At 31.5% G+C, this 144,179-nt stretch overlaps 4 protein-coding genes and 1 non-coding gene across 8 annotated transcripts in view; 2 read left to right on the forward strand and 3 right to left on the reverse strand.

Moving 5' to 3' along the window:
* The first annotated feature begins 474 nt into the window (after positions 1-474).
* Positions 475-60,846, forward strand: LOC126750159 (protein PAT1 homolog 1). The gene is made up of 15 exons (XM_050459678.1): positions 475-630; positions 1,849-2,011; positions 8,170-8,354; positions 8,414-8,603; positions 13,266-13,423; positions 13,689-13,731; positions 13,797-13,951; positions 15,537-15,730; positions 21,576-21,717; positions 30,121-30,291; positions 30,411-30,631; positions 36,103-36,277; positions 39,265-39,422; positions 52,620-52,758; positions 56,762-60,846. Exons 1-15 carry the CDS (start codon positions 574-576, stop codon positions 57,029-57,031), a joined length of 2,421 nt encoding a protein of 806 aa, XP_050315635.1. The 5' UTR covers positions 475-573; the 3' UTR covers positions 57,032-60,846.
* Positions 39,416-48,860, reverse strand: LOC126750160 (uncharacterized). The gene is made up of 3 exons (XM_050459680.1): positions 48,571-48,860; positions 47,934-48,195; positions 39,416-40,662 (listed from the first exon to the last, which is right to left on the reverse strand). Exons 1-3 carry the CDS (start codon positions 48,838-48,840, stop codon positions 39,629-39,631), a joined length of 1,566 nt encoding a protein of 521 aa, XP_050315637.1. The 5' UTR covers positions 48,841-48,860; the 3' UTR covers positions 39,416-39,628.
* A 7,808-nt stretch (positions 60,847-68,654) lies between the features above and the next one.
* LOC126748821 (ankyrin repeat domain-containing protein 50) lies at positions 68,655-137,604 on the reverse strand. Its single transcript, XM_050458307.1, has 21 exons — positions 137,465-137,604; positions 132,621-134,552; positions 132,352-132,567; positions 132,135-132,261; positions 127,831-128,063; positions 114,202-114,321; positions 113,194-113,283; positions 108,517-108,669; positions 107,286-107,433; positions 107,080-107,182; positions 106,785-106,975; positions 99,832-99,930; positions 99,187-99,370; positions 98,928-99,108; positions 91,598-91,814; positions 90,168-90,401; positions 89,720-89,916; positions 83,904-84,060; positions 77,861-78,041; positions 73,607-73,837; positions 68,655-69,043 (listed from the first exon to the last, which is right to left on the reverse strand). Exons 2-20 carry the CDS (start codon positions 134,277-134,279, stop codon positions 73,666-73,668), a joined length of 4,662 nt encoding a protein of 1,553 aa, XP_050314264.1. The 5' UTR covers positions 134,280-134,552; positions 137,465-137,604; the 3' UTR covers positions 68,655-69,043; positions 73,607-73,665.
* Positions 105,765-105,871, reverse strand: LOC126733659 (U6 spliceosomal RNA). Its single transcript, XR_007659810.1, has one exon. It is a non-coding gene; the product is annotated as a U6 spliceosomal RNA (small nuclear RNA).
* Positions 137,605-140,896: 3,292 nt separating the features above from the next.
* Positions 140,897-144,179, forward strand: part of LOC126750661 (keratin-associated protein 10-1-like) — a 12,101-nt gene continuing 8,818 nt past the window's right edge. For 3 of the 4 annotated variants that reach the window (XR_007665781.1, XM_050460337.1, XM_050460339.1), the window contains exons 1-3: positions 140,897-141,057; positions 142,577-142,677; positions 144,166-144,179. The exon at positions 144,166-144,179 is cut by the window's right edge and continues 151 nt beyond it. Coding sequence is in view for 3 of the 4 variants with exons in the window: in XM_050460337.1 (XP_050316294.1) it covers positions 140,967-141,057; positions 142,577-142,677; positions 144,166-144,179 (206 nt within the window). In the remaining variant the exon portion in view is untranslated. The remainder of the gene's footprint in view (positions 141,058-142,576; positions 142,678-144,165) is intronic. The other variant, XM_050460338.1, reaches the window with a different exon arrangement.

Below are 144,179 nucleotides of genomic sequence, written 5' to 3' on the forward strand. Positions count from 1 at the left end.
CCGGTATCCGTAGACTGCGTGTGTAAAGTTACTTACGAGTAAAATACTTACAAATACATTTTTTTGAGTACTCGTACTCGTACTCGTAGATTATACGAATTCATTTTTTTTTACTCGTGCCCAGCACTGTTACTCGCTAAAATATAGCTTTAGTTCGTGACAGGTCACACGTCGAACGTTAGCGTCGTCTTCATTACCGTTAATATATTTTTTGTTGGCAACACTAAAAATGTTCAGAGTGACCAACATCAAAAGAACACAACCACTATGAAGATGGCGGCGACCAGGCAGTGGTCATTTTTGGGTATCGTGGCTATCTGCATTAGCAGTTCAGATATTATATTTATTAAGTTCGTGGATTACGTGGATAGATCTCTTCATAATACGCAAAGTGTATTATATTAAGATGGCGCTTAAGGTTCGCAAGTGACAACTGACAACACGTCTGTGACATGATGTCAGTAATGTCAAAGTCAGAATAATAGTAGCTCATCTAGAAAGTTGTTTCATTTTGCCTTGCTGATAATTAAAAATTAAAAAAAAATATAATGTTTGCAATTATTGGGAAATCAAATGGCTAATTCTTTTTTTGATTTTGACACTTCCCTAAAGGGAGACTTAGACCTAAAGGTGAGTTAATTTTTATATACTTTGTAACCATATTTAATACTAATCTCAATAACTTTGGTAACAATAACCAAATAATAATTTTGTCAAAGATTTCCTGATCATCTGGAAATCTGGGACAATTTTAGGCTTGCAGCTTTTGCCTACTATTATATTTTGCGCTAATAGTTTGTTATTACAAAGTTTATATTAATATATCCATTTTTTTAGGTAGTACTTATTTTTGTTTTTAATGCAAATTAAAAAAAAATCTTAGGATTATGTACAGTGTGATCATTCACAAACTGAACTAATCAGTAATATAATTGACTATAGAGTTTTAATTTATTATCAGAGGTTGCCCCTACATCATCTATAATGTTGATTGATAGTTGTAATGCTGTGTTTCACAAGTCAAAATCAAGCTGTTATACTGCAGTTTCTTACCAATGACTTATTTTGTATTTTTGATCTTTTGTATACTTCTTTTAATCGTTAAGGGGCAGACTTGAGGTAAAAGATTTCCTAAAATTTTTACCAGTAAAATCCCTTTGGAAGTTAGTCTGTCTGAAAGAAAAAAATGGTATATTTTTTAATTTACAAATTACCTTTATAAATACTACTTGAATTTTTAAATCTTACCCATTAAAATCAGTTGCAGAGAAACACCATTTTGATATTAAGCTTTTTTTCTTAAAATTACCCCTTATTAAAAATTTACAACCTATATTACCAGCACTCAATTACTACACACCTTGTAGGTAGGTAACTAATCAATAAATTTTTGTTGCTTCTGAGTCTTGTTAAATACTAATTTAGATAAAAACTATTTGTTAAATATTTTTTTCATCAGTCTCTCATTTTTTATCATCCATCTTGTACTTTTTTGCCAACTCTTTCTATTTCATTTGTTGCTTTTTTTTCTAATTGGTGTTAATATTGGTATAAAATGGTGTCAATAATAATTATCAGAAAAATGATTTAAATAATTCTCCAGAGTTATATTTTAGAAGAGTAGTTTTGTTAGTTATTTAATGAGGGGGAAAATGCTCCACTTTTTTCCTGAGAGCTGCTGTTGATTGATGACAAAAAGTTTTTTGGAATGTCATTGGCTTTACCATAGCAATTTGCCACATTTCAGATACTTAAACTGTCTTAAAACCAAAATCTTATATAATCATAAATTATTACTTTTTCTTTTTATCTGGCTAGTGTTACTAATGTGGTATTTTCATTTTACAGAATGGTGCTCCTCTGCTGCCAGAGGATGAGGAAGGTTATGATGAAGAGGAATATGATGCCCTAAATGATGAAACTTTTGGTCAATCAACTTTGGATGACTGGGAAGAGCAGCATAAACAGTTTGCAGAAATTAAAGAGAGCTCTAGGCACAATGACAAACTTGGTAGGTTTTCCAGTGAAACAGTGTAAATGTGATTATTTCAAATAAATAAAATAAATTCTATAATTAGGGATATCTGATTGGTTGCTATTTATATGAAATCAATTTCTTAGAAAATCAAGTGCCCAGAACATTGAAAGGCTTTCAATGTTCTAAGATCAAATTTTGTTCATATATCAGAAAATTTTACATCCACTTGGTGTTTATTTAAAAAATATATAAAAAACATTAATTAGAACTGTGTGTACACTTATTATCTTAAAAGTAAAATTTTGATTTCAATTATGTTTACATCTTTAAATATATAGGTAAATACATATATACAGTACCGAGCAAAAGTAAAAAAACTTTTTTTTTTTAATTTTTAAATTTATTTTATTAAATTTAACTAAAATTTTTTTTGTCCTATAATACTACACCAAACTAGATAATAAAAATAGAGAAACACATATTTAAAGAAAATATATAATAACAACAAATTAATATTTAGTTGCATATCCCTTGCATCTCCTTTTCATAGATCCAATCAGATTCCCTAAGGTCTCCTTGGGTACAGAATGTCATGCAGCTTCAACTGCTGCAAACAACTTGTCTCCATTTTAAAATTTTTTGGGATGTTCCTTACAAATTTTTTTGTTTACTAAATCCCATAGATTCTCTATAGGATTAATGTCAGGACTCTGAGCTGGCCAGTTAACAACAGTTATTTTTTTGTCCTTAAAAAATTTTTATAATTTTAGCTGTATGCTTCGGATCATTGTTGTGTTGAAACCTCCATTGCAATGGCATGTTTTCCTCGGCATATGGCAACATATTATCATAATATTTCTAAATATTTAAACCGATCGATAATCCCATCAATTTTGACAATGGGGCCCATTTCCATACCAGAGAAACAACCTGACACTTGTACATTTCCCCCTCCATGCTTAATAGTGCCCAAAGTATACTTTGGATCAACTCTTTTATTTTTAGGACGCCTGACCCATAAAATACCATCAGAAGAAAATAAATTAAACTTACTTTCATCCGAAAATAATACTGTATTCCATCTTGCTTCTGACCAATTTAAATGGTCATGTGCAAATTGAAGTCGGGCAGTTCAATTCTTCTTCGAAATGAAGGGTTTCTTGGATGGTTTTCTTGCGAGCAAGCCACTGTCCCTTAAATGTCTTTGAACTGTATGGACACTAATATTTACATACTCTAGTTGAGATTTTATATCCACTGCTGTGTTAAATGGATTTTTAAGAGCTAAGGATTTAATCTTCTCGTCAACTCTAGGCGTCGTTTTTCTAGGCCTACCAGTTTTAGGTGGACTTATTAATGAGTTTCTAATGCACTGTAACTTTATGGTTTTGGAAATGACTGAGCGGTTTAATCCTAACTGCTTAGCAATGATTGCTTGCTAACACCTGATTGATATTTTGATATTATCAACTGTTTTATACATAATGCCAAAGTAATACCTCAAGGCATATTTACAGGTTATTCTTTATTAATTAACAAAATATTATTATGTATTGCTTTCAATAAGCAAATATAAACTAAGAACTTTAAAAGTGTTTCTCTACTTTTGCTCCTCATAAAATAAAGATAAGCAAATAGATTGTTTTTGTTGCAAGAATTTATAAATACCAAATATGTTTTTGCATTCCTTTGAACCTAAAGAAATAATGTGAGTATTTGTTTATTGGCAATAGTCGATTACTCTGGCTTTATATTCATTAAATAAAATGTTTCTCCACTTTTGCTCGGTACTGTATATATATAACACTAAACATAAGAACACTACAAAAAGATGTATTAATATATTTGATGATATGTTCAACCTACATGTCAAATAATATCTTGACTTATTATCCATTCATGAATGTTGTTTTCGATTTTATTAGTGAATGGTTTATTTCTTAGGTCCATGATTAACAAATTATAATATAAAAAATAAATAATAATAAAAAAAAAATAATATAAAAATAATAATAATAAAAAAATAATAATAATATAAATAATAATAAATATAAAAAATAAATAATAATAAATAATACAAAATAAATCATCAGAGTTTTTTGATGATGTCATTTTTAAATTATTTGCTAATTGGAAATAACACTAAACATTTTGTTTGTTTGCTTTTTGCATTTTATTTATGGCTGCATTGGCATAGGATGTGTTGATAGCTACTGTTTTGCAGAACAATATTAGATATTTGCAAGCAAAGCTACATATTGTTTTCTTATCAACAGAACAGCATAACAATCTTGATTACTGAGATTTTTAAAGTCAAGGCAAATTTTTATTTTTCTCACGGCACATTTCAACGATATTTTTGTCTCTTCAAGTTTTATTGGTAAATAATTACTGAAGTTTCATTTGCTAAATAGTCTGAAAAATGTTAATTATAGGCAAACATATGTATTTATTTATTCTTACATTTTCACTTTTTGTATCAATATAACATGTAAAAAGATTATAAAGAATGCTTTGTATTCCTATGTTTTTCAATTTTTTAATGTGTCAAACACTTTGCACAGATCTATAAATAACAACATATTTCATTATTGTTATCATTTATATCAGAATAATTCAAAGGAACTAGACACCACTGTTATTTTGTAACTTAAAACCAAATAGCAATTTATTAAGTATCTTTAGATATAACTAATAATACCTCAAGAAGTATTTTTGTTTCAAAAAAGAATTTAGTTAAATTGAGATTTAAATTAGATGTGTGTAATAAAAGATCATTCTCTTTGTAGATTTTTTTGGTCCATTTTTATTGACAAAAGAAACTTCATCCAACTATTTATTATACAATTATACATACATGGTTATTAGTGTCTTAACATGCCCATGGTATGTTAAGAGAGATATTATAAATCTAGACATAACTTGGTTATCTCGTTACCCCATATATCAAAAAGTAGCACCAACTTTTGATTGATTTTTTAAACAAAATGCCTTATATATTAAAATATTTTTCAGTCAAGAGTTGACTAGACACTCTGATTTTGAAATACACTCGCCGGCACAAAATTCCGCCACCCTGAAATATTGTCCAAGTTTGATGTTTTATAAATTTTTTATTTTTTATCAGATTCTCACGATTTTGCCATCAGTTTTTAGATACATTTGTTGTGTTTTTTTAAAATCATTTTGTAAAGTAGCATTTTTCGATTAGGCTATATTATACAGGAGTAAAACAAACTGTTGTTTTTTCTCGTAATTTCAAAAGACCCTGTAGGAAAATTAAGGTGGATAATTCTGTTTACATACTGTTCCTTGTAATCTTTTATGTATTCTAAACATTTCGATTTTTGATTCATTCCATTATCTCATTTCTGCTGCGAGCTGCAATTTTTTTATTAAAACGCTGATTTGAGAAATTCAGAAACAAACATTTCAAATCATTGAGAAACAAACACTAGGTATATCATAAAGTTAATTAAAAAAAAAACAATTTTAATAGCGTGTATTTCCTCCTCTCGCAGCAATAACCGCTTGCAGTCTTCGCGGCATCGAATGAATAAGGTTCCTTATTCGTTCTTGAGAAATAGCCACGGCCGACTCTACCTTAACCTAGATACCTAGATAAGTAGAGGAGGCCGTGGAATAGCCTCATATTCTTCGATCAGCGCTAGTCGTAAGTCTTGCAAGGTTTGTGGTTGTACAGGACGACGACGAACGGCCCTTTTAAGTTGATCCCAAAGATGTTCTATTGGGTTGAGATCCGGGCTACATGTGGGCCATTCCAATCTTGGGAGTCCAACTTCATCCAGATATTCGCTCACTACATGTGCAACGTGAGGTCTAGCATTATCATGCATTAATGTAAATTGGTTCCCAATGAATGGAGCAAATGGGACAACAACTTCTTGAAGGATTTCCTCGATGTAACGGTGGGCGGTTAGAGCTCCATTTTCAATAAATACAAGATTGGTGCGTGCTTCGGTAGAAATACCCGCCCAAATCATGACTGAACCGCCACAATATGAGATTTGTTCTGAAATGGTGCAGTCAGCATATCTTTCATTTCTACGTCTGTATACCCGCTCACGATCATCCGGCGTCCTTAAACAAACCCTGGATTCATCTGTGAATAGTACGTTTGCCCACTGTTCTAGAGTCCACCCAAAATGCGAACTTGCAAACCTTAGTCGATGTTGTCGATGCCGAGGAAGTAATTGTGGACATCTTGCTGGCCTTCGTGAATAAAGTCCAGCTTCTGCTAATCTACGTATCGTTCTTTCACTTACACTTACTCCATGAAGTATTCGCAAGTCATTTTTTAGACACACAGCAGTAGATCTTCGATCTCTTAAAGAACTAATGGTGACAAAGTGATCATCAGCTGCAGTGGTCATTCTCCTTCTGCCAGAGCCTTGTCGTCTAGTAAAAATTCCCGTCTGTAAATACCTATTCCAGGCATCTCGAACTGTAGACCGCGGAAATCTGAGTACGGGCGACATAACTTTTGCTACGGCCATCCTCTATTAACGCAACAATTCTACCCACGTCTGCTGGAGTTAATACCATATTGAGACACAACAAATTATAATAGTGACACTGTCAAACTTTGTCACATTAATTGCGTCCTTAGCCAACGTCGATAATTTTTAACGGAAAACTTGACATTAATTATCTAAAAATAAGCTTCAAATCAGCGTTTTAATAAAAAATTTGCAGCTTGCAGCAGAAATGAGATAATGGAATGAATCAAAAATCGAAATGTTTGGAATACATCAAAGATTACAAGGAACAGTATGTAAACAGAATGATCCACCTTAATTTTCCTACAGGGTCGTTTGAAATTACGAGAAAAAACAATAGTTTGTTTTACTCCTGTATAATATAGCCTAATCGAAAAATGCTACTTTACAAAATGATTTAAAAAAATCACAACAAATGTATCTAAAAACTGATGGCAAAACCGTGAGAATTTAATAAAAAAAAATTATAAAACATCAAACTTGGCCAATATTTCAGGGTGGTGGAATTTTGTGCCGGCGAGTATATATCTGTCTACAGCCGTTTGCAAAAAACAAAGTTTTTCTTTTTTTGTCTTAAAAGGTAAATGCTTTTTGCGAAGCAACTAAGGCTGGAAATAACCTAATATTTCAGACACCACTTTTCGAAGCCAAATCAAAGTTGCAGTTATTTTCATTATTAAGCCGCAATGTCGAAACGCTAAATCATAATATTTTAGATTAATAGAGCAAGGTTATAAGGCGATTTTGAAAATATAGTGTATGTACGTCCTGCTATCCAATTACGTCTAAGGTACTATTGGTTATTAGTTCAATTTCAGGTACAGGTACTTAACTAAAATTAATATTTTATTTATTTTTATATGGATGTATTTCTTTTTACTTTATTAAAACCATTTCATTTTATTAATCAGATTCATGTTATGGCTCTAGAGAATGTTCAAAGAAAATTCCTCAAATTTTTGCATTTGAAGGAAAGTGGTGTCTATCCTCAAAGAGGATTTGATAATGCTGTTTTACTGTGTCAGTTTAATATTGATTCTCTTAATTTTAGAAGGATGCTTGTTTCTAATAACTTTGTATATAAGCTTACTCACAATCTTATTGATTCGCCCCATCTTTTATCAATGTTAAACTTTTGAGTACCAAGATGTAACTCACATTTTATTGTCCTCATTCGAGAACTAACATTGGTAAGAAGTCACCAATTTTTGTTATGACCACAAGTTTTAACAGCATTTCTGCTTTGTGCGATATACATAACTGTTCTCTTAGACAAGTAGGTATTTTCACTAGGGAAATTTTCTCCTTTCTTATTTAAGTTAGATGTGTAGGTCTTACAGCTTAAGCACATATTGTATTTTTCAGTTTTTTTTTTCTCATATTTTATATCTGTTACTTGGTGTGCTAGCTTTGTTCCGTAAATGGTTTTGTACTGTTGAACAATAAACAATAAATAAATTAAAACAGCTTTTATATTATTTACGTCCATACTAGGTATGTCACGTATAGTATTTAGCTATATAGTAAGAGTTATAAATGCATTTATCGGAACACTGTAGTAGTTGTTACAGGTTCACATTGAATATTATATTTTATCCTTGCAATAATATATAATTTTATATGTGCAGTTGTGCTATACATACATATATCTAATTCAACATATTTTTCCAGAAAATTCAATTTCGCAGCTTGGCTTAGACGATTCTTCGGATGATGATGTTTCCAAAGACCTGCTTACATTTCCTAAGGATTCATCTGTGTGGGCGTATACTCCTATTCAAAAAAATGGAGAATTATCTTATCATCCAAACCCTTCTGCTGTATTGTCGTCACTACAAAAAGCGTCAAAATCATTTGTAGGTTTCTTATATTTTAGATCAATAATAATATCTATTAACTTCCTATTTCTTCACAGATTGAAAATCAAACTAACAATGCAGCTTTTTCCTATCTGAACCAACAGAGGAACAATAGCTTGCCATCTACGGGGTTTCCAAGCACACCTGGAAAAATATGCACTGTTGAGGAACTAGAAAAAAACTTAATTCAAAATTCCCAACAGGCTAAGCTGCAGAACACCGCGTCCATAGAAACGAAAGCACAAGGTATATTTTCTTTCACCATTTGTAATATTTTATTATATTTGGATAATTAATATTAGTTATACTCTGTTTCAGAAATGTATAGAGTAATAAACTGGGAATTTCCGTCCTGTTTGGCTAAATTTCGTGGTCGTTCATAGGCGTAGGTACTTATAATATTTATTATAAGTATAATTAATTATTATAAGTATAATAAATATTTATTATAAGTATTATACCTGCTATTACTATAGGTACTTTTAATTTAATTTTCATGGATTAAATGCCTTTATTTCTAAAGAGATACCTTTTAACTCGTTGTAGCATGCAAAAAGAGGGACAGGTAAAAATCATAAGGTAACATTATATAAGATATATTAAGTCTCATAAAAAAACAAATCCCAGTTGCACCCCTTTGGCGAATCGTTTTCAATGTTTATCAGTGGATAACAATGGGCAAAACTCATAAATTGACCCAAAACCGGGTGGCACTACCTGCACTCGACGAAAAGAAAGAATTTTACATTGAAACTAATACCTAACTAAGGTAGTGGCATAAAATATTGGTGGATCACCGGGTACCACTTTTGCATACCTAATGAGGTTTTATTGCTCTATACATTTCTGAAATAGAGTATAGAAAAAGTTGAAGAATCAAAAATTAAATTTTGGTTTTTCTGTTTTAGTTAAATTGATCTGACAAAATTCTTTTTTAGTACTTTTTCTGATCTTAAATTATATTAATACAACCAATGTTCGTTCGATACAGGCCAAAAATAAATCGCTTTTGGACAACCATTTTTTTATATTACGTCAATGTTTCGACCTCTCTGAAGTTATATTGTGGTCGTCAATTTATTATGTTAAACAGTCTTATTTTAATGTAATTTTTTTTTTCTCATTTACATGCTATTTAAGGGACTTTTGGGACTGAACAGTGGCGGGTTGGCTGCGGTAGTGTTCTGTGATCTGACCAAGACCTTTGATTGTGTTGATCACGGAATACTGCTGTGAAAGCTTGAGTGTTATGTTTTTCGGGGGCCGGCTTTGCAATGGTTCGCATTGTATTTGAAGGATATATATCAAAGTGTTTCCTCTTCGAAACAGCAGCCTGTTTCACATGGTGTCCCACATGGATCAGTGTTGGGTCCCATTTTGTTTCTGATATATATAAATGATATGGCACACCTTGATATACAAGGTATACTTATTCAATTTGCAGATGATGCAACGGTACTGTGGCATGATGTTAGTGTTGAAAACCTAAATAATACAGTAAATAGGGATTTAGCCAAAATTAAAAAATGGTGTGATCATTCATAAAACAAGTGTCATGAACTTTAAATGCAGTTTGAGCAGAGTTTGCCTTGGAAACATTGATTTAAATAATTTAAATGAGAATAAGTTCTTGGGAATAAGTCTTGACAACAAATTGAAGTTTGAAAGTCATATCAGATTATTGTGCAGCATTAAGTTGGCGTCTAATTGTTATGCCCTTAAAATCATAACAAGAGAAGTAGAGTTTGGTATGGCCAGGAATGCCTATTTTGCACTGATTGAGTCACATCTGAGGTATGGTTTGTGTTTTTGGGGTGCGTGTACCAATTAATTATTTATGAGTGTTTTTATCTTGCAAAAGAGGGCTATCAGATATATTTGCAAAGTAGGTATGAGATTCATGTAATGAGAACTTTTTATTACTCACAACTTGCCTTCTTTATTTATACTGGAAACGGTGTGCTTAATTCACAAAAAGGACGGAGATCTCAATGTTGGAGACACCATTATAGCAGCAGAAGGGCTAATGATGTGATTTTGCCTGTACCCTCAAACTCATTAATAAAAAGGTCATTTATATTTGATGATAAAAAAATGTTTAATCATCTTCCAGCGGATATTAAGGAAGTGCAAAGTAATTAGAGTCTTTAGGAAAAGGGTTAAAAAATTGTTGGTTGCAAGAGGCTACTATGAAGTAAATGACTTCTTTTTGGATAGATTTTAACATATGACATTATATATTTTATATTTTCTGACGAATATTTGTCTGTGCCCTGTCAGAAATGTGTATATAGTACTTATGTTTTGCTGTAAGAGATTTTCTTTTTTGAGCATTATTTTAGTTGCTATTTTATACCTATGTATGATTTGTGTATTGTATATGTGTTTTTTTTTTGTTTGTACCTATGTATCGTAATGCCATTCTTCCCATACAGCTTGGTCGCCAAGATTATCTCTTATGACAATAAACCATATTTTGATTTGATTAAATTAAAAAATTCTATTACTACTTCTTGATTGTATTTAGCATTGTTCGATTTTATTTTGTGTGATTTCCATTAGCTCCACTCTCCAGCACCCCAATTAGTCTAAATATAGAACGGAATTTATGTCATTTCATATGGCTTGGAGAAAACAAAAGAGAGATTTTCAAATATCCATATTTAAATCTGAACATCTTGGACTGTTTTTGACAATAGGCCACTCTCTATAGACTGAAATACAAATAAATATGTGGAGTTGAACAACAGTGTTTCCAAAGCAAAATTAAATATACAGGTCTGGTCAACTCAGGTCTTGATTGGCATATAGGCACAAGTAGGATTTCACTGATATTCAGTTGTTGCAGTGCGTACATACATTCGGCAAAGAATGTTGGATAAGCTTTTGTTAACTATAAATTATAATTATGTTTATACACTATGGCCCTCTCCACCCCATTCCCCAAATGAAAAATGTGTAAATATAGAATGGATTTTATGTATAAATATATCCCTTAGAAAAAAAAGTTATACAGGGCAAAGGATTTCTTAAGTTATTTTTTTCAAATTCAAACAATGCTCTATTATCATAAATACATAAATGAATTCATTACTAAAACATAATTAAAAATGATGTATTATAATATTTAACTGTCAATAAATCTTCAGAAATTGTTTTTGTTAATGTGCTCTTATTACTGTCTGCCCATAAGAAGGTGTCAAAAATAGACTGACCATAGGCCTCACTAATATTGGGTTCTTATAGTATAGTAGTTCATAGTTGCTGCTTGTAGATGTGTCAGATACTTGACGTGTGTACTCTAAGGGAGATCACACTCAAAGAACATACTGAGACGAGTACGAGGTATATTTGTCATCAAATTGTTTGGCGAATATTGATTAATTTTTCTATTAATTATATGTTAGCCAAACAGTTTTCGATAGGTCCCTAGATTAAAAACTATTGATTTGAGCCGTTGTGCATTATAAGACCAATTTAATGAATCATATGTGGGTCGAGTCAACTCAGGTCTTAGGTGCGACTTGGTTATTGACTTTATAGGTAGGACTGTTTGGCAAACGGTGGTTGATTTCTTGTAATATACCCACACCATATTTAAAGATTATGGGTACGTCTAGGAGATTTTTTTTAAGGTGCTCTTGAGAGTATTTTAAAATGTTGTTCACAACTATATGTGTGTGGAAGAAACCCTTTTTCTATAAGGCAGTCAAAACAAATTTCATGTAAAAGCTGTAGCTTTATATCCAGTGGAGAAACATTTCTATGCATTTCTACGCATTATTAATTTTTTTAAGCGAAAACCATGCCTCTGACGAAGAAAAACCAAGTGTGCCAATTTACTTAGAAATGAACGAGGATTTTAGAAGTGATTTTTATTTCAAGAAAAACTGATGTCGCATAAGGCAGGCAGACCTTAAAAATAATTCAATGCAAATTCCATACGGACGTTGGCACGCAGATTCTTATGAGATAGATTAAAACAAACCTAGTTTTAATGTATCTAATTTTTCTTAATACTTTGGCAATGTATTTATGTAATTTTGGATAATGATATATTATTTGCTTGGCGTTGAACCTGTTAAGGAGTTTTTAGTAGCAGCGTCTCTGACAACACGGTAGACGACGTGCGGCCCTACAGGTTCTCTGTGAAAGCTGATGAATACTTCTTGGAGATGCAGGATGTCTTGAAGGTTCTTCTTAAAGTGCCGAAACAGGTTATCCTGTTCGCAGCGACAGTTATGTTCTTGGTACAGAACTTCACGTTTTAAAAAAGGAGCTTTTATTTAAAACGCATTAAAATTAGGGTGAAGAAATAATATAAACAGCAGCAGCTTTGGCACTTTATTAAATGATACGGAAATCTAACAAACGGTTGCTTAAATACTAATACAAATATAAAGTTTTTATTTAGATATTTATCTAATTCAATCTAATTTTACAATGAAAATGTAACGTTTTTAATAAACTATATAAATAAACCTAAAAACGGGAAGGCTTATTAATAAGCTCTCTTTACTTTTCTCTTCACTTTTTTCATAATTGAAAAAAGTAATTATTCCTTACATGCGTCAATACGATTTATATGAATTGTAATAGAAGATTCAATCAAAACACAGTTGGTACGACATGCAAGTGAGGTAACTGGTACGAATCATACAAATATGCCCCATCTGTAGCCCATGCGAATGGGAAAAAAGGGATAAAACTAAGAGGGAGACAGACCCTGAATCGCGATACTTTTTTAGCATGTCGGATTATCGCTCATTAACGCGGGAGTCATCGATTTTCTTTTGAAATCTCCTCAATATATTATTTATTATAATTTTTCTTTTTTACATATTTATTTAAAACTTGATTATTGATATTTTTATTAACTTTATTTGCAACAAAATGTTTTTTTTTCAGAACTAGTGTCGATACACAATAGAACAATACCTCATACGCCTGTTATTGCATCCCAAAATCAAGCACTACTTAGCAACCTACATCATGCTTCACAAAACCAGCAGAGACCTCCTTATTTACAACTGGCTCATCATACACCCTATCATCCTCTTCTACAGGTAAACGATTTATAATAATTTTTATGTAAAAAAATATATAAACCAGTTTTCTAATGGAAAATGTATCTCTTTGTTAGAGATGTGGACTCAAAACTAAGTTAGAATTGGGATTATGTGAGACTTGGCATATACTTATTACACCCGCAATATACCAATTTTGCATATTTTTCTTGAGGCAGATTTTAAACTTATTCCTAAGTTTAGTTTAAATTATATAGATTAATAATATAGAAATTGCCATATTTTTATATTTCTTTGCTTACAGCATTCAAACGCTAGGATGCCTCCTCCCGGACTTCCACCTCTTAGTAAGTATATGCGTCGTTATTAAATCAGTTTATTTAATCATTATTAACTGTGAATTAAATTTCAGATATTCCTCCGCCTAATATGCGGCTCCCTCCGTCGCTTACCACGCCCCATCCAATGCTACCTCCAGGCTTTAGGATGATACAGCACCCTCATTTAATGCCACCCAATGGAGTGGCCCGATCACCTGCATTTTCACCATATACTCATTCCTTACCAGTAAGTACTTAATTAATATACAGAGTGTCCCTTTTCAAATAGTCAAAAATGCTACAGTATATACAAGAACCATAAAAAAGTAGTTTGAGATATGACATCGTTGCTCTGGAAGTCCCCCGTTTCCAAAATACAGGGTGTTAAAATTGCTAAAAAAATTCGTTTTTTCCCGCTGCATTAAAAACGCTTTAAGCGATTTAAATGAATTTTTTAGGTTTTAAATGATAGGTGGTGAGACAACTTTTTGAGGAATTGCAAGTAATTTGACTTGTCCAGGGACCGACTTGCAGCTCATGCACGTAAAATTTTGTATAAAAAAACAGGTACGCCACTGTTTTTTTGAAAAAAAAATTGTTTTCTGAATATTTTGTCTATTTCTAAGAAAACACAGCCGACACACCGTTTTGGTGCAAAAAAATAAAATCCATACCAGAGTATCTCCTTAAAATAAATAATAATAATAATAATAATAATAACAAAGTGTGTACGTCAGTCTTTGTGATGTTTAGTGTCGGTGCATACCTACTATCGTATTTTTACGGTATAGGAGTCACTTTTTTTAAAAGATTGAATTGGAAGTCGATTTTTGCAGAAGATTGAGATACCGTACCCAATTGCAAATAATGTTGTCAGACAGAATATTAAAGATAAGAGAGAACTCTGGTTCCAGTACGATGGCTGTCCAGCGCATTTCGCTCGTACCGTAAGGCCTTTCTTAGATCAAAACTACAACAACAGGTGGATTGGTAGAGGTGGTCCAGTCCTTTGGCCAGCAAGGTCACCTGATCTGACACCTCTAGACTTTTTTGTCTAGGGCGCCATGGAACGGCTTATCTACGCAACACCTGTAACCAACAGAGAAGACCTAGTTGCTAGAGTTGTGGTGACTGAGGACTTTCTGAGAAACGATCCAGGGGTCTTTGCTCGCGTACATCTTGGGTCAACAGGTGCAGAAAATGTGTGGAAATGCATGGAGGACACTTTAAGCATTTGGTTTGAATTGTTTAAATTATTTTTTTATTGTTTAATTTTTTCTTTTTAAGTTGTTTTTTTTTTTTTTTAATTAAATTGTTTATTGTTTAGTAAATTATTTATTTTTTATTATGGTGATAGTAAAATTTTCGACAACATTTTATTTTTTTGCATGAAAACGGTGCGTCGTAGCGCAAAAATTCATGAGATTTGTCTTATTAAAAATGAACAAAATATTTGGAAAAAACATTTTTTTTTTCAAAAAAAAACAGTGGCGTATCTCTTTTTAAATAAAAAAAAATATCATACATGTGCTGCAACACCGTCCCTGGACAGGTCAAATCCCTGCATTTCCTCAAAAAGTTGCTTCACCATTTATCATTTTTTTATCAAAAGTTTCATTCAAATCGCTATAAGCGGTTTTCAATACCACCTCAATACAAATTTCAATACCCTGTATTTTGGAAACGGCGCTCTTCCCACCATCGGTATCCTATCTCAAATTACTTCTTTATGGCTCCTGTATATACTCTAGCATTTTTGACCATTTGAAAGGGGACACCATTTATATGATTTGATTTTATAGCCAACTAAAAAATATAATTTTCGTCTAAAGGTTAACCATCAGTACAACTTCCCGCCTCCTCCCCATAGTATAGCTCCGTCTTTATCCATTATTCAATGCCAAAATAAATCAACGGTACCTCGGATGCAACAAGGTCAAACGCAGCAATATTCACCGCAAAGGCCACAACCGCAATACGGCCAACAGTATCCGCAGAGAATGAGACATGAGGGCGAAAGTCATAGGTAAATCTTAAATTATATTCTATTCACATTTGTTTTATTTAACCGTACATATAATTGTTATATTATTACATCTTATATTAGCACTAATCTTTCAATTAGAATGATTTTCGACATTTGTGAATATATCACGCTATAATGCGAATTTCATAGTGATATAGTCTATTCGGTCTATTGGATGAACACATTTGTATATACACACTATACAGTGTGTCCAAAATAAGGATGTCTATCATGGAGATCTCGGCAGCTATAGGAGATACGAGTTTGATTAAATTAGAGAAAAGTTGCGCATTTTAGAGCCTAACAATACGCCGTTTAGAAAGTTTTAAAATTTTGAGTAGTTCCGGAGATATTCGAGAAAAACCGAAATTTGCCGATTTCATTTTTATTTTTTTCTGGCGTTATTTAAAGAGATATGGAAAAACAAAAGACACTTTCTTATAGCCACTTTTTAAACTCTAAAAAATAACATTGCGAGATTTTTCGTACGACTTTTCGTTTCGAAGAAACCATCATCAACTTAATTTTTTTTACAACGATGTATGACACAATATGTTTCTACAATATTTAAATTGTAAAAAATGATTTTTTATTAAATTGCGATAGTTGATTTTTTATTAAATTGCGATAGGGTGATGTAGTAGGCTGTGAAATAATGACGTTGAGAAAATGTCAAAATTAAATAAAAATTAAATGTCAAAGTAGTTTTTATTATAACCATTATTTTTTATTCTTTTTATCTTAAGTGAAGTAAATAGTTTTAATTACTTGATAAATTTAGTTGACATTGTGTTTTTGAACTCTGTTTTTGCGTCTTGTTGCTAGTTTTTTTGTTACAAAATGGAAGATGCTTTTTTACCTGAGGAAAAATTTGATATGTTGAAATGTTATATCCTATGCTACAGCAACGCCGTTGAAGCTGGTCGTATGTATTTAAATAAGTATCCAGACAGGAAACAACCTAGTACAAACATTTTCGGACGATTGGTTTTCAATCTTAAGCAGTATGGTGCGTTTAAGAAGCCAGTATTAGTCAAGAAATAAGCTCTGCAATGAAGAAAAAGAAAATAATGTAGTATTAACTGTAACTGAAAATCCGGAAATATCTGTTAGAAAAATTGAAAATACCACTGGAATACCAAAATCTACTGCCCATTTCATGTTGAAAAAACATAAATACTACTCGTTTAAATTCAGAATCTGTCAAGGCCTCAGACCTCGTGACGAAGAAAGGCGCAGAACATTTTGTGAATGGTACATCAAGAAGTGCCAGGAGGATGAAACATTTCTCCATAGGATTATCTGGTCCGACGAGAGCATGGTTATAAATAATGGAATTTTTAACCGGAAGAACACCATTACTGGTCAAGAGATAATCCTCGAGTACACCGAATGGCTAGACATCAGCACCGTTTCGGTTTTAATATGTGTGTTGGCATTTCTGGAACAGGCCCCTTTTTTTACAACAATTCCCTTACCTTGGAGCGGTATCGCAACTTATTGGAAGAATCCCTGGACAACTTACCGCTTGCCAAGGTTAAAACTGTTGGTTTCAGCAGGATGGTGCGCCATAGGAACATATTCAACAGTTCTGTGGCCTCCTCGTTTCCTAGACATAATTGCGCTCGACTTTTTTCTCGACTCAATTTTTGTCTCTGGGGCTATTGCAAAAATTATATTTACAGTCGTGTTTTTGAATCTGAGGATCAGCTGAGGAGAATAGTTCTTGAAGCATTTGGGAGCATTACACCTGATATGTTAAGAAATGTTTTAAACTCGACTGTAAAAAGATGTTATCTGTGTTAATAACGCCAGAAAAAAATAAAAACGAAATCGGCAAATTTCGGTTTTTCTCGGATATCTCCGGAACTACTCAAAATTTTAAATCTTTCTAAACGGCGTATTGTTAGGCTCTAAAATGCGCAACATTTCCCTAATTTAATTAACCTCGTATCTGCTATAGCTGCCAAGATCCCCATGATAGACATCCTTATCTTGGACACACTGTATATTCCGCGCTTAATTTTGTTTTGAAGGAATTAAATCAACATCTTTTTTCCAACAAATATATTCTTATATTTTTATTTATTTTTTTTTAATAAATATTTATCCCTGACCTCAAATCAGATTACAATAAATTTGGCCTTAGACTATTTAGTGCTACATTTAAATAACAATTTATAAATTATAATAACAAACGCTTTAAGATTTTGTTTTTTCTTTGTTTAGTTGTTCTTGTTTTTCCAGAAAACCTTAAGGTTACGAGATACACAACTGTTTTTTTAAACACAGTATTTTATATAAAATTAATGGTACAGAGTGTCCAAATTTGGATACTTTTGTAGGTTATCGCGGTGTGAAACGAAATATGCTTAACCCTTAAAAATAAGCGGAAGTAAAATGGCTCACTAAAACAATACACAAAATTATTTGTTAAATCTACCATCTTAGCAGTGTTTCTATGTCTTTTTCGGTGATTCTATCAGGTCCCGGGAAACCATGATTTTGCATGACTTTTCTTATTGATTTTATCCAGATCAGTTTTCCTTAGGCTAACATTGTAGTGTAATTTATGTCCAATACCTAAAAAGAGTTGATTCATATGCTTTGCAGTATCCGAATCTTTTTTAATTACCAATCATTTTGTGTATTTTTTTTTGCTGTTTTTTTATTTTAGATCTCATGTACTGTTTTCCTTGTTTTTCTACTCTCACTTTGTGTTTCTTGATTTTTTTTTATGTATCATCTTTTTGTAATTTTATTCTTACTTTGAATTTGTTCCTTTCATCTTCAATGCACTATATTAATATAAAGTATGGTTAAGTTCTGTGAAATCGAAGAGAAGCATTATAAACAACTCGTTTGTTAACACGTTGACTGCCAAGCACGAGATAACTCGTGGTTGGCAATCTATAGCCAGTCGCCAGCCACGAGTTATCTCGGTTTTGACTAACTGTTTTACTGCGCCTAGTACGAGTAAACTCGTGGCGTTTGCGTTGAAATTTGTGGTGCTGGGCGCTCGCAATAGAGCAGTAAAATACATTGTGGCGTCATTTTTAAATTATATTTTCATCTTGTTTAGTTCAGAGGTAGCAAAATGCAGTGACACAAAAAAAATGTTTTTAGTTTTAACAAAAAGCGGAAAAACGTAAACTGTGCCTTAAAAATAGGGAAACTTAATTGCTAGTGCTTACAAATAGTTAAGATAATAATATGAAGTTTAGAAAAAATAATAATAAAAAAAAATCGTCTAAAAAATCTTGTTTAGTCATTTTTACTTTAGGTGGTAGTCTTTGAAACAATTTTCCACACATAAGGCTGGTTTTTCTTCACAGACAGGACAGAAATAACGTGTTTCTCGTCGAAGTTTATTCGAAGTACATACACGGCAAGCTCTTGTAGGTCATTGTTTTTTTTCGATTGGTGGCTTCCGAATAGTAAAAATCCCGCTGCTGGACTTAGGCATTTTATCACCGAGAAGAGTAGACACAAACATCTCTCTAAATTTTAAAGATTTTATTCTGCTTCCGGTCGATTTACGAAACAGCAAGTAAGCGTTATGAATATATATTTCGAGAATATGCAATGCAATCTTTTTCGGCCATCTAATGGTTTTTCTTTCGTGCGCTATAATAACTTAGCATTTGATCGGACTGGTCGATACCTGACATTCCTGCATTGTAGTCCTTTATTATATTAGGTTTCACAGAAACTTTTCCGTTCTTGTTGCGCACTTCAATCGTTTTCACTTTGTGCATGTTTGAATTGGTCAATACCTCTCGCTTGTCCTTCCACTTGCAAACAACTACTGATTTGCGTCTTTGCCATATACATTCGCCTTTTTTTAGCTTTTTTGAAACGACATACACTTGCAGCATGCCCCAAATCATTCTCGATAGCTTCTGATTTCCCGCAATATACTTTTATTTTTAGAACCATGCCAGCAGATTCGCATAGTTCCTATAATTTTACCCCGTACTTATGCTTATTATTTTTTATATATTGTCTAAAAATAAGCTTGCCACGCCATAAGACCATTGATTCATCAGTGCATAACTTTTTGTCTGGAACATAGTGATCCTGCATTATTTTGTTGAAATGATCAAGAGACTGGTCTAATCTTAAATAAACGATCTTCAGTCACTCCCGAATTGTCAGCGAAATGCAAAAAATGCAACAGTAACTTGAACTGATTTCTGCTCATAACCTGGCGCCAAAAGGGCATCTTGTACATAATATGTTAAGACCAATAATGCTCAATAGATGGAAAACTACATGGACCCATATGTAAAAGAAGACCGAAAAATATTTGCAGTTCATTTGGGGTGGTTTCGACCCATCTGGTCAATCTGGAGGACCTTGTCAAAGGATGTTTTGCGATCTCCTGGGTCGCATACAAATTTGTTTGTTGTGCCAAATAGCTTAAAAACTCATAAGAACAGAATAAATTTACAAGATATTTTATCGTTACTGGTTCTTGAGATCGTAAATGTGATTCTTCGGGTGCTTGTATTTGATCCTGATCACTTTCACTTGAAGTCTGTTCGCGGCAAAATTCTCAAGATCACGGTCATTCAAAGGACGTTTTCGCGACATTTTTATGCTCAAGTAGCTCAAACAACAATAAATATATGTCGAAAACAACTGAAAACCGTTAGCAATAACCAATAGTCCACACGTTTACAAGCCTAGCCGCATGCTAATACTAAACTGCCTGCTTCTGCGAGTGAAAAAGGTGTGCCGCCACGTGTTTACCATCTCTCCGCCTAACGAGTTATCTCGTGGTTGGGCGCCGCAAGAAACTTCTGCTTGGAGACGCCCGACCACGAGATAAGTTGTTTTTTTTTTACAAAAAAAAATAAATATAATATATAATATTAAGAATTTTGATTTGTAAGCCATTTTGACTAATTATTTCAATGTTGACATAGTGGCGTCTGAGAATGGTTTTTATATAAATGTCATGACAGTCAACGTGTTAATAAACAACATAATGATTAAAATGCACTGCAAACAGCGATTCAGTTAATGATCAAATTAGTACCAAAAACAGTTTTTTTTCTTTAGCAACATGTTTACTGGACAAAAAAATATTTATTTAAATGTCTTCTACCGCCATTTGAAGTTTGTCGGTATATTTTTGGGACACGCTGTATACTGTCTCATATTTGTTTTTCGCTTTCAGTTGCATTGCTTTTTTAAATAAAAATTGCCATTTAAAAATATATATTTTTATTTCCTGCATACAAACCATATTCATTTAATTTTATTCTTTTTGACTTTTGAACAGATATTACTATATTATTAAGCTTTTTTCTCTGTTCAGCAACGTCCAATCCTTTACACGGTTTGCAACTGAATAATTTCTCACTTCAACATATTTCAGAGAAATCACCCAACATTTTAATCAATATGTAGATAAAATACGAAGAAATCTTGTTTTAGGGAATGACCCAATAGAATTTATTACTGATATCGGTATTTAGCACCACTGCATTCTTCAACTTATTGTATTCGTTTAAAAACCTGTTATTGAACTTAATTTTACATACTTATTTTTAACTGAAATCCTAGGATGGACTTCACTAAACACGCAGTTCAAAAATCAAGATTTTATAATAAAGTATTAACTGAGATTTCTTAGGTTACCGTGTGCCATAATCGTGTCATGAATACGTTAACGCCGTATTTTTGCTATCGATTTAGTACTGTTGGAATAAAAATGTAAATATTTATAAATTTTTATCAGTTACATTTATTCGTTTAGTGATGTCAATCAATAAATATATTATATTTATGAATACATGAAGGTAGAAATAAAATCATTTGAAATGTTTTTTTTTAGGCATAGTCATGGAGACGGGCAAGACAATAATCGAGACGAATACGCTGGTTTGATGACTTTAAAAGATAAGCAATGGCTGCTAAACATTCAATTGTTGCAGCTTAATACTGGAACTCCCTATTTTGACGATTATTATTATACAGTAAGCATCGAAATATCTGATACACTATTTACATAAAACTTATAGTACATTATACATTAGGTGCAGAAAGATGGAATTTCGATCAAAGCAATAAGGATATATTTATATTAAATCATATTGCTTTAAACTCCAAATCCACACCTTACTTATTTTTTTTCTTTAATTTTTTCGGTCGTAACTTATTTTTTCATCTTGTATTTTTTTACTATACATGAAACTTTTTCAAAACTAATAAGAACTATACAAATTAATCAATCGAGCAACACAGCCACTTCCCTCTTCTAATAAGACTATGTTTTTTTAATATAATTAGTTTAAATAACTCTTATTCAATGAAAAACTCGAATTAACTAGCGCAAAAAAGCACGCTGACGACCAGCAATTCTAAAATATGTTCTCAACTTGTTAGTGGATAGAGTAGGGGTAGTTAGAAGGGGAGAAGGCCGCAAAATTTGGTCACATCGCATACTGGTATCACTGTCTATACAGGGTCTTGCAATAGTACGTCGGTCTTCCATAAAGCCTAAAAAAAAAGGGTTAACATTTTGTAACCTCTTAAAATTTTTTTGGGTCGTGGTAGCGCTTCATTTCTCGCTTTTTTCAAATGGAACATCGTTTATAGTCTTTATACATTTACTAGTCGACCAAAGTGTCTTGGCCTCTGAGATTTGGATGCGCGGTGACAAAACCGACGGGAGCTCATTTAAAGTGGTGCTCTCGTAGTGTTCACATTGTTTACTCCGCAATACCTATACTCACTCGGCAGTAAATCTTTATTAATATTTTGTGAGGTGATATTAAAACTTTTATAGTTCAAAATGCCCTTTCAAACTAGTTTAAAAAATAAAGTTCTTACCGGTCAAAGTCGGAAAATAATTAGCAATTTGTTAAATTTTATGCAAGCAGAAGCTGTAGCTGGAGAAGTTTCAATTCCTCTCGAAAAGGTATGTATGTATTTAATACCATTAACTTATTATTATTACACTAACTTAACTTATTATTATTGTTTTTTACGCGACTGATATAAGAGTAAACCATTAAGACAAGTTAGAAATTATGACCTTTCATCCCGCCAAATGTACGGTATTTTTTATAAGGGCATCAAAATTTGGATTAAATTTGTAAAGGTTGTTTTGATAATTTTTTAAATTGAGAATTTGATTTTGACTAAGACGGTCACTTTTAAATGATAAAAATAATAATTTTAAAAGTGTTTTATGCGTTGCTATGGTAACATTTTATTTTTTCACCCGCTTTTTTTATTGTTATAAGACTGGCTAAAAAACATCCATTTTCGTTTCGCTTATCCAAAATACATCGTGTATTGTATAGGAGGTATGGAAAACTAAGTTTTCGATGCACGTATTTTGGAAAAAATATTTTCACAACACCTTTTTCAGACGAGGTCAACAATTGACATTCGAGTCAAAAGCTATGATTTTTTTAGAACCACCCAAAAAATATTTTTTAAGATTAGAGCATCGAAAATTTAGTTTTGCTTTGTAAGGTTTATTGTTTTGCGACTTTTGATTTAAGGAAATTGTCACTTTATATAATGTATGTATAAATTTATAATGTAGGTACATATGTACATAGTTATGCACCTACGTGTTATGAAATCATGATAAAGATTTTTATGGTTATTATATTTTTGTACATAATTTAAAATATTTACTTTTTAAACAAATATGTAAATATATGTATATCTAGGTTTTTACCTAAAAAGTACCTACCTAGGAGAAGGTAGTTTCGTAATATAGGTTAGGTACTTGTATTTAAGGTTATCAGCTTAACACCTCTTAATAACACGCAATTAGTTAATCCTTTTTATTGCTTTGTTCCCTTATAAAATTAACATATTTTTAAATAATTTGATATTTACCACTAGATCATCTTCAGAAAACTTAAGAAAATCCAATTAATACATATTTACCTGGCCTGGTGCGCCTTTATTTATAATTTTATAAATTTTTGTATAAGCTCGTATTTTTACTACGTGTTAATGCAACAGCAAAGTATTTTTTCCTTATGTGTAATTGTTTGGCAGATTTATAAATTAACTTTTTTTATATAGGTTCAAGAACGCGTTGCAGCAGCAACAGGGGTATCAATTAGAAGTATTCGACGAATTAAAAAAGAGGCAACATTGGTTACATCAGGCCAATCAACATCGTTTTCAACACCTAAAAGAACTAATAAAAATACCAAAAATTAAAATTTGCTTGGACGACGCAGCTTTGGGAATTTTGCGAAGAACAATCATTAACCACCATTTCACAGAGAAGACAGTTCCTAGATTAAAAACAGTGCATGCAAAATATGTCGCAGATACTGGGTATCAAGGATGTAAAGAGACTATGCGTAAGGAAATGCATAAAATCAGTTTTCGATGGAAAAAATTTAGGAGCAATCAAAGAGTGCTAATGGAGCAGCAACCCATCAGGCTGCTAAGAATAGAGTTTCTTAAAAAAATGCGTCAGTACAGAGAAGAAGGTAGAAATATAGTATATATGGACGAGACATACATTCACTCAACGCATGCTCACTTAAAAGGTTGGAGTGATAACTCTTTGGAAGGCATTAAAAAACCAACAGCCAAGGGACCACGTCTCATTATAGTTCATGCAGATGGCGAAGATGGTTTTGTCCCCAATGCGTATATTAGATGGAAATCCAACAGCACAAGTGGCGATTATTATCACGATATGAATTATGATAACTACAAAAAATGGGTTTCAGACAATCTCATTCCAAACTTAAAGCAAAGGTCTCTTGTGGTAATTGACAATGCTCCATACCACAATAAGTAAATAGATAAAGCAACAACAACAATAACAAAAAAAGCAGAAATGCAACAATGGTTACGTTTAAGGGGTATATCATATGACGATAACATGTTAAAGCCGCAACTATATCATTTAATAAAACTGCATAAACCCAAATGTAAAAGATATGAAATAGATGAGCTTTTCAATACAAAAGGTCATGATGTGCTAAGATTACCTCCATACCATCCAGGCCTTAATCCCATTGAATTGGTTTGGGCTGAATTAAAACAATTCGTTGCCAAAAAAATGTTAATTTTAATTTCAATGAGGTAATTAAACATTGTGATGATTTCTTTAGAGAATTCTCTATTGACGAATGGAAATCAAGATGTGAACGAGTAAAACGATTTGAAAAAGAATTTATTTTAAAGGAACCTACAATTGATATAGCCATAGAAAAGGTTATAATTAACCTTGACGATAGTGATATTGAAACAGACAGTGATTACTCTAATGAGTCGGATAAACCAGAAAGTGACTTATCTGGAATAGACGAACTTACTGATAATGTTGAAGAACAAGCTGTGGAAAATAAGAATCTAACAGTTGACGATGATAAAACGTACCTTAATTTGTAATTTTTTTTATGTATAAATTTATTAATGAAATATTTGATAAGTATATTGCATTTTTTACCATTTACATAACATAATTTAATTTTATAATAAGAACGTTTTTAATGTATTATGTCTATATAAATTTATTTATAATGTATTAATTATATGTATATATTTAAATATATGTATCCATACATAATGTGTACAAATGTAGGAAATACATAATAAATAAATATTGGTAAATATTACACTGGATTTACTTTTGTTATAATTATTCTTTTATTTTATAAATGTATTCAAAATTTTTATCCTAAGTAATTTCCGTCAAGGCTGGTACACACTTGGGACACACTGTATATTGGTAAATATATTAATTCATGCTTTCATTTACTATTCATAATATAATTTAATTAAAACAAAAATTAAATAAAATTTTAAGCGCGTCAAATATGCTGGATGTAAACGTAGCACATGAGCCTCGATTTATTGATTTTTATGTTTTGCATCTTCCTCGCACCCTGACTCTTTCACTTCTTTATTTGCGCATCTCAGAGGCCAAGACACTTTGGTTGACTAGTAGTGAAGAATTAATAAATGATTTTTTTTATGTAAACATATCTTTACTAACTATCTTTAGACGTTTTTAAAATATTCACGATGATTATCTGTAGATATAAAATGTTTAAATAAGAACCAGGAAATCTGCATTCTAAATAAAATAGGTATTTTAATAGTAGTTTTGTTGCCAAGCAAAATATCTCAATTGTTTTTCTAATTAAATTTTTGATGACTATACAATTTTTGTGTTTATTATCAACTAAGTATTCATTTATTTGAACTTTGTTTCTAAAGGAAGCATTGTTTAAAGATTTTTAAGCAAGGACCAACTTGTTGACATGATATTTGTATTGGTTGAATGTGAAAAGAATTGCCTTTTAGTTTTTTGAATGTATGGGACGCGTTATCCTGATAGGAGATGTACAGATGAAAAATCTTTTAGGTTATTAGTGATATTTGTGGAGAGATGGAATGTTTATTGCCCAAAGGTATAAAGAATGAGGCCCGTTACTAATCGGGAGCAAGAGTTAGATGTGCTATTAACGGTAACCGAAGTTCCTCACCTAAGGCAAGTCAATATCGGAAGAGTAGGAACAAGTGAAAGCGCGTCAAATCTCAGTGCGACGAATTTTTAAAAGAAACCATTTTCATTCATACCATATCCATAAACATCAAGCACTTTTTGATAGGATATACAAAATCGACTTGAATTTTGTACTTAAAGCAGAAATAAATTACAAAACTACCCCATGCTTTTTAACTATGTCCTATTTACAAATAAGGCAGCATTTCATAAAAATGGATCAGTAAACAGACAGAACTTTCACTATTATTCCTCCGAAAACCCCCATTTCATGCGGCAGATTGACTACCAGCATAGGTGGTCATTAAATGTGTCTGTTGGAAGTACTATTATCGGTCCCTATTTTTTGAATGGTCATCTTAATCGAGAAGTGTACCATCAATTCTTACAAAATAAACTGGGAAAAACCGAAGTAGTAGAGACCGAAGGTGGTTTCAACAGGAAGGAGTTTTTCTCGGAATGGCACTGAATATTGACCTTTGAAGGAATATTGATTGGAATGTACCCATTAAATGACCAGCCAGATCGCCTGACAAAATTAGATTTTTCTTAAGGAGTTTTATGGAAAAAGTTGTTTATAGAAATCCACCTACAACAGCAGTAGGCATGGAGCAGAGAATACGAGATACGTTTGCTCAATAACATCACAAATGTTACATGTAGTAGTAGAAGTAGAAATAAGTTTTCAGGAACGTATTAATCTAAGTTTTGAACAAAACGGAGTACCTATTGAACACGCAAACTTACCAGGTTAAATTTTCACCCAGGCAGTGTAATTAATTATTGAATAATTGAAAATAGTTTGTACTAGGATACATCAGAAAAAAATTACATGAACATCAAAATTAAACACGACATCACGAATCCGAATCTTACACAAGCTCCAATACTCGGCAAGTAATTTCTTTACATTTTCAAAAAACGATAATTTTCTACATTGCGTAACGATTTTTACTTTGGGAAATTATTACTGACATGTTTTAAATACAAATAACATGGATTTACCAGTGATAAACAGCTCCGTCAGGCGTGCTTCGTGAATCGAGAGAGAACGGGTGGTTTCCTTCGCGAGGATCAAGGTTTGTTTGACATTGTTCAAATTAGTGAATATTTTTCATTTACCTTATTACTCTCATTGTAAAAAAAAAATCCACAGCATCATCTTTTGGTCTTGGTCTTTTGATTATAGTTTTAGATTATTAATTCACAATTAATTCACACTCAGTGGGACATTTACCTCAACGTCTAACCTGTTCTTGTAACGCAATTTTTAAATAGCTGTGAGCAATCAGCATTATGTTCAAAATAAAAAGAAGTGTAAATGTGTTACTAATATTTAATTTTTTAATTACCAGATTCTGTATATTTAAACAAGTACATTAATTTTATCGGATAATTTATTAAATCCGTTCCCTGTGATCAATATTTTTTTTTACAATTCAACTAGTACCTTTCCTTTACTAGTGTTCATAATATAATATCTGAATATAATGTCATAATAATTACCTCAAGGTATTGTGGCGTTAACTTTACAGTGTTACTATTTTGCCAAGAGTTTGCAGACGGTAGCTCAGAATTATTGGAGGCTTGGGATTGTTCGAAGGTTCACTTATGACTGGCTATTAAAGAATCTAAACTTGATTATAACTATTAAATAAGAGGGCGCCACTTAGTTTTTTTTTATGAATGAAAGAAAACTAAGAAAAAAGATTTGGTATATAGGTTTCAATTAACAATTAAATGACCCTGGATAAAGTAGATTTAAAGAGGCAAAAAAAAATATCTTAACAATACAACCAAATTATATTTACATCAAAGATATGTATACACCTCATTTTCTAATCTGTTAAATGTTAATAATTTATTATGAATTAAAATATGAATAATGTTGATATGATTAAATAAAATAAGTTTGTCAAAAGTAACATTTTAATTATGATTAAGCTACTAGGTAGATTTCAGCACTTGAAAAAAAATTGCAATTATTAAAGTTTTTAGTACATATTTGTATTACGCAGGGGAAAGTTCATGAACCTTTTTACCTAAGGCATATTAGCCTTAACCGAGTTATATCTACTTAACTACTAAAAAAGGTACTGAAAAATACTCAACAAAAAATAACTAAAATTATAGATAAGAAATTGACATATTAAATTATGATGTTGATTAAATATTTGTAGTAATAAATTGATTTTAAAGATATATTAATAAAAATGTAAATAAGTGAGACAAATCTATGTATAGTAATATTTAAATAAATGGAATAGACTGGCCTGTATATTCCTCCAAGAAATGAACGGCTGGCCTTCAAAATCGAGGCTGTGAATGTATGCCATTTGTAGCTTAGCTATCTGGACTGGGAATCTCTAATACTAGCTCTAACTCTGGCTCCAGCTCCACAGCTTACAGCAATTTCTCGGGGAAATCAAAATCCTGCAGCCATCAACAATTGAAGAAGAATAAAGAGGAAAACGGAAAAGTAAAACCCTAAAACAACGGTTGCCATTGTATTCACTGTCGATAAAAATGAATGGCGTTCAAAATGTGACACACTCGCCTTGCTAAGTTTCATTATCTATCCATCAAAATCTCGGGCATCCTGCACCAGAATTATGAAATAAACAGTTCCCTAAAGGAACAAGATTAAGGACTATAAATTACAAACCATATTGGCCACTTCCTGCTTCACAGACTTCGGAAATAAAAAACTGGCCTTTTACGTGCGCTTCTACCTGCGACACGGGAACAAGTCCTCGAAAAATGGATGCAGTACCGACTAAATAAGTTACGACCCCACCTCTCGCCTGAGCTGTCAATGTCAATCCAATCAGAGAAAACATCAATCAAGACCAACCAGAAGAGTGACGGACCGTCAACAGAAAGCATGAATAATTAAACCAGGAGTGTAATGCGTTACAGTAGTAATGTGTCATTGACAGTGTGAATTTAAAGAAATATCGATAAAAGAAGTTGACTGAAATTATTAATATAATTATTGAAATTAATGAAATATCAATGGAGCGTTAGTGAACATAAGAAATAGAAAAATAAAACGCTACAGTATTAGTATCTCATAGGCTGTATTTGAATCTTTTCTCTCTCTAGCTTTCAAAAAATAAAAGAAATATAATATTGTTTCCATTAACCAATTTGTTTTCCACTGCTTAAATGACAAATTTATTACAGTTATGATGTACTGCAAACATATTATATTCATAATATTCATTAAGATAAAAAAATTACGAATATTGCATTATTTACATTAACACTACATTTTTCCGACAAAATTATATTGCATATAACTTTTACAGATTCAGCTCAATTGCTGCTTAAAGTGTATATTTTTTTATGAAAAAATTGACATACAAAGAAAACAATAACTTACACTAAAGGTAGTACTTACTAGCACGTGCTTCTATTTATTGGCTTTTTCAGGGCAATACGAAACCAAATTATAAAGGAAAGAGAAGCATATGAAGAAATTATCCTTTGTTCATTTTTTTATGCGTAATAATTTTTCTTTTTAAAATTATTGTTTACTTTACAAACAAGTGTAAAACCACATACGATACGGAATATTTTGGCTAAACTTAAGGGTAAAATATAAAATAAATACTTTGAAAAACTTTAATGTTTAGGATGGATAAACCTTAATAAAACCTACCATAAAACCTTCTATTTAAAAAACATAATAAGATAATCCCAATTAAAAAAAAAACAATTTCCTTACTATTCCATGTCGTATGTCGTAAATAACCCTGTAGATTCCTTAAACAGAATTTCATTAAATATTTTCACTTAACTTTAGCGTAATTATTGTTTTTCTATGTCTCAATATTTGAGTATAGTTCGTTACGAAGGTCCATACATTTTTTAGATTTCTAAGGAAAGAAAAGCAAAGAGTAAGAAAGAAAACGTATTTGATCGAAGTCAAAAGTATCAAACTAATGGTAGACTCAGGAGGAACAGCGACAGGCAAGAAAATAATAACTTGACGCCAAAAGTATATACGCCTTTGCAGTTTGAAAATTCCCTTGGAAAGTTACAAGTAAGTCTAATTTAGGTACTTTTCAAAAAAAAAACTCATTGAATTAATAACTTTTACATTAAAAATGTTTATATTCTCAAGGTTTAATCCTCTTAATGTTTTTTTTTTTATATTTGTAGTGTGGGTCAGTGATGGCCCCTAGGAAAATCATAGATATGGATATTGTACAGATGGATAAAGAGCAAGACGTACCGCTTCCTTCGAAAGATTCTAGAAAAACTAAACAATACCTTCTAGAACTAGAAGCACTTTATTCTTTACTTCTTAAAGCAGAAGATATTAAAAATCCCTTATTTATTAGTAACATGGAAAAGTGGCGAGAGATTAAGCAAAAGCAAAGGTTGGTAAATATGGGCAAATTTCTTTTAATAACCTCATAACTTCAAAACAAACCCACCAAATATTTTTTATGAAATAAATTGATTTATTAAGGTGTATATAATACAACCACTTTTAACTTTTTGCATATTTTATGGTAAAAGATGTTGATTAGAGTTTTAAGCTTTGGCAGCTTGAAATTCATTGCAGTTTAATAAACATTGCATCATGACTACGTATGCATATGTCCAAAGTTCGCCTTTTTTTAATTATTTCTATAAAAATATTTATATATCTACTTAGAATAATTTTTAAATTACTACTACCTTGAAGTAAAAATTTCAGAAATTCGAAAAATATAGACGCAGCCACATTTAGGTCTTGTGATAGGTTATTTTAAATTAGCCCACAGCCAGAAGATATTAGGCTCCAAAGTTAAGTAAAAATACTAATTTTTTAATGGGTAACTAAAAGTATTTCGGTCATCCTCCACTAAATTTATGTCATGTCCATCATCAGGAATAACAAATTAAGGGGTTCTGTCAATTCATCTTATAAGTTCTAGTGTCAGACAAGGTTAAAATACATTTAAATACATAAGAAAGGCACAAAACTTGGATTTAGAAAAACTTAAAACTCCATAATTAACAATAGGTCAATAATAATACAACTATATGACCGAAATACTTTTAGTTACCCATTGCTCTCCACTGCAAGAATGGACTACTTCTTCAACTAATTTTTTAATTAAAAATGTCTTTCCACGAACACCACCGAAAATTAAAAAAAAAACTTCTGGATATTAAGAAACACTACATTTAGATTTGTGTTTAAGTTTTTCACATTGTATACTAGTAGAATGAAGTTTATTAAAATTCGTAAAAAAATAATTTCCAAGAAAGAATATAACTGTACTGTACTGTAAAAAACGATCTGAAGAATGTCTGATCAATTGAATTTGTTTAAAAATCGGGGTTTAACTAAGAAACCTACAGTGCCGGCCAAAAGTAGAGAAACTTTTAATTTATTTTCTAATTTAATAATCTATTCCAAATTTTTGTGCACCATGTATTAAAAATGTTTATCTTAGCCTAAGCCATAAATTTATACCACAACAGTTTGAATATTTATCACAGGAATGTAAATAGTAAACAATGTTTTTTTTACTTAGGATATAAATAGAGAAACTTTTTGTATTAAATATTTTAAATTAAATAGGTCTCGTTTGAAGCCGTTCATTTTCGATTGTGAAGAAGTCTATTTAGTATTAAAATGCCTCGAGGTATAAATTTATCTGAACAAATAAAAAAACTAATAATTGAGAAGCACAATGCGGGAGTGAACAAGTAACAATCGCTAGAGAACTTCATCTTCATAAAAGTGTCATTTGTAAACAAATCAAATTGTGGTAAACTAGAGGCACTACTGCCAGCATCTCTAAGCCGGGTAGACCCAAAAAAACAACATCTGCAACCGACAAGCTAATTAGACGATGTTCTATAAGAAATCCATTTTTCTTCGCCGAAGATATAAAAAAGGCATATCCCAGCATTTCCCTTTCAGTTCGATCTATTCGAAGACGTTTATGTGACGCCAACTTAAAAGCCAGGAGACCGGTAAAAAAAACCTTTCATTTCAACGAAAAATAGACAAATTCGTTTAAGATTCGCAAAAGAACACTTACATTGGACCTATAATCAATGGAAAAACGTTTTATGGTCAGATGAAAGTAAGTTCAATTTATTTGGGTCAGATGGTATGAGATGGGTTAGACGTCCCGAGAATGAAAAGTTCAACCCAAAGTACACTACTCCCACAATCAAACATGGAGGCGGTAATGTGTTGGTGTGGGGATGTTTTTCCGGGCATGGCGTTAGTCTACTGGTGAGAATAGATGGGATCATGAATAGCCAATATTATCTAAACATCTTAAGGAATAATATGCTTCCCTACGCCGAGGATAATTTGCCGTTAATTTGGAAATTCCAGCATGATAACGACCCCAAGCACACTTCTAAATTGTTAAAAATGTCCTAACCTCTCAACAAATTCAAGTTCTGAAGTGGCCAGCTCAAAGTCCAGATTTAAATCCCATCGAGAACTCGTGGGAGCACCTAGACAAAAAAGTTCGACAAAAAAATTCGAATAAGTTCCGATATAAAGACGAATTATTCCAAGTCCTAAAAGAAGCATGGAGTGAAATTTCCGGAGATATTATACACAATCTTCTTGAATCTATGCCAAGACGGGGTGTAGTGAAGTTGTGAAGAATAACGGTTATGCCACAAAGTATTAGTGTGCTTTTATCCACATTTTGTATTATAACATAATTATGTCATAAAAATAAAAAATTTCTCCATTTTTGTCCTTAGAGAAAATAAATTTTGTTTGCATATTTTGTAATAAATTATTTGTTTTCAATTTTTTTTTCTAATTATTTTCGTCACTACTAGATATAACCATAAACATTATTTACAATTACTTCGAATTAGTTTTAATAAGAAAAAAATAAAAATATTAAAAGTTTCTCCACTTTTGGCCGGTACTGTACATATGTACTTAATATCATTCATTTGACGTAATATGCAACGGTTTTTAATAAGAGTTCCCTTTATTAGGCCCTGGTGTATAATTAATTTAATAAACAACTATTTTTCACAAAGATAAAAAATTAATCTTTAAAATTAAGGAGAGAGAAATATACTGTAGTAGACCATGTAGCACTACCTGAAGATAGATTTAAATATTTTGATTATCTTTTTAATTTCTGAGAAAATTTGCAAAAAAATATTTGTAACGGAACTCACTTTCCCTGGAACACTCTTACGTCAGTATAATTTAATGTCAGGAACACACTTATTTTATTGACATCAGATTACAACTACGACTTGACTAGCGCTGACTGTCATTTAATTATGTCCAAGATAAAAAAACTGATTAAAATGATAGGACACTCAATTTCTTAACCCATTGAATAATTTGTTCCAATAATGTGATCCAGTTAAAAATCATTGTGAACTGGATAGTTTATCCAGTGTGTGATTTCTTGGTAGGGGATCACTGCATTTCTTAGTAATATCATTTAGTCGCCAATAGTCACGCAAATTCGGGTAGACCCGTCCTTTTTCATTGCTAATACAACTGTAGATGTCCAAGGACATTCTAGTGTCCTTGTTTGGGATGGTTTTATGTGTCCTTGTATCATTATTTCTTCGGGGACTATCGGAATCCTTCGAGGTGCTTGTTTTCTCGGAGCATTGTCTCCAGTATTAATTCGATGCTGCACCAAATCACTAATGGGAACAATCTTTTTTTAAACATAGTTTTTTTTTTAAATATTTTGGTGTAACCTTTACATAAATCATCTATGAGCATAATCTCAAACTAAAATTTTATTATTTCCAGTATTGTCTTATTGTCATATATGTGAGAATAAAATGAAAACAAAAAATTAAATACATGTTAATAATTTAGTTTACTTGTTTAAATATTCATGTAGAGCTTATAAAAACACCAAAATTGTTTTTCTATGATTACTTGACGCAAATTAAACCTTTTTAACTTATTCATAGCACTCTACACGTTCGGCTGTTGAAAAATTTCGAATATGATTTTTGCGTAATGTGTAAGGAGACGGAGTAGAGCGAGAACAAACTTGGCTCCACCCTGGGCGGCTATCGCGTCGTCGTTGCGCTTATCAGTCCGGTTAAAGTTCGGCTGCAATTCCTCGCATACCTATGTACGTATAGCCGATCATGTTTTCAATTTATTTCAACCTTTGGTACGAAGACGGAATAAGTAATAAAATAAAAATGGTTTTCACTGTTGATCAAAAGATTAATATCATTAAATGGTATTGTCATGCGGATAGTGCAGAAGAAGTTGTCGGCCGTTTTATATTTGCATATCCTGATCAGCAAGTCCCTACTGCTAAAAGAATTTATAATATCTGGCATAAGTTTGAGCAGTCGGGATGTGTAAATCGGTGTGCAAAATGTTGTAGCGGCGATCAGGAACCTCGTCGAACGCTAGGATTGAAAAGGACGTCAAGGTGTGTGCTTTTGTGGAAGTAAGTGAACCTTGTTCTAGCTCCCAAATTTCTGAAGAACTTGATATTCCAAGTCGTACAGTGCGTGATATTTTGAAAAGAAATAAGTACAAAGCCTATAAAATTAAAAACACTCAAGAAATTTTTCCAGAAGATCAAATAAAACGCTTGGAGTTTTGTGAAACCTTAAGAGAAAAAATTGATCAAAATCACGACTTCACAAGTAATATTTTATTTACAGACGAGTCATCTTTTTCTTTTCTAGGTCGACATAATTCTTCAGTCGTGAGATATTGGTGTCGGGAAAATCTACATTTGAGTGTACCATTACGAACTCAATACCCGCAAAAGGTAAATGTTTGGGCTGGTATTTTAGCCAATCACATTGTAGGGCCTTTTTTATTGATGGTACCTTAAACTCTGAGAGATATTTACTTTTATTGCAACAAAATTTATACCCGCTGTACGAAACTTGGATGTTAATTTTGAGGAAATTTGGTTTCAACAAGACGGATGTTCCGCTCACAGCTCTAGACAAGTGCAGGACTATTTAACAAACACTTTTCCTGAATGGCGACGATTTCCACAAGAGGTACCATACCATGGCCTCCGCGATCTCCAGATCTGACGCCTTGCGACTACTTCTTATGGAGGTATTTGACGGAAATTCTTTACCAACACCGACATGAAAGAGCCGTGAATTTGGACGAATTGCGACTTAGAATTATTAATATTTCTAGGTCCATTACACCTGAAATGTTAGGCAATGTACGTAGATAATTTTATGACAGGTTGGGATACTGTGAAGCCTAACAAGGAGGTGTATTTGAACACCTTATTAAATAATCCATTTAATTAGAATTATTATTTTGTTTAAGAGTTATTTTTCATTTTATTTTAGAATATTGTATTTAGTTTTCACCAAAGGTTTTTAAAATTTGAGCATATTAAAGGTGTTTTTTTGACTTGCGATTATGAGCACGTTAAAAAACAACAGAAATTCGTGCATCTTTCGTGTGCGCGTAAAATTCCAATACTTGATTCGAGGCTAACCTACCCATCTCCAAGCGCTTGCTAAACATCACTGCGAGCAAGCCGAAATTAAATTCACATTGCAAGCGGTACGGAGAATCGGCGTCGCTATCGGTGGGAGGTTACCGATGCAGTCGTTCTCTGTCTACTCTCTATCTATTAGGTCTAATACATTAAAACTCAATCCGTAAGATTCAAGTCGCCAAACGTGTATATCATTGTTTTGAGAATGTAATTTTCTATTAAAATATGTAAAAATATACTGGCTATCCCATTTAAAATCAGAAAACGAAACGAATTTCCCCTTACACCGGAAGTTACAGAAAAGTGAATACGGTAAAAATTGAACATTTAATAATATATCTATATACCAAATTTCATTTCTTTTTCATCTATTAATTTTTGTTGTTTAGATTAAAGGAGTTGGAACAAGCCACAACCACAGAACAAAAGCAAGAAGTTTTAAGGTGGTTTCAACTAGAAAGCGAGCCGATTGTGGAAAATCAAACAGAATACATTATCAAAATTTGCAATGGATTTGTGCAAGATGAAAAGTTTTCTAGTTTTCTAAACATTAGGAAAGGAAAAGTAAGGGTTTTTATATTTCTTAACTGGAATTATTTATTTATAATAAGTTTAGAGCATAAATTAATGCAAAAACTTACAATAAACAATTCAAAATTTCTTTGATAGACATTGCTTATTTACTTAGCTTATACATTGCATTATATTATGCTGATATACATATAATATATTAGCTAAAACTATTATAACATACTATTAAAAAACTTATTTACTAAGATATTTTTTTTCAGAATATTATAAAACTTAAAATTGCCTTATAAAACTACTTAGATAAAGTTCATTTTTTTAAAAGCAAATATATTTTTTTATCACTAGTTACAAAGTAAATTATAATAGATTATGATTCAAGAGATTTGGTTTTTTTCCTCTAAGAATGATCTTGATATAATAATAGTCAACTTTTTATTTGATAATATAAAGATATATAGTGTCTTAATACATATAGTTAATAATCTAACCGGTACGTAAATCATAGAATCTGCTGTGTTGGGCATTTTTGGAAATAATATACTTTTTAAAAAATACTTTTTTATTGATTAGTTCATAACGCAATTTTATATTAATTATATTAGAGTCTAATACTCAACTTTGGTATTTCTACTTTCGTTATGATGCGTTTTTGTCCTTTTGGGGAATTATACAGGGTGTTTTCTAACTACGGTACGAAACTATACAGGGTGAATCGTTAGGTCGTTTTATGGAAAAAAGTTCCTCTGAACGTATGTCCGGAATTTCTGAGATACAGGGCGATAAAGGTTCAAAAAAATAACGGCATTTTAAAAATACTATAACTATCCTTAAACCGATTTGGTTGAAATTTGGTGCAGTTATTTGAAGTTATAAGACGGTTATTTAGCTGTAACTAGATTGAAATTATTAGGTCCAGTGGCGTGTCAGTGGGCACTACATGCTTATTGTTGAGAAAAAAACAAGGCCAATAATTAATTGTTTTGCAGCTTTTTATTTATTTTTGTATTTAAGCAACTAAAAATACAACTTTTTCGTATCTTATCTTATTATCTTCATATCTGGCTTTGTTTTCGAGAAAAAATTTTTAAGGTATCTTTAACCCATTCTAAAAATTATTCATGGACGACAACATGAAATAAAAACCAATTAATTCGATAAACAATTTCGACCTTAAAGTACATGGGCAAAAAGTCCACCCTTCAATGCACGACTTTTTGGTCTCTTGTGTTTTGTTTACTATGATAATAAACATTCAACTTCTACGATTTTTATTATCAGATTTTTGAAATACAACAAAATAACAAATACATTGCTTCTTATGACAAATAATTGGCAAGTCCATTCAAGTACCTCCTTTGTACCTACCTGCTTTGGACACCAGATGACAGTGATAGAATTGCTATAGGTAAAATGCAGCTGTCAATTAGCAGTGATTCATTACTCCATCATGAATAATTTTACCAACCATGAAATGACCGACATGCACTTTATTTATGGATTAGCAAATGGAAATGCGGAAGAAGCACGAAGAATTTACCAGGACAGATAACAGAGTAATTCCATGTGCAAAAACATTTAGAAAACTACATGCAAGATTATGTGAAACTGGGAGTTTTAATAAAAATATGGGTGGTGGAAGACCAGAAACTATAACAACGCCTGAACTGGAAGAAGCTATACTTGATGCGATAGAAGAAGATCCTTCCAATAGTATCAGGAAGATTGCACTGCAGCTTGAAGTCGGTTCAAAAACCGTTTGGAAAGTTCTAAAAAGAAACCTCCTGCATCCATATCACATACAGCGTGTACAAGCTCTACTGCCTCGGGATTTTCATCCAAGATTAATGTTTTGCAGGTGGTTGATTCATACGATGGCACACAATAATAATTTCCTACCAAATATTTTATTTACGGACGAGGCAAATTTTTCAAGAGATGCTATTATGAACTTCCACAATGATCATTTTTGGGCCGACGAAAATGTTATTACCCCACGTTATTACAGAAACTCATTTTCAGCAACAATTTTCGCTGAACGTTTGGATAGGAATTATTGGTGACTACCTGGCCCATTTTTTTTACCGGCAAGATTAACAGGTGAATTCTACACGGATTTCTTGCAACACCATTTACCCACTTTATTAGAAGAATTACCCCTACAAGTAAGAGTCAACATGTGGTTTATGCACGACGGGGCTCCAGCTCATTTCAGTGTTCTTGCTCGTCAGCATCTCGACGTCATCTACCCTAATTGCTGGATTGGACGTGCAGGACCTCAAAATTGGCCGGCTCGCAGTCCTGATATGAATCCCCTGGATTACTATTTATGGGGCCATCTGAAGGCTCTTGTTTATAAAACTCCTGTTCTAGATGTGAATGACTTGAGGAAACGGATAATTGTCAATTGCAATATCATAAGGGATACTTCAGGTATTTTTGAGCGTGTCAGACACTCAATGACAAATCATTTGCAGTCGTGTATTTTATCACAAGGTAGGCATTTTGCTCATTTACTTTAAGGTCGAAATTGTTTATCGAATTAATTGGTTTTTATTTCATGTTGTCGTCCATGGATAATTTTTAGAATGAGTTAAAAAGTTGAGAGAAAAAGTTGTATTTTTAGTTGCTTAAATACAAAAATAAATAAAAAGCTGCAAAACAATTATTGGGTTGGCCTTATTTTTAAAATACCGTTATTTTTTTGAACCTTCATCGCCCTGTATCTCAGAAACAAAGCAACTCCCGACATACGTTCATAGCAACTTTTTTTCATAAAATGACCTAACGATTCACCCTGTATAGTTTCGTACCGTAGTTAGGAAACACCCTGTATGTAGAAAATAAACTAGAACAAATTATACAGGGTGAGCTGAATCAGTATTTTGCGCTTAATTAGATTGGGTGTGAAGAAACTAAATAACATCATTTTTAATAAGCCATAAAAAAAACAACAAACTTAAAATATTCCGATCATTAAATATTTATATTAATAATAAATTGTTTTAAATTTTATTTTGTAGATGCTTTTACTAAGACTATTACCGCACCTGTCGGTAGATTATTTTAGTAGTCAACTCTTGGATATTTGGAGTAGAGTGCTGTTAAGTTTACCACTAATAGGCCGCAGAGATACGGCCGGTGACAATATTTTGCCAAAACTGTACCCCTATTTTGCGAGGTAAGTGAGTGATGACTGTACAAATGTAAATCTATCGCAAAAAAGATATCAAGAACTTATTGGCATTTAAATAAAAAAATGATGAAGCATGTGCACGCGTTTAAGAAAAATGCACCATTGATTGGCAACTGAATTAAGTAGTAGATTAGATTGTAGCAGTCTGCATGGCATGCTACCAGCATTAAAAACTGCAATCAATGGTAGTCCTACTCATTTTCTTTTTCTTTTTGTTTGCATTTCTCTTCTGCTGGCACCACAAATGCATACCTTCTACTGTACATTTTAAATATATCAACTTCTTTCTTAGTACTATATATTTTCTCAAGATTTCCCAGTAATAGCATAATAGCGGACATCATATTTGGTTCTTTCAAAGTAATAAACTTAGATAAAACCGTATCTACAATGCTAGGAGCCCACATAACTAGAAAACTCAGAAGAGATTTATTTAAACCCTGAGTAGACACGTCTTTTAATAATGTAGGCTCTTTTATTTTTGTATAAAGTATAACCAAAAAAAAAACTACAACTAGCACCACGAAATCGAATGTTTTTATATAAGGATTGTCTAAAACACATTGTTCAGTTTGATTTTGATGGATCGCCATATCTAATCCTGATACAATTGACTTTTTCTTTGGATATGCTTTATGGCTTTCTTGGATTTTGTTTAATACCATATAAACTTTTCCTACTATATTATTTATTTCTGAATAGGTTGTACTATTTTCTTCATTAAAATTAGCTTCAACGTTATGAGGTATTAAATTGAAATCTTGTAAAGGATCCATGCTCACATTTTCTATAAAGTGATTATGAGTAATGTTGTTTCTCATTAAGAAGAACATCAATAAAATAAGCATAATCGGTAATATAAACATAAAACTACATTTAGCCGCCACGCGCATTGCTTCTCTATTCAGAAAACTGTTCTGTTTCTTACATTCTTTTTTCTTCTCTGCATCACCTGCGGTACCTGTTTTCACCGCGAATACCTCAAAGCCAGGGGCGTGACTCTTAATGCTATCGCTGTCAAATAAGGGGCGTATTTTTACTCCGTTTTCAATAGATTCTAGACTGTCATCGGCAATCTTTTCTCCAAACGAGTCCGAAGGGCTTTTGGATGTGGTTGATTTAATCTCCAAACCTTTAGGAGTCAAATGTGAATTATCTTCTGGACATCTTTGACAAATGTGGCACTTGTTCAGTAACGATAATACACTTGTTATAAAGGAATATACTAAAACAAATAAATTAAATTGACTTGACATTTGGGAGAACAATACAATCAATATCAAGAAGATATAATACAAAGTCGGAAGGCTAAAACCTCATTTGAACGTTAAATAATAATGAGTAATGGATATTTTTTGTCCTTTTGATTATTACCACATTTACGGTAAAATGTAAAATTATATACGAGTTTTCAAAAACAATTGACTTATAATTCAAGGAATTATACAAAATTCAAAGAGGTATTCTCAGAGAAAATCTTAAATTCAAGAATACATATTTTCAATAGGTACCTAAAAGTATAAAATAAAATCAAGAAAAACAATTAGATGTATTACGAATTAATGAAAGAAGAAAATGTGCTATATTACGTAAGACAAAACAAAATCTTGTGTACAAGCATCCTAAAAACTGAAAAATTCCAAATTCACTTTAAATTTCATATTTCAAACAAACATAACTTCTAAAACATTTTACCATAAAATTTACACATATTAACAAAACAGATTGAAAAAATAAAAAAAAGCATCTTTTTGATAAATTTGATTAAAAAATAAGTAAAGCTGTCAATAAAACAGAATTTAGAGGAAGTAAATTAAAATATTTAATAGGAAACAAAACTAAAACACTAAAATGATGTCAGAGCACAAGTCAAAAGGTATCGTTAAAAAAATCGTCAAGGCTATAATATGCCCTGGATAATAAAAGTGATTTTAATTTCTTTTAGAATTTCTTAATTTCTAAAATTTGTCTGATACATAGAGGAACATAGTTGTAAATTTTTTTGCTAAGGTATTTAAGTGAGTTCTTGGTGAGGGAGGATGTAGGGGTTGGTAAGGGAAAATCGTTAACCTGGCGAGTCATATGACCAGTGTTAGAGGGAGGTTTAGGACATTTATGAATAAGAGTAGCTGTTTCTAAGATAAAAAGAGAAAAAAGAGTTAGGATTTTTTGAGATATAAAGAGAGGTTTACAAGAATCTCTTAACCCTTTAGGAGTAAACATAGAACATAGGTATCTAACTGCCTTTTTTTGAATCACAAAAATTATGTTTAATAATCCCTTGTTACTTAAACCCCAAAAAGGCAAGCCATAACGAAGATGGGACTCAATAAGAGAAAAGTACAATGAACGTGCAACTACTCCTCCCAGCTCATGCCCCGCCATCCTTACTGCAAAGCATCCAGAGGATAATTTTTATGCAAGCTTTAGGATATGATCTTCGAAGCGAAGGCGACCATCAATGGTAATACCAAGGAACTTACAGCTTTCTTTGTATTGCAAGGGGGAGTTTTCACTAAACATAAGGCCCTGAACGTCACACTTAAATCCCATAATAAAGGTTTTGCCCACATTAAATACAAGCCTGTTTGCAACACACCACTCCGATAAAATCTTAAGATCCTTAAAAACCTGGGCTCTAACATTACCAGAATCTCTATGATTCCATAAAATAGTGATATCATCAGCAAACTGAACCACTTTGCCCTGCAGTTTTAATGAACCCAAATCATTTACATAGAGCAAAAATAATAGTGGTCCTAACACTGAATTCTGAGGTACTTCAGTTTTAAGGGATCTGGAATCGGATAAACATCCAGATCCCGACTCTCCACAATTTAAGGACACATAGACACTCTCCAAAAAGCCGAAAACAGCGTCATGAGTCCCTTTTCCCGTTTGAAGTCCAAACTGATTTGCAGATAAAATGCAATTATGTTGCAAAAAAGACAAAATTCTGATTTTTGCAAGTTTTTCAACTATCTTGGAGAGGGTAGATAATATAGATATTGGACGGAAATTACAAGGCTCATTCAAATCTCCACCCTTATAAAGAGGGATGGATAACCACTGCCTCCTTCAAACATGCTGGAAAGATACCATTATGAAAGGAATTGTTTATGGCAGAAGCTAAGGCACTCAATGCTGAGTCAGGCAAAAGGAGTAGTAATTTTGATGATATTCCATCAGCTCCAGCTGATTAATGGTTTTTTAAGCTATTAATTGCATCTTCAACGTCAGTAAGGCTAACAGGATAAATGAAAAAAGAATTTTGAACTGACACTTGTTGACTATAACACAAAGGATCAATATTAATATTCACATCCTTGAGCAATAAATGAGGAATATTACAGTAATAATCATTTAAATTATTTGGTCTTACTTCTGGTTCTGAAACTTTCTTGTGAGAATGCCTGAAGTCATTTATAATTGACCAACATTCTCTCCGCCTATTTGAGGACACATTCAAGCGGTCACTATAATATTTAACCTTTGCTGCTTTTATCGTCTTTCTGTATAGACTACGATATTTCTGATGATAAAGAATAATGTTTGCATTAGTTGTATACTTGCACAACTTAGCCAAAAAACGGAGGTTTTTAGCTGAAGTTCTGAGACCTGCTGTGACCCATGGTTTTCTATTTTCTTTTTAGGAAAACACTGATTGATCTTGCTACATAGCACATGAAATAACAAAGTAAACGGGTCAGGCGCCATTTCAAGTGCATGCGAATTAACCAAAGCTGTAGTAGAAGAAAAAGCATTGAAATTAGCTCTGCTGAAAATTCTTCCTATATAATGAGATGAAGGAAATACAGCGTTGCATGGAATCCTAGCGAGAATGGCTTCATGGTCAGAAATACCAGATGAGAGTACTCTATACATGACACATCATTAAAATTTGTACACAAATAATCAATAGTAGTTGCAGATGAGTATGTTATACGTGTGGGTGAAAGAACATGTTGCATCTTTAAATAATAAGATTCCAATATACTTAAAAGGGATGTATGATATGAGCTTACATCAGTGAAGTTAATATTAAAGTCACAAGCCAATATAACTATGGAGTTTAGAGACAATTGGGATACTAGAGAATCAAGTTTGTCCAGGAACATACCAATATCTCCTGAGGGTGGTCTATAAACACAAAAAACATATAAATTAAATCGCTTACAAAAACAAAGGGAGAATTCAAAAACCTTTTCCAGCAGAAAGCTATCATACTTCATACTATCATTAATTTTACAGAAAAAAGCTTCAATTGTTTGTTTAACTAAAATAGCTGTTCCTCCATGTATGGAGTGTTGCCGACAAAAAATTGATATAGGAATATAATCAGATATTAAGAAACATTAACCAGGCTTTAACCAGTGCTCAGTTAGTAATACAATATCAGAAAAATCACATGAATCAAGTGAAAGATGAAGCTCGTCCATTTTATTTCTTAGAGACTGTATATTTAAAATAAAACTACTGAAACTTTTCGCATGCTTATTTTGTTACAATGTTATTTATAGAGTGTGAGTGAGCTTCATCTTCTGTGTATTTATCTATAAAAAAGAATCCCTATCAGAGTCAGTATATAGAAGTCCAGGTTGATTACTTAGTTTTATTGTGGACACATTTTTTGATGAAATGCTACTTTTGAAATGCTTTAAATTATGGGTATACAGTAATGATGCCAAATCTGATCCAAAGTTGCTGGCATGATTAGACTCTAAAATTCTATTTAGATTAATATTATTTGCGTGAAATATTCTATAGAGAGCCTTATTGCTATTATAAATTACATTATGGTTTGGATACATGTAAGGGCTTGTCATCACTAAACTATTGCTATGTAAATGTATAAATTTTTTTTAAATATCGAATGATGAGCAAATACCATTTAACATTAAAATCAACATATCATTTTCTGTAAATTCCTTAACCATAGATGATGCAGTACAAATCAGTTCATTGTTTGTACTTCCTGGCTTCAGAAAACATTGGACTTTGTAGTTAGCTTCAAACTTCAGACGCAATTTCTTCAGGAACACTCTACTACATACGCATTACATAAATCCGTTTCTAAAGCTTATAGGAAAAACTTGACTGCGGTATAAAATTATTAAAAAATTATGATAAATGAATAATCCAAAGTGGTATAAAAAGGTAAACCGCTTACCTGAGATGCTTTTGCTCGGTATACTGAGGAAGGTGCGCTCAACTTCGTCACCCTTTGAGCGAACGCTCTATTTCATTTGATTCGGCCCAGATAAATATTGAAATATAAAATTCAGGCAAATACTATACAAATTGAGTGCAAAGATTTCAAGGGCGTATTTACCAACCAAAAATAAGAAGTTTTTTCATAAAAACGTATGTCCTAACTTTTTTCGTTTTCTAGATACAGAGTGTAAAACTTTTTTAATAAAAAAAATTTTTTTGCTATGAAAATTTGCCTTTGTATGTATCTGTTATTTAGGCTAAGTTAAATTTTGAAAAGAAATTAAATGAATCTCAATAATCGATGCGAATTTATTATTTGTTTTAATAGGGCCAGGCACAGATTTTGATTTTTTCCTGGAAACAAAGCTAGATACGAGTAAGGCTCAAAACGCAAGAAACTTACATTATTGACCGCTTAATCTAAAAAAAAAATTATTGTCAAAAAAGCGGCGGCGTACCATAATTTTACCTATAAGTATCAAGTAGGTAGCCCCCTGAAACGCCACTGGAATTAATAAATTTATTTTATTCCAACCAAAGGAGGGCCTTTATGATGACAAATAAGCCTACCAAATTTTATTTAAATCGGCTGAAAGGATTTTGAATAATTGATAAAAAACCGATTTTATTAAAAAACTTTTACACTCTGTATCTAGAAAACGAAGACCTAGAAACGAATCACCCTGTATATTATTCATTAAGCACGACTCTGAGATACGAGATTAAATGTGTATGTAATGAAGGTAGGTACTATATCGTATTATAGTGGGTTGCCAACCAAAACGTTGAGCTGTGCCTATCGATTTAATTGTGAAAATAAAGGAAAATGAAACATTTCAACATATTTAAACCAAACCGTAAATAAAAACTTGAATATTACTAATAAAGCATAAAAATAATGCAACGCTTGCCGATTATTCTTAAGCTTTAGGGAAAAAAAGGATGCTTCTCATAAGAGGAAAGAGAGGTTGTGCCCACCTATTCTAAGCAGATGTAAAAAACTTTTCGTTAACAACTCGGATGATGGTCTGAAAAGACAGGACATAGTAAGAAAATTGTAGGGAGCCTTTGTAGGGAATTTTTGGGAATGCATTTTCTACGCAAACTATAAGGAAATATCTCTTATAATTCTTGATGCGCATGACATACATACACGTATAGGCCTAAATGAAGAAAAGCATATGAAATATCAGTCCCAAATAATTATCTTTCGCCATTCATGCACTTACTCTAATTAATATTACAAACACCAATTCTTTTAAACTATTTGGAAAATATTCACATTGCTTATAAACATTGTCAATGCAGTAGTTAAACTTGGCGTTGTACGCAAATATTCTGGGCATTAGTCCGCTAAGTAAAAATATTGAAAAATTCGCGGTATTTCAGTTTAATCATTTCTTCACAAAACTTCAACGACGGCAATCTGCACGACCTTGCGTTTTTCAGTCGTTTTAGACAATACTCCCCTGGACAATATGCCCCTGAACAATGAATGCCTTAAAACACTAAAATATCCTAAAAATACGAATTACGTGGCAACGCCGTAATGATATGTAAAAAATCTGGTATTAGTGTAAAGTTTTTGTCCTCAAAAATATAACCCCATGAAATACAGGTATTACCATGTCATATAAGTTTTTTTCTCACACCTTGAAATGGCCATATATTAGGAAAGAAAAACAAAAATCACTGAAAACAGTTTCTATAAAACGAAGCAGGAACGAAAACAAAAATATGTCACCTTTATCTGCAACCCCTTGGACAGGGTGAGATACACTCTTAAAATTCTAAATAGAAAGGGCGAATGATACATCATCTTGAAGCCCTTGAAACATGGTTTCCAATGATACTACAGAAAGCCACATTTTAGAAAATTCTTCTATGTTTATTAAAAAAGCAGCCCTTATCTTTAAGAATGATGTACATTATTTTCATTTATGGTTCCCAGGATAAGTATGTCTGAAGGACATCTCAACGTTTTAACGAAGGGCAAAATGTAAGCCTAGCGCAGAGTATATCGAGATGATCGACGAAACAGCGCAAATTGAAATTCTGGATCAATTTGCGATGAATTTAAGTTTATCAACTTCAAAAATCTCATCCATAATTCTCTAAGAGACCAACATACAAAATTGACGAAAAAACAAAAAAAAACACAAAGTCACGGTCTCACAACATGTAATTAAACGGCCTACACGTGTTTCGCTCTAGTTAGAGCATCATCAGGCCTTTAGAAGCCATAAACAATGAGTATTGTTTATTTATGTACTGTGAAGTGTGTGGATGGCTTTTAAAGGCCTGATGATGCTCTAACTAGAGCGAAACACGTGTAGCCCGTTTAATTACATGTTGTGAGACCGTGACTTTGTGTTAAAAACATTTGCTTCATTAATGAGTGGACCTTTTATTTAAATGGGCATGTTAATATGCAAAACTGTCGTTACTGGAATGACAAGAACCCACACGTTTTCAGGAAGGGCATACCCAGTATCCATAAAAAATTAATGTTTGGACTGGTATATTGAAAGATGGTATTCTTCGCCCAAAGGAATTTAAGTCTTTACTTATTTTTATGAAAAAAATCTGTGGTTTTTGAAACACAACCTGAGTTACTACAGCAAATTCAGCGTATGATAGTTCAGAAATCCCGTCGTATATCCAAAAAAACAGAACTCTGTTCAAGGGGTTGGGTTGGGTTGGTTGGGGTTATGGATAAGGGTTAGATAATAGTTTTCTAGTTTTTAAGTTTTTAAATTTTCAGCCTGCATGCTTTATCACCATAGCTAACAGGTTGCATACAATTTAAAACTGTACTAATAATCTCTGGTCTCTCTCTTGGTCTCGTCATATTTGTGGTCAAAGTTACCTGATCAGGGCTGAATCATTTTTGTAGTAGTGAAAGGAATTAGACTAGCATGTCCAGCTTTATTTAATGACCATCGAATAAAGGTTCTAATATGTACAATAATAATAAAGCAAGTTTCAAAAACTTCTAGATAAAATACTACGAAAATAATATACTACTAAAATAGCATGGTAAATAGATTACGGATAAGATAAATAAAACAGTAAAAATACAGACACTAGTATGTAGGAAATTAACAGTTTAATCTGTTACTATTCATAACTTGTGAGCGAATGAGATAAAATGAATTCAAATCAACGAATTTGTTATCTGCATTATTTTTGCATGGTTAAATCTTCTATTTAGGTAAATTTTTAGGTGCCACATTTTTTCAATAGTAAAATAAATAAGGATAACACATAATTAAAGCTTACCTAACAATGCTTCAAACAAAAAAGAGTTTAGGAAACAATTCTGATTCTCAACGATATCAATATTTTCGCCTTCTTTAAAATTTCGCGCATAGTCGAGAATATTTGATAATAGATTTCTTTCTTTCCTTAATTTGTTCGGAAATTTTTGACTGATTGCTTCCTGAACCAATGCTTGATATTTTTCTAAGAATAGGCTTGCGCTGGGCTTCGTATTTTTTCTACTATCCTCGACTTCGTTGTTGCGATCATCCGAAAGATAATCCTTAAAGAATAATAAAAGGTATAACAATAAAGCAAAAAGCATATGCCACACTATTATTTTCATAATACACTGTATAAAGTTAAAACAACAAAAAGATCTAAACACAAATACTAATTGTAATGTTTTTATGTTAATATGCAATAATTATATTTATTTAAAATAAAGTTCAAGGAGAAGATTCCTTAGAATTAAAATCTAAATACTTATTGGTATGAAAATTAAACCTTATTTATTATGTTTCAACATAATTATGAGTCAACATAATTATTTAAAAACTTCTGAACAAAAATTCACTTTTGAAAGTTGCCATCTCGGTAAAATTTAGATTTATTAAATAAAATTTTTCCTCAAATTGAAATACGTCATCCTACTTACCTCTTCATTGCTATTAAACATGGTATCATTAACAATAGCGAAATCATCCCAAATATTTTCCTCAACTTTTGTGATTTCACCTTTTTGCGACAGAATAACGGCACTGTAAATGTAAAATATACCCAATATAACCAAAGTTACATTTTCAAACACTATTGGCCACAAATCCAAGTGTTTTATAATTGTTTTAAGTTGGTATAAAAAATATAAGAGTACACCAATTCCTGTAGGAAGTAATATTGCCGCTATCAGCGCGTATATTTCGTACATGCTTTTTAAATCTACTAGAGACCGATGCGATGTGAAGTTTTTAAACGCAAAACGTATATTCAAACGACGGATAAGTGCCCCTATGCTTTATATCATTTCAAGTTATTTTTACGGTTATATGAAAGAATATTAAAGTAAACATAAGGGTGGTATCTGCGATTAAAAAACGGTTTAGTTTTTAATATCTTACTTTACCTACTTTTTGCTTAACATTAGGCATTTAACAAATAGAATGAATAATATTTACCTACAGTTATACTATAATTTGTTCGTTATATGTATGTTAACTTTGTAATACTTTTGAGAAATCATTTTTCTTCATTCAATCATTAAATAATATCATCCTTTTAATAGTATACCTTATTGGGACATATGTAAAAAATGTTTAACATTTATTTTATTAACGACTAGAAAATAATTAATTAGATAAAAAACAGTCTAAGTCGCCACCTAATAGTTTTGTCCCCACCTCCCATGATAATATTTTATAAGGGTTTCCTGAATAAATCACATTCGAAATATATATTCAATGGATTATTTAAATTAAAAATATGTATTACAAATAACGGCGGAGGGTTAGCCAAACTTGGTGGGCATATAGATAGGCTCAGATAGAAGATATTTTTTTAATAAACTTGTGTTCTAAAAGTCTCGGGTTTTTTTATATTATTGATTTTGTGTTATTTTCAGGATTTTCAAAAAATTATGCCTTTTGATTTCTTTAAATTTTTTCAGCCTATTTTTCACGTTTTTTTTACATTTGTATTTAGTCTGTAATGTATCCTGAATCTAAAAAAATCAATATCAAGTACAAATAATACCGAAATAATTCGTTTTGAGCTCAAAAAGTTAATACAAGTAGCAAAAAAAGTTATGAAAGGTAACTTTAACTTGACGCAAAAAAAAACTAAAATCTATCAAGATTTTCAGGTAGTTTTAAAAACATCTCCAGTTAATACTCTTTTCAATGATATACGATGTGTAACACAAAGCCGACTAACTTGCCACAATTCATGACTTTAAAGGAAAATAAAGTAAAAAAAAATACTTTTTAAATTTTATGTATTTATTTCAAAATTACAAATTTTGTTGAATCTGCGCTCTCCTAGCCCTTATACATGCCCTACATCGCCGTCATATTTCTACTGTCGTAAAGCGAAGTCGCATCTCTTCTCTGAAGGTTAGAAAAGCGGCATTGATTCTTTGAATTAAGTGGTCTAGATTGTCAATTTCCACCTCGTACACGAGTTCTTTCGCACGTCCCCATACGTAAAAATCGAGAGGGGTTAAATCAGGGAACCGTGAAGGCCATGCGATGGGACCTGCTCTTCCGATCCATGAATTGGGAAAAGTATTGTCCAGAAATTCTCTAACGGCGACCTGATATTGTGCAGGACACCCGTCATTCTGGAAGACGATTTGGAAGACGAAGACGATTCTTCATTAAATATGGGTATATCAGCCAATAATTGTGGGAGATCATTTTGTAAAAAATTTAAGTAATTGTCCCCATTGAGGTTTCACGGCAAGTAGTGTGGACCGATGAGGTGTCTCCCAATCACACCTGCCCAAACATTAACACTGAATCTTGTTTGGAAAGACTTGGCTCTGGTCAAATGCGGATTTACGTTTTTGTTTTCCCAATAATGTAAATTATGTTGGTTAAATATCCCCGCACGTGTAAATGTTGATTCATCTGTCCATAAGATGCTTTTTAAAAAGTGTTCATTTTCAACGTCTGTGTGAAGCAAAAAGCGGCAAAATTGTACCCGTCGCTCATAGTCGGCTTGTAGAAGACCTAGAATAGAGTATCACGATGCCAGTAAAAATTGCGGAATTAAGTTGTTGATGTAGTATGAAATTACCTTACACTGGGGTGTAATGGAAAGGATGCCTTTCTTCTGCCTTGAAAACTGACCATGCTTTCCATGTAGAAATGTTCAGATCTGTAGCTACTTTCCTTGTACTAGTGGTGGGATCCTAATCGAATGCGCGAATTACGTTTTCATCTACAGCAACATCATACTGCCTCCGATTAATCCTCGGTTCTTGAAAATTTAGATTTTCTGTTTCCCTTAATCGACGAAAAGTGTTAGCAAAAGTGTTGTGGTGGGGCACACGCCTATTGGGGTATTGCCCCTCATGAATTCTTTGTGCTTCTCGCGTATTACCATTGGCTCTTCCATAAGCAAAGGCAATATCGGCATATTCTTCGGTAGTGTATGCAGCCATTGTGGTGATAATGATACGAAAATAAGGAAAGTCACAAAAACAATATAAAAACTCAATTAACAGCAACAATAACAACAGTATTAATAACAATAACAACTACAGAAACGATACAATACTAAATTAACGACTTGGGTACGTAAGAAAGCTAAAAAGTTACACCACGACAAATGACAAATGTCAAATGACAACAACAATATGTAGCACATATTGTTGTTATCATAACAACAATCCCATAGCATGTTCCACGATCTCCTCATTTGAACATTCAAAGAATCGATGCCGCTTTTCAAACTATCAGAAAAGAAATGCGGCTTCGTCTTACGACAGTGGAAATGCGACGGCGACGTAGGGCATGTATTAGAGCCAGGGGAGCGCAGTTTTAATAAAATTTGTAATTTTGAAATAAATACATAAAATTAAAAAATATTTTTTTACTTTATTGTCCTTTATCATCAAGTCATGAATTGTGGCAAGTTAGTCGGCTTTGTGTTACACATCGTATATCATTGAAAAGAGTATTAACTGGAGATGTTTTTAAAACTACCTGAACATCTTGATAGATTTTAGTTTTTTTTTTGCGTTAAAGTTAAAGTTACCTTTCATAACTTTTTTTGCTACTTGTATTAACTTTTTGAGCTCAAAACGAATTATTTATACTTGATATTGATTTTTTTAGATTCAGGATACATTACAGACTAAATACAAATTAAAAAAAACGTGAAAAATAGGCTGAAAAAATTTAAAGATGTCAAAAGGCATAATTTTTTGAAAATCCTGAAAATAACACAAAATCAATGATAAAAAAAAAACCCGAGACTTTTAGAACACAAGTTTATTAAGAAAATATCTTCTATCTGGGCCTATCTATATGCCTACCAAGTTTGGCTAACCCTCCGCCAAACACCCTGTATATTGTTATTTAAAAAAAAAAAAACGATTTTATGCTAATTCTCAAATTTTTCGAAATAGTCGTAATTTTTTTCTAGCATTTTTTATATCCATATCTTTATTATTTTTCGTCCATTAACTTATATTTCGCAATTCTAACCTAAATTTGTCAGCTCTCTAAAACTGTCTTTACAAAGAAATTTATAGGTATTAATAATTCATATTTTTGGGCTATTTAGGATAAGCCTAAACTATGAAGTTTCCGTATTTAAGTTTTTTCTTTTAATAATCACTTTCATCTTTTATAACGTTTAGATGCTATAATTCCTTTTTTAGAAGACTTTTCTATAGAAAGAGTGCGACGATTCTCGTATAATATTTCGGTTTTTTTTTGTTCTCATAGGTAATTATGAGAACAAAAAAAAAAACCTCAACTCATAGGAAAGAGTCATGGCCAGTTGAGTTGGTCTCAGAGATTAATATATTAGAGAATACTTAAATATTTTCAAAATTCAAATTTTACATTATGTAGAGGGGGGTATAAGTTGTCAAATTATAATGCGCAAGTACTTCTTAAGCATAATTAGTATTACTTATTAATACTTTCAGATTCGTTTATTAAAAAAAACGCATATTTTACTAAAAGGTTTATTTTACAGATTTGTACAAACATGCACAATGTCAGACATCATAGATATGATTTCTGGACTGATGGAAGTGGTGAAACCAGAGAACAACAGAAGCACGCCGCTAAGTCATGTAGGAAAAGCGCCACTTTATTTTGTCGTTCTTAATAAGGTAACATGATTTTCAAAACACGTTTTAGACACATTTCAGTTATTTGTATAAATGAAAGATATAATACCACGCACCAACATCATTTGTTGCTTCGACTAGCATTTAGCGAACAATTAATAATTGTAAAATGTCACAAAATCTTTCTCAATTTAATATTGAATATGAACTAGTCAAATAAGGGGCAGTTTTGTTTTAATGCTAGTTGTACAAATAGCAGAATAATAGAATTTTATTTAAAAACAACGACATCAAACAGATTATAGTAGTTAAAATAATATCACTTTAAATATTTTTCTTAATTAGCTTGTTTAAGACTTTTAGTGGAGATTACTGGTAAAACTACCCAAAAAGTCCATGGAAAGCCAATACTTACGGGGCTATTAAATTCGACTGTGGGTTCTTTGGCTAAAATGTTAATTATACAGGGCGTCCGCGGAATGAGTGTGCAACGCTTGACTCCAAGTTGCTTGGCCAGAAAATAGGACCGTTTCAACTTGCCCATACCAAAGGTGCTTTATTTGATCGCTAGAGGGTGGCAACGTTTTAAAATTAAAATACATTTGAGGTTCCAACTAGATAAATTGACGTTTTTTTGACATAGGATTAGTTCCGAGCATTTAAAAAAAAATTTTTTTTTTCATAAATATATGGTTATACCTTGTAAAAATTACTTAAATTCTCAGATATCAGCCGACTTAATTTTGAAACTTTTTCTGTTCTTGTAAAATTTTCGACCGACGCACGGTTTGGTAGAAAAAAATTAAATTAAAATATCGTGTTATTCATATACGTTCTTTCTGCTTATGTCTAAATGCTAACGTTATATTCCTTAAATTCCTACAAAAATAAAGGATTTCCTAGTAGTACATTTAATATTATAGTCTCCTATATTTTTTTTTCTTAAGCATACAGTTTAATGTAAAAAACTATGTATTTTAAAGCTATACCAATTATAAATATTAAACAGGATGTTCATTTGAAAACTTCCCACCACGAATTTATCAAAAACCACTGTTTAAAAAAAAAAAAACCGCCGAAATACGTCAAAAGGGCGGTCAAGGGGGACAACTTTCTAGCCTAAAATTACTTCACCCCCTTTCACCAATTTTCACTATTCCAAGACTGTCACAAATGTAACTGACGGCAAAATAAATTCTTTATTTTCCTTAGCAACTATTAATAACTAAGCAGGTATAACAATAAATACAGTTCGCCCAGGATATCTGTGTTAATGAAAAGAATGCGGAAAAACATTCAGGTTGTTATTTAGTTTTTTCCACGTCTAATCTTCGGAATTGCTGTTTATGTTGGTAGTTTCCGTTTTAAATTATAAACGAATTGTAGATTTGGCAAACCCTAACCGGCAATATTTTGAACACTTATTGAAATAAAAACTGATATTTTCATGTTTTTGTTTTCTATCTGAACAAATTAAAATAAACAAAGATTTTTCTGATTTTCTCGAAAACGAATCGACCGATTTAAAAAAAAATAAAATAAAAGACTTCGAAAGACCTTTTAAACAAGCTATTACTCGATACCCCTTGCCATTTAAAATTTTTAAGGGGATGACCCTGGGGGACAATGGGTGAAAGGAGGTGAAGTAATTTTAGGTTAGAAAGTTGTCCCCCTTGACAAACCTTTTGACGTATTTCGGCGTTTTTTTTTTAAACAGTGGTTTTCGATAAATCCGTTGTGGGAAGTTTTTAAATGAACACCCTGTATATGATCGATTTGAAAACCCTCAATTCAGATCCAAATGGTCTAGAGCCTGGTGTAGGATCACTTTAATTTTCTTACCCTTATCCGAAGAAGTGGGTATTAGGTTTTCTAATAATACTCGATTAACGGTGTTTGGGTTTCGCAAACATGTCTTCAACTCTCTTAGGTAAAAGGTTTAGAGGTTTGGCATCCTACGGTCTTGATATTTAGTGCAAACTCATGCGCCCATTTTTTTACCCAATTCATAGAGTAAGAGCATATCAAGCTTTTTAGCAAAACAATATTGCTTTATTCAAAAAAAAAGAAAAACAATATCTGAATAATTTAAAAATACGCTCAAATAAGCTACAGTAAATATTTTTGGTAAGATACCAAAATATTAATAAAACAGATTATTGCTTAGAGGCGAAAACTTTGATATAGGCGAGTTGGCCTAAATCTTTCTATTTTTGGCCAAGGAAGTTGTGATTAAACATTGTACACTTATTTTGTTGCAGATACCCATTATAATATTTTTCGTCAAAACTTTTCTAAACGCAACCATGCTTTTCCGCAACCATGATGCTCTTCTTCCGGTCCCTTTTACCCAATACCTTTCGTTGTTTTATAAATTGCAGTAGAGAGTATTGATATTTAGTTCTTATAATGTGCCCCAAGTATTCTACTTTTCTGCTTTTAATGGTGTATGTGACTTCTAGATCTTTTTTAATTTTTCTTAGAACTCCTATGTTTATTATGTGAGCTGTCCATGGTATTCGGAGCATGATTCTATACAGCCACATGTCAAATGCTTCCCGATGTTTAGTGGTTGCTTCAATAAGTGTCGAGGAAGAATTCTCCGGCATAAAATAAACTAGAACACAGCATCTCAACTGCTTTACTTTCGTTTGAAGATATATCTTGTGACATTTGAAGCTACTACTCAGTTTGTGAAATTCCGTTCTTACTTCTTCCTACATACATATATGACATTTTACTGCTTGTACCCAGTTCCATTGTTAATTTATGATGTGTTTAAGATAGCCATATTATTTCACACATTCGATACAATATTTTTATTTCTGAACGAAAAATTTAAACCATTTCTGAATTTTCCTGTGATAAGGCAGCATATCGCGCAAAATAATTTTTAAACGCATCACTTTAATGTAGACTATTTTAGCCAATATTTAATAGAAAGTATTTCGTAACTATTCTATTAATATATTTCTTATTAGCTCAAAATCAATGGTAGGTAGATGAACGTACCAGATTAAAATTTGGATAAAATAATTCTTAGGATGTCTTACGCCAAAATTTCAAAATTGAGTTCCGTTGACATATAGATGATGTCCATTTATATCTCTTTCGCTAATGATTATTTGTTTCGTTTTCTTAAAAAAGAAAATTCGGAATATTAGTTGAATATCAAAGGCGACGTTGTTGTTTCACCTTTTCTGTTCTATCTCCATGAATTCTTAAGTATGCCATGTGATTACAATAGAGATTTTAAATTAATTTGATTTCTTTATCGTATAAGCCAGCCTCTTTCAGGATATTGATCATTTATGTAATCGATTAGACATGCGTATATATCATAGTTGACATCTCTAGATTAGGCCTTGCACTCCAAAGAGTGCCTCTGGTCCCGACTGCATTTATAAAACTAAATTAGTTTTTGAATATTTGTTGTTCGCATTTGTTGTAAATTCTTTTGTCGATAATATTAAGAAACGATTTTAGCATAGCTTTACTCTAGGTTTTTTGGGCAACGTTATAAATTCTGATTGCAGCCATTTTTCGGAGTTATTGCCAGAGTTATAGATGTGACTGTTACAGATGTCGATAATGATGTAACTTCCGTGATACATAATTTAGAAAAAATGGTTCGTCTAGATAAAAAAAATTAGCTGCTGTAATAAATAACTAAAAAAAAGTTCAATTTAAATTTTCTTATTAATAGAGATTTACTTGTTGACTAAATAATTTTTTATTTAGTTATTTTAATTTATTTTATATAGAAAGTAAATCTGATAAATATTTATTTGCAGCCTTATAAGTTATTATTTTAGTGTACAGATTATTTCTAGCCCGAATGCGCATTAATATTTGAGACCTGTAAGAAGAGCGGTTCTCGGCTATGTCAACTAGATTACATTATATACGATACTTATAGCTTAAATAAAAGGTATCCAGATTCCGAATGGCGATAACAAAAAAAATGCCTACATTTTTTCCTAATGCATTTTCCTATATTCGGTTTTTTGACATAAATGTATTTTTAATTACTTTTTGTTCACAGTTTGGTGTTTCTGCTTTAATCTGCCTTCTAGTGCGAGCAGAACAGATTTTCTCAACAGTCGACCCGACCGAAAACCAATTAAATCGATGGACGGAATTCCTTTCTGCATGGGCGACCCATAGCGACAGTGTCAGCAAAGTAGCTGTTCCGCTCACGGCCATACCTCTTGATGTATTTAAGAGGCATGTTGATAGATTTAATAATCAACTGACTCATGACAAGTGTATGACGCTAAAAAAGTTTTATGTAGATATTAATATTGTTAACTGACATGATAGATGATTGGAATCCTTTTGTTCTTTTTTAAGCGTCCAACTGCTAAGAAACAAAGTGAGGCTGGGACTGAAATCTTAGAATTTATAAGAATCAAAATTTAAAAAAAAACTGTGGACTTTACATAACATCTATTAAAAATTTATATCGGTTTAATTTAAAAAAAATATTCAAACAAGTTTTTCCTATATAATAACATTTCCTCTGAGAGTTCCATGAGTCAAATCTGCTTTACATTTCAGTTTAGAGATGTTCCCAGATATTTAACGCAATATTTTTATTTCTGAACGAAAAAATTAGACCATTTCTGAATTTTCCTGTTATTATATATAAGACAGTATATTCCTAGGATGTCTTACGCCAAAATTTCTAAATTTGGTTGTTAGAAAAAATTTTACATTTTAACTGGTATGTTAAATACCCTATTTTAAATGCACAGCTATTTTAATTTGATCCATTACCAAAAAAATTCAAACATTTTATGTGATATATACGTCCTTACATTTTTATCTCGATCCAAAATTTTATATGAATTTATCTTAATAACAATTAATAGTTTATCTTAATGTTTAGTTGACTAATGTATAATTTTATATTATCTAAAAGTTTTATTAAATTATTGAAATATGTGATTTTGCGGCTGCTAGCTAATTTATATATACTGAATATTATAGTAGTTTTAACTCTCTCCTTATAAGAATAGAGAGTATTTTTATAACAATATTTATATATGTATAATATTTTTTTTAACAACTTGTCACTTTCTTTAACTAATATTTCACGTAACTATGAAGTTAAATTCACTTTAACAAGTGTTTTTTGAACCATCTAGCATGGGATGATAATATCTTAGACTACAGGCTGTAATAATTAACATTCTACTGTTTAAACATGCACAATAGAACATACACTACCGGACAAAAGTGGAGAAACAAAGTGTCTTTTGTATTTATTTTTATATTAGTGTATTTGATCATTAATTTTTTATTTTTATTAAATATAATTTTGTTTCTAGTCTTCAGTACCTCAATAAAAAATTTAAAAAAAAAAACAAGTGACAACTAATATATTTTATTCTTGTTTTTACAGGGGACAAAAGTGGAGAAACACTATTTTTATTTATTTTTTATACACAATGTATTAGTTAGTTGTACATACAAAGACTAATAATGTGTAGCAAAACCCTTATTTTTTATAACTTCAGCACACCGACTTCACATAGAGTTCATTAGGCTGTCAATATAATCTGCTGAAATGGAATTCCACTCCTCTTAAAGAGCTGTGAACAAATCATCCTTGTTTCTAAATTTATAATTATTTTTTTGTCTGATTTTCCTATCTAAATGGTCCCATAGGATTTCTATCGGGTTTAGATCCGGACTTTGTGCGGGCCATTTCATAAGGGGCACATTGTTGTCTTCAAACCATTTCTTTACTACTTTTGCGGTATGCTTCGGATCGTTATCCTGCTGAAATGACCATCGAAGCGGCATATTTTCTTCTGCGTATGGAAGCATATGATCCTGAAGAATTCTTAAAAATTGAAATTGTCCATTTTTCCTTCAACTTTTCTTAATGGTCCTCTCCTGATCCGGAAAAGCAACCCCAAATCATGATATTGCCTCCTCCATGTTTCACAGTTGCCCTAATGTACTTTGGATTAAGTCTAGTATTGGCAGGACGACGAACCCATTTCATACCATCAGATCCGAATAGGCAGAACTTACTTTCATCAGAAAATAGAACCGTTTTCCACTTTTGGGTTGTCGAATCAAGATGTTCCTGTGCAAATTGGAGTCTAGCCAATCTATTCTTTTTAGAAATGAATGGTTTTTTGGCTGGACGACGGCTATAAAGTCCAAATTCAGTCAAACGACGACGAATAGTACGCACAGATACCGAAACCCCAGGTATTTCATTATACATTTCTGTGGCGGGCATAAAGGGATGTTCTGTTGCCAACATTTTTATTTTTCTCTTAATAACTTTATTCGTTTTCCTTGGCCGTCCATACCTTGGACGGGTAGTCACACTATTATAATTATTTTTTAAAAACAGCAATAGTTTTTGAAACTACGGATCTATTACGATTATTTTACCTAGCAATTTTACTTTGTTTTACACCAGCTTGAAATTTTGAAACAATTAATTTTCGGAGATCAATACTCAGATCTATTCCGCGAGGCATTTTGCACAAATCGTATATAACAGTTTAACACTCAACTAATGATCACTTTAAATACCAAATAAGATTTGTTTGGAATGTTTATTCACTTTTGTCCGCCTAAAATAGCATAAATAATTTTTTAATCAACTAATAAGGTAAATACAAACAAGAAGGATGTGTTTTTATACTGCAATAATAGAGCTAAATATTTTCTACTAAAAATGTAAAATAATATCTTGTATGTTAAGATGTTATTGTTAAATTTGTAAATGTTTCTTCAATTTTGGCCGGTAGTGTATGTCAGTATGCAGATTTTAAAGTGATGATAATTTTTCTGACCTTCTCCTCTCACTCATTTAGTTGCAAATTTTTTTTTATTTGGGGCGAGATTATAACAACTTATATAAGTTTCACTTTATCTATTATTTAATCTTCTCTAGTTAGGAAGTTTAGTAGCCAGTTTTTAATGCTTTAATAACATTAAAAATTATTGCATTATTAACAATTTGTTAAACCTCAACAAAAATCATCGAACCTTGAATTTATTGAACTATACCTGGAAATATATCTAATCCTGAAGTCCATTCCTCAATATTTCTATAGAGTTGAAGCTACTATTCAGGTAATGCTTATTTAATTTTACCTTTTTACTGGAGTATTTAATCATATACATGTTTGATTAAAAAAAATATTTAAAATATTATCGGCGTAATACATCTAAAAAGGCATTTTATGTTAATTTTTACATAAAATATAAATTAAACAAAACCCTAAAAAAAAACAACTTATTGCGCTTTTTTAGACGCTAGAAATATATAGACGTCGTTAAAACATCTTCCAAACCGAATTGCTGAGTATAGTGCGGCAAAGCTAAAAACCGTGCAAAACTCAATTTTTTAAGTTTTTATAAAATAGAAAAATTATAAAATATTTGTTTTGAACATTAAGATGAAAAAAAAATAGTCAATTTTATTAATTCTGTTTTTATATGAGTCAACACAAACTCAATTCTAAAGAAAATGAATGTTTTGTAATTAAAAAATTGATTTAGCATATTAACTGGAAAAATTTTGTGACTTGTTTTTCTAACTTATTTGTTTTGGCCAAACAGAAAACTTAGCAACTACAATTTGATTTACACTACATCAGTGTTAAATATATTTTTTTTACATTGTGAATTTGTTGATTGATCTGTAGATAATAATGAAAAATGTGATTTCATTGTTTTTTTTGTCTGCTTTATTTGCTATTTACTAAAGTCTGATTACACTGAGGCAACGTTTGTTAAATAAGCAGTTTATGCAATGTATTGCAGTTATGCGTTCTTTTTGTTTTTGCAACCTTACGTGTATTTAATTAAAAAATCATAATATTGTTACGATGTTAAAAAAAAATATGGAAAGTGGAAACAGGCTTTAGAAGTCCCCGGCCGCGAAAGCATTTGTTTCAAGTAGTGCGCTAGGGATGTAATTCATTATATTATTTATATAAGGTTATATATTTTTTTATCATTAGGTAATTTTAAAAGGATATCAGAAATATGTTGGAAAGATATCGTTATTTAAATTGTGCTTTTTTTTAAAAATATGTAGTATCATAAAATATTTATGTCAGAAAAGATATAAATAAATTGAAAATCAGATTATTAGATGTAATTATTTATTTATAACAAAGGTTAAGGTAATTGCCCTAGTGTGAGTATAATAACTTATAGAATATAATATATCAAACTCCAATTCAGCTGCAGAACCATACTGCACCGATCTGCGGTGTACGCACGATAAAAAACAGAACTTCGTTTCCTTCTTATGAAAAATAATTTTTTATGTGACGCTTTTAATCAAATTGCTCGTGAAGGAAAGCTATAAAGCCCATCGTAAATTTAAAACAAAAAACTGAAGCACGCTTGCAATATTAGAGACAAATAAGAAATTACACAAAACATGCCATTGCTAGGAAAAAATTACTTATTTTAATTTAATGTCTTAAAAATACGCAAAGAATTCTGGACGGACGTAAATAATGGAAAAGGGACGTAAATACTTTGCAAATTTGAGTGATACAGCTAATACAAAATCGAATGGAAAAAAGATCAAATCTAAATTAAAATTTACTCTAATGGATCAAACAACTTAAAATTGTAAAAACCATTCACTCTAATGCTCACTCTTATTGGTGAAGACACTTGTGTGAAAGTAAAGATTTTCATCTCCGTGTACCTTTTTGTTTAAATCCATTATTTAATATTATAAACAGTTGGATTTTATAAAATTTTTATCCTACAATCTGGAAAAAGGCAAATCCCTTAGCAAAGATCAAAAATGCAAAAGAATTTAAAGACCTCAGGCCTATAAGTATATTGCCGTTAGTATTCAAAATCTTGGAAAAATTTATTCACCAACAAATTTGGGCATTTATGAAATCACATTCTTTAATTCCTAATTGCCAGGCAGGTTTTAGAAAGAACTTTAGTACTCATTAAATCAAAAATATACAGAAAAATCAAAAACAACCCAAGAATTGTCAGTCTTGGGTTGTTAGATTTTAGGAAAGCTTTCGATACTAAAGTCACGAAACGCTATTAGCAAAACTTCATTATTTTGGATTTTCTGGTGATTTTTTTAGGTCTTATTTGTCTGGCAGGGCTCATTGCGTTTCCATATAATAAGGAATTTTGCACTGAAAAAACAAGTTACCACGCTGTATTTACGGGTGTCCGGCAAGGTTCCATTTTCGGTCTATTGCTCTTTTCTTTATATATTGCTGACATGATATCTTGTATAAAACATTCAACATTACAGCAATATGCGGATGATTTCCAACTGTATCTTTCGTTTTCACGCCAAAATTTTCCTATAGCTCAATTTCAGTTTAATCAGGATTTAAAAAGTATTGATAACTGTTCAAAGGATCACAACTTAAAATTAAATGCTTCCAAATCTTATATAATAAAACTGGGTTGGGTTGCGGTAGAGCGGCTTGCCACACGAAAATATATTAAATATCGACAATATTTCACTGGCACTTTTACTTTGCTACAAACCTACTTTCCTTTCTCTATATAATAGCCGTTCACTTCGAAGCATTTTTAACGCTGCACTGGGCTCTTTAACCTCTCTGCATAGAAGCTTGCCGCCTGAGGAAAGAAGCAGTTGACAACGCCGTTCTTGAGTCTCCTTCGGTTTCAAAACGTTGTCCATCAAGTCACTGTCGACGATCACGTCGCAGTTTTTGGTTCACTTGCGAAACGATTTCCGATTCGTCAGGATACTGGCCAATGGCATAAGGATGTAGATGGCAAAGAACGATCGCTATAATAAAGATCCTATGGGATAGTTCTATAAAACATCTATGGCAATGCTCAGAACTAAATATTATGATTCCGGAGTAATTAGGGAGACTGTTCGGATCTCCAAGGGTATCAATTATTGAGGGACGGCAGAAAAATAGTACAACCAAAATGTATTAAAATATGCACTTGGATGTTTAAAATCATAGCAAAAGAAGGAAAATAGACAAGGCAATAAAGAGATGAGATGGGCAAGGAGTAGGAAGTATAGACCAAGAAGCAATCACAATATTTCAGTTGAGAACATCAGATGGAAAGCTGGAATATGAAGTTGGAATAATAGTTGCAAGACATATTGGCCGGAATGTGTCTAATTTCATCTTAATGTCCGGCACATCAAGGCTACTCCGAGTAAAAGCTCATCCTGTAAATATGAACACAGTCCAAATATACGTTTCTACTGCAGACAGAGAAGAGGAAGTCGAAAGTCTCTATCAAAGCATAGTAAAGGTTACATAACGACTCACAAAGAAACAGCTTTAATTCAGTTAAAACTTGACATGAGGTGGATATTGAATCATATCATATACTATTATATACCTCTAGTAGCAGTTATAGAAAATACACCGTGGGGTCAGACAGGGATGTGTCTTAATACTCGTAACAGCAGATAGCTTGGAAGCACTGCAAAGGTTAATGGACAATATTGCGCAGTACAATCAACAATATGGTCTTAATAGCAACGTAATACCCATTCGAGTTTCTGGAGCAAAGACTTGACTTGAACTAGAAATACGGATATGATTACTGTACGACGAACTGAATATTAACATTTATTATTTGGTGCGTAGTAAAGAATTATTAATTCATCGATTAATTTTTTTTTTTTACTTAATAATTATCTCCCCATTAATCTTTAATTTAAAATTATTAAAGGCATTTTAAAATTACTACCAATAAATTGAAAAAAAAATTGAAACCTATTCAGTTTAAAATTGGCAACAAAATGGCAGATGAGGAAAGTTGCTTTTATAGAACCTCGCCGATTCGTATATTCCTCGTCTGTTTTGTTGAATTATTTTAAATAAACTTTGATTATTTTAAATGAAATTTCATTTTCTGATAACAAAACTTTTATTTATTTTTAAGACAACAAAACGTTTAATGTTTCGCAGCTAAATAAATTGATTTTTACTATGAAAATAAGTCAATAAGCTATTCTCGTTAGAAATATAAGAGATCATATAAGGATAATTTTTACACAATACATTCTAAACCTTTCAAAGAATCAACTTTGAACAGACTACATCTCAAAAGGATACTCTAAATGTGACCCTACTAATGCATTATAAAACTTACAATTTTTTTTTTCAAATTTACAACTTGTTTTCAATTTCTTAAAACAGAACCATGAATTTACGATTAAAGTTTGACTTAACAAAAACTTCAAGATCTTGGCACTCGGTTTTCTTATCACGCTTAATGTTGCACAAATGTTATTTATCAAATAAGCAGACTTTCGAAACCCCCAACTAACAAATTATTTTGTTATTTTTGTCATATGGAGATGTATAATATGTTAAATATTTAAAAATAGGCTGTTCCATTTTAAAAATGCAACATTTATGGCGTAAGTTTTGTTTTTATTACGATTTTCCCTGAACTAAAATTCATTGATCGATTGGCTATCCTATACAGGGTGTCTCACGACGAATAGACGCGATCGATATCTCGGAAACTAATTTTTCAAAAATTTTGAAAATTTGGCAACATGGTACAGTCGATGGGGGCTACACAACAAAAATATTTTGACAGTTGTGACGTTTCCGGTTATACCGGAAGTAGGTGTCAACTTCGTTATTTTAAATGGAACACCCTGTATATTTTTACTTTTTTGGCTTTTGCGTGAAATTCTAAGTATATTTTGTGTATAATGTTCTATACCTAAGTGTAACCGTTTTTGACATATTTTTAATTTCATGTGAAAAACTATGTTTATAGGCCCTAACATAATTACCGATTACTCCCTTTTAGTAGCTATTATTTATTGGTTAGTTTTGGTTTTATTTTAGAGGAAGGACCACTTTAAAAGACTATTTTAAAATTTGGCTAAAAAAAAGATACAGGGGAGTCAAAAACTAGCATTAAAAATTAAAATGAAAAAATCATTAAAAGTCAATTTTTTTAAATGGAAACCCCCTATTTTTATAATTTTTTCATAAAGATAATTAAAAATAAGGTTAACTTTGTATAAGGTTATCTAGTCCAAAAATTGATAGTTTCCGAAATATTGGCAGTTTAAATTTGGCCTAATATTAAAAGCCGTATAGTAACACGGCTCAAGGATTGTTGATTAGTTGGGCATGAAGGTTGTCATAGTAACCGCTAGAAGCGGCAGTAAGATAATGGATTATAACAGAAATGTGCACTTTTTAATTAAATTACACTTTTACGAAGAAAACTTAAATAGCAAGTAACAATAAATTTTATACATATAATCCATTGTCTTACTGCCGCTTCTAGCGGTTACTATGACAACCGTCATGCCCAACTAATCAACAATCCTTAAGCCGTGTTACTATACGGCTTTTAATATTAGGCCAAATTTAAACTGCCAATATTTCGGAAACTATCAATTTTTGGACTAGATAACCTTATACAAAGTTAACCTTATTTTTAATTATCTTTATGAAAAAATTATAAAAATAGGGGGTTTCCATTTAAAAAAATTGACTTTTAATGATTTTTTCATTTTAATTTTTAATGCTAGTTTTTGACCACCCTGTATCTTTTTTTTAGCCAAATTTTAAAATAGTCTTTTAAAGTGGTCCTTCCTCTAAAATAAAACCAAAACTAACCAATAAATAAAGGCTACTAGAAGGGAGTAATCGGTAATTATGTTAAGGCTTATAAACATAGTTTTTCACATAACATTAAAAATATGTTAAAAACGGTTACACTTAGGTATAGGACATTATACACAAAATATACTTAGAATTTCACGTAAAAGCCAAAAATGTAAAAATATACAGGGTGTTCCATTTAAAATAACGAAGTTGACACCTACTTCCGGTATAAACGGAAACGTCACAACTGTCAAAATATTTTAGTTGTGTAGCCCCCATCGACTGTGCCATGTTGCCAAATTTCAAAATTTTTGAAAAATTAGTTTCCGAAATATCGATCGCGTCTATTCGTCGTGAGACACCCTGTATGTCTTGAAAAATACGCAGAAAATAAAAAAAATACTCCGTTTTTCCTCTACAGTTTTTTTATGTGGACTTTTATATTCAAACCAATTAAAATATTATATTATTATTATCGTACATATGACCTTCTACTGCCCATTAATATTGGACATTCTAACCGGTTTAAATTCTAGTTCATTGGACAACATTTACTAGGCGTTAAAAAAGACTCGTGATTTATTGCTGAATATATCTTATTATTTTAATACTGTTTTTAACATATACAGTGCAGGTTTCTCTTAAGTGAAAAAAGTAAAGCTTCTGGAGAATATAAATACAAAAAGGCATATTATTTAATAGAATCTTAGGTATTCAAGGCTGAAACATTTGCTTGTAACTTAATGAAAATAAATAAGTTATTACTTATTCTCTGAATCTAGTACGGTTAGCATACATAACTTAGTGAAAAAGTAATCCGTAATAATATACAGGGTGTCATTGAAATGGTGTAAAAAAATTCGGGGGGTGATAGTACTCCTAAAAATTTTAAAAAAAGTTCCTATAACTATAGGGTGGAAAATGCATATTAAGGGAGTTAGGGGCACTGAAAGGGTAAATTTAAAAAACCGTTTTTTGAAATTGTAGGCTTAAAAAACGAGATAAAATTTCGAAAAAAAATCCTCTGCCATAAATTTTGACCCAAAATCAAATGGTGATACTGAAAAATAATTTGGAAAATCGGAAAGGGTAGTTTTTGCAAGGGTAGGGGGTTAATTCGTGAATAACTTTTTTTAGGTTATTTTCTTCGCAACGTGGGTTCATTTTTTAAAAACTTTTTCCTACAAAAAAGGTACTCTTGTTGCACATCGCCCAGAACGATGGTTTTCGAGAAAATTGAAGGCAAAAAGTTTGCTCTGATGGGCTGCTAACTGGTTAAACAACATAAACTTATGAAAGTTATGGGGTTTCAAAAGTAAACAAGTAGTTATTAAATAATTAATTGAAAAATCTAAATTTCATGATTTTTAAAACATCGTATTGCTTTAAAAAAACGAAATAAACCAATTACCAAAATTCCTTATTAAATGCATACTTATTTGATTCATTAGCCTAGTTTACACCGCGAGTACCAAATATTCAATACGCGGACCCAATCCCCTATTCTCAAACTCAACGTGCGCGAGTTGACAAGTTTACACGTAAATTATTCCAAATTGTGACTTAATAGGTTTGAGAATATGTAGAGGTTTTAGTCCGCGTACTGAATATTTGGTACTCGCGGTGTAAACTAGGCTAATGAATCAAATAAGTATGCATTTAATAAGGAATTTTGGTAATTGGTTTATTTCGTTTTTTAAAGCAATAAGATGTTTTAAAAATCATAAAATTTAGATTTTTCAATTAATTATTTAATAACTACGTGTTTACTTTTGAAACCCCATAACTTTCATAGGTTTATGTTGTTTAACCAGTTAGCAACCCATCAGAGCAAACTTTTTGCCTTCAATTTTCTCGAAAACCATCGTTCTGGGCGATGTGCAACAAGAGTACCTTTTTTGTAGGAAAAAGTATGTAGTTTTTAAAAAATGAACCCACGTTGCGAAAAAAATAACCTAAAAAAAGTTATTCACGAATTAACCCCCTACCCTTGCAAAAACTACCCATTCCGATTTTCCAAATTATTTTTCAGTATCACCATTTGATTTTGGGTCAAAATTTATGGCAGAGGATTTTTTTTCGAAATTTTATCTCGTTTTTTAAGCCTACAATTTCAAAAAACCGTTTTTTAAATTTACCCTTTCAGTGCCCCTAACTCCCTTAATATGCATTTTCCGCCCTATAGTTATAGGAACTTTTTTTAAAATTTTTAGGAGTACTATCACCCCTCGAATTTTTTTACATCATTTCAATGACACCCTGTATACTGACAAAGTAAAATAATAAGTAAAACACCAAAAATTATAAAAGTCAAAAAAAAATATTATAATAAACTAATGAGAAATGTATCCTTTTAAAAAAAATTCTACATATTTATTTATCATGTGGTTTTAATTTTAAAAGCCTTGCATTTATGCGTACTAGATCCAGTACTAAAAATAATAGAACAAATAATAATTTTTAAATTTTATAGAATATGTAAACGTTTTACTTACAAACTAATATTGAAGATACAAAAATATTTCATTAAACTCTTTAAAACATTATGAGATCCTAACGAAAATTGGTCTAGATTGACAGGCATAATAAAACATGTTTTACTTCTAATTATTTTAGAAATATTCATCTAAATAACTGGCCAATTCTAGCTTTTTTCTGCAGTTTGACCCGTCAAACTACACCAATTATTATTGTTCTTTATTGTGAGATTTTGCTCTATGTATGGCTACTAAGTATTTTCTGCTATTTTGTTACTTTAACGACGTTCTACGGTTCTCTTAAGTTTCGCAGACATAGTGACATTTTTTGGACAACGCAATGAAAAAACTTGTCTCAACTAAAACTTAAAAATGTAAGGGTTATTTTAAAGCGAACCATTGGCTTATGAAAGAGAGGTTTATTTAAAACAAAATAACCCATATTTATATGTTATTATATTTTAATACTGTTATTAATGTTTGCCATTATTTTTTAATGTTACCTATGTAATAAAACAGCAGAAATCCATTACAAACTAAAGCTCGAAAAATAATGAAAAATCTTTAAGTAAGTCTACATAGGTAATTTTAGTACAGAAAATGTATCCTCTTATCAATCAAGATCTTTCAATTTATAGGCCCGCGCGTATTAATATTACGACTTTCATATGCTTCATATTTGGAAAAGGGAAAGTAATTCCCACACCACACACAGCATCTTCACACTATCGAGGTGGAATGAAAAGTTGACAGATCTTGATTATGAGTAGGATTATCTTATGTGTTTTTTAGATAAAAACAAATAGGCTTAATGTTTCTGAGAAATTAAAATATTCATAAATATCCTGTCTTCTCAATTCCTATTATTTCATAGTAAATCAAATGCCAAATGTCAACGACATACACAAGAACTGCCCCTGATGAATTTCCCATAAAATAAGTAGTTGTTAATGTCATTGGCATTTTATATTTAGCTTTATTATAGATACATTTTCCATATGTAGCCGAGTACAAGCTAATTCTCTAATACTAACTAACCATTAAACCTATGGTGATCTATCACAAATACCTACTAAAACCTACAAACTTGAAAGCAAAATCCTTTATCGTTGAAAACTTAGGCCCGAAACATACGATTAAGAAAACAAAAGTGGATCTATTTGATATCTTATAAGACTAGGAGTTGTATCTATCAGCACTAGTTAATTTATTAGTGTTTCGAGTTTAATCCTGCAAAAAAAGAATGTTACGAATTAGTTAATTGTAGTCGTAATATAAGCAAATATCGACTGTTAAACAGCAAAAGGCCCTAACCCACATTTTCCCGAAAATGCCATTTCTCTTTCAAAATAATAGCGGAAAAAAAAGAGTTTATTAAACTAACGCCCTAAGCCTCTGTAAAATATATATATATATCAGCTACAATAACAAAAATCAAACCTATGCCACAACAAAAAAAAAATCACATAAAAAAATATCATCTATTAAAAAAAATTTTTGAGTAAAAAAGGCCTTACCCGCAGTTTTTTTTGGAGAAATCAATGAAAAAAGGCCTAAGCCACAGACTATTCTTTAACGATCAAAATATTTTCAAATTATAGGGAAAATTAATATTTTCAGTTGGCAACTATGTTAGCCACATGACATTGACAGTCGAAATCATTTAATCCCGCTCTCTGCTATACCCTGCTGAAGCGTCATCAAAGTTTTAATAAACTATTCAGTTCTTGTGAGAAAAGCAAGTTTAGGATAAGTACAACTTGGTTTTTACGTTTTACTAAGTCTATGGTATGTAGTATTTGCATGATACTTTGAACTATATTTTGCATGTTGCAATAACAATTATTTCAAAATAGAATAATTTGAGGTTATGTGGCTTCGGGCTTTTTGCTTTGTATGACTGAGGCTTAGGGCCATTTGCTTTAAAATATTTGAGGGATAGGCCTTTTTGTAACAATATTTTTTATATACATGTGGCATACGCCCTTCATTTTTTCTTAACATAATTATTTATTTTAGAGTATTTAGTTCAATTTAAATTAATAAAATAATTAAATTTTCTTTAATTTTGTATTTTGAAATTATTGCACTTACTTAGCATGGCTTTTTTTACAGAATTCGTGATCATAATGGCAAACCTAAAAAGCAGAACTAAGAAAATGGTACTGATGGTTAAAGATCAAAATATAATAGAAAATGAGAATGAAGACAAGGCAAACAAAGATGAATTACTACTGATAACTGAGGCTACCAAGGAAAATAATATAGATGTAAAAGAAATTGAAAATCTTATGAATATTGACGATGATGAATTGCTAACTCTCGCCGACCAAGTGGTGGCAGCATTCGAGCAGCCGCAGTTTAACTTAGATCAAAATGTTATTGAGATTGAGGATATGGATCAAAACAAAGCTGATATTATTCATGTTCAAAAACATAATTTCCAATCCAACGATGAGATGCATGACAGTAGTTACAATACAACAGAAGAATCAGAATCATCATACTTAGAAGAATATGAAGAAATACATACTAAAAGGAAAAGACCAACTAAAAATAATACTGAGAAAAAGAATGATCCAAAAGCACTTGAAGTGTTTATTCATCATGATCGAAGTGAAAAAAATGATTGTGAAAATAATATCGAAAGGGTGGCTAACGAAATGGAAACTCATAATGAAGAAGAAATAAATAATAACGAAGAAGAGATAAATGTTATTGGCGACGATGGAAAAAGAAGACAAAAAAAAACAAATAAAAGAAAGGTTGCCAAACAGTTACGTGCAGAAGCAAAGTGTACTGGTCTTCAAAGAAAAAAATTATTCCTGCGAGACATCTTAAGCCGAATCCGTGCAAATCATGTCAACATAATTGCACAATAAAATTTTCAGCAGAAGAACGAGAAGAAGAACTAGCCAAGAAGCACTTGTCGATCAAAAAAAATCCAACCATGAGGGATTTTTGTGTGCCAGTTTTGATATGCAGAAAGTTTTGAGCACACCACACGGTCAACTAGATATGCGAATTTACTATTATAATCGATACGCAGTTTATAATGAAACCATTTACGAAGCAGGGACACGGAATGCTTACTGTTTCTTATGGGAGAAAGTGATGCTAAAAGGGGTTGCAATGAAGTATGTTCTGTTTTATATAAATACCTTTTACTTGTCGATGAAGCCGTGGGAACAAAAGAGATAGCTTTGTACTGTGACTCATGCATAATAATAGAGCTGTAATGGCGCTCCTCGCATTTTTCTTAAAGCTTTCTAAGAATGTAATATCAATAAAGATAACTTTTTTAATTCCTGGTCACACTTACATGCAGGTGGACAGTGTTCATGGAGCTATTGAATTATATACCAAAAAAATGCTAGTATAGGCGCCTAGTGAATGGCCAACAGTGATAAGGAATTCCAGAGTAAATCCTCGCCCGTATGAAGTTATAACACTAACTTACAGTGATTTTCATGATTTTAAAGACATACAAAAAAGATTTTGGCCCGACAAAATAAAAAAAGACACCAGTGGAAGCATAATTAAATATCTAGACATTAGACAAATGACTTTTCTTAAAGAATCTAATGAAGTCCAATTTAAATATTCTCTTAAGGATGCCCCCAATTTCATTTTCTTGGATACATGTGGATCCAGAAATATGCAATTACCTTCACTTTACAATGCTTCGCTGTCAATAGCAGCAAAGAAATTAAGTAGCATCCTCGAAATGTGTGAAAAAAATTTTATACCTATGGCATATCAAAAGGAGTATAAGGACCTTACTGGAAAAGAAGAAATGATGTTAACTCTACCTGAGTCCGATGAAGAAGACAATCCTACCGAAGAGTTTTAAAAAATGTAAAGAACAAAAAATTCTGATTCATTACTTCATTATTTTTGTTACATTTTGATAAATACTTAAATGCTATTGGTTTTTAAACCAAAAATATAGGCATTAATGTCTAAATTAGTTAATTTTATTAAACCGATTAGTAAAGGTAGGTATTTAAAATGGTACTTTAGTTATTGGACTAACCCAGATAACTTTATGAGGTTTATAAATCTGTGTAAGTTACAAAGGCCTAATCAACATTTTAATTATTTTAAAATAGATGGGTCTGCATTCAAGGACTAACGACAGTGTACAATAATATCTGACAATATGCTTCTAAAAACTAAAAAATAATTTTAGATACATTTTATAAAATAAAATTTTTGCACGTTTTTTTCGTTTCCTATAAAAACAAAATTTGCGGCTTAGGGCCTTTTGCCGTTTAACCGTCGATATGTCAATATAAAATAAATTACAAACTAAATGCTCGCTTTATCTTGGGCCACCCGATGTCAATTCAAATTTAAAATTTGAATTGACACTTACATTATAATAAATATATTCATTAAGTTGATCAAGATAAAATCATGGGTTTAAAAAAAAAGAATAATTTTGTCTAAGGTTCTTTGTTTTGATTAGTAGACGTCTTTTTTATGCAAAAATAAAGGTATTACTCGACCAATTATTTAAATTATGTAATGAATGCTGCCGTGTAAAGCAAAAAGTAAAAGTGAACTGCATTTAAGTTAAATCCGAGAAAATCAAGTTTTACTGTTTCAATTTGTAATTGAAAGAACTCATTCTTTAGTGTTAAAGAATAATTTCTAGGGTGCTTAATGGTCGCTGAATCCAATTCTGTGTCCAAATCCAAGTCTAAGATTTATAATCTATAGCAGTAATTATTTCCTGCAGTTATGGTTAATCGTAATACCTAAGTAGTACTTAAAAAGACCGTAACGGCAGTTACGAATATCGCCAAATTTATCAATCTGCCAATTTTAGATAAAGAGTCACAGAAAGAAGGATATTTGCAGGTTCTAAATGCAATTCGTCGGAATGTTTTGTCCCTATTTGCTCAAATGATTCGACTTTGTCGCTTCCAAGGACGCCACTACTCAGAATACGAACATAACCGACTGCAGTTCGATATTCATGATTCAGAAACAGTCGCATATAGTTTAAAAATTAACAATAGCCGTTTATAGTTTAAAATATTTAAGCGGTTCTTGGAGCTTTCGCAACCCCAAAAGAACGTAAGTTCTGTTACCGAGTTACGTAGAAAAGTTTTTATCATCTTTAACATGGAGAAGTATTTTTCAACTTCAGTTGTTGACATGGGTGTGGCTACCAAGACTTCCAGCAGCTTACTAGTTTTTAAAAAGTGATCATGCTTTCTTCCTGTGAAACTAACGATAAAAAAGGAATGGCTTTAGAAATAATTTGAAGTTCTTCTCTTTCATAAAGTACTTGCAGTTCTGTTTTAGACCGGGTTTCTCTAAGAATGGATAAACTTTAACTATCTGAGAAAGGAATTTGTCTGGAAAGCTTTTTTAAATTTCAATCAAATGTTCTTTCATAAATAAAGCGATAGCTACTGCTGCTGATATCCTGTAACAGTAAATCGAACTTTAATCTCTAGTTTTTTATTCATTGAAACAGATATATCGGAACGAGGATAAGGTTGACTTTCTGGTGAAATAGGTTCATCGGTTTCTACAAGCTCCGAGTCTAGTGTGTCAATAAGTACATCATCATATGAAATCTCTGCCCTTCAATCTAAGTTTAAATGCACCGGCTTGTATAGATACGGAAACGGTTAAAAGAGTTGTTCTCTGTTCAAGGAAAACTGTTAACTATTGCATTTATTTCAGGGAATAAAATACTGGGAATACCTTTGGGATCTTCAAAAATAATGTTTAAACTAACGTAATTTTATACATTAATAAAAAAATGTATCTTACCACTTGACTGACTAGTATAATTTCACACATAAACTAAAACATTAGTGTCTACTTTTATATTACAATGGGGTCTCTTTTCGCCAATGAAAACTGTTTGTTTTTGATGCGGGATTTGCTCCAGATGTGGACTTGCGAAGATTTGCCGCCGCTGTATCGAGTCCGTTTTTCACATTGGCCACCAATCGAAGTGCAGGATTTGTAACAATACCGTTTCGTTTAGATTTTTGATTGCTGAAAAATGTAGAAAAATAATGATCAATATTATGTTTACAGAAAATTGCTATCATTAATACAGATTATTTAAATGAAATAAATACAAAAAAAATAAATAAAAGATAATGACATTATATTCTCTTATGGATTTGATACAACATAGTATTCGTATCAGTTTGAAAAAGCATGGAAGCTGCACGAAAGAGAAAGGAGAAATGGTCCTTTATGCATCGACTACTACCAAACATTTGTCTCTATGCTCTGATTTGAATTATTCTGTTAATTAATTAATTATGATTTATTGTCCGACCTCCTACTACTGTAATAAAAACTCTTTGAAATTAAAAATTATTTTCTACTTTTTAGTTCGATTAGCAATAAAAATGTTCTTTTAGTTTTTTAAACTATTATTTATTTAAATTCAAGACTAAATATGTGAATGACGACGTGAGTAATGTAATGGTACTAGAAGAAAAAATGTAACTAAAAATGTAAAAAATAATAGCAATTTTATTCCAATACGTGCAACGGATTTTGACTTATTATTTTACGGGTATGTTCCTTAGGTCGACACTCTACATATACAGGGTGTTTCATAATTAGTGGATCAAACTTGGAGGGGTTGTAGGTGGCCTCAAAATAAGCAAGTTTGCGCCATGAACACCTATTCGAAAATGATTAGATTTTGAGATACAGGGTTATAAAATTTTAAGAAAAAATCTTATTTTTAACAATAACAATGGCAAAAATTCACTTTCTGGCACCGAATTCCACATTAAAAGCAAGTAAATTTGTTTCCTTATAATAAATATCGAAAATATCAAAAGGATGAAACTAAAAAATTTAAATTTTAAGGGTTTAATAGGTTCTAGTCACGCTACTGCTAAAATAAAAAATTAATTATGTATTAAAAAATAATACTAGATCCATAGAAACTACCTAGTAATTTTCAGAAAAATATCTACAGTGATGTCAAACTTATCGTGAAAAATAATATTTTTTCTTAAAATTGTGTCATCCTGTATCTCAAAATCTAATGATTTTCGAATAGGGATTTATTGCGAAAACTTGCTTATTTTGAGGCCCTCTACAACCCCTCCAAGTTTGTCCCACTAATTATGAAACACCCTGTATATGTGGTATATAAAAAATGAATAGTTTAAGAAATTCGTAATAGTACAGTCGTGCTGTCATTAGAAATGGTCGAATGGATGCAAAAATTAGATAGAGGATGAAATTTTGACAATAAGTTTTATGGGTTGAGAGAGTGCAAAAACCAAAAATGCTAACAAAAATTCCGAGGGTTTTTTTTTTAGGGGATGATTGGGGATGGTCTTGAATTGGCGCTTCCCCTTTCCACTTACAATTTTGACTCCACGAGATAAATTGTTCAAAAAAATCAGAGCTACCTTTTCTTCCACAGAGCCGAATTCATCCGAGTTGATTTAGAGGGTGTAAAAAGGGGGTGAAGTTTTGAAAAATTGGTTTTAAATTAATAACTTTCTTGGAAAAAATCCCACGAATTTTGTTCAAATAGCAAAGTTATAGCTCCCAAAAAGACGCGTATATTGATATATATATCGACTATGCTAAAATTTTTGACATCCCCAGAAAAATTATCAAAAAATCCAAAAAAGGTTTTACCTTTAATTTGATAGTAAAAGCAATCCTTAACTCCGTACGTAAATTACCCTTATGGGGGGTGAAAATTTTGAAAAACTTTTTTGGAGAAACTATCGACTGTACGATGTTGCTTCTACGCGACAAATTGAAGCAAAAAGTCTAAGCTATCATTTATTCCACAGCAAAGAGGTGATAAATTGCATTTTAAGGGCTGTAAAATTAAGGCGCGCATATTAGAAACCAGTTTTTTCGAGTGATCTCTTCGGGTAAGAATTTTTCATAAGAATAATAATATACTTACTAACCTTACCCTTAGTTTGAAGGTGTGCAGATAGCCAAGTATTACATTATGCTGCCTTGAATAAATACATTGTTCCCGAGCCATCAAATAACTAAACTTTCTTTTACTTTACACTTTACCCCCATCAGAGGGATGCGTGTGTGTTGAAAGAGGGTCGATATTATAATCCTTGGATGCGTTCTTTTTTGCTTAACACCTTTGTGATGTACTTTCTCATCGAATTGCCTAAACGTTATTTACAAGACCATCGAAAACAGATACAACCTTATGTTCACACTTTAAAATACACGATACACGCTTAGTTGATCATGCAAAAAGTAGTCAAAAGTATAAGTAACAATCGTAGAGTAAGAAAGTAATGAGTTTCCAAATTTCTCGTCACTTGAAAACAAAATTAAATGAATATTGTGTAAAAGTTGAAGGGGGATAATATGTCAGGGGTTGTTTTCACCCCGAAATATTTTGATAGTCGAGTCGTCCATCAAGAACATTCAGAATGTTCTCGCGTAATGCCTGGTTTAAAAATTATTTGAAAAACAGACAGTTTCGAATATTTCACCCCTCTTATTGAGGGTGTAAGAATTGAGACAAAGGGATGATTTCATAATCAATCGAAGCATCTCTTTGCGTTCTACAACTTTCCTATTTAAGACAAAGTTGAAAAATTCTCACCCAAAGAGATAACTCGAAAAAACTGGTTTCTAATATGCGCCCCTTAATTTTACAGCCCTTAAAATGCAATTTATCACCTCTTTGCTGTGGAAGGAATGATAGCGTAGACTTTTTGTTTCAATTTGTTGCGTAGAAGCAACATCGTACAGTCGATAGTTTCTCCAAAAAAGGTTTTCAAAATTTTCACCCCCCATAAGGGTGGTATACGTACGGAGTTGAGGGTTGCTTTCACTATCAAATTGAAGGTAAAATTTTTCTCCACCTTCTGTACATCCAACACTTTTTTCTTTGATGTATAGTTTTCAAGTTATTTCAAAATGAAAATTTTTTGGATTTTTTGATAATTTTTTTGGGGGGTCAATAGTTTTTTGCATAGTCGATATATATATCAATGTACGCGTCTTTTTGAGAGCTATAACTTGGCAATTTGAACAAAATTCGTGGGATTTTTTCCAAGAAAGTTATTAATTTAAAACCAATTTTTCAAAACTTCACCCCCTTTTTACACCCTCTGAATCAACTCGGATGAATTTGGCTCTGTGGAAGAAAAGGTAGTTCTGATTTTTCTGAACAATTTATCTCCTGGAGTCAAAGTTGTAAGTGCAAAGGGGTAGCGCCAATCCAAGACCATCCCCTAAAAAAACCCCCTTCGGAATTTTTCTTAGCATTTTTGGTTTTTGCACTCTCTCAACCCAAACAATTTACTGTAAAAATTTCATCCTCTATCTAATTTTTGCATCCATTCTCATACACTGTACTATAAGTGTAAAGTAGTAAAAAAGTGAAAGGTATGTATTATGGACCGTTTCATTTGGGGATTGCATTTCTTCGCACGATGCTAAATGATCGAAATAGAATTAGAAAGTATTTATCTCTGTTCATTCAGATTAAACAAAAAGGACTTTAGTTAAAAAAATTACCTTTCAAAAATATATTTTATTATAATGTTTGAAATGCTCGTACGACATAAATTCGATTGTTAATTCTATGTGTTAGCATAATATCCCAAATGTTTTCATCCATTTGAGTGACAAGTAGCTGCTTATTTAAGAAAACAGTAATGCCAACCTTATTATAGTTCGAGATATGAAACCGCGGTAATCTCAAATAAAAAAGCAGATTAGGAGTATATTAAATTTACAGAGTCACAGATTTTACCTATTATTTGACACAGTATAAAACCTCCTTAGAAGATTTTTGTAACTGAGTTTTTAGTGTTTGGTTGGTGATATATGATATACTTTTTTGAATCAAATTTTAAGATTTCTCTTTTTCTTTTTTATCCACTGGTTCACTCACTTGGTTCTTTTCTTCTTTTCGTGAGAAGAGTTGGAAATTGGTTTCTCATTTTACTTAAGGACATGTTTATTATTTAAATATTATATGAAACTAATAATATTATTTAACAAACTCACTGCCAAATTAAAAACATTAATGCAACTTACCTATGTTTACTATTCGAATCTTTATCGTTCTTATCTTCCCCCTTCTTATCTTTAAACCCAAAAATGGAGTTTCCAGAATTTCCCAAGATGATCCTCATATGAGTATCACGTGCGAAATGAGTGTCAGGTACTTTCGCAAAGTTATTGTGCCTTAGTACTGGCTGGTAGATGTTCATTGCACCTAAGAACCATTACAAATAATTATTCCTCAATAAAAAAATATTTCACAAACATCAGTATATAATAATTTCCAATATTAGTTATTCATTATTTTAAGGGTAGAAGAATCTATATCACCCGACCGACGTGTCAAAATTTTTATGTGCTGCATATTTAAATTGTACTAATATTTTCCATAACCCAAAGTGTCTATAAAACAGATTTTGAATAAAAACATATTTTCTTTAAAAAATATAACTTTTTTCAATAATTCAATAAATATAATAAAACGCCTCTTCAACTGGACCAACATGCAGGTGTTGCCTAACAAATTTGCCAGGTATTCAGCAGTGCAGGTCTCGATTTAAAATGATGTTGGGCAACAGAACGCGATTTCGGCGTTTCAGGACTATTTTAGCGGCATGTTTAGCTCGAATAAACGTAGTAAAACATTTAACTTGCTGCACATTACAGGCATAGCAAAACTTTGATAAATATCTGTCAAATTTATTAAAAACTGTAAAAACCCATGGTTATGCAGTTTCAAGTGATAAAAATATAGAAGAGAATAATATTAAAACTGCCTGTAAGTAATTAAGAAGCAGTCAGTTTATTATTATAAGGTGGTCCGTAATAGGGAAACCATTAAAAATATATAGGGCTGTTTATATAAAAACTATTTCAATTGTTATAAATTGTTATAGTACATTTGCCAAAATTCGGTAACTATTTTTTTAATAATAGAAATGTATTGAAACTATTCCCTACTAAACAATCAATCCTCCATCATTATTATCACATTTATTGATTATTTTGAATTTAAACCCACATTTCTTTAAATATTTCTGTAAGAATGACTCTGATAATTGCTTCCCATTTGTGATAAGTTTCATGAATCATCTGGATTTTTGGAACCTCGTTGTTTTTGCATTTTTTTAATAAAATGCCTTGCAATTTAACAGTACCTGTTCTAAGTTCCTGTAGTTTTCCTGCATATATCTTTGTGAAATACCTATTTTACATTAAAAAGATCTTGTGATTTCTTGGAAAACTCGAAAACTTAGAATTAAATTTTCAATTCATACTATAGAACAAAAACTTAATTTGACTCTTAAATTCTCTGCAATTCATCTTCTGGGAGCGAAGCTGAATAATATTCGAAAAAGATCGCGCGAATATTCCATGGTAATACAGTAAATAATTTAGAAAATCGATGTTATCATAAATATAAATATATATATATTTTTTGATTTAAGGTTCTGTTTTTACGTTAGGCGCATGGGCTAACTGCGTAGCCCAGCGCATTTTGAATGGCTGCTACTAACGCCAATATTGTCTTGCGTCGTCGACGTTCTCAGTAGCTGCTTATTAGATATCGATTAGAGATGGGCAAAACTGCTTTTTTTAAGAAGCAGCTAAAGCAGCTTCGTATAAGCAATTTAAAAATAGGCATGGGAAAATAAGCTATCGAGCATTTTAAAGCGGTGTAGCCTGCGAAATGCGTTAAAAATATGGCATTGCTTCCGCTGTGACTGCTATGGAGTTATTACAATAATAAATTATGTATACCTATTTCTTAAAATTATATATGTATATACATATATATAAATTATATTTTTTTGTAATTAACTTAAATAAAATAATTTGAGTTATCTGCACAAAATAACAATTTATGAAGTGTAAATGTGTGTATCAGGGCCTCAGGGCGAAAATTCCCATTATTGATTGGCTGGTGCTGGTCTAAAGGTGTACTCTGGTGTAATAATACCAAAGCAAAGCGGGGAATCACTGGCCGCCAAACTAGCGAGATTTGTAAGCCGCCTGGGAAATCCCTGGCATGGCATTGTGTTGTTTTACTTTTACTGTTTCTTGATTTCGCATTCAGCTTTTTTGTTGGCGATTCCTGGAGCCTAATTGCGCTTTTTTTAAGTTTTGTTTTAATAAGTGTATTTTAAAGTTGTTAGTGTTTGTTAAGTCAGTTAACAAATATTTTGATTAACAGTTTTATTATTTATATTACTTTTTTGGTTTAAAAAACGATTTAGGTAAGTACTTAATATATATTTCTTATACAGTGTGTCCACGGATAGAGTGTTCGTAAGGTAAAAATGACGAAAAATTTGGGGCTAAATTCTGATATTCTGGGAATTGCTCCTGCTTATAGTCTTAAACGAATATGTTGAAAAAATAAATAAAATCGTTTGATACGGTTGATGGTTTTTTAGATGATTTAATGAAATTTGTTAAGACTAGAGTTTCTTTTCTTTTCGAAAACGTATATTAAGAAAAGTTGTTTTAAATTAAAAGTTATTACAAGCTCTTATAATTCTCAGACAATTAATAATATACAGGGTAATTTGGAGCTAATTTTATAAAAATAATAACATCTTACAAACACTCTATTCATGGACACACATATATTATTATTGTAATTACAAAAAGTGAGGGAAATAATGTTTATTCAACAAATTTTTTTTGAGAAATAAACGGTTTCTCTCATGTGGCTGTTCTCTTATATTAATTATATATATATATATATTTTTAAGATATATGATTTTTTAAATACTTGTTTATTATATTAGTACGTTGCCTTTTTCTGCTTTTGTAGAATGTAATCTTTATTTTTGTATATTAATCAAGGTATTATAACATAATATATTTAAACAAGAAACACGTTTTTTTATATCGGTCAGTCAAAATAAGCAGTAAGCACTGTGTAATTATTTTTTAATTTAAAAAAAAAAAACCATGTACAAAATAAATTTTTGAAGTAAATAAACTCTTTGAAGTATATATTTTATATTCTATCTAACAGCTTTGCCCTCATGCCTTCATTCCTCATTGACGCTGACAAGTTCACCTTCACACTAGTTCACACTGCTTCGGTAGACTCAATAGTCGACTGCTTTCGGCTTCACACAGCCTCTGTCGCGGTTGCCAATGCCAACTTTTGAGTGATTTCACGTGAAACGTGAGGTGATTTCACGTTTAGTACAAAACTCCTTTTTAGAGAAGCAGCTTTTTTAAATATTAAAAAGCAGGGTGAAGCTGCTACTGTTAAGAAGCAGCTACAAAGTAGCAGCTTACGAAAAAGCAACCCATCTCTAATATCGATGGACAGTATGTGTTTACAATTGTCTATAAGCCGACGTGCGATTCCAAAATATTAGCAAATTTTTACGACTGGGCTTCAGTGGTAGCCCGTGCGCCTAATCCCGTAAGTATTTTTTATGTCCTAACGATTAATAATACTATAAAAAAAATGTTTTTTTTATTAATAGAAAATTAAGAATTTGAGAAAAGGCGAAATATTTGTTATTTGTACTTTATTAAAATTTATTATTTTTTTAATTTTAAAATTTTGTAATCTTGATTGAAATTTGGATTTAATTTTTTCTAGAGAAATAAAATAGCAAGATGTCCCAAGAAAAGAGGAGGCGTATTGAAGCATCCAAAGATCCAGCTGTTTGGTCAGAATGGTTTGACGAATGTCAAGTGACCAAAGCGAGGTGATGACTGAGAGTGAAGATTAAGTTGATAATCCTGAAGAAGATACAGTAAACGAAAGTGAGCATGATTCTTTATCGGATCAAGAGGCTAGTCAGAATAGTTCCGGTAATGAATCTGACGATGACGGTGAGTCTGAACAACCAAATAATTATTTTACGGGGAAGGACAAAAAAACAAAATGGAGAAAAGAAACTCTTAATGTTCATATAAGAACCAGAGCTCATAACATCATTACCCATTTGCCTGGTCCGAAGGGAATTGCTAGAAATGCAGAAATAACGGAGGTTGAGTGTTTAAATCTTTTACTAGATGAGTCTATCATACGAACCATTACTACCTGTACCAATATTTATATTGAAAGTATAAAAGAACGACTTGAACGAGAACGGGATGTAAGAAATACAGATGAAAGAGAGATAAGGGCATTTATAGGGATTCTTTATTTAATCGGTGTATTAAGATCATCTCGAAAAAACTTACATAAAATTTGGGACAACTCAAAAGGAAGTGGCGTAGAAGTATGTTACTTGGCAATGAGTGAGAAGCGTTTTAGGTTTCTTTTGCGATGCATGCGTTTTGATGACGTTAGAGACAGAAATCTAAGAAGAGAAATTGATAAAATGGCTCCTCTTAGGGAGATTTTTAAACAATTTCTGGCCAATTTTCAAAGATATTTTATTGCAAGTGAATATTTGACTGTCGATGAGCAACTTCTGGCATTTCGTGGACGTTGCTCATTCAAGCAATATATACCAAGTAAACCGGCTCGACATGGTGTGAAAGCGTTTTCTTTGGTGGACGTCAAATCTGGTTATACATTCAACCTTGAGACGTATGTAGGGACCCAACCTGAAGGACCACATAAATTTAAAAATTCCGGAGAAGAAATTGTCCTTAGATTAGTAGAACCAGTGGCAAACACTAACCGCAACATAACTGGCGATAACTGGTTTACTAGTGTGCCATTGGTTAAAAAATTACTTATTGAAAAAAAGCTTACTTAAACTTATATTGGCACAATGCGAAAAAATAAAGTAGAATTACCAAAGGAATTTTTGCCAAACAAAAGTAAAGAAGTGGGATCTTCTATTTTTGGATTCCAGAAAGACTGCACAGTTGTGCCGTATTATCAAAAGAAAAGTAAATCTGTAATGTTGATTTCAAGTATGCACCATGATAATGCAATTGATGCTGAAACTGAAGACGCTAGAAAACCTGAAATAATCACAATGTATAACCAAACGAAGTTTGCCGTGGATCGACTAGACCAATTGTGTGCAAAATATGATGTATCAAGAAATACTCGCCGATATCCGATGGTAATCTTTTATGACCTGCTAAATATTTCAGCAATAAATGCTTTATGCATTTATAAGTGTAATAATTGGAACAGAAAGATAGCACGGTCAGATTTTATAGAAGGACTTGCATGGGAATTGATTAGGCCTCAAATTGAATTTAGAGCTACACTTATCCAAGTATCTCCGGAATTTCGACGGCGCGCCCGTGTTTTATTGGGAATTTCAGAAGTGGTAACACCTCTCCCACCTGTAAATAGAAATACTGTCAGACGTTGTTCATTTTGTGCTAGGAATCGCGATAAGTCCACTCGAAAATATTGTAAAAGATACGCCTGTAAAGAACACTTGAATGAGATCTGATCTGTGTAGAGTGCATGCAGTAAATTTAGACCAGTTTTGTCTTTGTTATGTAACGTAGAATAAATGTTTATTTTTTTGTTTCGCCTTAGCATAAGTTTTGTTATTCCACGTTTTATATGATGTTTATGTTTTTTTTCTGCCAAAATTAGGAGAATTTTTTTAACACTTATTTTTGTATTTAAGTGCAAGATTAACTTCATAAATAAAATAAAATAAGTTAACCTAAAATTAAAAGCATTTTTTGTTTTCTTTTACAATATTTACATGTTACTATCTTATTAACATTTAAAAGAACTAATTTTTAAACTTTTTTTCTGAAGTTTGGATAAATCGATCCATTAAAATAAATAAATAAATTGGGTTATAATTTGGGTTGCTACCACTGTAGCCCAAGCGCCTAACCGTGTCAGTAATATCCACGCGCCTAACATAGGGTTAAAGGTATCAGACGACGATAGTAAGTAAGCGTCACACACTAGTTAATGTCAGAAGGCAGAAAAGTTGCAAACCCGTTTTCCCCCAAAGTCGGTTGCTTTATTGGAATCTATAATTATGAAATATCATATTTAAATCGTTGTTGTCATTTTAAGTCGTGGTTGTTACATACAGGGCAAGAAGAAAAAAGAGGCAGCTGCACGAAGCGAAAAAGACTTTTAGCCACTAATTACAATTAGGAATAACGGTATTACCTTATCTACAGCTTTTTAACTTACCAAAAGCGTTATTTGAACTATCATGAACCGGGCTTAAAGGTGGGGAAGCGTAAATAGGGCTTTGCGGCTCGCTTTGTAATGGAGAGAGTAACTTGCTTAATGGTCTTGTCTTACCACCTCTAGAACACTGCTGTAATTGTTGCGTAAAAGACATAGGCTGAAAAAAAACAATGTATTAATTATTTTCTTGGTGATAGCAATAATTCTAGCAGAACTAAATGACTTTCTTTTCAATACATTGCATAGTTACGTAGTTCTTAACTATGCAATATATTGAAAAGAAAGTCCAATTCATGGCATCTTCCGTTCTCCATGGCAATAACGCCAAAAGGAAACTTTGCTGGAGGAACCTCATTTATTTTTATATTTACTATTAGTTTCGATTATATGAAATTGCACGCTGGGCATTTTATGAATTAAATCTGCTGATTTGATTAATAAAATGATTACTTACAACTTTCTTTTTACAATAGTGCAAAGTAACTTATTTACAAAACCTACTAAAACTTTACCGAGATGTAATTTCTGGTTTACTGTCTTGGCATCTTAATATTACATATTTATCTATTTGGCATTAGGGAATATGAGAGAAAATACATTTTTAAACAATAATATTTAAAGCAAATATTGGCAACGATTAAGCTAATTCGATTTATGTTATCGAGAGGCAGCTTATGTCATTAAAACATTTTTTAACCATTTCTCCCCAATAAAAAGTTTACGAGACAAAGTGAAAGAGCTCTTTTTTGTTTACATTTAATTAATAGGGTGAACCGGGGTAAGTGTAATCAAAAAAATTATAGTGGCACTTTAAAATTTCATAATAAAAAAACCAAAAGAGAAATCGGGTTCATTTTTGGTAGGCACAGAGCTTATTTCTTTGTTAAATCAATGTCATATTTATTTATTTTTTGCCTGCTTTTGGTTTTTTTATAAACCAAAATAAAAAAAAAAACATGTACGGCTGCTAACTGCCATATGCCTTCCCTGCCGATGGATCTGGGGTAAGTGTACTATAGTATGAAAAATTCTGGGTTAAAAAAATAGCTTGATACCTATCTTAATTTATAAGGAAGTTATGAACTTTTTTCGTGGAGCAATGATAGGGAATAAAACTCAAAGATTTTCTGAAAAGTATATTACGTAGGTAAGTTGAGCAAAACAGGCTGTGACATGTTTTTTTTTAATTTATTTAACGTTATATGAGGTAAAGGATACTGGAAAAGTTAGTTCTCCTCTTCGCCCTAAAACGGGTTCTGGTAAAACTCGCTCTATATCTGATGCAGCCACTAAGTGATGGTCCTCTTGTTCAGGTCAGTGAAACACTGAACTATGCGCGTTTCGGTTTGATTTTTTTAAAAACTTAATAGTAGGTTGCGATTCTTCATCAAGCGTTGTTATTTGACCAGCATAGAAAAGTATACTTTTCTTTCCTTTAAATGAAACCAAAACCCAGTTTCCAATGTTAAGGTTTTCTACCCCTTTGAGAAACAATTCGTCTTGTTTTAATGCTTCTTCATCTTCCTCTAACCTTTTTGCATAAGTCTCAAAGGTGACGTCGTCGGATTCACTGTCACTTAAAATTTGCGGTTCGTATTCACCTGAAGAACTCTCATTAATATGTTTTGCTGTAATTTTTTTTGATTCCTTCTTTGTTTTCTTTGCAAATTCTTTCGCTTTCTGTGCTTTATCTTTCGCTATTCTTTCATCTTCTTTATCTTGCTCAGCCTTTTTCTTTTTTTTCTATGTTTTCTTTTGCTGTTATAATTTCAGCTCCCGGAGCTATCCTTTTTCTTCTTTCTTTTTCGTTAGGGCGGGGCGATTGCCTCACTGTTTCCAGCAACAATTCTTCAAATGATACAGAACCGCTACTTGGTGCTGCTATTGGTATTGGTCTACTTGGCCCTGCTATTGGTTCTGGTCGCGGATCTGATGCTAGCTGCTGCGTGGTTGGTTTCTCTCTCGATGGCTCTTCATGGCTGCTTGTGCTGGGTTCATTAAGAGGTTGTTCTGTGGCAGATTGGGGATTTCTCAAACGTTCTTCATATCTTCGTAGAGCTTCTGGATCATATTTAAAGCGGTCGATGACAGATCTACTAAATAGGCATATTCCTCCTCTACGAAAGCCCGCTGTCAGTAAAGCTGGATCTGTCTCTTTGATCTCCCGAAATTGTGCTCACAAGTACCGAAAAATCTTTCTTTGGTATTTTAACACCCACATGTTTTCTTTGGTACTCTGCTAATTTGGAATCCCACCGTGACTTAAGGCTCTTAAAGACCGCTAGGTCCATGGGTTGCAATAGGTGGCTGGAGTGTGGAGGTAATTTAAGTACAAATATATCATTTTCGACAGCCGCCTCGATAAGTTTTGGGTCTAAGTGCGTTGAATGTCCATCATACAAAAGCAGGATTGGTCTTTCAGGTACAACGTTGCGAATAAAAGTTTTTGTAAAATAGTTTACAAAGATTTCGGTTTCCATCCAACCATTTGGTGACGCAGTATAAGAAGTACCTGGAAAAGTAGATTCCTTGGGAGCCAGCCAGGTACTCCATAGATTTTTTCCCTTATAAACAATTAATGGTGGTTATTCTTGAAGCAGGGGCATTTTTCTGACCCACAATTTTAGTTTTACTTGGATCGAGCGTAAAACTAGTTTCGTCGATGTTATAAATCTGAGAAGGCTTATTTTGCAGGTCGTTATTTTCTAAGGTTCTTTTAACATGTCAAAATATTGTTCAATCACAAATGGATCATTGGCTTTTTTTCTGGCATACTCCAGTCCTTGTGGTTTTTTTAAAGATAGCCTGTGCCTTTTTTTAAAGGATAAGAACCAATCCTCGCCAGGTATTCCATCTTTAAATGGCGTTTTTATATTATTTTTCGTGACATATCTTCCCACCAATTCTAAGATTTCCTTTCTGCTGAGCCCCCAATCCCACTTCTCCATGATTTTTATGGCATTCACTAATTTTTCTTCATCAGCTGCAGGTATTGCGGTGGGTCTTCCTTTGGACGCGCTTTTTGATCCTCGGGTTCCTCGTAGGTGTTTTTGAAGAGTGAAAAATGGGATTTGATACCTCTGTGCACCACCACAAATACTGATACGATTTTCTTGGATGTTTCTGATCGCATCTTTTAAAAGTTCAGCACTGTAAGAAGGGTCTTGTTTCTTTTTTTTATACACTCTCACCATTTTGAAGGAACTCACTAGGAACTGTATAAACTAGTCTTAGATCGGTCCTATTTTAAAGATTTCCACACTGTCTTTACAATTAATTAAAGTCTTTGGTAAGTATTTACACTATTTCTTCGATATTAGTCTTAGCGTGTAACAATAGAGAAAATGATAGGTTATAGCCTAAAAACTCAAGAAGGAGGAGGCTGGGGCAAATGTAGTCAGTGATTACATTTACCCCAGTCTAAGTGATTACACTTACCCCATATGCGTATTTCGGTGGGGTAAATGTAATCGCTGGCATGCATTTTTTGTTAAGTATCGAAAATCAAATCTGATAGCAGAATCAACATCCTTGTCGAAAATTACCTAAGGGAGCAAAATATTACAACTAAATACTAATATTAGCAGTAGTAACAGGGAATTAAAATTCCTAAAAGGCACTCACAAAATTATTATAAATGTCAAAGTACAAAAAAGAAAAAGGGAAATCTTTGAAACTGGAACGAAGAGGTTAATAAAAAGTAATATGGGTATAAAAAGGGTCATATTTTCGAATTTCGAAGAAACGTTATAAAAAAAAATCATAGGGCTTGATTACAATTGCCCCATGATTACATTTACCCCACTTCACCCTATCTATTATTATTTAATTAATAATCTGACCACCAAGTCAGAAAACCATCATTTATTAAAAGTTTACCTACCAATGATTTCCCAGAATACTTCAAGAAGACATGATCATTGCAAAGGGTATTTTCGTTTGTTGAGGTTGTTCTAAACTGGTTTTTATGAGTCTGTTTGCTTATAATAGGGTAATGTGGACAATATTCACATTAATATACAGGGTGTCATTGAAATGGTGTAAAAAAATTCGGGGGGTGATAGTACTCCTAAAAATTTTAAAAAAAGTTCCTATAACTATAGGGCGGAAAATGCATATTAAGGGAGTTAGGGGCACTGAAAGGGTAAATTTAAAAAACGGTTTTTTGAAATTGTAGGCTTAAAAAACGAGATAAAATTTCGAAAAAAAATCCTCTGCCATAAATTTTGACCCAAAATCAAATGGTGATACTGAAAAATAATTTGGAAAATCGGAAAGGGTAGTTTTTGCAAGGGTAGGGGGTTAATTCGTGAATAACTTTTTTTAGGTTATTTTTTTCGCAACGTGGGTTCATTTTTTAAAAACTACATACTTTTTCCTACAAAAAAGGTACTCTTGTTGCACATCGCCCAGAACGATGGTTTTCGAGAAAATTGAAGGCAAAAAGTTTGCTCTGATGGGTTGCTAACTGGTTAAACAACATAAACCTATGAAAGTTATGGGGTTTCAAAAGTAAACACGTAGTTATTAAATAATTAATTGAAAAATCTAAATTTTATGATTTTTAAAACATCTTATTGCTTTAAAAAACGAAATAAACCAATTACCAAAATTCCTTATTAAAATAATGCATTTCTTAATTCATTCATAGTAAATGTTCAAAGTGACCACCATTCATTTCAATGCAGACATCTGCTCTTCTTCTCCATGATCTGCGTATCCTGTGGAATATCCCTGGGGATGTACGAATTTGATTGGAACAGTCGATAATGCGTTGACGTAGTTGCTCTTCAGTATTAATCGGCACTGAGTAAACCAAAGTTTTCAAGTGGCCCCAGAAGTAGAAATCTAATGGATTAAGATCTGGTGATCTTGCTGGCCAAGCTTGTGGACCACCACGTCCTATCCAACGCCTCTCAAAAACTTGGTTTAAATGATTCCTCACCGCTAGCGGAAAATGAGCTGGTGCACCATCATGCATAAAATACGTGATCTGCCTCTGTGCTATGGGAACTTCCTCCAAAAGTGCTGGTAGATCATGTATTAGAAAATTAAGGTAACTTTGACCATTTAGCCTAAAATGTTTATTATTATAAATAACAAGCGACTTTTCGCGTATTGAATATTTGGTACTCGCGGTGTAAACTAGGCTAATGAATCAAATAAGTATGCATTTAATAAGGATTTTTGGTAATTGGTTTATTTCGTTTTTTTAAAGCAATACGATGTTTTAAAAATCATGAAATTTAGATTTTTCAATTAATTATTTAATAACTACTTGTTTACTTTTGAAACCCCATAACTTTCATAAGTTTATGTTGTTTAACCAGTTAGCAGCCCATCAGAGCAAACTTTTTGCCTTCAATTTTCTCGAAAACCATCGTTCTGGGCGATGTGCAACAAGAGTACCTTTTTTGTAGGAAAAAGTATGTAGTTTTTAAAAAATGAACCCACGTTGCGAAGAAAATAACCTAAAAAAAGTTATTCACGAATTAACCCCCTACCCTTGCAAAAACTACCCTTTCCGATTTTCCAAATTATTTTTCAGTATCACCATTTGATTTTGGGTCAAAATTTATGGCAGAGGATTTTTTTTCGAAATTTTATCTCGTTTTTTAAGCCTACAATTTCAAAAAACCGTTTTTTAAATTTACCCTTTCAGTGCCCCTAACTCCCTTAATATGCATTTTCCACCCTATAGTTATAGGAACTTTTTTTAAAATTTTTAGGAGTACTATCACCCCCCGAATTTTTTTACACCATTTCAATGACACCCTGTAGAAAAGAGTAATATTACTATACAAAATCACTATTACCTGCATATTTTGTTGTGCTTCCTTTTGCCGATCACCGTGCCTACTTGAATGACTAGATCCTGTTAGATTGGAACTTGACTTGGAGTTTGAACTGTGGTTGCCAAGCGAAACCATTGATCTCCGTTGCTGATCTGTCCAATCACCGTTGCCAATTGGGTACATTATTGCTGAAGAAGGTTTTGTATCTACTGTTGAAGCTAAAACAAATACATTTTTACTATGAGAAAAAAAGTAATTTAAGAAAAGGTCTTCAAGAGAAGTCAAGAAATCAATAGATACCAAAACTTAGAATTCACATGATTGTTAAAAGCAAAAATAATGTACATGCAACAATTAAATTACAATATAATTGAAAGCGTAAAAGCATTGTAGTAACCGTATCAATATTGTTAAATGTTTTATTAAAATAAGGAAATAGTTAAAAAATTTATTAATAAGAAAAACTTACTCGAAGCAATTGAATTCGCACTGCTACTAGTGTGAGCAGATATGCTTGCCTGCGGATGCCCATGAGATGATCTTGTGGCATTGTAGTCTTCTAATAACCTAACCACGGCTCGATGTCCAGACTTTGCAGCCACTCTCAAAGCGTTTCGACCGCAAGAGTCAGAATGATTGGGATCAGCACCGTGTTCTAATAAAGCTACTACACAAAGTTCATGACCTTCTTGTGCTGCTATGCCTAAAATTAATTTGTGTTATTATTGAAACTACAAAAAAAAAACACTTAAAGATCACAAGCCTCAGGGTCTCATTACACAACTCATTTGAGATTATTAGCAAAAAAAAAGTGACTTCTAGTGAAGTACTATATAGTTATGGTTAAAAAAAATCAATAAAAAGTAGAGAACTAAAGTGAGGCTTTTGACACCAGCAAAAAGTTTGATGGTACCAGAGAGGCCATTGTTGACACCTGGGCGAGTTTTGTTAAATATCTTTTAGATAGAGGTTTTCTATTAAACTGTATGCAGTAAGAAACTCTGTCAAATGTTCAGTTAAATAGTATCAATTAACCTGTTTCTATCTTTCTAAAAGACCCATGTTTTAGTAGAATCAGGTAGGGGTTCTGTAAGTTATTATTATATAGTTTGTTTATGTTCTCGTTGGTTCCGTCCGAGTGTTTTTAGATTTTTGGTTTTCAAACACCAGTGATTTATAAACAAGTGGCTTAGGAAAACTATAAATTGTGTAAGTTACATTTTTATAAATGTTGTATTGTTGAGATTATTAGTGAGTTACTTACGTCTTTTGCAAACTTTGCAACTTGAATTCAAAATTTATAAAATATATTGAAGGGTTTGAGAAAATGATATTGAGGGGGTTTTGAAAATATTTGAAAGTCCGATGTTACGAGGATTCCGAGCTATCAAACAAATAATTTTCGTTAGGATCTTACAAATTAATTGAGTATACGAGTTAATTTATAAAAGTTTCTTCAAATTGATTGAATAATTGATGAAAGCTAAAGAGGGTCATTCCTTACAGTTTACGAGGCGTAAAAGAACTTTAAATACAAAAGCTGTAGGTCTCATCCTAAAAAGCCAGTATTCAAAAATATAATATAAATATCATAATCTTTAATGGATCACCCTGTATATTAAAATGAAATTTGGTAGAAGTAAATTTTAAAAACATATTTGTTAGGCCCGTTGGCCCATTTTGAAGTTATTTGCATTTTGAAAACTTGGTTATATTGTCTTACCACATCGCACTTGCCACGAATAAACGAAAATTTGTTGTAACGATTTAATTCATTGGCTGTCAGATTTTGTGTTTTATTATTCTTAGATGTTACGCCCAAGAAGAAAAATTAGAAATAGTTTGTTGCAGAGTTATGTTTATATCATTTAAAGAGATACATGAAACTTTTTAACTTACCCAAAGCTGTTGCACCTTGATTACAAGTGTGGTCTGGCAGCGCTCCATGTTCAAGTAAAATCTTAACAATGTCACTATGACCTTGCCAGCTGGCAGAGTGTAAGGCAGTTCTATTTTCTAAATCACAAGCGTCAACCTGCGCTTTACCGTAATCTAATAGCATAGAAACCATTTCGGTGTGTCCTTGCCAGGAGGACACATGCAGAGAGGTTCGACCCTGAAATAAAAAACAAAATAACAAAATTGTTAATAACTAAAATTTTTACGAATTCTTCCTTAATAATATACAAAAATGAAATAGTAATACAAAAATAAACGCATGTAGTTTTATTGTATTGTTACGATATTGCCAATGCCGCCAATATCATTCCAAAATAATGCAAGTGTGCACGCCGCATCACATCTTTGGAGACGCGTGGAAGGTTAGCGAATCTTAGGAACAGTGGTCTGCTGAATACATGGTCTCTTTATACGGACATAAAGAGTAGTAAATAAATACGGTGTAAATAAACCAGTTAACTATTTTTGTGCATCGAGTATTTTAATTCACACCTTAACGAAGGGTAAAAACGTTACAATATGTTTAAATTAAATATAAGTACGAATTTATCCAATTATGCCTTCACTCAGACATAACATTTATGATGTGATATTTGATCTAACTGGTTTTCCAAGCACGTAGATACATTACAAAATAATCTGTGACCTTATGCTTTTCTTTAAAAGCCGGCGATATTAATTTAATTTTTTTTCAAATAATTTTGTCAACTTATAATGTGCATAACACATGTATATAATGTATATACAGGGTGTTTCCTAACTACGGTACGAAACTATACAGGGTGAATCGTTAGATCATTTTATGAAAAAAAGTTCCTATGAACGCATGTCGGGAGTTGCTTTGTTTCTGAGATACAGTGCGATGAAGGTTAAAAAAAATAAAGGTATTTTAAAAATACTATAACTATCCTTAAACCGATTTGGTTGAAATTTGGTGCAGTTATTTCAAGTTATAAGACGCTTATTTAGCTGTAACTAGATTGAAATTATTAGGTCCAGTGGCGTGTCAGTGGGCACCACATGCTTATTGTTGAGAAAAAAAACAAGGCCAATAATTGTTTTGCAGCTTTTTATTTATTTTTGTATTTAAGCAACTAAAAATACAACTTTTTCGTATCTTATATTATCTTCATATCAGGCTTTGTTTTCGAAAAAAAAAATTTTAAGTATCTTTAACTCATTCTAAAAATTATCCATGGACGACAACATGAAATAAAAACCAATTAATTCGATAAACAATTTTGACCTTAAAGTAAATGAGCAAAATGCCCATCTTCTGATAAAATACACGACTGCAAACGATTTGTCATTGAGTGTCTGACACGCTCAAAAATACCTGGAGTATCCCTTATGATATTGCAATTGACAATTATCCGATTCCTCAAGTCATTCACATCTAGAACAGGAGTTTTATAAACAAGAGCCTTCAGATGGCCCCATAAATAGTAATCCAGGGGATTCATATCAGAACTGCGAGCCGGCCAATTTTGAGGTCCTGCACGTCCAATCCAGCAATTAGGGTAGATGACGTCGAGATGCTGACGAGCAAGAACACCGAAATGAGCTGGAGCCCCGTCGTGCATAAACCACATGTTGACTCTTACTTATAGGGGTACTTCTTCTAATAAAGTGGGTAAATGGTGTTGCAAGAAATCCGTGTAGGATTCACCTGTTAATCTTGCCGGTAAAAAAAATGGGCCAATTAGGTAGTCACCAATAATTCCTATCCAAACGTTCAGCGAAAATTGTTGCTGAAAATGAGTTTCTTTAATAACGTGGGGATTTTCGTCGGCCCAAAAATGATCATTGTGAAAGTTCATAATAGCATCTATTGACAAATTTGCCTCGTCCGTAAATAAAATATTTGGTAGGAAATTATTATTGTGTGCCATCGTATGAATCAACCACCTGCAAGACATTAATCTTGGATGAAAATCCCGAGGCAGTAGAGCTTGTACACGCTGTATGTGATATGGATGCAGGAGGTTTCTTTTTAGAACTTTCCAAACGGTTTTTGAACTGATTTCAAGCTGCAGTGCAATCTTCCTGACACTATTGGAAGGATCTTTTTCTATCGCATCAAGTATAGCTTCTTCCAGTTCAGGCGTTGTTATAGTTTCTGGTCTTCCACCACGCATATTTTTATTAAAACTCCCAGTTTCACATAATCTTGCATGTAGTTTTCTAAATGTTTTTGCACATGGAATTACTCTGTTAGGATATCTGTCCTGGTAAATTCTTCGTGCTTCTTCCGCATTTCCATTTGTTAATCCATAAATAAAGTGCATTTCAGTCATTTCATGGTTAGTAAAATTATTCATGATGGAGTAATGAATCACTGCTAATTGACAGCTGAATTTTACTTATAGCAATTCTATCACTGTCAGCTGGTCTCCAAAGCAGGTAGGTACAAAGGAGGTACTTGAATGGACTTGCCAATTATTTGTCATAAGAAGCAATGTATTTGTTATTTTGTTGTATTTCAAAAATCTGATAATAAAAATCGTAGAAGTTGAATGTTTATTATCATAGTAAACAAGTCACAAGAGACCAAAAAGTCGTGCATTGGAGGGTGGACATTTTGCTCATGTACTTTAAGGTCGAAATTGTTTATCCAATTAATTGTTTTTTTTTCATGTTGTCGTCCATGGATAATTTTTAGAATGAGTTAAAGATACTTTAAATTTTTTTCTCGAAAACAAAGCCAGATATGAAGATAATAAGATAAGATACGAAAAAGTTGTATTTTTAGTTGCTTAAATACAAAAATAAATAAAAAGCCGCAAAACAATTAATTATTGGCCTTGTTTTTTTCTCAGCAATAAGCATGTGGTGCCCACTGACACGCCACTGTACCTAATAATTTCAATCTAGTTACAGCTAAATAATCGTCTTATAACTTCAAATAACTGCACCAAATCGGTTTAAGGATAGTTATAGTATTTTTAAAATACCGTTATTTTTTTGAACTTTCATCGCCCTGTATCTCAGAAACAAAGCAACTCCCGACATACGTTCATAGGAACTTTTTTTCATAAACCTAACGATTCACCCTGTATAGTTTCGTACCGTAGTTAGGAAACACCCTGTATATATATATATATATATATATATATATATATATATATAAATATAGTTTTTTGTGCTGGATACCTTTAATCCCAAATATTCATTGAAGGAAATCTATCAATGATGTGCTCAATAAGCAGATTGGCTCAAAATGTAATGGCTAAAATTTAAAAAGGATGAACTATTCCTCGTAGATTTTAAATACTCAAAAAATGTGAATATCGCAAAAAGGACTGCTGTTATATGTAATAATACATTGTAACTGCTTGATCTAAACGCTCACAAGAGATATATGATAAAAAGCAGAACTTACTGACACTTTTTGACTTCATATGATATAGTCTATCTATTATAAATTAAATAATTCAGAATATTAAAGTTTTGCCGTCGCCATTTTATTATAACTTAAAACTCATCTTAAAATTGAATTTTAAGATGATTTTTTTTATCTTGAGAATGAAATAATTTGAAAAGAACACTACAAAATTTTGTCAGGAAAGTCAAATAGAATAATATCACGTGTTCAGTGTAAGAAATAAAACGACTTCCCGATAGTAAATTACAGTGTACAACTGACGAAATTCAATAGAAAATTTTAGTTTAGAGTTTAGGCACCGTCAGATGTCTTAATCACTTTTCTTAATTTTAAAATAAAACCGCTTTTTTGAAATATCTTGTTTGTGCTTAAATACCAACTTTTTAGTTTAAAAAAAAATTTAATGGATAAAAAAATGTCAAAAAAAATTATGTTTAGCAATAAAAAATAGACTTTTAGAAGTATATTCTCGTAGAATTATTTTACCTATAAGCACTATAAAACAATATTTATAAAGTATGGAATAAAACAATATCAAACAGTAATAATAAAATTTAACTTTTCAGTCCCCTTAAATATAATAAGAAGGAAGTAGGAAATGATAGGATCCATCAGAAAAAGGATAGGATCACAAATTTTCTATGGAGTTATGGAGTTACGTGTAGTATCATAATTAACGAGTCTGTAGTGGTAGGAAATAATTATTTTTGGTAGTCCCAAAAATTACTGCAAAAACTTTTTAAATCGAATTTTCTCAGTGCAACGTAAAATTATAAAACTTATCGTATTTACACAAAATGCTTAAACACACAGTTACTAATATTTAACAGTCTGAAAGTACATTATACAATAAAAAGATAATTAATTCCTGCGAAAATATAAATCGGATGCTCTACCACTATTTTCATGACATTCCAGGAATATCATGGCTAACTAAAATAAGATTATATTATTATATTATTTTGCGCGAGCTATGGCATCCTCCTAAAACTAAAAAGGAAAATAAAGAACAGAGGAAATTATTGTAAGCGGTTTAATTAGCTTTTTTTGATATAATTAAATTTTAAAAGCGTTGCGCTTTATGTTTTTCTATACATTGGGTATTTTTTTTCCGACTAATTAGTAAATTAAAAAAATAAATATATAGATAAAAACTCTACTACATTACTCTCCTTCTAAATGTTTTTTTATTTTTCATTTTCATGCTCAACTAATAATTTTAAGCTAAATATTAGTTTTTTTTTTCTTTTTAGCGCAATTATGAGAAATTAAAGCGAAAAGAAAAAATAGACCAATTTATTCATGTCAAAAAATACAGTGTTTCTTTTAAAAAAGACCAAGTTATAGTTAACTCTTAAACGACAACTTTGAGTTTTTTAAATCACTCTTAACCTTTTTTATATTTTATACAGAGTGCGAGATATGACTGCGCCCTGAAAAATTTTTGTAAAATTTTTCGTTTTTATTCTGTATCTCTGATGCAACAGTTAACTTAGACGTTTGTTTCAGTTAACTCTGTTTGCAGCATTATTGGTTTAACAAAAAAATTAAGTAAGTTTGCAAAAAACTCAAAGCTCTATCCTTCAAAATAAGCGAGATTAGTGTGGTCTAGTTAAATTTAAATAAAAATAAGCTTTTTCCTAACATTAGCCAACAATTTTGCCCCTCTTGCCTATGTTGCTTTTACGGTGAATTCACCAATGAATTTCCCCAACTAGACTTACGTTTATGTTGATATTTATAGTATCTATACAGATTTCTAAGGGCTTTTGATATCTGGTGAAGAATATGGACTTTGGTACGAAACTAATTTTTTGTCACGTTTGTTTTCTGGTCGAATTAAGCTCCTTAAAGAGTTAAAAATTTCACCTAAAATACTTATCACGTTTTTTCAGGCCTTTTGCAAGGGTCCTATATTGGGCATCTTGGGTCTTTTTTAATCTGTTTTTAAAGAACACAATGTTATTGTTCACTCAAAACGTCTAGTCATTACACATTATTTAAAACTTCCTGTTTTCTTTTTAAATTAGCAAAATTAATTTTTTGCTTTGTTTTATTCAATGTTTTATTCAATTGTAAACCAGTTTTAGTTAACTAAAAAATAGACGTTCGACCAATTGGACGTAGTTATGCATAACGCGACCAAGCGCCAGAATGACAATTGTGGGAAAACACAATTAAATTTCGAATGCCCTTAAATATCGATAAAATCTAATACTGATCTAATTTTTGCAAGCTATATCCAAGACAAGAAATTCCTAAACCCCGGCCCATTCAACGAGAAATTTTGTCAGAGAGAGGTAGGCTAAGTCCCCAGCAATGACGTGTAAAAGACGAAGACAAAAGATTACTACCGGCGCTTGGAGTTTGAATTGTGGACGGGCCGGGCCTATACGATAAATTTTACATGGGCCTGGTGCCAGTGGCGTTTTATGTTTTATTTCTGGTTTAGAATTAGGTGTCTTAAGAGTGTGTTGGTCACGTGTCGTAATTTTAAATTAATTTGTTGTTACTGTTGTGGTCTTTGTTTTTGTTGTTGCTTTTGTCGTTGTTAATACTATTTAATAGTGTTGTTGTTACTGTTGTTATCACTGTTTTTAAATACTTTTTATCTAACAATTTAAAATGCCATTGTGGAGACGTTTTGATGTTTCTGATAATGAAATGGACAATTTGCAAATTAATTCCGACTTGGCGCAATCGGAATTTTTAAATAAAGACTTACATGTTCAAACCCAGAAAGTTGTTTTAAATATTTTCAATTGCCCAAAAAACGAAATGCGCGGGGCCTCACAAAACGACATTTTAAAAAGAGTTTGTGAGCTAACTAAACTTGCCCGTACTACCATCTACACAGTGATAAAAGCCGGAGACGTCATCGATCATTCTGTGAAGAGAAAAATATTTTTTACAATCCTTCTGGGGCACGCCTATGCTTTACAAAGAAGATACCGCTAATGACCCGAGTTTTAGTTTTTCTGCTGTTCGGATTGAGTTCATATGGACTATAATTAGAAACACTAAAAACTTTAAACAAATAAAATCAATCATAATGTTATACAATACATTGGTTAGACCCCATTTAGAATATGCCTCTGTTATTTGGTCACCACAGTCATTGGTGCATATTGATATGATTTGATTGAAAAAAGTGCAAAAAAGGTTTTTAAGATATCTATACTTAAGAACGCATAATACCTGTCCCTATATGATTTCTTATGAAAGTATGCTGACTGAATTTAGTATGGTCAGATTAAGTATTAGACAAAGTTTAAATGATGTACTATTTATATATAACATTGTCAACAATTTAAAGTATAAGAAATGTTCCTTAATCAACAACATAACTTTTGTGGTTCCTAAAGTAAACTTAAGAATAAGAAATAAAATGCTGTTCCAATGTTTAACTCCAAGTAGTTCACCTATAAATCGAATGATGTACCAAAGTAATGAATATATACAAAAATGTGATATAGATTTCTTTAATAGTGCTGTAGGACAAATTAGATCTGTGATTTTAGGTAGCTCAAAGTATAAGTAGTACACATATTTGTTTTAGAACCTGCTATATGTATTTGTATGTTTTTTATGTTTTTAATATTTTTTTTATATTGTTAATTTGTTTAGTTAGTATATTTTAGTTGTAGTCTTTCTTTTTTTCGCCTTTACTGGCTTAGTAAGCACTCTTAACATGTAATTACATTTCCAATGTGTTTGTGAGAGTGTAATAAATAAATAAATAAATAGGGATTAAGTATTACGAGACGTATTTATTTTTAAATATATTTAAATTAATCGTGTATAAAATTTTAATCTTTAATTTATATTGCCTACGTTTACCAACAGGTATATGAACCAATGATTACAGAATAAATAAATATATACCTCTAAGTCTCTAGTCTCCACATCTGCCCCCTGCTGCAAAAGGTATTTTGACATTGCTAGTCGATTGTCCAACGCCAAAACGTACAACGTACTTCTGCCATCAGCATCTTTGGAATTCAGATCAGCTCCGTGAGAAACTAAAATTTGTACTATGTCGTAGTGTCCTTCTAATGCGGCTAACCTAGAAGAAAATATATTCGTGCATTAAAGAAGATCAAAAAATTATTAGAAAAAATACATAATAATGGAATAAAAATACCTTAATGCAGTCTTTCCATCGTGCGGTCTTTGATCTACAGGCGCATTGTATTTATCTAAAAGCATATTTACTAAAGTTATATGGCCTCCTTGGGCAGCAAGGGTCAAAGCAGCTTTGCCCTCGTTATCAGTCTCATCTATTCTCGCTCCCGCTTCTAATAGCGCTTCGCATACGTCGTGATGGCCTAAAAGACAATTAAAAAAAATGAAATTGAGCACAGAAAGTTAAATGATACGTGAAAAAAAAAAGGATAAGAGACAGTGAACAAGCAAATTGTGTAATCAGCTCTAGTACCTTAGGAGGATCTTAGGCTATATGTCAAAATCCTCGTTGAGTAAGACAAAATTATCAAAATCATTTTTTTGTTCCTTGCGTAAAAATTTCTTATAAAATAATATTATAATAAAGCAACACAAATTCTGAAAGAAAATTATTTATATTAATGATAAATATTATCGGTCGAAATTAGATCTTAAAATAAATCATAATATAAAAAGTAATAAAACTTTTAGATAACTTACAATTTATAGTTTAGAAATTATTTAGGTTACTACAAATACATTTCACTAATTGCCTTAATATCTATAATGCTCATTTAATTTCAGCATTTGATAACGATATAGGAATCCCCATTATAATCATTACCTTCAAAAGCAGCATAATGCAAAGGTGTCCATCCGGAGTTATCCCTATGTTGCTCGTCCAGACCTCTGTCCAATAGCTGTCGAACGACCTCAACACATCCTATTTCAGATCAACATATTAATTCTAATTTTCTTATAAACGAATAATATAAATAGTTAAATATATATAATTATGTATGTAAAAATAATATTTCAATATAATATTAATATTGACGTAGGACGATAAAAACAATAACACATTACGCTATTGAAGATAAGAGTTAGATAGTGTATTTGACATTACACAATTAAAGCCCTTACAAAATTGATATACTGACTATTATGTGGCTTATTACATATAAGCCATATAATAACTAAAAATTATTTTTTTTTATTAAATGATTTATTGCTTCTTAAAAAATTTCAAAATTCGTTAATTGTGTTTTTTGCCTGTCGTCGTTACCTGTGTACTTTATTTTCAAATTCGTCACTAATCGCACCGCAGGGGTAAACTTCATCCCTTAAATGAAAATGGGGTTAAACTTCATAAGATACCTTAATTTAATGGTCAACAACTCTCTTTTCAACATATCCAACATCACCCAACATAAAAATCAATGCTTTCTAGATTTATCGCTTTAAGTTGTTGATTCATGGTGAACGCTCATGATACTATTACTGGCAAGATAAACCCACTTGGCGATGCAATTTCGTGTGACTTTGCGCATGACGTCACTCGATGACAAAAATTCTGTTTGTCGGTTGGAAAAGCAGTATTTTAAAGTCTTTTTTATTTAACATTACTTATTAAGTATTATTATATTTTGTTATATGAAATATGCTATGATTATTATAATAGTATGTAAAATATTTCCTTAATAGTATGTAGGATTCGTGGATCCGTGCAAGGATAGTAAAGCCTTATATAATATAAATGCCTATTTTGGTTTTGGATAAGGTTTAAAAAACGATTTTTATTATTTAAGGTATTTTAATTTGAAAATAAATATACACAATATGAAACGTCTGAAGGCTTGTTAATTAATAATAAATTAATAATACTTTATAGCCAAAAAAAAAGGATTTATGGTTTTTATTTAACTTTTTTTTACTTTAGACGAATGCCTCTGCAGAAAAATATCAGTGATATAATATGTACATATTTTAATATGTTGTAAAAAAAAATAAAACAAAAATAGAGGATTGATATACAGCCTATTGTGACAATTAATTTTCATAAAATTGTGTGCGCTAAGTATACATATGAGCACCCATTGGTTGTTGGTAATAATAGTGTTACCAGTAAATGCCAAAAGAAAATGCATGATGCCATTGATGACATACAACCAATTAATTTCACTTTCTTAAGTATCTATAATCTATATTTTTTTAAATTGCTTATGGGTAGACGTGTTATTAAAATGGTTTTGTAATCCATTGTCGGCAAACTTGTTGGTCCTTTGGAAATCTAAAGAATCGGCAATCCGAAACTTCCTTACTTTCTTTGTTGTTGTTGCTTGAACAACCCACAACTGCACAGTACACCATGATAAAAAAATTTTAATTATTATAATTTAATAAACTCTGCCATATTTGTCACACAAAATACACACAAAACAAATAAACCATGCCCTAACCCTAAATCCATCGAACATCTAAAGCAAAAACGAAACGTCATATTAAAATGTATTAAATAAAACTCTGTTCATGTATTAAAAGCTGTTCCTGGGGAAATTTGTCATCGACTGACGTCAGGCGTGCGAGAGAGATAGGCTCATCTCATGCGCGTGGGTTTATCTTGTCGAGTATTAGTATCATGGTGAACGCTAATTATTTAAAGAAAAAAGTAGTAGGTACTACATTTTTTCTGCTGTGGAATGCTGTTGGTATTAACAAATTTGCGTTTTTTTTCTTCCTTAGAAATTCCGAATATTTACATTTAGTTTATTTACTTCAATTTAGTATCTCGGTCTTTTCAGTCTTTGTGATTACATTTTATTTAATTCTAAAATTGTTTATTCGACGGCAGAAAGAGTATCGCTGAGTGAACTTTATTACAAAAATGGTGGATGTGCTAATGTTTCATCCCAGATATTTAATCAACTGAATCCATAATTTGCAGCATTTTAAAGATACCTAAATTCATGCCCTACAAAATTTATTTTGTACAACCAGTGAACGATGATGATTTCGAATTTTGTGAGATTATGAACAATTAATACATAATAGAAATTTAATATTTGTGTTTCTGATGAGTGTTCGTTTTTTCTGAACGAAACTATTAACCGTCATAATTGTCGATACCGGTCTGACAAAAATCCATATCTACTCCATGAGGTTCACACTCAACTTTCTGAGAAATTAAACGTCTGAGTTGGAATTTATGTTATTTGATTGATTCTTTTTTAATCCAATGAAATTTTAATGAAGAACTGTACCTACAATTATTAAAAGACATGATCGATCCTAGATTGACAGAAACGCTAGAAAACATTTCCGAAAAGTTGAAATAGCAACAAGATGGTGGACCTCCTCCCGTGCTTGTTGAAAATATTTAAATTTGACGTATTCTGGTAAATGGATCCTCGCCGAACAGCAACAATAGAGTGGCCCGCAAGATCACCTGACTTGATTCCCTTAGTCTTTTTTGTGGCATCACTTAAGAAGTTTAAATTTATAAAACTTAGGCAGATCTTTAATAAATGTCGATATCGTACATGTCGGGAAATGCCTCATAATGCCCGGTGTCGTTTTGAACAAAATCTTTACTATTGCATGAAGGTCAGTTGAGGACTTTTCATTCATTGTCATTAACAATGAATTATAAATAAGATTTATATTTTTGTGCTGTTTCCCTTTTTTCGGTGATAAATATAATGAGAAATGTAGAAAATATTTCTTTATTTTATTGTTGAACCTGTTGAAAAGAGAATTTGTTGACCATTATATTGAGGTATCACATGAAGTGTAACCCCATTTCTATTTAAGGAATGAAGCTCACTCCTGTGTGAGGTTAGTGACAAATTTATTTTTGAAATAAAGCAGCAAAAAGTTTTCTGATAAAAAAATTAACGAGGTTTAACATTTTTTCAAGAAGCAATAAATCGTTCGTAACAAAGATCGTAATAAAGAGATGTCGTTTTTTAATTATAGTTTTTCCCTATTTTCTCCAAAATAGGTTCGTACAATTCAAAAAGTAAAAGATGCGTCGAAAATAGAATTAATTTCACTTCAAAACATGATATCTCCTTTAAGATGTTAGGGTTGGAGCTGATCCCCGCAAGGGGGTTGAAATTTCAAAGCTGATGATATGCACAAAATCTTTCCCCCTCGAATACAAATCGATGGCTGCGAGCTATTTTTGTTAACTAGCGGTATATGAATGTAATTGGCCCTTCCTATATTTGTATTTTCACCTTTTTTGTTAATAGAAGAAACTTCCAATAAGCTTAACCCATCAAACGAAAAAAATATACCAGAAATTTTGAAATATTTCTGATTCTTAATCACAAAACAGTAAACTACAAAAAATCATTTCAATATAATGCGACGGTCTTGTGGAATGGTCGTTCAATGTATGCTAAAAGTTGGTCTATTAGGATAAAATAAAATATAATAATTAAAAGCTTATTTATTAGGATTGCAATAAAAAGTAAAAACCACAAACTTAATAATTTATAATTATAATTTTTGTTATATTTATATTAATATAATGCCATAAATGTCTGTTTTTTTTCTTTCGCAGCTTTAAAGTATAACCCCTGTTATAATTTTTTTGTATTTTTCTGATAGTAATCTTGCTAATAGTATTACAGTAGCAAGAAAATATTATAGAATATAAATTACGGCATCTAGTTTCTATTAGTATAGGTTCTATTATTGGTTTAATTAGTTTTAGTCCTTATATAACTTAACAAAAGTAAAAACTCTAAGTCAGAGTGTTATTAAGCCTATATATAATTTTTTTGTTTAATGAGTAAAGAATGGATGATACGTTTCTATTTGTATAGTTTTATAGCGTCGTGTCACACTCGGCTAATTTATATATAGTCGTCTGATATCGGAGTAAAAATTGCGATTCGATTCTTTTTGCTTATAAATTACATCTTAATACACTAGATATGTAAATTATAATTTTGATTTTAGCAAATAAATTATTTTGAATTTGAGAGAGAGAGAATATGTTTTAGGTTAGTAGTGATTGGTAAATTGTGTTTTATTTTAAATGTATGCAGTCTATAGCAATGTGCAAAAATATGTTTTATGGTGAGATTATAATCGTTGCAAAAGGGGCATATTGGTTGATTTTCCTTCTTTAAGATATATTCATGAGTGGTTTTAGTGTGGCCTATCAGAGTTCTAAAAATAATTGATTGGTCTTTTCTGTTTAAATTTACATCTAGGTAAGGTGAATGTTGTATTTTGATTATCTCAAGGAGCTTATTGTCGGTTTCGTCTAAATCTAGTTTGAGTTGAGTTAAATTTTGTATTTTGTTATTTATTTGCAGGAATAGATCTCGGTAGTAAAAGGTATTTGATAGTCTAGAACAAATACCAGTTTGATTTTTTGCCATGTTATCAGCTGTTTCATTCCCGTCTATATGTCAGTCACATAGGACTGGGAATCCAGATAAAACTAATATTTTTACCATTTCTATTGCATTTGATTATTTCATTTTGAATATTTATGAATGATGGGTGTTCACCACTATACCTTTTAAGAGTATGTAATGAGCTGAGAGAGTCTGTAGCAATTAAGAATTTATTAAAAGATAATGTTTTTATGAAAGTAATTGCTTCTTCAATAGCATGTAATAGCTGGTATGTGTAGTTGTCTTTGATCCGTCTGTGAAAATTATGATATGGTCGGAGTAATTATTCTTAATAATGGTGTAAAATTCATTTCTTATAATTTAGTGATGTGTGGATTCTTTATTGAATTTAGTTAGATTTAAGTTTATATCTATATTAAGGTATATCCAGGGTGGAAAGCTATAGTTGGTATGATGGCCTATTTCAGGGAGTTTTATATTATACATTTTGAGTGATTTCGTTAGTATTATGTTAGGTGAAATAGTTTGATTGCTTCGAGTATATAAATCTTCTGTTATTTGTATTTGAAAACATTTTTTATATAATGGATGATTTGGTTGAATATTTTTTGGGGTGATTCCTGTTATACAATTTAAGCTGGTAATTTGACAAGTTGGGAAAGTTCCAGTACACACTCTAAGGCATAGATTTTGTATTGGATTTATTGTATTTATATATGATTTCCTTGCAGATGTATAAACTATACTTCCATAGTCTATTTTTGGTCTAATAATGGTAGTGTATATTTTTAGGAGGGTCTTGTAATCACTCCCCCATTTTGAGTTTGCTAAAATCTTTAGTAGGTTTATATTAGCAGTGCATTTAATTTTTAAGTGTTTAAAATGGTCTTTCCAGGTCATTTTATTGTCGAAAATTAATCCTAGGAACTTTTTTGATATTACATTAGGAATTTCGGAATTTTGTATTTCAATAATGTTTGTCTTAGGGCAGTTTCTTTTTTTACACAAATGCATTGTATTAGATTTATTTGGTGAGAAAGTGAATCCATTTATATGTGCCCAAGATGTAATGTTATTGATGGTTTTTTGCAATTTTCGTTGACATATTTGACTATCTGAAGATGAGTGATATATTACTATGTCAGCAGAGAATATTCTACAATTTATATATGGAGGAATGGCTGATCTTATACTATTTATAGCTATTATAAATAAGGTTGGGCTGAGTACAGATCCTTGAGGAATACCATTTTCTAGTATAAATTTTGAGGAGAGGGTATTTGCTATTCTTACGCAGAAGGTTCTGTTTGTCAAGAAATTTTTTATGAAGTTTGGTAGATGACCTCTTATTCCCCAAGAAAATAGAGTTTTAATAATATTGTATTTCCATGTGGTGTCAAATAAAAATGTGGAACCCTTCACGATTTTGCGTGTCATCCTTGCGCAGGGGCCATGCTAATCTTTTCTGTATCGTTCCAATTTTAGTATATGTATCGCCGAAGCGAGTACATTTTGAATTTCAACCTCACTTTTCACTTATATCTCGAACGTAGCGATGCTCCCTATAGACGAGGAACATCATTTAATAGCAATCGTCCATAATTCCTGAGATCTAAAGGCAGAATCAGGTCAAAGAGTGAGTAAAAAGTCAATTTTTTGGATTTCCACTCCCATTTATTTCTCGCTTACATATGGGTCGCAATGCAAAGTAATTTTTTGCCCTCTTTTGCCTTGTTTGTTCTCTTTAGACGAGAAACATCATTTTATTGCGATCGTTTATGATTTGTAGGAGTAAGAGGGTAAGAGAATTAAGATAAAAAATTAATAAAAAGTAATAGGTTTTTGGGATTCTATTGCCTCTAAATTTTCACTTACAACCTGAATTGCCTAGAAAACTACTTTTTTTTATGTAGTGATACTCCGGACTGAGTCGCAGAATTAAGAATCTTGAATTGAATCTCTTGTTCTTCTTTAATTATTTAATGAAAATTAAAATTTCTGGGAATGCTTTGAATGATTTGCGTGGATGCTCTCCGGCATTGCGATGCTTGATTTCATATATGCGCATCTCCTGTTCACCTTGAAGAATTAGTCCACAAAAAAAGGGAAAAGGGTGAGAACATTAATTTTTTATTATAAAAAAAAGAGAAGAAATCTCCCAAAAGTCATGTGATTTTTTTTTAAGAAGAAAAATAGCTTAGTATGCGTTAGGGTTAAGTTCCCTTTATAAATTTAAAATGCATTTATTTATATTTTTGAGCTTCCAGATATGTAAAATTTCAATTTTAGCAAGTTCTATTCATCCTTATATGGGCATATAGGTATGCTTAAGCTTTGCCTAAAATTCCATATGCAACAAATGTTAGTAACATGGAAAAAAAACTGTTAAGTCGAATTTAAAATAATTCTTATATATGGCTACCTTGAGCTGCAGCAACAGACAACACTGTCCGTCCTTCGGAATCCATTGTATCTATTGCACAGCCCCAAAAAAGTAACAGGGCCACTACCGGTGCATGCCCCATACTGGCGGCCGCCCATAGTGGTGATCGGCCGCTATTGTCGCAATGATCGACATCGGCCTCATTTTCTAAGAGAAGTTCGCATACATCCCTAAATTATAGTTATGAGTTATTTAATTTCTAAACTAGAAATAAAGTGTATATATCCGAAGTATGATAAGAGAATTATCTTAGGCACACCATATAATTATTTACCTGTGCCCTTCAAAAGAAGCAACCAATAAAGGGGTCATTCCCTCTTTATCCTTATGGTCTACAGTTGCCCCTCGTTCCAAAAGTGTTGATACGACACTTGTGCCTAAAATTAATTTAAAAAAATATATGAATAGTTTTCTTTCAATTAATGTAGAGCGAGGAAAAAAGCATATAATAAAAAAATAAAAATAGTAACGTTCAATTACCTGGGGTTTTTGGTGCACATAAAGCAGCTACTGATAAACCTGTTCTGCCATCAGCGTCTGCATGATTAATATCGGCCCCATAGTCAAGCAGATGATCTACTATTTCGCTATGACCCATATAGGCTGCTGCTATAAGAGCAGTTCGGCCCTGGCAAATAAATCTTACTCATTATAATGTATGGTGCATAATATAAAAAATTTTGAGTCATTTCACAATTTTAACAATCAATTGTAGGATAACGTATATAGGTTAACTTTTTTGATAGTGATAATTTAAAGATTTTTATTTTTTTTAATTTCTCGTCAATAGTAACGAAATAAAAATCGAATCTATCTAATAATAGGAACGTTTCGCCTTTTAAAGTAACGATAGGATTAACTGTGCCCCTTTTTTGTAAAACATACAGCTGTCATAGTTTTTCTATGAAGAGACTTTGCATTTTGGGACCTCCCTTGCATCTCCGTTATAATTTAAAGTATTGAAAAAATAAATGGTTTGATGAAGATTTAATTCATGAAACACTATTATATAATCTGTTTTATTGTAATAATTTAGGATTTTGAGATTAAAAATAAATATATGTTTTTTTAAATAATTTTTTTTTTAAATATATAACTATGGACTTATTTTAAATAATGACTAAATAAGAGACAATTTTCGTAAAATAATTACTTATCATTTTAAAAGTAGGCCAGGGTCATGCATCTCTATAGAAACAACACCGTACTGTGTATAAAAATACCACGACAGAATGACAGATAATTAAAAAACTATCCATTTAAAAAACTTAAGTTAATTTTATATCTTAAAATCCTAAATTATTACAATAAAACAGATATTATATTCGCGTTCTATGGAAAAACTCCTATCAAAAACATTTTTAACATTGTAAATAGTAAGGAAGATACAAAAGCGATCCTAAAATGCAAAATTCTGAAAATTCCTGTCAAATTTCTGAAAATGGCATATTTTGTTCATAAAAAGCTCTATCTTCTATAACAACCGAGATAACCCACAAAAGGCTCTAAATGTTAACACCCTGTATAGTAGTAATAATAATGTTTTAACATCATTTTAATAATCGAAATAACTTCATGGAAGATATCTTTGTAGATTATCATTAAAAGGCATATTTGAAGGGCTTTTAAAATTATAAAGTTGGGGTGGTTGAGGGTCAAGAGGTATGGAAAAATAAATAAACTATTACAATATTTCATATGTTTAACTTACTTCGTGGTCTGTCAAATTGACATTTGCTCCATTCTGAAGCAAAATTTTCACTATTTCCTCGTGACCACTCCAAGCAGCGGCTCTTAAAGCGGTTCTATTTTCAGCATCCACGCTATCTAATTGACACCCATGTTTGACTAAAAGTTCGACAACCTAAAAATATAAATGCAAACCTTTAGGATACAAAAGAATAACTATTTAAAAACATTTCACTGCTATTTTTTTGAAAATAGAACAGTTGGAAACCATGGCCGAATGCGTCAAGGCTACTGCGCAATGCTGCGATTTTTGGTACACCGTCATAGAAAAGATGTCAACGATACTATCATATTACTGTAATAATTTATTGTCGCTATATTATTTCAGTCAAGAGGAAAATAGTTTAAAAAAAATTACTTTCTTAGGCATTTGCAAATTTGATTCTTATTCATTTCTTAACATCTACGTGTATATTAACTTATTAGTGTATTAACTCACTTATCAAATATGCTTTGTTAATTCGGTTTTATACAAGGTGTTTCGGGAGGAAAAGAAAATATTTTGGGAACATATTCAGAGGGTCAAAATAAGATAAATTAACCCATATGTTTTAATCCGATTCTTAACCGTTTCTGAAATAATCGGCTCTAAAGTGTTTTTTGTAAATTTTTCGAATAATTATGTTCTCTGTATTTCTAACTCCGTTGCAGATATATCATTAGTTGTTAATACCTATTTTAATTGAATGGTAGTTTTGACAAGCATGGTTGTCAGTTTGAGTGATTCTGAGCCTTTCAATTTGAAAAGAGCAAAGTTTCCATTACGTAATGCTTCACACATTCACCCATAGGGAGTATGCTATTCGTAGATGGTTTCTGTAATGGTAGCGTATTACGTGCTGTTGATGAATACCGACGTCGTTTTCCAAATTAAAGAATTCCTAAACGAAAAGTTTTTCAAATTTTTGCAAATGCTCAGGAAACAGGAATGTTTCCAAGCGTAAGAATTAATTCTGAACGAGAGGCGGAACTAAATGTGGAAAATGAAGAAAATGTTCTGGATATGGCTGAAGAAAACCCAGGTGTTAGCATGAGGCGGATTACAAAAGAACTTCAATTAGCATCACATGTGGACGTTAGGAAAAACGGTTTTAAGCCTTTCCATATACAACCGTTTCAACATCTTTAAGAAGGTGATTATGGCTTAAGCATTCAATTTTACGAATGGATCCAATAAAATCGAGGCCTACAAAAATACATTTTATTTAGCGATGAAGCTCATTTTACCCGCAATTAATAACCGACAAAATGAACATCGGTGGTCAGATGAAAATCCTCGTGGCACGTTTGAACGAAACTTTCAACATCGATTCAGTGTTAACGTGTGGTGTGGAATGCGGAACGACCAGTTGTTTGGTCCTTTTGTATTAGTTGAGCATCTTTTTGGACAAGGATATTTACGCTTTTTGGAAGAACATTTAATACACATGTTGGATGATTTTCCGCTAATTGTTCGACACCGAATGTATTTTCAACGCGATGGAGCCCCGCCTCATTTTAGTCGCCGAGTGTTTTCTCATTATTGCCTAAAACATTGTTAGAGCTCTTGATCATCATTGATCATAATTTATTGGTGGCAAAGTCAAAATCTTTTGGTTGTGATGATAACAGGGTGGCCGATAAGAAAACCATTGTTTAATAATCGCTATATATAGCGAATACATGGAAAATTATATGTAAAAATTAAATCGTTCAAACGCTGTCCTCTGCCATGACGGCACTGCTCCAATCGTGTCTGGAAATTTAGAATACGTAAGGATTTCTCTACAAATTAGTATAATTTCCTGTCGAACATTGTCCGTAAGTTATTGCATAGTTACAGGATTATTACAATAAACTTTACTCTTAAGGTATTCCCATAAAAAATCGGCTGAAGTAAGGTCAGAGCTTCGAGAGAGCCATGAAATCAGTTTTGCAGGAAACATTTCTCTTATCGTGCAAACAATTTGTTAACATTGATGTGTAATCTAGAATATCTTCAAAGAGGAAAGGCCCAATATTTCTCCAGTAAGAAATTGCAGCCCAAAGTAACCTTCGGTAAATGAAGTGAATAACGACAGTTCTGCCTATTTACAAATCCATTTAGATGAAAGTGAGCTTCATCTGAGAAATTGCATTTGCAAATGTAATCTGCTTTCCAGGTCCCCCAAGGGAAGCTTGTAATTCTTGAAGTACGAGGATCTTATACGGGTGTAGTTTCAAATCAAGATATTATAATTCAAGGGTACAATCCATTGTAGATTCATCCTATTAATCGTTAGAGATGATGACCGTTTGCGTGGCGACATTGTTGAAACAGCACGCACCAACTCATTTACACGCTGAACATTTTCGACGGTTCGTGTAGTTCTTGCGGTCGAGTTTTTTGTGTTGACCCACATCTGTCAAATGTTGTAACCTACTGTTTAATTAGATTTGAGCTGGGAGCCGCAGTAATGCCACAAAGTCTAAAATATCGACGGAATCTGCAACGAACGACTATGTACGCGTGATTATTTTCGTAATACGCGCGAACGCAAAAAGCAATTTGCTCTTCCGTGAACTGCGACATCTTAACATAATTCCCAAAACACTAGTTACACGACGTTGTTATGTTTGCAGTTCTCCCACTACACAGACGCATTCTAAAGCTGAAAGAAAAATTAATTTTCCTATTAGCCACCCTTCATTTTTTAAATCATCACTATTTGATCTTGATATTGAAATGGCTTCTGATAGTACTAATGGTATTTTTAAAATTTTTATCATAAGATATTCCACTGAACATAATCTTTAACTAGTAATCAGAATGGTAACAATTTTGTTATAAATCGGGACCAATTTTCTTATGCTGAAAATATTGAAATACTGGACTTAAATCTCGATCCATCATTAGGATTTCGGAACTACATAGAGGTAATTCTTCAAAAAGGTTATCCTCGCTAGCGCCTTCTTTATACTAATAAACACCTATTGTAGCGTTTTATTTTTCTATTTAATTTAATTTTTATTATAAGGCAAAGGCTCCATTAATTACTCAAGTGAATCTTAATACAGATTATTTTCAATTATGAGCAAACAATTTTAAAACAACAAAAATTAAAAGCAACAATTTTTAATGATACACATACCTAAAATAAGTTTTTATTGCTCATCTCAAATTTATGAGTAGCGGCGTTAGTATCGCTACGCGGATTACTTGTGTTATTCATAATTTATGCTCTTCTTGCTTGCATAGTCCATGGGTATCTCATTTGACGTTTGTCTGCGTTGGGTGTGGAAGAGGAATCTTTCACTTGTCAAGATTGGTATCGATTTTTATTTTCGACCTTTCCACTGACTGGGTTCCCGTGTGTTAGTAGGAGCACACCTTAAGTATTATCACCCACCCAAAGAAACAAAATGGTGTAAGGCGCCTAAAATATGGCATACCATGGTTTCTTGGAACCTCTTTTAACTTATAAAGCCATGATTGGGTTTCGTAACACAATGCTTAAGATTAAATTGCAAAGTTAGCGAGGTTAGTGATAGACCATTTCTTTATTCGCAACGCCATGGTGAGATTAAGCATTTTTATTATAATTGAAAAATTGTTTCAGGGCTTTTTTCTTTTCTTTTCGTTCTCTCTTTCTTATCACCAATTCTTTACATATTTCTTTTTAGCCTTACTACTGCCTTGAGGGTGTAATGGTTCGGAGTTCTCTGATATACCACCGGTAACACTAGAATAGTCTGTTCCAAATCATGCGGACTGTGGAGGATTCTAACCCCATTATCAGCACTATTTGAACAACACAATTCAAGACAGACCATATTCCGCTTGTCTTGGTGAAATTTCACGTGTTGCTGACTGGAGACTAGGACAATTCAGGCCAGTTACTTTTATCTTTAATCTTTCTTCTTCTTTTTAAATCATTTTTAATTATAAGTAAATTTAATTCTTATTTTGGTAAATTGTAAAGGTGTTTGGGTATAATTTACATTCTTAATAGACCCATTATTCATGAACTTTCCCGGTAATATATATTATTTTATTTTAATTTAAATATAATTAGAGGAAAACATTCATTATCCATAAGTTATAATTGAACTTAAAGTGTAAATATATTTCATATTTCCAATTTGTAAAAAGTAATCATTGATTACGTTTTGTGAATTTGGCCTCTATAGAACAGTAATTTAGTTTTTATACTGTATACAGTGTAAATAGGGTTATGTAAATAAAATGGGTTGTTGCTAGAAAATGTTGCCTCTGCCATAGCATAGTCCAAATATCTTTCCTGTGAAGTTAGAAGTTTTCTTAGTTTTATCAAAATTAAGGCTAGTTATTTTCTTAATATACAGACAATTCTAACAACAAATTCTAACCTACGAATAGCACAGCCTCCAATAATTCTGAGCGCAATACTGCGCATTCTGTGTACAATATACAAATAGTGCCATAATATTACATTATAAAACAAGGATAAAACAGGTAGATTCTTTAGTACTATCGATAATTTATTATTATACGCTTATCTGGATTAGATGTCCCAACAAAGATTGTGTATTCAATTGTGTTTTGCATTGCTTAAAAAGTAATGAAAAACAAATTTTCAGCATCTATTATTATAAAAAAGTATTATTAATGTTGAAGTTTTGTTGTAAATAAAATGTATACCTCTGTATGGCCTCCCCACGCTGCCGCTCTTAGAGGGGTCCAACCGTCTATGTCAGCTTGATTGGCATTTGCCCCTGATTCTAGAAGAACCTGTAAAATAAAAATAAGTTCATTGCAAAATTTGTAGTAGATTTTATCCAAAGTATTTTTTGCTTATATAATCTTATATTCATTCAGTAGAGGTAGTAGGTTTCACGTCAAGACTAGGAAGAAATCTATTTTATCTAACATATATAAAAATGTCAGATAACAGGACGACGACGTATATTTGCTTATTTTGTGTTTCTTTATTATTTACTTGTGCATCTTCACTAAGGTTGTCTTTGTCTGATAACTTTGTATACAAAATACTTTTAAAAATTAAAAGGTGGGTGAATATAAGAAACTTTTTAGAAATTTTAAGTGTTTGTTTATATTCATTATTTTAAAAGTTCAAAATATAGATCCAATAACAAACATTAGAATAATTAGAGTTTATGAAATGCCAGCATCTTAAGGACTAATAGAAAGATTCGGAATGAGCTTTTACACATATTTATAATAAACAATAAAAATATTTTACTTTCAACGAAAAGATATTATACATTAAGGTAAACATTAAAAAATCTAAAAACGATATAAGACTTTTTTTCCACCTCATTTCTAAACAAATTTTAAATCGAATATCACATTTAAACTAGACACAAGAACCTCAATTCCACTAAACAAAATATGAAAAATAAAGCATTTCAAAAAATCATATCAATATCAGTGATTATTTGTTTTAGATTCACTGATTCATTTTAATTTATTGGTATCAGTTTTTAGCTCCGGTGAAAAACTACTCTTTAAGTATTTTAGAAGATATAGAAGTAATGAACATTCCTTGTGGTTAATTGTAATTAAACAATGTTATAATAATTATTAGTTAACTGGCCAAGTAATTAATTGAGCCATATTTCTACACAATTTTTGTCTTATTATTTTAATCAAGTAATTGATTAATTGTTGAAGAAAAAAGTTACTTACCTTAACAACCTGACTTTGTCCTAACCGAGCAGCAACGTGCAAGGCTGCCTGCCCATGAAGGTCCTGCAAATCAAAAAGTGGTTCTGGGGACTGCTCGCTAGAAGTGCTGGCAAGTGACATCTACAAATATTATACAAAATAAAATAATAAATTCTAGCGATAACAAGTTTATTCAAAAAAGGGTATATTACGTAAATTGCATTACTTTTTTTGTAAATTGTAAATTACATAATTTTTTTTGTATTACGTAAATTGCAAACTTTTGCATTTTATGATATCCTGTATTATATTTTTCTCAATATTTCATAATTTTCAAAGGTTATATCTGAGCTATTTGCTTATCTGTTTATGCTATCATATATGGCACAAAATTTATGTTTTTTTTGAGACAATAACAAAATTATTGGACAATATTAATTCTATGTTTAATTTTTATAAAATTTCGTAATTTTAATGACTTAAAATGGAATATTCCGTTCAACAATGCGTATTCATTTTATGAGACAACAGACACATCGGTACACACACACACACACACACACAGTAATTATAGAAGAAACCGGAAAATCAAACAATATACCCCGATGTTTGGCCTCTGGGACTACAAAAAAGGCTGTTAATTTATTTCAACATTTAAAATATGAATTATAGATTTGGAAAATTACATTTTAGCTTATTACAAAGTAAATTTTTTTACCATTTAACTTAAAATAATAGGCTATTGCATGTTCATTAATATTGCTTAAATATTCTATAAAGTTTTGTTGAAATTGCCCTATATTAAGCAGGGAAAATAACAAATAAAGTTGTAAATCATCAGTGTATTTTATTTTAATAATTTAGACTTTTGTATAGCTTTATATAAAATGGTAATATAAAGTATAAATAAAAGGGGTCTCAAGATAGCACTCTATATATTAAATGACCCAAGTAACCTAAATAAAAAACAGGACGTTGACAATCAAGTAATGCTTATTTCAACTTAATTAGCAACATAAAAAAATGAAGAACACCTTGTACATAACATAAGACCTACACTATATTCCCCAGGTATATTTATCCTACCAATTTATAAAAACATACAACTTATCACTCTTTTGTTTTATTTCCTCTATAAAGAATTGAGAAGAAGGTTAGCTGCTCAAAAGGCGATTGTCTCGTAGCTATTATCCCAATTTATCTGGTTAAAAATGTAAAAAACTCAACCACGAAAATTTTATATAAATTATTAACGAAAACAATCTACGATATTATGTAAGTGTATATAAAATCTTTTTAATTTTGATAGAATGGTTCTCATATTTATCTATTGTAATCTTCTGGTTTTTAAAATTAAAAAGTTTAGAAATTGTTTTAATTGCTAAATTTTTTTTATTTTAGATGTGATTTACCCCCTAATAATTAATTTCTTAAAAAAATTAATTTGGTTCAAGATACTTAAAACAGACTGACGAAAACTTTGTCACTCTAATTTAAGTCATCTGAAGTAGTTTTTTACCTATAATTAACAACCAAACTTAGTTTTTTATATTTTCAAATTTTAGGAAGACATTTTCATAATTTCTATGTAATTTAGCTGAAATAAATTTATACGTATTATCAAATGTTAAACCTGCTGTTAATACTGCCGCGTTAATGATCCCAAATAAAAAAACTTCAACGTGCCATTGGTTTTTTCACAATTTGCAATCAAACACTAAACTTGAAAACTCTATTGTATTCGTACATGTATTGAATTGCTTACATAATAAAACGATGTAAAATTATAACTTACCAAATCTTTCCCACATAAAATCATAATTATAAAATAAAAATAAATTGACAAATTAAAAATACTAAATATCCCGAATGCAGAGATCACCTTATCCTACATTACACCAAACTAACGAGATTACACTTAATTACTTCTAAAAACCAGCCACTAAATCCGCCACGGCCATAAACAAATTTGTTTTAGTAAAAACTAATAGAGTTCAGCATATGTATGATAGTATAAACACCTCACCTATAAAAAGAATAGGTTTTATAGTATGGAGTACTTACAGAATCTTTATTGCTGTACGAACGGCGGTGTATATATACCGCTTAGAATTGCGCTTCATAATATTTAAAAGCCAACTAAATTAAAAAAAGAAATTCAAAAAAGAATAAGTATTCTAATTAACTAAAGTTTTTTTTTTAATTATTATAAAAATATATTAATATAATATCAGTGTCACATGATACCTGAAATCAATTTTTTTAAGGTTATAGTTGAAAGATATTTCACTCTTACATTAATTTTTGAAAGGCAATGACAGGGAAAGGAAAAAAAAAACTAAAAAAAAAACATTAAATATTAAAAATAAATTATTTCAATTTTAAATTATCGTAAGTAAGCATGTCAATCAATATAACCCATCACAAATCAAATCAATAATTATAATAAATAAATGTAAGACAATGTTACAATTAATTCAATGTAATAAAGATACTATAAACCATAAATATATAATTTTTTTTTACCATATTTTTTTCATTTATGATAGCGTAAGTTTTTTATACAATTTCGTAAAATATTCCACATTTGTACATTTACATATAAATTTTAAAACAATTTCGTTAAAAGCATGTAAGCTATTTTTTTGTTTTTTGATTTTGTCCTATATGATTTTTAAATTAAAATTAAGAAACAAATATTAGGCCTACTATTTTAGTTTCATTAAAATTCAAACTATTCTTTCCCAAACATATTTCCAAGGTTTTGGCAAGATTTATTTTTCAAATGTGATTTCTACAAAATAAAGCGATGCTCTTCATATCAAAATTAAAATTAGTGTTATAGTCCCGAATATCTGACAATAAAAATTAGATATATATTTGTGAATTATCAGCAAATTGCTGTGTTTTAAAGATTAGAATTGATCTATTCATAAGGAACATAAAACTAACAATGACCCCAATGAGTCGTGTGGATCTCAGATTTTTAGTCAGAAAATGTGTCTGCTGTCCAAATATACTATTACTACGTAATAATTCGGACTGAGAACTATTATTTAGGTATGTTTTAAAAAACATAATAGTAAACATATGAGTTTGAGCCGAGAAACCAATACAATTTAATTGGCAAAGCATAAAAAGAGATCAGTTGTATTAATTTTGTATATTATAACGATATTGTAAACACCAGCTGATTCTGCGACATTCCGGATTGGCGTTCCGGTAGTTCCCTAAAGTAAAGTTCGGAATATTGGCGCGTAATTTAAATAGTTGTAAGTAAATACAGGAAAAATAAATATATCTAGTAGTCCTAAGTGATTGTGTTTTCGTAGTGAAGTGTGTAAATAAATTTAAATAGTTTTAATTGACACCTAACAAACGAGAAATATGCTACAATATTTAAAACATAGGTTTAAGATAGGCATAAAAGTATGTATAGATAACATAAAACTGAAAGGTATTTGAAATCACAGAAGTCTTAAGGTAAGAATGATGTCTGTATATCCTAAATTTTTAATAATCAGAATAATGTAATGATTTTTTTGATTTATGATATTCTCTCAGAACTACAAGCTAGTTATTATCTAGAAAAATGACTATCAAAAATTATACTATCCGCCTTTTTTAAATAATTTTTTAAAAATAATGTCAATATTTGACTCTCAATATTATTTCTGGTTCTTTTTTGTACAATACTTTTATACATTAAAGTCTTAGTAGGGGAAGCCATCTTCTTAGCTTTGTCTTATTTTGAGAAGTCATAACTTATTTACCTTTTAAACATCGCACTACATTTTAATGTAAGAAAATAAGAAATATTTTGCAAAATACAAATAAGATCTTAATACGTTGAAGGACAGTAACGTCTATCGGAGTCCTCCTCGATGTTGTCAAATCCGGCAGAACGTCGTACGACGTCGAGACATAAACTGTTAGTAAAAGGCAGAACGTTAATCCTCTGCCCATAAAGAATGAGACAACAATTAAAGACGGGTTGTTACTGTCGCATTTAGCCTGGGTCGCATTTGGGTACTACCACATTTTATAAGGTATTGCATCGCTGTAAAAACCCCGCTCTTTATGGAAGCTTTTTTTTCCACCCAACACATACAAGACGCCGTAAGACGTCTTGATACTATTGCAAATCAAATTAGTAAATATTGTACTGCCAAACTGAGAGGATCGTTTTTCGTAACATTGCAGTTTTTGCGCGAGAAAAGTGACTTGTTTCTGTTTACTTTATAACGCGCAATTTTAGTTTTTACGGCAAGTGGATTTGCGTGTTTTTTAGGTACCTACTTATGTTTTTAGCACAAGAGGTTTTCAACATAGTTAGGTTTGTGTTGTTACTATTTTATAAGTTAGGTTCAGATAATCTTTGTTTTAGTCACTTTTTATTATAAGAGTTTTGTAACATGATTGGTTTAGCATGTACCTAATGCTTTTATCTGACAGTGAGTTTTATTTGTTTCAGATGAATGGTGCCGGCGATCCGTATGAACGAGAGCAGCAAAATTTGCTAAAACTATGGGATGAGTTTTCTAGTAGCGATGAGGAAGTTGATTCATATAATGATAGCAATGATGGATCAGATCCTGATTATCAACCAAATGATTCGTCAGACAGCGATGCGGAAAACCCAGGCACAAGCTCGAAACAAGAAATCTTACTAACCCAAACCTTATCGGATGAAGATAATTTTGATGCCCAAAGCGGTATATCAGGACTGGATAGCCTCCAGTTATCAGATGCTGAAAGGGAGAATAATGACGATGATCCCGAATCATTATGGCAAACTACAACAGCACCCATTCCCAATTTTGATTTCAATGAAAGTAGTGTAGGAGCTAAAATAAATATTGACGAAAATTCCACTCCCCTCGATGTATTTAACTGTTTATTTACGCCACAGATATTGGAATATATGGTTCGGTGTTCAAACGACTATGGAGAGCTACTAGGGCAAACAAATAGACCCAAAACAAGAAACAGCAGGTCAGCCAATTATCGACCGATAACTATCGATGAAATGAAAGCCTTTTTATGGACTCAAGTTTACTTCAAAGTCAAGTTTCAACGAACAATGTTCGTCGTTTTTTTTCCTACAAAGATGTACTTTCTTACCACCCTATATTTCCATTTGTTATGTCTTCTAGAAGATTTGAACAGATTCTAAGGATTCTGTGCTCTTTGCCACCAAATTCGAAGGGAAAGGAGAAAGTTCAGACGCTGTTAGATATGCTTGTGACTCAGTATCAAAATTCGTATGAACCTACCAAAGAATTATCTTTAGACGAATCTTTATTACATTTTCGAGGGAGGCTGGGATTTAGAGTATACATAAAAAACAAAAAAGATCGTTATGGAATAAAGTTTTATGAGCTGACAACATCTGATGGATACGTGCTAAACCTAGAAATGTACAGTGGTTCTGGGAGTGTCAATAATACTAATGCTAATAATGGAGAAACTGGTAATCATACTGTGGCAGAAAAAGTAGTTCTCCGGCTGATGCAACCTTACTTACTTAAGGGACACGAAATTACTATAATAGCATACCTTTATCCGAAAAACTTTTTAAATTAAAGACTCATAGTAATGGTACTCTCAGGTCCAATCGACGGGGCAATCCAAAATTAGTCGTTTCAAAAAAATTAAAGCGTGCCGAGCATTTCTGGATGCGAAAAAATCAAGTTTATGTGTCGAAATGGAAAGATAAGCGAGATGTATTAGTGCTTACTACTAAAACCCATCCACGAATGATAGCAGTCAAAAATAAGTTTGGTAAGGAAAAAAATAAGCCCGAAGAAGTAGTAACATGTAACGAACATATGTCGGGAATTGAAGGATGTGATCAGATGATCTCAACTTATAACTTACACACTTGGTTGACATGAGTGCATGGAACGCTTTTTTTCTATATAGAAAATATTGCAAAAGGAATTCGCGTAAATTTAATTTTGTGCAGTTTAGAGGTGAATTAATTAAATCCCTTATCAATCTACCCACTGATATTGAGGGACGAGATATGGTACTGCACGGCCATCAAAAGCATAACAGTCGTCGCTTTAAACCAACACAGACTAATGACAATCTTCATATCAATCAAGGCAATAATACAATGCAAGAATTGCAATGTGATTGGCCTGAAAAAATCCCAGGGACTCCTGGCGGCCAGTCTCAGAAAAAGTCCATATTTTTAAAGTGCAGAATGTGCACCAAGAATAAAGTACGAAAAGAAACAAGCTATAGATGTAAGGGTTGTAGGGAAAAACCACCCCTGTGCCCAAGTTGTTTTGAAGAATGGCACACAAGCCAGGAATAAAATATTTTTGTATGTATTTGTATGTATATATGTGTTGTAAGTATGTATTCTATTTTTTGTAATACCTTTTTTGAAAAAAAATTGTTTTAGAATAAAAATTTTTTTTGTATGTTTTTGGTTTTATTTGAATACAAATACCATACAATACTCTAAAAGTTACAAAAATACATATTTTTTTTAATTTCTAAGAACTTTCTAGGTTTAACTTCGCATTCTAACGAAAAATTTGTTAAAAAGTAGTAGTGCCATTTTTAACCAGTTTCTAGGTATCTGTACTGTTCTTCAATGTGTTAAGAAGAGAAAACTATTTAAGCAAGAGCAACAAACAAGCATCTACGCAACTTTCAAAAATAAAATTAGGTTTTTTATATGGCTCCTAAAATTCCCTTAATGCTTATCAGTTAATAATTATATGCTTTGTCCTTATGTTGTAATAGAAATTATCATTAGTATCTGTATTATTGAAATATATGAGTTTTTAGACAAGATGCATATATTTACAAAATTTTTTATTTTAATTTATATATACATATGTAGTATGTGTAAATGCTAGTCAAGTGGTCATTTAGTAGCGACGTCGTTTTTCAAACGGATAATAGGCCTCTAACTACAAGTAACGGTGGAATAAGCATACAACGGGAGTGCCATGGATGATAGAAACACAACAATGTCTTAAATTTGTATACAAGCACAAGCTTGGATTGATCAACAAGCAGGTCAAAGTTATGTAGCTAATGGATTAAGTAATAAATATTAATTTCTTATTTTTTACTCAGTATTTTTTCCATTCATTTTTCTTTTACCTATTTTTATTACATTAGTTAAATACTTACTAAAATCTTAAATAAATACAATGTGTTTTTGTTCTACTAAATGAAAATTAAACTACCGTGACTGTTTGATTTTGTTCAAGAACTAATTATATCAGCTGTACTTTCACAAAATTAAATAAAATGTTACCGGACAAAATTTTAATATTCATTAAAAATTGAAGGCCTCGTATGTATATTTGTTCTTATCTAAGAATTAGACCAGTTAAATTTCAAGTTCACAAAATTTGAACAACCAGGCTAAATTCTTTTGTTATGTATACAAAAATAAGGATATTAATATTATTATTTATGTTTCATTATTATTATCGGTATCAGTAAAACTTTATCACCGTAAACTATTTAAGACACACATTTATATACATTTTAAGTAATAAAAAAGGCCAAGAATACTTTCAGTATTGACAAGATTTTCAGGACTTGAAAGACCAATGACTATATTATTAGCTATTATCCAAAATGAATCTACTTTATATATTTATATATATATATATATATATATATATATATATATATATAATAAGTAGGATTATTATAGGTATGAGTATATAAACAAATAATTTTGATGATATAGTAATATATAGAAATTAAATAGGTACATACATAGATATTAGTTAAAAAATATTACCAGTTATATTAATAAACAACACTGCTTTAAACCCATGATGAATAATGCGAATTAATACATTTTAATGTCATCGTCAACATCACTAATAAAAAAATATCACTGAATTATAGACAGTTATATACCACTAATATGCAAATTTTAAGATGCCGCTGCCACGTTTGCGAGCAAACTGACTAAAAATAATTTATTTTAAGAAGTAATCAAGGTGTAATATAGGACGATGACTAACGATAATGTGTAATCCACTTCAAGCTGGTTCTTGGTAACTTTCTATTAAATATACATATTTTTTTCTTTGAAAATAAATGTATTAATGACGATGAAAAGGTTATCAATTACGTGTTCTTACGTATAATAACGTAACAATAGTGCAAAGACAAATTTCAAGATAAAAAGCTTTTTGTCAAAAAATAGTACATACATTTGATATTAGGAAAAACTGATGAAAAGATCATGAGCCAAGACCGGGAATACCGCTTAAAATATTAAAGCGAAATAGTCGGCGGCAATATTCAACCTTCAGTTTAACAAATTCCAACAGATGGCGCACTATTTTACTTTATTATATTACATACTAAGATTCGCGCGGTGTTTTGAATATTTCGGTTTTCTTAAAATTGCAAAATAATTCTTATATATTTTTGTGAAAACTCGAACAACACGACTTTTTTCGACGACGAAATGAGCAATTTTGCGGAGGCTGTGTTGTTTTATTGAATGTTGTATTGTTTAAACCATATACCATTTGAAAGTTACAAAAACTAAACAAACTACTCTTTTTTCTTGATTTTTACAAAAGCGATGATATACACCGTAATTACTTAAGACAGATTTTTTTATAGCCCTTCAAATTCCGCGCATTTTCAATATTTAATGTTCATCGAGCGATCAATAGTGCATACAAACGTGTGAACTGCACGAAATGTGGGTATTTTTCCGGCATTGATTTTGAAACGCCAGAGAAATGTCGCAATTCAATGAGACATCTTCAATCTAGACTGGTATAAAACAATACGCTTCGAAGAATAAAATTATTATACTTGAATTTGAGTTTAATAGCTTAGTACTTGCACGCACTGGCATAACGATAGATTATGCTACTAAAAAAATAACAACATGTAGAAAAGATATTCAAACTGAAAAAACCCCAGTAAAGAGAGAAATTGATACAGCGGAACGCCAAAGAAAAATAGTGATACTAAAAAACAAAAAAATTCAGAACCGTATGAAAATAATCCTGAAGTAGCAGGTGTCTAAAACTTCATAATGTTGCTGGCTGCTTAGAATCGAAGAAAATCAATCCGGCTTACTCGGAGTAATAAAATCAATTGGTCTTTTTGGTGGTGCAGCTGATGATCGACTCGTACTGAAGTCATAAGATGTTATAAAACATTTGACGACTTGCAAGCTGAACTATTTAAGCAAGGCTTTACTATCAGTCGGTCTGCATTTTATTTGAGACATCTTCCCAAGCAAGTCAATACACAGGAGGGAAAAAAACATGTGTAAACGTTCGTTAAGAGCTTTGGAACCCAGACTCTACTTTACACTCAAAGCATAAAGATGGGCATTACAGCAGCTAACGCACCAATATTAATGCACCTTGATTACCGTGTCCAACTGCCAGACCATAAGTTTGTAGTCGGTGAGAAACCTAAACTAATTCCATCTGTCTATGCAGGAATTTTAATAAAGAAAGATGGCGAAGAATAATATAAATAAGGTTTATTTAACCATTTAAAGTGACTTTTTAAAATGAAAACCCCCTTTTTTATGACTTAATCAAGCATCCAAAATAAGGGTAATTTTGACTATATTCCAATTTAAATTCAAGAAGTAGCTTTATTACCCAAAACAGACTTATTGACAAAGCCTTATTCAATCAAAAGGAAAATAGAGTTACAATAATGTTTTTTTCCCAATACATAGTCTAGAGTATAATATACCTAGTAACTAATACTCTTTTTAAAAGATATGTATTCTAAAAATTTGTAGTTTTTAAAATATTTCCAATGAGATTCTTTTTACAACCTGTATATAGTAAAAGTAAAAACATAAACGGTTTTTGAGAAAATTATATTTTTATTCAATTAGGTTTGCATTAAAGAATTTATTTGTTATACCACATCATCTATAAAAGATTTGAAGCTCGGTTTTTTGAATATGCTGATATACTATTAAAAGAGTTTATGAAGAATAATTTCCGAACCTCATAATTTCTGATAGAAATATGTTTAAGGGAAACTGGTGAAAATTATAATTTACATATTTCTTTTAATTACAAAATAAATGCCGTTCATAATTTTTGGGACGTTTGTCAAAGCTAAATATAATTGTGGAAATCACAACAATCCTCACCGCTGATGTGCAAAAGAAAATATTTGAAATTTTTAGATGATATCCCATTGGCAATCCCGTGCTAGGATGTGATTGTTCCATGATGGAGCACCATAACATTTCTGAGCCTAGCAGCTCAGGATTATTTAAATAGGCATTTTGAAAATCGTTGGATAGGAAGAGGGAGAGTGCCTTAGCGTCCTCGATCACTTGGTCTAAGCCCCTTAGATTTTTTCTTCTAAGACTACCTTAAATCCTGAACATATGCCAATCCAGTTGATACTAGAGACATTTATTAGAAAAAAAATCACTGTGAAGAAATCAAGGCAATATTCAAAAATTGTTAATTGATACGTCGGTCCTCATAAATTTAAAATTTTAGATTTTCTGTGCCAGTAAGTTAGATAAAATGATTCGAGGAGCTAATAAAGGGGAGGAATTCTCTAAAAAAGCTAATGTTGGTATGCAAAAGTTAAGTGACCGCATGGATGAAATGGCAGCTAAGGTTACCGCTGACATTGCAAATTTCAAAAAGGAACTGCAGGACAAAGCCAAAAAATGAGTCTTGCAGCGGTTAACTCAAAAACCTCAAATAAAGGTCTTGCGAGTCTAGCCAAAAAGTTTTCCACCTTCTATTGTAGCAACAATTGGATGAGGATGACATTAGAGACCTTAAATCGACAATGTTCACTACGCAGACTAGTTCAACCAATGAAAATGTCATCCTGGTACAAAGTCTCAAGATTAAATAACTTAAATGGCGATTTTTATACCAACATTATGATGTTATTGTCGGATAAAATGGGTTTCAAGATTCAAAAAACCGATATAAATTACTGTTTTCGATTAGGCGCTGACAATACCAACTCGAAAAAAAGGCCAATTTTAGTTGCATTCTGCAAGATTTGGATGCGAGACGAAATTTTTGTAAATAAAAAACCGCTAAACGATTCGGGAGCTTTGCTTACAGGATTAATAATTTAAAATTATTTAAACTCGCAAGAGATCGTTTTAAAAAATTATGTTGGACAGTACGTGGTGGTGCTCAAGGAGGGTGCAAAGGTTACCATATAATCCCTTGATAAACTAAACCAACTGACTGTTAATGTGTTAATGACAGTTCTTCAAATTCGCACTTTTTTAACGTATTTATGCCTGGGTTAGTTTACCTTTTTTCAAAAATACTGAAATTTTTTCTTCTTTTTAAAAAATACCTGTATTTTTTAGGAAAGCGATCTATTTTTGTTGTGTGTAAATTTGTTTAAGGTTAAAGTAGTTTTTTTTAATCGTTTTTCTTGATCAATAATTATTACCTCATAAGCTGAGAAACTGTTCTTTCTTTCAATATACTAAATATTTGGGCTTAATAAATTAATTAGTTACTTTACACAGTATGTCGATTTTTTTTTAATTTTCTTTTATGGGTATTATTTTAGTTTTATTATTGTAAATAAGCAAAAAAAACACGGTTTCTGTAATAAAGTTCTTTTCTGGTTTTAATTAAAATTTTTGGGAAATATTTTTTTTTGTTAAATAAATTACATTAATTTTATAATTTATATTTGGAGTTTTGTGTTATTGTTTTCTTATTTAAAATACAATCTTTGAACTAATAATGATATAGTTACAGGAGTATTTACGTGTTAATAATATCGTGTAAGCACATAATAATTGTTTGATATTTCATCAGTAAAAAATTATTTAATCTTTAATTATACGGTGAGGTATGTTATTTTTATTAGGTGAATTTTTCGTAGGATCGACATATAATTATGGCTATGAATTGTAGACTATTTTATGGCTCCACTTGTTTAATATTTTGGTTTGTTCTCATTGTGTGCAGGGTTTGTTATTGTTCTTCATATCTCAAATGTTCACTTGTCCTGGTGTGTTTATTTGGAGGAAGTGGGTCCTATGTTGCGGGGTATGGTTCTTCGGTATTAAATATGGCTGACAACGAGGAGTATTGTGCGGAAGTCACAATTCGACAATAGCACATCTAAACGTGATATCTCTTAGAGAGATAGCGCAATTAGCGGGGGAAAGGAATGGGAATTAGGAAGGATTTTCAGTTTAAGCTAATTGAATTAATAACTAAGTTTTGAAGCTGTGGGAATAAAATTTTGCCATAAAAAATAGAATTTTTTATTTTTATCATTGTATCGCCCGCTTTCAACTGAAATTGATGTTTTTATGGATATTATCGAAGATCTGTTAAGCGTTACTATTCCACATAGTCTAGTTGAGTTAAATAGTAAAAAATGCTCACTTCCGTTATTTCAGACAAACAAAAATTTAATTGATCAAATTTCTAATAGTTTAAAGATTCAGACAAATCAACGGCCAATAAGTAAAGTTCCAGAGACACAAAATTTTAAAACTTTTGATTCGTGGCTTTCTTTTGAATCGCATATTAGGGGGAAACTTGGACAGGGTTATCTGCGACTAAAATATATTTATTAGTCTTAAAAAACACCTGTGATCTAAAGTTAAGTACCTTCTATGTAACACGTTATCTTTATTTGTTTATGGAGACATTGTTTACCACTCCCTTTTGTAGGCATATTCTAATTCAATACAAAAAATTCAGAACTCTTGTTTACGGTTCTCTTTCAATATTCCATTTAAATGGCACGTAACTCCATTCTTATAGGGCATTGGAGATTTTTCTATGTCTAACAGATGTTAATATAATATATTTTCATGTACCTATAGCCTAGCATAGAATGTTTAACACTGGAAAGCCACCTTAGCCAAGGGCCCGCTTTGTTCCTGGTCAACATTTTCATTTTACTAGAAATAAAGACGAATTTGTTATTTGTTATACAGCGGCACCCTACGGATTCTTTTCAAAAAGCTTTTAGATTTATTTATTGCTGTTAAATGTAAAGCAACTTGCCATACGTGGAATGTTAATACATAGTATACTTAGTAAGGTTTTGTTTACTATTACTTAATTAACTTCGTACCCATTTTTTAATATCCTAATTCATTGATAAGTTAAGTATAACTGATTGTAGCTATTTGATTGATTTTTCGCACACCGATCTAAGATAGCACTATAAAATTTAATTTTTGTTTTTTGCAAAACATGCACTGTCTCTTACATATTTTCTCCTCTGTCTTTCCTCATCGCCCTAGACGTGTACTAAATGTACCGTATTATTTTTTAATGGACGTAAGTTGATACAGCCCTGCTCAGGACTTTCAACGAAGGATTTACAGAGTTTAGCGGGTGAAAATTCACTTTGAAAAGAAAAACACTGTTTTCTGAACTGGTACAGAACTTTGGCAGCGTTTAACGTTAAAATTATAAAGCTCCAGCCTGCTTTAAAAGGCTAATAACAACTGACTTAGAAATCATGTCTGGTTTATTTAGATAGCTTTTCATTTGAAGAATGAAAGATGAAAAAATATAAAAAAATATCAAGAAAAACTCGAAGATGCCAAGAAGTTTATTACATATTTAAATTAGAATAAAGTTGAATATTGAAAAAATAATCAAACTTAGAAATGAATTAAACACTGACCTGGCTTTCATACTCGCATCCAGAAATATCTTGCTGCTCCACCGCCCCTGCTTCTAGTAACAACTTCAGGACTTTCTGATCTGTCGGCAAAAAAGCTCCAAAATTAACTCCAGCCATTTCATTCCCTTCCAGTAAACATTCTTCTACATTGCATCCGCTCTGAATCAGCCAGAGCACTGTGAGTGTGTGAAGATCCAATACCGGATGACTAGAGATTTTGGTTGGCACTGAATCTTAAAAAGTGCACTAATATAAAACCAGTTTATAAAAAGAGCCTATTTTTAAAAGTCAATGTGTTAAGACACAACAGTTGTTCTTCTGCAAGCTACAGAAAAGACAACACCATGTTTTGGATTGTTATGTTGTACTTGTGTTAAACAATTTCGTAAACACGTAGCGGAAATAAGACCTCTAAGTATAACCAAATTAACAATGTTTTAAAATTACAACGTAATTAAGATAAAATAAAAATGTTTGACTATACTATTTACAAATATGCAACCGTAATATCATATTTGTTGCAGTATGGAGTAATTCAGTAGTATCATCCCGGGTGGTTGTTTCCGCGCTGTGTGAAATAAAACGGTTGCTTATTTGTAAAGAGTATAGCTGTTTAAAATTCAGGATTTAGAGAAGCAAATTCTATATTCATGAAATAGAAATTTAGTAAAGAATCAGCTAATATGAACGATAATTCTTGTTTCCAGTAATAGAAATAGGTTCATGTCTGGATATCACAAAATATTATGACTGTCTAATATAAGATATAAAAGGAGTTTTTCGTGGATTTTTTTGCAAATCTCACCACGCCAGTATGACTTTGTTTAAACGCAGACTTTTATATTCCCTTGCAGCAGTATTGAAAGAAGCCACAAAGTTTTGTGGTTGAATTTTCTGGCTTGAGAACATAATGATTGTAAGATGATTTACAAAGACCAATTTTTGCTCATTTCACGATAGTCATATGAATTTGCTGTATGAAATCGGCATATTGTATATAGATTTTAGCGTTTTTCAAAAGAGGATTTTCAAAGAATAAAATTGGAGTCACAGAGTATGCGTCATCTAAATTAGACTTAGAGTAGGGAAAAAGGAAGCGAAACAATAAAACAACCCAATTAGTTTCTGCAAACTGGGATTTGGTATAATCCTTTACTTCTGCTGAACATATCAATGGAAAATATATCAGCTTTAGGAAGCATATTCCCTGGAGCAAGAATTTTAAAATCATTGTTTGTTCAAGTTTGTCTACTAATTTTAGGTTTGAATTATTCCAACTTCGAATATTAAAATTGAAACTTGCACATTAAAGGAAATTTTCTTTAATAAAGGAACGTTAATGTCAAAGATTGGTGTTCGTAAATTAACTGGTTTTATTGTACAATAATTAGAGATACCAATGCTAGTGCCAGCTGATTGAATTATACCCAAAGTTGATATTACGTAATTATTTCAGCGAATACCAATGCTCCAAGCAAGATTCTATTATTAAATTACCTTGACATGCAGAGTCTAAAAACAAGTAAATCTTTTCAACATTTTCTGGAACATTTAACATTCCAAATTGTGAATAAAGTCGTCCATTTTCTCAAAGAGACTTGGATTCTAAAATCTAAAGAGGGCCTACACAAAGTGTCGGTCTCCATCTTTTTTTTATTCAAAAAGTCGGTTACACGTATTTTGCTCCCAAGAGCATCATCAGACCCAAAAATTAAAACTGGAACCATGTTGTAGCATTTGTAGCCCTAAGATTTTTAAGGTGCCATTTTTTACTAACATTATGGTTTTTTATTGTAACTCATTTCTTTGTTTTTAGGTCTGATGATGCTCTTAGGAGCAAAACATGTGTAACCGACTTTAATTAAAAAACATTTTTGAGACTGTGTAGTCCCATTTAGATTTAAAATTTCAACATAGTTTGTTGAATTCAAAATAATCATCCATTATTCTCAAAGAGACTTAAATATATGACCAAAGGGGGAGAAAGTAAACTCAAAGTCAAAATCTCACAAATCAAGCGTCTATTAAAAGGTTACGGGTTTCGCCGCTATAGGGCATCATCAGACCTAAATAAAATGATCAAAGTTAAATAATAAGGTACAGAACGCTAATTAACAGAAAAGACATACCTATCTAAATACAGAAACTACACACTGACATAAATAAAAATATAAAATATAAAATGTCTAAACCATCGTGTATCGTTATTGACTAAAATATGAACTTTAAAATCGCCAAATATCACATCCAGTACATTTTATACATATTATATTATAGAGAATCAAAACAAATACAATTATGAAAGGACAAAAAAATATAAAAAAGATTTTTGAAAAAATTTAATTTAATTTTCAGGGATCGAACTAGAGACCATTGGATCCGAAGTCCGAAGCATATACCTTGTCATCCAATGATCCAATCCAATTCAATGGTCTCTGGTTCGAACCCTAAAAATTAAATTAAATTTTTTGAAAAATCTTTTTTATATTTTTTTGTCCTTTCATAATTGTATTCGTTTTGATCCTCTATAAGATAATATGTATAAAATACAGGGTGTCTCACGACGAATAGACGCGATCGATATCTCGGAAACTAATTTTTCAAAAATTTTGAAAATTTGGCAACATGGCACAGTCAATGGGGGCTACACAACTAAAATATTTTGACAGTTGTGACGTTTCCGGTTATACCGGAAGTAGGTGTCAACTTCGTTATTTTAAATGGAACACCCTGTATATTTTTACATTTTTGGCTTTTACGTGAAATTCTAAGTATATTTTGTGTATAATGTCCTATACCTAAGTGTAACCGTTTTTGACATATTTTTAATTTCATGTGAAAAACTATGTTTATAAGCCCTAACATAATTCTACTCCCTTTTAGTAGCCTTTATTTATTACTTAGTTTTGGTTTTATTTTAGAGGAAGGACCACTTTAAAAGACTATTTTAATATTTGGCTAAAAAAAAGATACAGAGGGCTCAAAAACTAGCATTAAAAATTAAAATGAAAAAATCATTAAAAGTAATTTTTTTTAAATGGAAACCCCCTATTTTTATAATTTTTTCATAAAGATAATTAAAAATAAGGATAACTTTGTATAAGGTTATCTAGTCCAAAAATTAATAGTTTCCGAAATATTGGCAGTTTAAATTTGGCCTAATATTAAAAGCCGTATAGTAACACGGCTCAAGGATTGTTGATTAGTTGATCATGACGGTTGTCATAGTAACCGCTAGAAGCGGCAGTACGGCAATACGGCTTTTAATATTAGGCCAAATTTAAACTGCCAATATTTCGGAAACTATTATTTTTTGGACTAGATAACCTTATACAAAGTTATCCTTATTTCTAATTATCTTTATGAAAAAATTATAAAAATAGGGGGTTTCCATTTAAAAAAATTGACTTTTAATGATTTTTTCATTTTAATTTTTAATGCTAGTTTTTGACCAGCCTGTATCTTTTTTTTAGCCAAATATTAAAATAGTCTTTTAAAGTGGTCCTTCCTCTAAAATAAAACCAAAACTAACCAATAAATAAAGGCTACTAAAAGGGAGTAATCGGTAATTATGTTAGGGCTTATAAACATAGTTTTTCACATGAAATTAAAAATATATCAAAAACGGTTACACTTAGGTATAGGACATTATACACAAAATATGCCTAGAATTTCACGTAAAAGCCAAAAATGTAAAAATATACAGGGTGTTCCATTTAAAATAACGAAGTTGACACCTACTTCCGGTATAACCGGAAGTGTCACAACTGTCAAAATATTTTAGTTGTGTAGCCCCCATCGACTGTGCCATGTTACCAAATTTTCAAAATTTTTGAAAAACTAGTTTCCGAGATATCGATCGCGTCTATTCGTCGTGAGACACCCTGTATACTGGATGTGCTATTTGGCGTTTTAAAGTTCATATTTTAGTCAATAACGATACACGATGGTTTAGACATATTATATTTTATATTTTTATTTATTAATTAGCGTTCTGTTCCTTATTATTTAATTTTGATAATTTTATTTAGGTCTGATGATGCCCTAATGCGGCGAAACGCGTAACCTTTTAATAGACGCTTGATTTGTGAGACTTTGACTTTGAGTTTACCTTCTCCTCCTTTGGTCATAGTTTGTTAAAGACTTACTGTGCTTTGGCATACAAAAAGATTCAAAGAATGCATATGCATAGTTATTTTTGTAAATCTTCATTAAGAATTAAGATATGTTACGTACTAGTACTTCATAAGACTCTAGTAATATTATATTTGACAATACCAATTCTTACTTAAACATAAACTTACCATCAAACACTGTTAATAAATTGTGCCCAGAGGAGGAAGCTGTATTAGTGTAATCATTGACCAACAAGTTATTTTCACAGCTTGTAATCATTATTGGGTTGGTGGAAACCTCAATATTTTTGGAAATCTAAAATAATATTTATTGTATGTATACTTTAAGAATAATTTTACTACAACTTGATTATAACTCAACTAAAACCAACGACTTTTTACTTACCTGATTACAAGTTTTATTTAATTTATTAACTTCAGCATAAATTGGGTGCTTATCGGAAACCGGACTCTTTAAATGTATATTCTCAAACTTTGCTTCTAATTTCTCTTCAAAATTAGCATCTAGATTATTTTGACTAGTGTCTGTGTCGGCAAAACTACTTTCTAAAGCTTCCATATGATTCAATTCCAGTTCTTTTTCGTAAGTTTTTGTCAATTCCTAAAATTTCAAAATATTAAAATGAACATACAGAGTTCAGTTGTTAAACGTACTTGTAATGCCCTCAAATCTGAATAAATCTCAGTGGATGTCTTGTCTAAGGAATTCTCTTCCAAATTTTGGGACTTCTCCTGAGTTAGTTTATACATTAATGTTGGACATTTTTGATTGGGCTTTTCACTTAAAAATTGTTCCATTCTGGTAAGATGGAATACATAGTCATATATTTCCTGATTATTCAACGCTTTTGCGTGTAATGTATAATACATCGCAAGAATACAGTGGCCGTGAAAAATATTACACAAGTACTTCTGGGTACAATGTTTAATATCTAATAGCCATTCCGCAAACGAGTGGTGAAATAACCTTATTGTCCCATTTCGAGAAATCACTATAACCTTTTTCAAAAGGTTAAATCGCTTTCTGAAATCTTCAGCTGTCATTTTTGAGTTATTCATTTTTACTACATCAAAAAGGAGGGCCTCATTAAGAGCGCACTTGGCAGCTAATATAACATTCAAAAGCGGCTGTACTCTAGCAAATTGTTTCCTATTAAACAAGCGCTGGCAAAGCCATAGATAGAGTCCATTAAGTGTCCCAGGAATTTCACGTACTTCTCTTAACACTATAAAATTTTCGGCAACTCCATCCAATACTTTCTCTAAGTACAAAAAGCAGCCATTGCTCTTGATATGTAACTGATTAAGCATTTCCGCAGTGTCTCTACTTATATGCTGCCTTAAACTGTTTTCTTGATCTAATCGAGCTAATATATATTGTTGTACATCCCTGACTACTTGTGTTTTTCTCAAGTCATCAAGACTTAGCTTTCTAAAACCAGTAAACATTTTAGCAATACTCTTTGACTGTTTTTTCGCTGTGCAAACCAACAGGAGCCACTGGGGAAAAAGATGATGATGATTAGCAAGCAGCTCGGCTATGGTGCGTGATTGAGAACTTCTTTCTCGTGGCTTTGACCTAGTTAATGTTGAATTTGAATAGATAAAAGAGTGTTCATCTATAGAGTCTATTAAAATAAAAAGTGAAGTTTTGGGTGGATCTATTTCCAACAAAGGAAAAAGTAAAGCCCGCTTGAGACAGTCATCTGGGTTAGTTTCAATATTTTTTGCTCTAAGAGCTATTTGAATTTCGGGATCTGCCTTTAACTTTTCTAAATAGGCATCAGCAATAACAGTTCGAGGGTTGGGAGGAACAACATTGGATACCGGAGGTGGATCTGGTATTCGTTTAGCCTCTGAATTAGGCGACAGTAAGTTTCCTGCATAAATATTACTGTAAAGACTCTCCTGCGCTTTTTCCTCAGAAGCGTTTTGGCTAGGGCTTATGCATTCCGTCTTGTCCTTTTGCTGTGATAGTTTTCGTCGCATGCTTCTCTCTTTATGACTTTCAGTTGAGTGATTCAGTATTTGGGTTACCAGAGACCTAACAAATTCACTTAAAGATAGACTTTTCTCGTTATGACCTTGTAAAAAGTGATAGCATAGAAGTCTTCTGTTTAAAGCCCTCTGCTGTCTGCCAGGAGGTCCCTGAGAGGGCCAGCATAACTCTGAACAAAACGTGGTTTTTCCACACCCTGAACTTCCAAGCAACAAAGCTCCACAAGTTTTGGAGACAGGTCTTTGGTCTAAACAATGTAGAAGTTTCTGAAAGGCCCATTCACGACAATAAAATTTTTTCCGGTCTTCAGCCATCGTTGTAGCGATTTGAAAAATTAAAACTCTTTATCCCTATAAGTCACTTTTTGAAACGATTTGTTTATGTTTTGGGGTTTAAATTTTTTTGGAGTAATAAATGCCAGTCTTATATGTTATCATTCTTGACAATAATTGTTACATTTTCTTAATAAAGACGTTCTGCTTGATTATGTTTTCTCAAAAATATTAAGTGGAGAGACATGTCCTGGAGCTTTTTGGCTTTGAGCCATAATAATCTTTGTCTTCTCAGCAACTATTTTAATATCGGCGCTAAAAATAAAAAGAAAATGTTATTTAGAAAAGTTTATTTATATTGTGTTAAATAATTTATATATTTAAAAAAAATCCATAAAATAATATTCTATAAATGCAGTTTAGTCAGTTATTGTAATAATTTATGACCTTAATTTTAGTTTCATTATCTAAAAACAATGACTACATTGTTTGGATAAGAACCAATGGATCATATTACTCTTAGTAAAAGTTTTAATAACTAAGTTTAAGTAATCCAAAACTATTAGTAGTCAAAAATTTAATTCTAGAGAAGTCATTCCAAAAGTTCAATAAACCTAATTGAGTTAAGTTGAATTTAAGCAATTGAAAGGTAAAGTTAAAGTACTGCTTAAAGGAATCTTAGAAAAATCTGACAGAAGATTCTGGTGGTGCTGAGCAGGTGGGTACTCAGAAACATGAAATATGTAGTAGAATAAGTCCAAATGAGTTGCAGAATAGTATTACATTATCACTACAACCTATGAAAATCCAAGTCGATGGCAGAGATAGAATTACCTTATATTATATTCATATCCATGAATTACACCTCTCCATGGTGTAAAAGACAAGAGAAACAATGTATATGACAGAGTATTAAAATTATTAATAATTTTTTTAAATAAACTATCTCCATCTCAAAGCATATGGAGCAAAAAAAATGGGAGATGAAACAACTGCATACATGAAGTCCAAATAAGGTTTTTGTGGTATCTCCATATTGTTAAAAATAATACCTACCCATATGAAATGAGTATAAACCTCATTTTTGTCATTTTTCCCTAGTTCAGCTCATAAATAGTAAAATTAGCTTCTCAACTTATTATTTTAATAATGTTATATATAATGTGTTATATATACTCTCCCCAAGAACAGTGCATTACTATGAACACTTCATTAAAGGTTTACAAGATGTTATCCCAAATATGAATTTATTAATTTTTCATGACTTTAATGCACCGAACATGAAAATTAATGCAATGGACTTTAAATGCAAATTGCAACTTTTCTACATGCTAGGTTGATGTGATTAAATAAAATTAACATAGACTTATAACCAAGTCCTTGGTTATAAGTCTATGCAAATTAAGAATATAAATGGTTATACCTTAAATTAAATTTATTCTAATTTGATTTGTGATGTTATTGAGATTACTTTATCAATATTGACGGTAGATAGTTTTCATGACCTTTTCTGCGCAACACAAAACTAAAAATGAGATCAATAATGCATCTAAATCTTTCATTTTTCTTAATAATTTGCTTTGTTAACAACAAATATTTGTTCATAACAATAAAGCTTAATTTGATTTTGATTATTTCATAACAAACTGAAAAATAAATATCCGGCATTGGTCAAATAGGTACCCAGGTTTGTTGTTAAGGATTGCATAGAAGCCATTTATACACCTCTTTGCTATATATTTAACTCTCTTTGCAGCCTCCTGAACCATTGGAAAACTGCTCATGATAGAAACTGCTTACATAATTATAGTAATTGAAATTTTTGAAAACTTTTTGAAATTTGTATTTATAACTTGACACATAAGAAAAATCACTTATGGACCATCACAGGTTTAATCCTAGATTGGGGTCAAATAGGGTTGTAGTACTAGAGGATACATCATACTGATTTTCAGAAGACATTTGATCAGATCAATTTGTATATATTTTTATGAAAATTAGAACATTTATCATTCTCTGAAGGAGTGCTTAAACTTATGAAATCTTATTTATTAGAGAAATGTCAATTTTTTGAAGTCGAGGGTTGACCATCCGATTTTGTCAGGAGTCCTGCAAGGTCCAAACTTGAAATCCTTGCTCTTTTTAATGTTTATAAATGACCTTGCAGAATGTTTAAAAAACCTCAAGCTAATTTTTGCTGATGATCTTAATTTATACTGGTAAATATGTATAGAATTAGACTACCTTCAATTACAAAACAAACTAAACATTCTAAACGATTGGTGTGAATAAGCCCTCAGTATGAAATAAATTCCAAAAAACTTGCTAGAATTGGAACAGTTGAGGATTTGGACATGAACTTTAATGACTCTCACTAATAATTATTGGCCCTCTTGTTTTTTATAAAGCAGACAATAGTTCATGAACTATTCATTAAACAACAAATAAAGGTAATACAAAAATCTCATCAAAATTGACAAAAATAAAGGAAAACAGTCATGGTCTCACAAAACTTAATACATGGCTGCACATGTTTCACTCATTACTACAGCATCGTCAGGTCTTTAAAAGCCGAGATAATGGTTCATCTTACAGCAATTAAAAACAAAAAAAAAAAATGATTTCACGAGTAATCTTTTTAATACCCAAATAATTGCAGTAGGATATTAGAACTTATGCATTTAAACTGAAGCAGAAAATAATATAATAGAACAGAATTGCTAATTCTAAATCATTAATAATTTAATACTGAGTCAAAAATACATTTTTTTTTAAGATTTAGTTACATTAGAATGCAAATTATCTCATTCATTAAATTTTTAAGGTCAGATGACTCATCACTAATAAGGCCTATTTAAATAGGAAATACTCTTACCAAGCCCACACAAAATAGATAGGAAATAAGAAAAAAAACAATGCAAAAAAAGATTTCATGCACAGGTTTTATAATTTAATTTTTAAAAATGTGTGAACATTGCAGATGAGTATAAAAATGGTATAAAACCTCTTTAGTTACTTTCTTACCTTATTAAGATGCATAAATAAAATAATAAATGCTAATATTATACCATTAGATCTCAGATTATAAACAAATTCTATTATTTAGTCGTATAGGGGTCATTATTTTTAGGAAAATTAAGTAAATATTTCTCAGTTGTTTTATAAGACTAAAACGCCTACACTATATAAAAATCATAAATGTCCAATATTTTATTAAAAATACTTACTTATTTATTTTTAATAAAAATGATTTGTAGCCAAAAAACGCGATCAACAAAAAATAAAACTAAAACTATTTATTTATAACACTATTTATCCACTTTTATCTATAAATATTTTTGGTTATGACAAAATCTAGCTGTCACAAACTGTCAACGCGGAACCCCCATAGACAAACGGTTGAAGTTTATGTGATTTGCACTAGATGGCAACAGCTCCAGTTCATCTCTAAGGTTAGAGGGACGTAGTAGGTAATATACAGTGTGATTCTTTAATATTGAAGAAAAAATTGGATTCCTTAAAGCATAATGTTGTAAACCTAACTTTCGAGATACAGGATCGTTAATATGATAAGAAAAACTTTATCTTGCACTTGAGTGTAATCTAGATTATCTTGTGAAATTTGGAAAAAAGGCATATTTTGATGTTGGAATAATTGCCATATAAAATACTAAATAGAAAAAAAATATACATAATAGGCTTAGTTCGTTTAACTTGCAAATGTATATGGACTCACCAACTCGAGTGACTAAATATATTAGTCCATCACAATTGACTACTCTTACCTTCCAAACTCAATATATAATAAATATATATATATATATATATATATAAAAAAGTGCACTGTTATCAATGATGCTTTATCAGAGCATGAGGTTGTTATAGGTAGGGTTAAAAATACCATAATAAATATTAAAACAAAGCCGAGTTTTGGACGAATATTTGGTAAGAAAAATTATGAGGACTTTTAGTACAATTAGTATACAGACTATAATTTAGGCACCTCTGTTGACTGGAAAAATCCAGGTATATTGCCTGACTTAATCTCTAATTTTCCAGAGTGTTGCAACTATTTAATGTTTCTTTTTTCATTGTAAAGCTTACGTCAAAGTCTAGGTCGGAAAGGTCTTGGGTAACAATAGGGCTTAAAATTACTTAAAAAAATCTGAATCATACCACCAGAAAGCATACAGACTGCCCACTATTTCACTCGTACTTCAATTCGTATCGACGTCTTATTAGGGTCCTTCCATACCAAAATTTCGTAAAATTTCGCATGATGTCTTACCTCAAATCAAATAACCTCCTTAGTAACTTTCAGTATGGCTTCAAAGAGGGCCGCAATATGAATACAATTTCCTAAATGATCTATATGCCTAAATGAATGGCGGTGGTGTTTCCGCAGCAGTCTTTTCTGACCTTTCAAAGGCATTTGATTGTGTTAGCCATGGGATTCTGCTTCTGAAGCTTGGCTGCTATGGTTTTACAGGCCTAGCACATTCTTGGTTCCGTTCTTATCTGGAGAGTCGTTATCAGCGAGTTTTTGTGGGCTCTGAGATCTCAGAAAATCACGAGATAACAGGAAGTTACCACAGGGATCGGTCTTGGATCCAAATCTTTTTCTTTTGTATGTCAATGATCTTACAAATCTGGACATTAAGGGAAAAATGACCTTATTTGTCGATGACACCACAATTCTTTGGCATGGATCGAATAGTGAGTCGTTGCATCCGACCCTGATGATGGACCTCCAGAAGATACAGGACTGGTTTGACTCCAATAGCCTGTCATTGAACTTCAATAAGACCAAAATACTGGCGTTTAGGAGTCAGCTTTGAGATATGTCCATTGGCGGTACTCAAGTTGCTGAACACTCCAGCAGCAAATTTCTTGGTGTCATCCTTAATAACAACCTTAAATTTACTAATCATGTACTTGATCTTGCCAGTAAAATATCAGCTGGTTGCTTTGCCGTTAGGGTCGCAACTAAAGAGCTTGGTACTGAGATGGGTAGTACTATACATTTTGCGCTTGTCGAGTCTCGTATTCGCTACGGTATTTGTTTTTGAGGAAATGCTAGCAATTATCTTATCCAGTCTCTCCTTGCATAGCAAAAGAGAGCCCGGTATAGGTATATCAGGTATATTTGCAAGGCACAACCTCGGGATTCCTGCCGCCCTCTCTTTGCTCGAGAAAATATTCACCTGCGTGTATATACTGGAAGTTAATAGCATCATGTTCAAGAATCGTCATAAGTATATGGCAGAAGACCCCAGGTATGTGACATGACATGACAGAGGAGCAATCTGCAACTAACCATTCTCGCGTCCGCTTCTCATTTTTCATTTTTCATTTCTTCATTTTCTTCATTCATCATTTTTTTATGAAGGTATAAGCGTTGATTGAATATAAGGGATTATTATTATATCCCATATTATCAATCAACGGTATAAGGGTATTCAATTACCTGCCTTAGACATAGACTTAAAAAGTAGCTGACAGAAAAGGCCTACTATAACGTTGGAGAGTTTTATGCTTAACGTTTTGTGGAGTCTACAGTGTATATTTTTGTATGTATATAGGTATGGCATGCATTATGATAATGAGAAAAGTATTTTATTTTGATCGATTTACCGGTATTTATCAGTATATGTATAATATTGCTTCTATGAAAAATAGTTCTTTTAAATATTTTAGATGTATTTTCTAAAACTTTGTCGGCCTTGAAACTTTTAGAGTGTTCTGTAATTAGATTGGTGCTCTATTTTATTTAATTAATTTAATAAAAATTTTAAACTATGGAATTCTTTTAAGACAAATAACTATTGTGCTAAAAAAATGACATACTTACTAAAAAAATCAGCTATATAACGATAATATTCAAATAATAACCAAATTCATGCTGACTAATAAATTTAACCAACACCTTGATTTATCAAGAAATAATGCTCTCATTATGGAAAACTATAATTTAATTATAAAACTGTAATTTGCTTTGTCTCGTGAACAAGCGTATTTAAAATCCAGTTCAGAGATCTACTAGAATCTTTGATGTGCCGCGAATAGTCCGTGTGCCGGTGTTGCTTGTATTGTCACATGGCATGCATGTTTAAATCGCAAATTTTTATGTGGAGTCACAAAGTCATATTTTAAGCGATATTTAATCATTCCATTAAATAAATAAATGTTTTTAACATTTTTTTTTAAATGTATTTATTTGATTCATTCAAAATTTGACTACAGACGCCCACGTACTATTTTGTTAGACGTCTCACCTCAGTCCCAGCCCCTCAAGCGTGAAAAGTTGCACAGGTCCGGCCTTAAAATTTATTTGTATTTAAAATTTTATTATTCGGGATTTATATTTATCAGTCCACTAGATGGCACCTCCAAAATAGAGAATAAAATACAATGCAAAATTCAGGTACTGTTTTAGCAGAAATTTTTGAGAATTAACTGTGATTTGGTTTTGTTAATTTCCTGATTCAATGTCATAAGATCGCCTTTGTTACACAACTAAAAAGATCTGTTTATGCTATCTGTAATAATACGTAAAAGGGATGCTTGTTTTTGATTATCCATTTTGATGAATATTCTTTTAACGTTAATCGTATGTATTTGGGCACACGACTTTCAAATCATAAATTATATTGTCAATCCTTGTTGTCAAAATTTACAGTTTCTTTTCTAAATTTCTAGTAGTAAACAATTCGACAGAAAATAACAAAAATGTCCTGTGCACGCTGTGGATATGGAGTTTATAAAACTGACGAGTTTATTTCATTAAACAAGGTTTGGCACAAATGTTGTTTTACTTGTTGTAAGTATTTAGTATTTGATATTTAAGGTTTGTATTTTTCATACATGTTTTAATATTTAGCATAAATTTATAATGATATATATTTCTTCAAAAATTAAAACTTTTTAAAATTTAATATACTTTTAAATTATGTCTTTCTAATAAATTATATAATAAAAAAACCACGGTGCAATAGATTATGTAAATAATAAATATTGTAAGTCTTTCTGGAATAAATGTACCTACTTTTTTATTAACATTCTTCACAGGATAGACTTATTCAATAGATTAAATACAGGTTTAAGGTTTCCTTTAAATTATGTGAAACGGTGGGGTCTCAGTTTAAATCTTTAATATAATTAAGATAAGAGAAAAACCGAGAATAGTAGTGATTATTAATTATTATTCATACCTACCTAATCTACGGCCCAAAACTAAATGACAGTATTTGTTGATTTTACTAGTATTGAGTTTTTTCCTGTTATTTTATTTAAAAGATTTTTTTTTAAATTAAGATTGTAGATGAGTTTTTTGACTTCGAGATAAAACGTATGTGTAATATGATGTATATGCAAAAAGAGCTAATTTATTTTCATTTGTAGGCATTAATTGCTTACATTAATCCGATCTCACGTAAGCTAATATAATAATAGGACGTTTTATATAATAGTTTCCTAATATTTAATTAACTATTTTATTTAGTATAAGTGTTGTATTTGATGTAAGTACTGTATGTGATGATGTGTAGGTCTGTAATTCTGTTTGAGCTTTGACTTTACAATTTTATTCTCATATAATCATAAATCCTCATATAATAATTCCTTAGAATTACCACTTTCTGAAAGTAAATGTAGATGTTGCTATACAGTCTCAGCTTTCAGAGGTTAGCTTCAAGCAGTAATCTAGTATAGAATAATTGTTATTTGATAAAGCACTTCCTGTAACACCACCAATTAATAAACTGTTTCTTAATTAATGAATAGCTTTTAGTTCGTTAGCTGTCGCTGAATTTTGTACTGAGTGAAGGTATAATACGTTAAAAAGAAATATAAATGAAGTGATTACAAGGGGCCACTGGGATGATTAAACTCTTACTACAAAAGTATCTTTTTTCCAAGGGCTACTATAACTTCACGTTTTGCGTTCACTGTTCTCAATTCAGCTAAATTCAAAGCATGCATTTTAAACATTTAATATCAAAAGGTCGGACAAATCGCATTAACAAAGCTGTAATTAAAATTACGTCAATAATAGGTTAAATCTAAGTGAAATTTAAAAAAAACAAAAAACATATAGGCTAAAATTACTTAAAATCCTAGCAATTGTGTTTTTCTGCATATTACAGTTGGTAATTCTTAAGAGGTCGCTCACCTTGCGGAAAGGTGAGCGACCCTTTATATGCGTCACATGACAAATATCTGACGTCTTTCCAAAATTTCAGTTTTTTAAATCTCTTATAAAATTTTTGTTAAGTTCTCAAATATTTAACCTTTTAAATTATTATAACTTTTTGTTTGTTTAAATTATTAGTTATTTTTAGATCAGTGCGACAAGCGGCTGGAAAAAGAATGTGCAAAAATATTTCAAGGTGAATTATTCTGTCAGTGCTGCTACTCCTGTGTAATTGAAAAACTTTTTGAGGTGGGTACTTTAGGTATTTAATATCCGAAATACTTAATGTAATAATGACTACAAAAAACACTTTAGGAGAGAAATAATTGATGCACTGGTGCTGTCTTTCTAAATAAAATAAATTAAATAGAAATTTCTAAATAAAATAAATCACAATGATATGTTTAAAATTTATTGTTGAATAAACCTGACTGTCGATTTTCATTTACGAAACAGTTTAGTACTGTAATTTGATAATTGAGCTGTTTACGACCCAATGATTTTCAATTTTTTTTTTGTATGTTTAGAAAACTTACCTTAAATCTATTATATTAAAACAAAAAAAAACTTGAATGAGCTATTTTTAACAAAACAAATATTGTGTGGTGTGTTGTCCTAATAACTAACACAAGCAACCATTTATTTGAAAAAAAAAACTCTTTTGTTACAAAAACTGCAGAGGTGTATTTTTAATATTCAATGTTGTCTCCACGAACCCAAATGATTGCTCGCATTCTTCTTGGCTTGCCTACATACAATCTGGTGACGAATGTCTTCTTGATGAATAAACATCCCATTCTACCAAAAGAGCATATTGTCATTTATTTAAAGTTAAAAGAGTAGGAATACGACTCCGTAGCAGAATCACTGCAGATCTTGCAGAATTTCATAACGTATATCAGTTAAGGGACTCTTGGGATAAGTCTCATGCCTCAAGAAAAATTTCAGTACATACGTGAATCTCCTTGATAACCTACTCTAGAACTAACGGTACATTCTGTAAAACGTTCCTGTGGTCTTCTACATACATGCCCTTTAACGACCATCCGGCGACCGTAGACTAAATCTCAACTAATCAGTAAAAAAAGGGACTCCCAGCAAAACTTCAATAAGCAATTTGATTTTTTTAATATTTTTGTTTTAAAATGTTCTATAGACCGTATAATTTCTATTAAGCAAAAAATTGTCGGCAAATCTTTGGGTCTTAAATTGCTCAACAATTCTGTAAACTATTTTAGTTGAAGGCATATAATGCACAAAGAAAACAGTAAAAATCTCCTGCCTATGGTTTATTAATTTTATACGGTTTTGATATTTAAATCAAAATATTATATGTATATTTTGTTTTTAAAATCCAATAAATCAATCTGGCCTAGTAACCGAAAAGGTACCGCAAGGCTTAATGTGAGGAAATATTTCGTTCCAAGAAACTCAGAAACACTATTGACTATTATTTTTAGTAATTTGTTGTTGTAAGGAGATGATCCAAAAACTATATTCAATTTGTTATCTCTTTTATTTATAAAAAACGGAATAGGGGTTCTTGGTCTAATTTTGTATATATCTTTATAAAAAAAATCCAGCAGGATTGAGCCCTTCTCAATTTTCGTTTTCTCTTTTTTTATCTTTTATTTTCTTACGTTTATTAATCAAAAAGTATATAATATATGTAGTATAATTTTCAACTTAACTTCATATTCTTCAGCAGGGTACCGCTTAATTAATTTTCATTTTAAGGTAATTTCCACTCC

This window comes from Anthonomus grandis, chromosome 2, assembly GCF_022605725.1.
Source record: "Anthonomus grandis grandis chromosome 2, icAntGran1.3, whole genome shotgun sequence".
Lineage (NCBI taxonomy): Eukaryota > Metazoa > Arthropoda > Insecta > Coleoptera > Curculionidae > Anthonomus > Anthonomus grandis.

Bases quoted from the DNA above. Each gene is read 5' to 3' on its own strand.
- LOC126750159 (XM_050459678.1), top strand. From the start codon at position 574: ATGGCTAATTCTTTTTTTGATTTTGACACTTCCCTAAAGGGAGACTTA. The intron at 13,952-15,536 runs GTAAGTACTTAA...TTTCGTCTAAAG, and splicing joins CATATACTCATTCCTTACCA to GTTAACCATCAGTACAACTT. The intron at 21,718-30,120 runs GTAAGCATCGAA...TACATTTTTTAG, and splicing joins TTGACGATTATTATTATACA to ATTTCTAAGGAAAGAAAAGC.
- LOC126750160 (XM_050459680.1), bottom strand. From the start codon at position 48,840: ATGTACGAAATATACGCGCTGATAGCGGCAATATTACTTCCTACAGGA. The intron at 48,196-48,570 runs GTAAGTAGGATG...TTATTCTTTAAG, and splicing joins TGTTTAATAGCAATGAAGAG to GATTATCTTTCGGATGATCG. The intron at 40,663-47,933 runs GTAAGCTTTAAT...TATTTGTTTTAG, and splicing joins TTTGTTTGAAGCATTGTTAG to TATATTCCTTTATAACAAGT.
- LOC126748821 (XM_050458307.1), bottom strand. From the start codon at position 134,279: ATGGCTGAAGACCGGAAAAAATTTTATTGTCGTGAATGGGCCTTTCAG. The intron at 132,568-132,620 runs GTACGTTTAACA...TTGAAATTTTAG, and splicing joins CAGATTTGAGGGCATTACAA to GAATTGACAAAAACTTACGA. The intron at 107,183-107,285 runs GTAATTGAACGT...AATTAATTTTAG, and splicing joins ATGTGCACCAAAAACCCCAG to GCACAAGTGTCGTATCAACA.